The sequence below is a fragment of the Mchenga conophoros genome, linkage group LG6 (assembly GCF_057382185.1).
Source record: "Mchenga conophoros isolate Kocher_MC1m ecotype Shallow Benthic linkage group LG6, M_conophoros_male_GT1.1, whole genome shotgun sequence".
Classification (NCBI taxonomy): domain Eukaryota; kingdom Metazoa; phylum Chordata; class Actinopteri; order Cichliformes; family Cichlidae; genus Mchenga; species Mchenga conophoros.
In genome coordinates this window covers 24,437,025-24,549,849 of record NC_140531.1, presented here as the reverse complement: position 1 = coordinate 24,549,849, position 112,825 = coordinate 24,437,025, and the positions used below count along the sequence as shown (strand labels likewise).

At 40.3% G+C, this 112,825-nt stretch overlaps 5 protein-coding genes, 1 long non-coding RNA gene and 1 pseudogene across 21 annotated transcripts; 2 read left to right on the top strand and 5 right to left on the bottom strand.

Moving 5' to 3' along the window:
- Nucleotides 1-335: 335 nt before the first annotated feature.
- camk2d2 (calcium/calmodulin-dependent protein kinase (CaM kinase) II delta 2) lies at nt 336-48,643 on the bottom strand. 12 transcript variants are annotated; one of them, XM_085276970.1, is made up of 22 exons: nt 48,166-48,643; nt 45,125-45,219; nt 24,936-24,995; nt 21,878-21,932; nt 20,712-20,777; nt 20,101-20,173; nt 18,439-18,541; nt 17,763-17,846; nt 17,443-17,537; nt 16,934-17,056; nt 16,658-16,741; nt 16,353-16,395; nt 14,056-14,096; nt 12,904-12,963; nt 11,457-11,501; nt 11,132-11,180; nt 10,565-10,663; nt 10,213-10,233; nt 9,756-9,831; nt 7,106-7,200; nt 5,089-5,314; nt 336-2,887 (listed from the first exon to the last, which is right to left on the bottom strand). In XM_085276970.1, exons 1-22 carry the CDS (start codon nt 48,225-48,227, stop codon nt 2,884-2,886), a joined length of 1,659 nt encoding a protein of 552 aa, XP_085133096.1. In that variant the 5' UTR covers nt 48,228-48,643; the 3' UTR covers nt 336-2,883. The 12 variants fall into 12 exon arrangements, with proteins under 12 accessions (XP_085133096.1, XP_085133097.1, XP_085133098.1 ...); XM_085276971.1 differs by having other exon boundaries at nt 14,056-14,093; XM_085276972.1 differs by lacking the exon at nt 10,213-10,233.
- A 5,715-nt stretch (nt 48,644-54,358) lies between these two features.
- Nucleotides 54,359-55,589, bottom strand: LOC146572668 (permeability factor 2-like). Of its 3 annotated transcripts, none has more exons than XM_085276967.1 (4): nt 55,327-55,589; nt 55,076-55,193; nt 54,861-54,947; nt 54,359-54,724 (listed from the first exon to the last, which is right to left on the bottom strand). In XM_085276967.1, the coding sequence occupies exons 1-4, from the start codon at nt 55,391-55,393 to the stop codon at nt 54,712-54,714; spliced, it is 285 nt and encodes a 94-aa protein (XP_085133093.1). In that variant the 5' UTR covers nt 55,394-55,589; the 3' UTR covers nt 54,359-54,711. The 3 variants fall into 3 exon arrangements, with proteins under 3 accessions (XP_085133093.1, XP_085133094.1, XP_085133095.1); XM_085276968.1 differs by having other exon boundaries at nt 54,359-54,721; nt 55,327-55,587; XM_085276969.1 differs by lacking the exon at nt 54,359-54,724 and having other exon boundaries at nt 54,857-54,947.
- Nucleotides 55,590-62,306: 6,717 nt separating this feature from the next.
- On the top strand, nt 62,307-64,968 carry LOC146572667 (C-X-C motif chemokine 10-like). Of its 2 annotated transcripts, XM_085276965.1 has the most exons (4): nt 62,307-62,457; nt 62,645-62,762; nt 62,849-62,935; nt 63,971-64,968. In XM_085276965.1, the coding sequence occupies exons 1-4, from the start codon at nt 62,409-62,411 to the stop codon at nt 63,981-63,983; spliced, it is 267 nt and encodes an 88-aa protein (XP_085133091.1). In that variant the 5' UTR covers nt 62,307-62,408; the 3' UTR covers nt 63,984-64,968. The 2 variants fall into 2 exon arrangements, with proteins under 2 accessions (XP_085133091.1, XP_085133092.1); XM_085276966.1 differs by lacking the exon at nt 63,971-64,968 and having other exon boundaries at nt 62,849-62,939.
- A 19,972-nt stretch (nt 64,969-84,940) lies between these two features.
- Nucleotides 84,941-87,507, bottom strand: LOC146572666 (uncharacterized). Its single transcript, XM_085278498.1, has 5 exons — nt 87,312-87,507; nt 87,089-87,197; nt 86,395-86,812; nt 85,904-86,063; nt 84,941-85,002 (listed from the first exon to the last, which is right to left on the bottom strand). Exons 1-5 carry the CDS (start codon nt 87,505-87,507, stop codon nt 84,941-84,943), a joined length of 945 nt encoding a protein of 314 aa, XP_085134624.1.
- A 27-nt stretch (nt 87,508-87,534) lies between these two features.
- Nucleotides 87,535-89,970, bottom strand: LOC146572665 (uncharacterized). The gene is made up of 2 exons (XM_085278497.1): nt 89,916-89,970; nt 87,535-89,474 (listed from the first exon to the last, which is right to left on the bottom strand). The coding sequence occupies exons 1-2, from the start codon at nt 89,968-89,970 to the stop codon at nt 87,535-87,537; spliced, it is 1,995 nt and encodes a 664-aa protein (XP_085134623.1).
- A 364-nt stretch (nt 89,971-90,334) lies between these two features.
- Nucleotides 90,335-94,543, top strand: LOC146572664 (uncharacterized). 2 transcript variants are annotated; one of them, XR_014892736.1, is made up of 5 exons: nt 90,335-91,735; nt 92,150-92,213; nt 92,572-92,724; nt 93,089-93,179; nt 93,796-94,543. It is a non-coding gene; the product is annotated as an uncharacterized LOC146572664 (long non-coding RNA). The 2 variants fall into 2 exon arrangements; XR_014892735.1 differs by lacking the exon at nt 90,335-91,735 and having other exon boundaries at nt 91,746-92,213.
- Nucleotides 94,544-106,609: 12,066 nt separating this feature from the next.
- Nucleotides 106,610-109,010, bottom strand: LOC146572663 (uncharacterized; annotated as a pseudogene).
- Nucleotides 109,011-112,825: the final 3,815 nt, after the last annotated feature.

Sequence of the window (112,825 nt, the reverse complement as noted above, 5' to 3'; positions counted from 1 at the left end):
AAATCTGCACCCATGTGTACTAAGAGTCAAATCAGCTACTTGGGAAGAAATGGTTTATAAACAGGACAGCTTTCATCACAGTGGGTTAAGAAATTGATTTGCCTAATTGACACATGTTCAGGTCTGTGTGAAATGCACTCTTCTGGAGATGTGATCTAAAGATCCTTTCCTTGGTTTAGCACCCTGCAGTTGTCCTTGTGCAATAGCCCGACAAAGCTAGTGAATTCAAGAACTTGTTGATGGTAAGAGGGTTGAAAGGTTAACAAATCTTCATCCAAGGAGGTCATTTAAGGTTGAACTGCTTATTTAATACACTTTACCTCCATACTACCAAGGTAAGTAGAATCCAACTTTATTGATCATAAACACATGTTTCACCTGGTAGCTTAAATATTTAAATGCTTTCTCACACATTTTCAGTCCAGTCCTTACACCTGACCATTTTCAGGGGAATATTTTTTTAATCAATCATTCATGCACAAAAAGGCATCTAACTACAAGGATCAACCAGTGTTGTATCTACACAAAACAGGCAAATTAGCAAAGAACATATTTTTAACTGCATCTTTAGACAGTTTGTTACTAGCAAAAGCACATAATTCTTTTCCATTTCTTTAGTTGAATACAAAAAATAGCCAAAGATAACACTTTGAGGAGTAAATGGTAATTTTGCAACAACAAGGTGATTCCCAAAGCGCCATCAACTCAACACTTGGCATATTTCGACATCGTGTACAATGTATCCTTAAAAAATTTGAGGAATCAGGACAAAAGAAGACGTCATAACAGTGATTGTCTACAGTCATACTATAAAACACAGCTGAGGCTCTGTCATGGTTTGGGGCTGTATTTTAGTCAGTGTTGTTGGAGATCTTGTCAAAATTGATGGAATTGTGAACAATCATATTTTGGTCCACCATGCAATACCATCTGGAAAGCATCTGATTAATAACAGCATCATTTTCAGCCGGAAAATCATCCCAAACACACTGCTAATGCAGTAAAAGCATACCTGCGTAGAAAAAAGATACGTATGCACACTATCAGTCATGGATTGGCCTCCCCAGAGCCCAGGTTGTACATGTTGTATTTCAGAGTATGTTTAAACATGAAAATGTAATATAAGTCTTTAAATATCCAAATAATCAGGCACAACAATATAGCCTGGTCTGGGCTTAGCATTTCTGAAGCACAGCAATCTAATCACACAGTGACCAAACCACAGGACACAAATGCATGAAAAATCAATACCAAAATAACACAAAATAAAATTAAAACACATCAATTATCACATATTTTAGCTGATTTATTTATTTCTTAAACATGTTAAGCCATCCATTGCCATGCTGGCAACAGTTACACACCAGATAAGGAGTGGTGCATTGCATTGACATCATACGTTTTGTCGAAAGAAATGTTTATCATATTTTCCCTTTTAAAAAAGAAGAGACAAATCAGTCGAAAAGAGCAAACAGTAGGGATGACAAAGACACTGCCATTGTCCTGCAGTGGTAAGACCACTGGCTAGCAGAAGCACTGATCGCCAAGGAAGACATCCCAACATTTATTACAGTCCATTGCACTTTCTCTCCTTCAATTTTCTGATACCATCCTCTTGCCTTGGTGCAACTTTTTCATTACAGTGCTTCCAGACCTATTAGTCCGACCACCAGTTTGTATCACTTGACCTGACAGAAGGCAAACCTTCTAGTGCTTTTGTGCCATCTTCATCATCTGCACCACCTCTATGCAATTGGCAAAATAACACACTGATATGACAAGAATAAAATGACAAAAGAAACCCTACATACAGTTATACAATACAAGTACAAACGTTATGAAAAATGAGCTTGTTTTCGTCTTATTTTTTGTACAAAATGTAAGTGGTGCTTCGGCAACCCGGAGTTTATTCTCCTCCTCTTAGATATGAGATTCCGATATTTGGATGGTAACAATAACAATGTTATTGTTTTTACAACAGTTCCATGATGCTGGAGGACATTAGAAACATTTGGACAGGACTGATGCACAACATTAACAAATACAAACAAACAAGTCAGTGACTGACAAATCAAACAGAAGATATAATAGTTTCATATGATCTTAGCACGATAACACCCCCCTCCCCCCACCATGCACTACACAATAGTCTTGGATTTTCATATATTACATATATGCTACATTCTCTTATTTCTTATTTCACTTATATAAAGGCAAACATATCTCAACGCAAGTGTAAGCTGCTCTGCTTTTCTTTACATTTAAATTAGTACTATAGATTGAAATCTGACAATTTAAACAGTATGACTTAGCTCATAGCAAACATAAATGTAGCTCATAAACTGGATTTTACGTAAACTCTTAAGTCCTCTGATAGCAAGAATAGCAATTTCAGTATTTGTTTTTGTTGTGTTTTGTGTTTTTAAACCAACAATCACAATGTATATACATCACCAGAACTAAAGCAAGCTCAATTTTTAACATTCTGATCTTCCAAATGTTTTTGAATTGCACACACATAAATACACATAAAAATACATAACTATTTTTTGGGGAGAGGTTACAGTTGTAGATCTTTAAACATCTCTATTTTATATTTAAAATGCATACCAAAACATCTTAAAAAAAACAAACAAAAAAGATTTTTTTCTCAATATGCTTGTTTCATAATGTCCAAATACGGTGTGCAGCCACCCAGTGGTGGTTTCGAATGATGTCCATTAATAAAATGCCATAACAGTAAAATGTAGTAATACTTGTTTCCTGTGGTATGTCATATCCTTATGGAGGGGTCAAAGAGCAGTCATGAACTCCACTAGATTTGCTGATGAGGGTTCTTTTTTCTTTTTCTTTTTTTTTATGTGACCACATGTTGATGTTCCATTAACTGAAAAGACAGAGAGCAACCATGTGAATCTTTGCTGACAAGACAGCATAAAAAGGATCTTTTGAGAAAACATATTAAGCCATGTAATGGCATGAAATGAAAAGCACACATCAGTGAAAGTGAAAAGTACTGGCATGGTACTGGCATGCAAACAGCTCTGCGATACTGTTTACTGGTAATATCCCAGAAATGCCAACAAGACACTTGCACAGGTGTGTTCAAATATAATGCCAATATTTATACTTAACCTTTGCAAAGCAAACAGTTTATACACGATATTATGATCATGCCATGCCAAGTGAACATTTCCCAGGCTCTCAATTCAAAACAAATCAGCAGGAGTTCTTTCACTTTTAAAGAAAGTCTGCACGGAATGCTTAAGGTGATATTTTATGTTATACAACTACAGTTTCAGCGCATTAAACAGCCCCGATCAAAAGTTTAAGAACACTTGAAAATGGCAAAAAATCATATTTTGCATGGTTGGATCTTAACAAGGTTCCAAGTAGAGCTTCAACATGCAACAAGAAGAAATGGTAGTGAGACAAAACGTTTTTTTGAGCATGCAATGAATTAAAAACAACGGTTAAACTGAAACAGGCTTTATGGATTTATAAACTATTCTAATCTTCCCAGATAGAAAGAAAGAAAAAAATCATCAAAAATCATTCAGAAACTTTTTAGCTACCGGTGCTCGTAGCACTGGTTTACATAATCTAGCTACAATACCGTCCAAACATATAGAGCCACCATGCATTTATAATATTTTGCTTCCATGGAGCCAGATTTTCTTTCTTTCCAAATTGGTCTTTAGCAATAATTCTCCTGGCTTTCTGAAGTTTTTTCAGTTGTTTTCTTTGCACAGTTATTCGACCTGGCCACTTTCAGAAGATGATTTGTTGTTGTTGCTGCTGTGGTTTATTTTGATTTGTGTTTACTTATTAGGCCACACAAATGAGACTATGAATTGTTCATTCATAAAAAGGTACCTTGCTGACAGAATTAACTAACCAGTGTTTGTCTACATATAACAGAGAAATGAACAAAGAACTAACTTTTGTATCTTTAGGCACTTTGTTACTGAGAGCCTTGTGGAAAAACAGTTCCTGAAGACCACTTAAAGATATTAGAAGAAAGCTAGCTAAGACAGTTCAGATTGTGTTGGAGAATAAAGGTGGTCACACCAAATATTGGCTTTGAAGCTTTGATAAAGTGATAGAGTAGGAAGCCCAGGACATAGAGGGGGGTTGTGGTTAAATTAATATTACATCATACCGTAATACAGAAATTCCCTGCTTTCTCAATAGTGAAGTGATAGCTGGTACTTATTTTTTATCTTAGTAGGAGTAAGGAAACTTCGGGGAAATTCAAGAGCGACAATGCCAAGCCTGGTATAATTATTTTTGCTCTAACAATAAAAGGATGTCGCTGAATCACAAAAGAACGCACACTTCATCGAACAGCTCATCCTGGTTACCTCCCTTTTTTCACCAAGCAGAAGCAAGAATGTTTCTCTAGAGGTAAGCATTTAACATCTAGAAATATAAAGAATGCTTCCTGCTTAAAGTACTACGACAGCTTCGTTTTCATATTCTACTTAATAATTCCATTCTCGCCGTTTCTGTTGTAATACTATATATGCAATAGTGCATATGTAAAACAGTCTTCAAGGTTTTCTGACTGCCCCTTTTCTGTTTCTTTGTCTCATCCACTACATTGGACAACGGCAAGTTTTATACCAATGTACTACAGCTTGATCAAAACATGAATTGAAGTTGAATATGTTGAGCTCGAATTCCACACAATGGTAGTATGTATATGAAACCTCATACCTTAATTTTTAAAAGAGTAGAAGAATATAGGTGCAGATAAACAGAATCATTTTTCTAAGCATAATTCCACGATCGTTGTTGGTTATATTCTGTAATATCATTTCCTACAACTTCATCTGAATAATGTTTGATAATTAAAAAATAAATTCAATGTCAAACAGATGTTTAAGTGTTTAAACAGATAATTATAATTACTGACTGAAATAAGCTATGCGGCTGGTTAAGCACAGAGAGTGTGCCCTCTATTGATTAGGTGCAACAGCCAACAGTGATCATACCCCGGAGCCCACAGCTGCATTACATTAGTCAGGTGGTACATCTATTTTCCTAAAACACATTTTCAGCTTTGCAGTTCTTACTGTCTCTTACTGGGGGATGCTGGGCGAGCCAGAGCGATGAAAGTGAATGTTCTGCCACTTTCCATCACGGCGGTGCCAAACTCGGGTCTCCTCAGACTGCATGGTGCGAGGCATGCCACTGCCATCCATGTATTGGGTCAGCCGAATATAGGCAATGCATGCTGCATTTTCCCCAATAAGGTGCACATGTGGGTTCAATAGGATGGTGTGAACTGGCTTATTCCCTTTGGACAATGCTGCAAATGAAACAGAGAAAGATGCCACACAATATGTGAATGTTATGGGTAGTATTTCCCCACTTTCCACACAGAGTTGGCTAAGAATTGCTCCTTTTTATGTTAATATTATACAGCAGATACAGTTGCATCAAAAACAAAATGCTGATTCTTCTTTGGAGTATTAACTGATATGAAATCAGAGCAAGTGAAGTCTCCATATGTTGATGCTGGATAGTGGACAAGCATGGGGTTGCCAAGTGATTGAGGTTTCTGGGGCATATCTGGTTTATCTGAACTATTTTTACCCAGACTGAGGACATTCTGCCATTTATAGCAGTCATTATTCATGAGTGATTTTTTTTTTTTTTTGCTCCAAGGTTAGTCAATGCCCTTGTAGTTTAGCAGCAAATATGAACAAACTGAACTAAATATTGATATAGGACAAACAATCCAGTCCAACTCCAGTAATGTTCCTATAATATTGTCTTTCAACAATCCGAATAACTCCTTGGTTGTGAACTGGACTTTGTTATTTTAGGTATCTTAATCATATTATCCCTTTTTTGTGCATTATGTCCTCCAAATAAAAGTTTCCATAGCTCTGTGCACACATTTATCATTTTGACAAGCTTAAGTCAACTATTTACAAATTTATGAACTGGTGTTGACATGCACAGATGTACTTGATAGTGTGAATGTTGAAAAGAAGATTAATATGTCATACATTTGTTTTCCTCAAGGTCTTTTTTTATTTGGCTTGTTTCTGTTTTATCAGCTCCCTAAAGAGGGATTTCTATTGACAGCTCAGATTAGTAGTTGCAGTTATTTAGAATAGAAATATCCTTTATTGTCCCTCATTGGTGAAATTTAGCTGTTCCAGCAGCAAAGTAACCACCAGATGGAGAATGCAGATTCAAAAAAATTAGTTAGCAGTCTTAATGTTCGACTTTGTATTAAAACAAACTACAAAATGAAATTTTTTGTTCCTCCAGTGTAGTATATTGATTGTGTTTGGTCTCTTCAACCATATGTTTTCATCAGAACATTTAATGTAAACATGCAAGTTCTCCCCTGCTGAAAAATCAACAGTTCTCCAGACTGTGACTGAGATAAACGACTTGTGCATTAGTTCATTCATCTTGTCATACCAATGTAAGCAAACATATTTATACTAACTCTCTGTGTTTAACCTCCTAAATGCATTTTTAATTTCTCTTTGCTATTTGGGCTGATTGGGACCTGATGACTGTAAAAACAAAGAATTACCAGATTTTTTTTACCTGACTTTTGTTTCTGAGAAAAATGAGATCAACATATGAGGACATTCGTTTTAAATTTTGATAGAACAGTGGCAGTAGAATGGCCTCGTACGTGGATATCAGGCCCTGGTAGAGCAAAATTTTGTATTTTGGTCTAGACAACCCAAAATGTGATGTCCACATATGTGGACACCAGGTCCTAGGAGGTTAAAGACTCCAGTACTGTTACTTAAACATAATCCTTAATTACTCCTAGTATCAAATGCTGATTCGAGGTCAGCCAGCTGTTTCTAACTCTTACACTAAAAGCTGGTAGATTTTAGTTGCAGATATCTTTTGCATAAGCAAAAGTTCTCTTCAAATTCTCTTTTTAATTCTGCAAATTCTCTTTCTAATTCCATTTTAATTTGTCAAATGTTACCCAGGTTGTTAGTAGTTTATCGATTTTCTTTTGAAATGCAGAAATTGCAGGCAATTCTCCATATGAGTCCTCAAGATACTGCTAGAGCAGCTTTTTTTCTAAAGTTAGAATTAATCGTCTTGAACCTACCATTTTCAAAATAAAAGCGATGGAAGTCATGTCCTTCCACGAGGTTGCCCAGGGCCTCAGGCTCAAAGGAAGTCAAACCAGGATCACAAATTTTCCTGTTCCACCAGAAACATAATGTAGCATCAGCAAAGAAGACAAGCAAATAAGTCTATGAAATTATATATATTAGGGGTGCAACGATACTCGTATCGATATTGAACCGTTCGATACAGTGCTTTCGGTTCAGTACACATATGTATCGAACAATACAAAATAAAATTTTAATTTATTTTATCAACTTTCCTTCTGACGATGCTGTCTGTGTTGAGCGCTCAGTGGATCAGCGCTCGACAGTGCAGCCTAGGCGGAGTAGTCAAACGCAGATTCACTGAGTGCAGGGCAAGCTAGCAGACAGAAGTTAAGCTCTCCTTGCAACATGGCAAATTGAACCTCCCCCACCCTCATTCAGGTCTGGCGTTTGGAACTATTTTGGTTTTCATGTGACGTATGACCCTGAAGGTAAGCGCGTCATGGACTAAAGTAAAACAGTATGTTGGATGTGCCAGGCAATGCTCAATTACATGGGTGGGAGCTAGTGTGTTAGCACAGTTAGCTCGTTAACGTGTTGGCCGTCCAGCCCCATGCAAGGGCGATCCGTGGTAGCTCGTTAACGGAGATTTGCCGTGTTGTGGCGTTAAGGTCATTTCAACGAGATTAACGCTGACAGCACTAGTGGGAACACAACGAATATGACTGCACGTTTACGCCGACATCATCCTAGTGCAAAGACAAGTGGAAGCAGACAAAAACAACAAGCACGCATGCTACAAACTTTACCCGAGTCATTTAGACAGCCGTTAGCACATGATTCTCCTTATGGGGACCTGATATGTTTAATATGCTGCTGAGAATATAGCCCAGAAGAAGCGTATAGTATAGCTTTTATTTTGGAAAGAGACATTTCTCTATAATAAACTCTCTTTTCCAAAGATGAGTGATTCCTCAATCAGATACAGGGCTCGCAAAATCGAATGCCCGACGTCCTGGGGCTAGCGATTTTTCCAGTCGGGCTACCAAAATCTATCTCTGCCCTGTCCGTCGGCCTATCGTAGGAAGGAAAAATATATGTCAATGCTTTTGCATTCTTTCGGAAATGTAGCTGGGTAATTATGTCATTGGCATCGGTGAGCCACTGTCAATATGTGACATATTGAAATCGCGTTTGAATTTGCGCTTGTTTTTTGCTTTCACTTTGCAATCGCGCAAACTGTGTATAGAGAGCGACAGCACTGATTGGTGAGTGATGATAATTTGCGCACCAATTTCTCTGACATGTCTTATCAATCGTTAGCTTACTATGCAAACATGACAAGTGAAATCTCCCGCAGCAAGCTTAAACATGTGAGAGGTTGATCGCGCAGAGAATCGCTGAGCGTTATGTTAGTGCGTGTGTAAAAGGAGCAGGATATATATTGTAGTGGGTCAGGGCTGTTCGGGGTTCTGTTTGTACAGTTATGTTTTGTTTATGTTGCCATAGTGACGGGTGACGCCCTCTCGCTGCGACAGTGTGTCCTTCCGGGGTCAGAGGGCGCCCTGTGTGATGTTGTTGTTGTTGTTGTTGCTGTGCTGTTGCCGCGCTGAGCAGTTGCTGTTCTTCTGCAGATGTCAATAAACGGCTGTGCTCCCTGGCTAGCTCACGGGAAGCAAGACCAAACGATACCTCCGTCTCCTCCTTGTCTGAGCTCGCCACAATATTTTAGTTCTGCTGAGCCAAATAAGACAGGTCAGGGTGAAGAAGTGACAGCCAAAGAAAAGCTTACCACAAAACGGAAAAGTTATGACAAATCAGACTATAAGGCAAAAAGAAAGTGCAGCTTTATGGTTTCATGGACAAAATAATTTCTGTGGCTGCAATATGACGAGCTATATAACCAGGGCTGCACATAAGTGGTCCGCAGGTGTGCATTCGCTGTCAAAATAAAAAACAGGCACAAGATAAGAAGTTGCAAAGCGTGTTTGCATACATCCGATTTTCAGGAGGAGGACAGACATTTGTTTAGAACTATTTTAAAGATGTCGAAGAAGCTCCTTTAAGCAATTACTTTGGTGTTCCTCCACCTCCAAAGAAATGTCAGAAGGAGTCCGAACCACAAAAGAAGCGCGTATTCTCGGAAAAGTAGTTGCAGGAGGTGAGCTGGCTTCAAACAAATGATGAACGCACAGAGATGTGGTGCGGAATGTGCCGTGAAAATTTAATAAATGACAAATTAAAAAGGCATGAACATTTTTTTTGTATCAAAAAAATATCGAACCGTGACACCAAAGTATCGAACCGAACCGTGAATTTTGTGTATGGTTGCACCCCTAATAAATATATAAATATATATATATATATATATTATTTGAGGGCGCCTTTCAAAAACCCAAGGTCACCTTACAAAAGAACAGAATTAATAAAAGAAGCAATAGTCATAGAATACATACAATAAGTTAAAATTGCAAAGCAGAACTTGACAACAGATAAAATCAGCACTAAAGCGAATAAGCCAGTTTGAACAGATGTGTTTTGAGCTGTGACTTAAATGCGGGAAGAGAGTCTGTGTTTATTAGGCCACATTATATACACATTATAGTTATGTTACTGGGAAAACGTGAACAGAAGGGAACTTACGCGTAGGCCTCAAAGTCTCCATTGTTGATAGATTCAATTAACTGCTCAGTAACTTTGATGATTTCTTGTTTTCGAGCTAAAACACAAGATCACAGAAAATCATCAGCTAAACTGGCATAATAAATGTGTTGTTACTATATTTCAGGCAAATGTTCAAAGTGCAGCTACAAATCAGCTTCAGATGAGTTCTACTCTACGGATTTGCAGGATTTTAAGGTTATTAGAAATGGAAGGCGCTCAAGAAAGGATTTCACAACATTTTTGATCATTCATGTCTGAGTCCAAAAAAAAAAAAGCTGGAAGAAAGCCTCCCATGACTAATAGTGATATCAGGCAGGAAAAATGCAGGATGACAATATATTTCACCCAACAAAGCTCAAATGAATCAAGACAAACCAATGTCAGATGCAAGTATTTGCTGTAAAAGCGATTTAAACTAAGTAATATTGACAGTTACCTTTATTGTTATTGGTGCAGGCTGGGGGATATTGAAAAAATTACTCAATTTGTGAAACAACAGACATGTTAAATAATATTTTTTTTAAAAACTGTAAGAAGTCCTTCACCTTCAGACGAAAGGAGCAAATAGGGTCATAAACAGAGGTTTCATTTTATTGAAGAAGGGATAGTCACTGAGGAGTAACTTTCTTAAATCACAGACTACTGCAAACACCCAGTGGTCTAAGAAAAGGATATGATCTGAACATCACGAGCATGGCATTTGAGACACTTTATATATAAGGAACACTACCTCACAGGGATGACTGGGTAAGCAAAATAGGGCATCTTCCCCATTGTGGAGGACTTACTCTGAATTGAGGAGTTGGGAGTCTGTCTTGAGTCAGACATCTGTGAGGAACGGCTCTTAGAACTCAAGATACCACTCACTAAGCTGCCCAGACGAAGGGCTGAGATGGGATGATTGAATGATTGAATGATTGGGTGTCCAGTGCGTATAAAGGGCAGAAGACGTAACAAAGATAATCATGTATGGTGAGAGACATAGCGAAAAAAAGATTTTCTCAACAAAAACACATAAAAGGAGAGTAAAAAAAATGCTGAGTGGAAACATTTAATAATAAAAACATAAAATGGTGGGCACAAAAGCAGCATGTGTTCCCATTTTTGTATTAACCTAGGAGTACATGGATGCAGTTGGAGGAGAAGACAACGAAAGAACAGAACAATTTCCATTTTGCAAGAGTTAAAAGCTAAATGGGAGCAGGAGTAGTTAACCTGCTGTTAACTGCGTAACAAAGCAGGATGTAGAAAAACACAGATGGGAGTGACCAGTCTGACTGGAAATCATGAGGACTGACTAACATTACCAGTGTAGCAGAGATCTGCAAGTCTGTAAACCATACAGTTTTTACTACCTTTCACATCTTCATCTTCAATGGTGGTGTTGGCACTCTCAATTGACTCCTGACAAAAATGACAAAAAGATTATGGACACATAATACATGCTTCTTTAATGATATCATGCAACATGCATTTGTAATACAATTAAGTCTTAAATGGAGAGTTTTAAAAGCTAAATGGTCTCATAAACTCTGATTTATGAGCAAATTTGCTTTATTCTTGTTGGTAAATTGGAAAACATTCCTGTTAGCTCTTACTAAGAAAGTCTATAGTACAGGAGCAAACAGACTTAATATTAAATGTAGCCATCAGTGAAAGTGAACTTTGTTTATGTTATACCTTGTTTCCATCCACAGGGTTGTGTATCACAGTTGTCTGTGGTTCCTAAGAAAAACATATAATAGGCACTTGTGGGAGCAAATACTTCAACAATGCAAGAAAAGTTATGATTGGGCAGATACCTCTGAAGAAAATGTATTTTGTGTATTTTCTAAAACTGACGGTCAAGAAGATGGCCAACCACTTACATCAATTACTCATTACAATCTTTAACTTTGTCTATCTGTAAATCTATTCATCACAATGTATCTGAGACCAAATTCAAATGTGTGCGTCAATTTCTTGTTTATTGTATTTCTCATTCTTTCCACTCTTTCTGTATTGTGTGGTCTTTTTTGCATCTGATTTTCTCTCAGCAGCCCTAGCCAGTGCCCTCACTTGGTAATCACATGTCTGGGTTTTTGTAGAATTGATCCTGGTGACCAGCTCAGTCTTTCTAATCACTCACCCAGATTACATAAGATTATAACATCAGCGGCCTTGTGTGAGTGTGTATGTGTGTTTGTGTGTTGGGGGTGGGCGTGTGTGTGTGATGATGGAGTGAGAAAGAGAGGAAAGACAGATGTCACGTGCATGTGTTCATGCGTAATCAACTTGACAGCAAATGGGAGGACAGAAAGTCTTTGACATCATGCATAGTGGCAGTCATGTGGCCTGACGTAGACAGCAGACACCATGCCCAAAGAACAACTATCCTCACAATCCTTACAGTCATGCACAGACCAACTATGCCAGTAACAAATCCTACAAAATGCACATGTGGATTACTGTCAGCAATTTTACTTTTAATTGCATATCTAACAGATGTACAGTACAATGACATGAAAGGACTTCATGCATGGTACAAATGAAAAGAGCAAGAAAAGAAGAAGAGTTTCTTAAGAAATACAAGAACACAAGAAGTGGGGGGGTTGAGGTAGAGGTTACCCTAACCACAGAACTTCATGTTCATTAGAGCTTAATCCAAACGTGTGTGTGTGTGCGTGTGTATATAAAGACTTAACTTGCTTTAACCCAACATTAACGGTGCATAAATTCAGCAAATCCAAACTGGCCAAGCGGTATATATCCCATGCATGCACTGCTAATTCAGATGAATGGATTCATAAATACATCAATCTGAATTATAAATATCTTTCATAGATAGCTTGATGAAAAAATCTGGAGCTGGGACATGCTGCACAGTTACAAAGGTCTATATGCACTATTTCATTCAGGGATAGTCTATTATTGGTGCTAGACATGTATTTCACCCCACGTTACTACAATATCCTTACATGTCTTTTTTAAAAGTTGAAATCTTCTTATCAAAGGTTGAGATCAAAAAGAATATGATCTTACAATGTGGAAAGGGTGAACCTGAACCTCCTCCACAGGATGTGAGGCAGGTACATATAGAAGTTTTGTGAAAGAAGCTGTGAGTGTAGATGAGAATGTGTGTGTATACCAGTGCAGGGGCAGGGCCAGTGTCTTTAGGACTGGTCACTGTGTTGGCTTTGTTGTTGACCTGCAGGGGGGCAGTGTAGAGGGGAGGGACATGACACATACACACTTCTCAGACACACACACTCTCTCACATTCTTGACTTTATGTGAAGAATGCGGGGACAGCGCATCCTTTGTTCATACAAATACCAGATGGCCTGGTTGTAAACCTTTTCAAAGTTTCCACAATGTACATATACATTCCAAAATATCCCATGTACGCAAGATGGTCAAACTCCCATGATCCTTCTTGAAAGTTTTGCAAAGGTGAAGAATGGAATCAGCAATCAGCCGGAGCCTCCTGTTCAGCACCCTGTTATAGACTTTCTCCAGGAGACTGGGCAGTGTGATACCCCAATAACTGGAGAACAATTTCCGGTCCCTCATTTTGAAAATGGAAACCCCCCCTCCTGCTGTCTTACACTCCGCCTCCAATCTTTAACAAGGCTCATTCGGACTCTGTGTCTCCAGACTCTCTGGGAAGCAAGAGGAATCCTTCCAGATTTAAACGCACTACACACAGGGGCTTTCAACCAGATGTTCCCAGTTCACCCTCACTAGTCGTTTGGGTTTTTCCAGGTCTGTCTGAGAACCTTCCTCACCATCTGATCTGGCTCACTCCTAGGTGGTGATCAGTTGACAGCTGTGCTCCTTTTTGTGCTTTTTGTGTCCAAGACATACGGCCTTAGATCACATGATACAACAAGAGAGACTGTTATTGACCTTTGACCTAATGTGCTCTGATACCAAGCACACTGATAAACCGTGTATGCTAGAGCATCATGTTACTCTAAAGAAACACTATAAATGACTATGGAAAACATGAGTTTAGGTAAATTCAATAAATACAAAAACTAAAAAGATCAATAATTTAAAAAGAGGATGATGAGACCAGAAACATAAGCTACGAACAAGCTAAGAAAACTAGGAAAGCTAAGAAAATAATACCCATTTCCCACATCTTTGAGTGACTGTCCCTGAATGATAATGTTGTTAAGTGCAAAATGCATAATAACAGTAGTAATAATAATCAATATGGCTTCTCAGACACTAAACATTCCAACAAAAATAATGCAAGAAACAAAGCATTTTCTTCATTGTGCAAAGCAGCTCACCTTAACGCCATCTGGCTTCTTGTTGAGCAAAGTCTTAGCTGCTGTAGAAGGAAAGACAGAGACAACATTTCAGTATGAGGTTCAAGAGAGTCCTGTGCCAGAGGCTACACAAACATGCAGCAAGCATATCAATTTGTGCTTATCTCCAAACTCCAGGTGCAAGATCCAACTGCAAGATCCATAATGCAATCCAACTGAAGCTCCAAATAACATAACTTCTGCAAGGCTGTTATCCTACTACATACTTACTCACATGTCAGGGCTGAAGGGTGGGTGGTTAATTGGGTGTATATATAGCAGGTGATGAAAAGGTTAATCTAACCAACTATCTCCAACAGGTTCACACACAACATTCCTAAGTCGACATTTGCCCACATACCCATGCACTTGTATATTTGCACCTACGCATATGCTCCCACCACTATTCCTTAACTTTATTTTCCGATGTTACATAGAAACTTAACACTAAACTGCATTACAATAATCCATGCTGCATCTTTCTCTAAATTTCTCTGAGATTGTAAATTAGCACTTATGCAAGGATGAGATTCTGTAGTACACTTTAAAATGCCAAATGTCATACTTTCATGCATGCGCGATTGGCTATTCCACACTATTTCCAAAAATGTAGGGGCACAGTATAAACAGAAAATACAACCAGAATTAAATTATCAACAAATCATTTAGACTACACATGTAACTGAAAATAATACCAAGGCAATTTGACAATTTTTTTTAAATTGCTTTTCATTTATTACAAGCATATGCTTATTTGGAATTTGATGTCAGTTGGGAACTGAGGAGGAGTGAGACGTTATGTAGCTTTGAAGGTGAAATGTTTTCCTATTTGTTGCTTAATGTATGAGTTCAGCTTCTCATCAGTTTCTGGCTTCTTGTGTTGAATTCTTATGTGATTATATGCCAGAGGTTTTCAGTGGATAACATGTCAGGAGTGCAGGCAGCTCAGCTAAGCAAGTGGAAGGTGTTGTAATAGATGCTGTCTTTCTGAAATAAGCAAGAACTTTCCTGAAAACAATGTGATCTGGATGCGTTTCTCTAAAACACAACATTTTTCACCTTTAACATTTTATACATCTTTACACTACTGTCAGTTATATATATAAAAAAATGTTATTTGCATTTTACACAGTGTCCCAACATTTTTGGAAACATGACTCTAAATGAAAAATAAGACCTAAATGCCAATGCTTATTGGTTGGGCTCAACCTCATACATTTCACTGTCATTCCAAAAATCCTTACCTCAAATGGTTACCACAATTCAAACAAAAAAGGAAAGAAAATTGAAAAAGGAAGAAACTGATAAATAAAAAGAGACACAAATGAACAAATGCATTTCACTGTAGAATGAAAAGCAAAAGTAGTCTAATAAGAGCATGAAGAATATGAGATAGGTCAAAAGAAATGTATATTTAAAAAAAAGTTTGGCGTCAAAATAGAGAGAGAATGGTAGAAAAACAGCTTGAAAAATATAAATGACTCGTGTTTAGCAATGGCATTCTTATGCCTAGTTTCTTTTTTTAAAGTCTTCTAAAATTCAATTTTATTTCATTTTAAAACTTAGAGTTTCTCCATATTTTACCTTTTTATGGTGTAAGCAGCAGAAGATTCACTTTTCAGAGAGTACTTAACCAAATTATTATCAGTTATTAAGGTTTAATAGTTCAGGTTAGTTTAAGTGGGCTTGAAATAGTTATCCATAGTCAGTGTACTACCTACAACATTCATAGTTTATTCCCCTAGTACTTCCGATACCATCACCAATATCCTGCTGTAGATAAGGCTGGTTACAACCATTTATACTCTATGTATCTACCTCTTGATTCGTTGGTCTACCACTGTCTTCACTGGTTAATATATACTAATGTGTGAATTTGGTGTTTTAATGCCTTAGATTGAATCTAACCCTTTAAACCCTTAAAGTTTTAAAGTTGAGGCAGGTTCTGCTCATTACTGTTTTTAATCAAACTTTACTAGCTTATTAAAAAAAGCAGTATAATAGCTTTATATCACCTCAGTAATTTGTTAATCTCATCCATAATAGTTTTAATTTGCCAGTACTCATGTCCGCATCCTCTACTGCAGGTATTACACTGATGGATAAGTTCATAAATTCCCACTTTTTTAAAGATCTCTTTAACAGCTGTAACGCCTTTTTAGCTTCCAGTTTTGTTTTTTCCTTCTTCTTTTTTTGTTTTTTAGGACAAATGCTTGTAATTTTTAACATAATATGTTTGGGAAAACCAGGTTTTGGACACCATGCTGAGAAAGACATACCTGAGAAGTTTCTTGTGACTAGCAAAGTGGTCAATATTGCTCCCTGCATTGACAGAAAAGAAGGAAAGAAGAAGGAAATGATGATGGGCGAAAGGAAGGAAGAGAAAGAAAGAAAGATTGATTAAAAGGTTGTAGCAAGAAAGAGCAGCATAGCAAAAGGACAACTCGAAGGCTTTACAGAACAAGCAATCATTTTAAGTTATAGTGAGAAGTCTTGAGCAAGGAAAACAGAAAAGGAGAGGAAAAAATGGCTGGATGGATTGTTCTATATAAACAGAAGCATGAAGGACTGCCAGAAGTCTCACCTTGAGTTTCCTCCTGGCATTGAATTTCTTCAGGCATTCCACAGTCTCCTGCCTGTGCATCATGGAAGCGACAGTGGACCGTTGCTGCAGGGAGAAGATGAGAGGATTTGAAGGAATGGAAACAATGGGTGAGAAGAATGTATGGCTGCGATTTTGTGGGCAGTGCAACTGTCACCTTTTGTGTGTGTTCATGCTTTTTTTTTAAATTTCTGTGTGCATCTGTGTGTGTGTGTTTGTGCAAATATTCCAACATCTGGGAGTGTGTTTGCCACATACGCAGATCCAGGGGTGTTTTAGGGCCTCTGCAGCAGTGATGCGTTTACTGGGGTTGATGGTTAGCATCTTGTTAATTAGATCTTTGGCCTCAGGAGTTACAGTGTCCCACTCCGGTGATGGGAACTGTAAAAAAAAAAAAAAAAAAAAAAAAAAAAGTGTGTCATATATACAGCATATATACAAATACAAAACTACAGAGCTCTGAGGATTCTGTATTTGTAGCAAGCCAGGAAGAGAGGAGATAACATCAGAATTATTATCCAATTTTCAATTTCAGGTTTCAGATGTTATATTAGTGGAGAGAAAAATCTTTAAAGGCCTATACCAATTCAAAAATCACAGTGGCTGTGTCCTGAGCTCCCAATGATGCTACAGGAAAACTGAGCAGATGGCCAGATGATGAAATGATCCTATGTGCAAATTAACTAAAATAAAATGTCACTTTTTGTTTTGTCTGACTTTATTTACCATTTAGTTTTTTCAGTTTTGGATGATGTATATATGCTTACATCATAGGCCCCAGCCTTGATTTGTTGATAGAGGCGATGTTGATCCTCATCCCAGAAGGGAGGGTAGCCAACCAGCAGGATGTACAAAATAACACCTAGAACAAAGTGACATGCACACAAACCCATGCATTTTAGATCTTTATACTCAGATACTATTTGTTTATTTTAAAAAACAACATGAGGTTTCTTTATTTAGCACTCCACAAAACACTCAGAACAACTTAAAGTTTCAGTCCTTGTAAAAAAAAAACAAAACAGATGTCTTTGGACCCAGTATTAGATCCAAGCAGCTACAGTGAGACAATTTGAATGTTATTTACCACAGGCCCACATGTCCACTGGTTTCCCATATGGGTCTTTCCTCAGAACTTCTGGAGATAAGTAGCCTGGGGTGCCTGCAAAACCTGGAGGAGTAATATGAAAGAATATTTGGAAAGGCAGGTTGGTGCAGGCCGTAAAATGACTGTGAGACAATGAGTGTTGTCTTATGCTGATTTTTGAAATTTCACTTTTTCTTATTTTGAATAAGAGACTCTGCTAAGAGACATCTGTTGTAACATTTTTATTCACAAGGAGTCAAGGCTTTGGCTGCCATTTACCCTCTGTGGATTTAGGGTGGTTCGTGTGAAACTCTTTATTCCTGCCAAATATTTTGTTGACAGTGTTCTTTGGAAAACTGAATAACTCCAATATGTCACATGAAATCTATTATCACGTTGTGCTTTGGCCAGGATGCTGTCCAGTTCATGAACAAAAAGAAGCCTACTAAAGGTTTCTATGGGACATTTAAACCAATTGGTGTATGTGCCCCTACTTGTCGAGATTAAAGAGATTCTCAACAGATTAACACTAAATCCCCCTTTATTAGTATTGCCCCAAAACTTCCCTAACATTGTCAAACATCTATATGGCTGACTTAATATTATTTATCATTACTGATTGCTTGCTTGACCAATCAGCTATTTCAAGTTGGAAAATGGATGGATGAATACTCACCAAACCATGCCTGCTGGTCCCCCTGTACCTCGATAGCCAGCCCAAAGTCAGCCAACTTGACCGCCGCCCCCTTCAGCTTACTGGCCAATAGAAGGTTCTCAGGCTGGGGGGGGCGGAGTCAAACAGGTTAGAGGTGAGAGGTCACACGCTCTGGGAACAAGCTGCCCACAGACACAGATCTAAGATCAGATTAGCCATAGCAATCCCAATCAAAGCCATTAGAGGTCAGTGACACTAAGCTGCTCTTAAATCAGTGTCTGAGGCAACTCCCTTTCTGCCACATCAATGACAGAGAACAAAAATGTGCACGGGACCAGATCTCTACGTGACCACGGACATGTTTCACACTGGAGCTGTGGACTTGCTCCCCCAGCCTCATGGATTCAAAGGGAGTAGAGGTGATGTGTAAATTAAAAAAAACACTCTACTATTAGAATCCATGAGCAGGAACAAAGTGCACACTGCAGGGAGAAGGATACAGGGGGCAGCTGTGGTGGAACAGGAGACGTGGGTGTAAAAACAAGTGACTCTCAGCCACATATGTATAATGACACACACTGCACACTAAGACAATTTAGCACCATCATAAATTTATGAAAGCCAACAGCATGCACATATATGCACACACATTTAAACACATATGCACTAACAAAGGCGCAGGTGCAGAAAGGTCTTTGCTAACCTAAGGCCAGTTAGACTGTGTGCTCTAATGAATAATGCATTTCCTAACATTTAGAGACTCAAAACACAGGCAGCCTGTGAGCAGTCACTTTATGGCAGACGTATGACTCAACAGGACATAGACAGTAACTGACAACTAGACACAGCTACATAACGATTAACATAACGATGAATAAATCGTCCTAATTTTGAAGCATGTAAAAACCTGAAATTGCTTCAGCAAAGGAAATCCTAGTCACAGAATGGAAATCTCAAACTTGGTTATTCTTTCTGGGGTGTTTTTGCAGGCACAAGCTCACAATCCATTTAGTCACATTGAAAACAGCTTTTTTTTAGCATTCTCCTGCCTCTTTGCTTAACATCAAAATGCTAATGGCAAGTTGTGAGAATACGGGCTACCACTGGAATAGTCATGACCTTAAAAAAAATTTTCACATCTCAACATAATTTTTTACATAACTATGCGAATGGGGATCATTTCTGAGTGTCTGTCTTGTGATTGCCTCTATTTTTAACCAGCACTGCATTACATTACACAGTCATACATCTCACAAAATTACTGCCATGATAACGTCAACATACTTTCAATCTGTCTTCAACATATTAGAGGTATTAGAAGAGGTTCCTCATTCTCTACACGAGCAGGCAGGGGGGTACTAGCCACGCATACTAACTTAACATAGAAGAAGACAAGCAGGCAAGAAGAAGTGTCGGAATCTGGTAGGCTCGAATCAAATATTTGCAATATATTGCCTTTTATTACTTTTATTGCCTTCAAAAGAAAGAATGAACAATGTAATAATTAAGAAGGTTGATAATGGAGAATTTAATTTATTTATTTTATAAAACAAAACATAAAAGAAGCAAAACAAAAATATGTAAAGGACAAAATGGAATTTTCTCTCTGTTGCTACCAAGTCAGGACTTTTTGTCTGTCTGTTTGGTCAACAAGGTTGCAGCAATGTCTGTGGTCATACAAACCTTCAGGTCCCTGTGAACGATTCCATTAACGTGGCAGTGATGGACACTCTCCAGGATCTGCTGTATGCAGTGGCTGAGGGTGGGAAAGTGGAGGAATGAGATGGATCAAATTAAAAGGAGAGAGAGGGGGAAAAAAATCAAGAAAAAATATATTTTAAAAGAGGATACTAGGGAAAATAACCGAGAAGAGAAGAATAACCTAATTCATAACACTGTTCTCGTCATCAAACTTTTTATGTGAGATTTATGTGATATTAAGCCTCATGATGGGAACTTATTTCTGCAAAAAGTTAAAGTTAAAGACATGCATAACATAAAGACATAGATATACACACACACCCCTTTCTTTCTCCCTCGAGATGCAGCTTTTCAGCATAAAGCTGGCAGTGTTAGGTAGGTTGTGTATGATTAATATTGCAGGCTTTATGTCATTAATCATCTTTATAAATAACTCCGAGATCCCTGAGACAAGGTAACTATATCACACCTCTGAGACAACCATATGTGAGACACACAAACACACATATAGGCACACACAGTTGTTCTCTCGGGTAACAGACAGAGATGCATAATGGCTGCTTTGCTCAGCAGCGTGTGTGTGTATGTGTTACCTGGCATCAGCCTCACTGTAGTACTCCCGGGCTACTATATCTTCAAACAACTCCCCTCCTGTCACCCTGGGAAGAGAGAATGAGATCATTATTTAGTGTATTCATGATTCTGGCTGTCATGAAAACTGAAACAGACTTGTCATTTTTTCTATGGACTCAATTACAAAAATCACTGGCAACTTCAACTATTACACCTCGGTAGTATCGACTCTGTACCCCTTTTTGCCATCAGTGCTGCCTTAATTCTGTCAGCTGTACAATCATCATGTGAATATCCCATTCCACCAAATACCAGTGGTGTTTTACTGGACCTGGTGACAGTGAACGCCCTTCATTGTCAAGTTCAAGAAACGAGTTTGAGATTATATTAACAGGGTGTGTTATCCTGTTGGAAGCAGCCATCAGAGGATGGACACATTGTGGTCATAAATGGATAAATTGTTTAGCAAAGATACTTAGCTGGGTTTCGCATTTATATCAGTTGATACTCGGGGGGCCTTGCTGATGCTGCTCAAGGGATAGCTTCTCTTTTTCGGACCATTCTCTGTAAACCCAATAGATGGTTTTGTGGCAAGATCTCAGCAGTTTCTGAAATTCTAAGATCAATAACTGTGCCATGTTGAAAGCCACTTGAATCATCTTTCAGACCTTTGCATTAACAAGCAGCTGAACAATCTGAGAAGCTTCTTCAGAACTGAAGAAGCTTCTCAGATGAGAGGTGAAACATCTTCAAGCAACTTAAAGAAGTCCAGACACTATTCTTTGAAAGCTCCTTTGACTACGATGACCTGGATGACTGAGAACCTTCACAGACAAGTGAATAATGCTATACTGGAATGTGGAACGTTCCAAACGAAAATAAGAAAAAAAATGTTTGCAAGTAACTCACCAAATTACAGTAACTGGCTATTAGCATTCTAACAAAAGGGTGCCATAATAATTGCCATAATAATTCTTTAACATAGTGGACTCTAATATAATTGGGTATTTACAGATATCTTGTTTGAATGTGTTTAACCCTGAATTTTTTTCCCCTCCAGTGGTCATGGCTTTCAGAGTAAAAACTGAGCTTCTTCTATACAGGGTGTTAACATTAATAAGAGATAGTATATAAAAATTGGTATGGTGAAGAGAATTGACAGAATGTGTGAATGAGTGTTACTCACAGATCAAACACCAGATAGTGGAAACCCTCTTCTGATATGCTGTCATGGAGTCTTACTGTGGAGGAGCGCAAATAAAAAAAAGGAGAGAAAAGTGTGACAGAGAAAAGAAAAATCAGCCAACAGAAACAGACCAGCAGTGTGCAGCGGTGTCAACAAAGTTACAATATAACACTTAAAACATCTCAGAACATGTTACTAATAATAGATGACTTCTAAGTTTTCATAGTAAAGCTGTCAATAGTGATGGCTGTCGTTTGATGAAATCTCGCTTTCCCATAATAAAACCTAAATTATTTTGGAAGTAGCTATATGTCTATGAAAATCTTTACAATACTAAAAATAAATTCAGTAAAATTATAATTCACATCACGGCAATTATGACACCCAGTTACGTCAATTGAAGGTTACTAGAACTAATATTGAATCATGTGCAACTTTGCCAAAACAATGTCAGACTCTGTAGTTGGGACCACATGTTCTCCTTAAATTGCTGGCAGGAAACCTGTTCTTGGTAGGAGAGACGGCATCCATCCCACTTTGGATGGAGCAGCTCTCATTTCTAGAAATCTGGCCAAATTTATTAAACCCCCTAAGTCGTGACTATCCAGAGTTGGGACCAGGAAGCAGAGTTGCACTGTTACATGCCTCTCTGCAGCTTCTCTCCTCCCATCCCATCCCCCCCCCCTGAAAATACCATCTCTTTAGAGAGTGTGTCAACTCCCAAACAGTAAAAAAACAAACTAAAAAGGAGCAAAAAATGACTTAACACAAAAAAATGACAAAGAAAGAACAATACAGTATCCACATTTTCACTGCTATGCAGATGACACACAACTTTATCTATCAATGAAGTCAGATAACACACACCAATTATTTTAAACTGCAGGAATGTCTTAAAGACATACATATCTGGATGTCCTCAAATTTTTGCTTTTAAATTCAGATAAAACTGAGGTTATTTTACTCGGCCCTGAAAATCTTAGGAATATGGTATGTAACCAGATACTTACTCTGGATGGCATTACCTTGGCCTCCAGTAACACTGTGAGGAACTCTGGAGTCATTTTTGACCAGGACATGTCCTTCAATGCATATATTAAACAAATATGTAGAACTGCTTTCTTCCATTTGCGCAATATCTCTAAAATTAGAAATATCCTGTCTCAGAGTGACCCTGAAAAACTAGTTCATACATTTATTACCTCCAGGCTGGACTACTGTAATTCATTATTATCAGGATGTCCTAAAAACTTCCTGAAAAGCCTTCAGTTAATCCAAAATGCTACAGCAAGAGTACTGACAGGGACTAGAAAGAGAGAGCATATTTCTCCTATATTGGCTTCCCTTCATTGGCTCCCTGTTAAATCCAGAATTGAATTCACAATCCTGCTCCTCACATACAAGGTCTTAAATAGTCAGTCCCCATCCATCCATCATCCATCTTCATCCGCTTTATCCGAGGCCGGGTCGCGGGGGCAGCAGCCTAAGCAGAGAGGCCCAGACCTCCCTTTCCCCAGCCACCTCCTCCAGCTTATCCGGGGGAACACCAAGGCGTTCCCAGGCCAGCCGAGAGATATAATCTCTCCAGCGTGTCGTGGGTCTGCCCCGGGGCCTCCTCCCGGTGGGACATGCCAGCTCACCCAGGAGGCGCCCAGGAGGCATCCTTGTCAGATGCCCGAACCACCTCAGCTGGCTCCTTTCGATGTGGAGGAGCAGCAGCTCTGCTCTGAGCCCCTCCTGGATGGCCGAATTTCTCACCCTGTCTCTAAGGGAGAGGCCAGCCACCCTTCGGAGGAAGCTCATTTCTGCCGCTTGTATCCGCGATCTCGTTCTTTCGGTCACTACCCACAGCTCGTGGCCATAGGTGAGGGTAGGGACGTAGATCGACCGGTAAATTGAGAGCTTCGCTTTTACACTCAGCTCCCTCTTCACCACGACGGACCGGTGCAGCATCCGCATCACTGCAGCCGCAGTCGGTCCCCATCTTATCTTAATGGCCTTGTAGTACCATATCACCCCATTAGAGCAGCTCATTCTCGCACTGCAGGTTTACTTGTTGTTCCTAGAGTATTTAAAAGTAGAATGGGAGGGAGAGCCTTCAGTTTTCAAGCCCCTCTTCTATGGAACCAGCTTCCAGTTTGGATTCGAGAGACAGACACTATCTCTACTTTTAAGATTAGGCTTAAAACTTTCCTTTTTGCTAAAGCATATAGTTAGGGCTGGACCAGGTGACCCTGAATCCTCCCTTGGTTATGCTGCAATAGGCGTAGGCTGCTGGTGGTTTCCCATGATGTACTGAGTATTTCTTCTTCAGTCACCTTTCTCACTCACTATGGCCTCAGTAGACCTCTCTGCATAGAATCATACTTTTATCCTGTCTTCCTTCACTCTCCTCAACCAGTCACGGCAGACAACCACCCCTTCTCTGAGCCTGGTTTTGCCGGAGGTAAACTGTTACTGTTAGAAAGTAAAGCATTACTACACTGCGTTTCAATATTAGGAAATTAGAAGAGTTTGACTTATATTATATATTATTGTCTTGATTTCAAAGCCACAGGATCAAAAACCTAACGCCATTGTTGCTCTCAAAATTTCAAATAGCAAGTACATCTCAGAAAACTACAAAGAAATTATTAGAGAAATATGAAACAACAGCAGTGAAGGGAAGAAAGAGCATGTGTCTATAAATGTGAAAACAAAGGAGGAGAGACCACTTCTTTCAGAGGTTTAATGAGAGGGGTGTAAAGGTTTAGAGAGCAGGTGTACGGCTGGTGTATCTTTTTGATGACTCAGCTGCAAGAGCACACAGGTGCAGCATAATCATTACATACCGTACTAGAACACATACACACACACACACACACACACACAAACACACTTGGTTTCGTGGTCTCTCCTCCTTTCTCTCTCGTAACTGTGTCTAGAACATGAATATCCCTAGCAGAAATCAGTAGAGACCTGAAAAGACCTGTTTTAATTTGCACAAGTGTGTGTGTGTGTGTGTGTGTGTGTGTGTGTGTGTGTGTGTGTGTATTCCGAGATTTAGGACACAGCTCACCGATGTTGGGGTGCTTCAATAAACGACAAATCCTCGCCTCTCTCTCCAGCTTTTGATGATCTAAAAGAAAAATAGAGGAGACACAAACACAGAGATGGGTTATTTTAATGCTACTCATGATTCCCTCCTGTGATTGGCTTTATAAATAATAGAACGTGAAGTTGGATGCAACTTAGTTTTGACTCAGTGGAGGACACATTGCAGTATTTGGTTGTCAGCGTCTGTCTGTCTGTCTGTCTGTCTGTCTGTCTGTCTGTCTCTGTGTCTGTCTGTGTGTGTGTGTGTGTGTGTGTGTGTGTGTGTGTGTGTGTGTGTGTGTGCGCGCGCGCGCTGGCATGGTGTCAGCCGGCTCTTTTCCTTATCAGAACTGAAATGCTTGACAAAAATAATGTGACCTGATATGTGCTCGGTAATATGCCACAAACAGGCAGGCGGCAGTGAACAACAAACACAGTGAACGGCCACAGAGGATTCATATTGACCTCTCGCGTCGGGCTCAGCATAAGCTCCTCCAATGTACTTTTAGGTCCTCTTTGGTGCCCTGAGGGAAATCTGAAATCTGTATTCCCAAAATATACACTGTGCTGCAGTTTTGCAGATGTATCATACAATAGATTTATACAGTAATCCTTTTGAATGTTTAAAAGAAAATCTCATACCGTTTTTTTCTTCATGTTTTTAATTAAAATTTGTGTTAAACAATTAATCTGGATAGAATATGTTAAAATTATTTATTTTCTACCCCCTTTTTTCAGACAAAGGGTATTTTGAAATAATATATAATCAGTAATACAAAAACAGCTATGTAATTCTGTATTACACCAATGATGAGATTTAATCAGAAACTTTATGATATTTGTAGATTTCTACATCACTGTAATGAAGTGCTTTAGGTTAAAATAAACTGTGACTTTTTTTTTCCACACACACAGTAATATTATGCATACCATAAAACGATTTCACTCATATTCCGAAACCTTAAAGAAGTATATGCTCTACGGCAGTGACTATAATGTTCCACCTAAATACAACATCAGCTTTTGGTGAGCTTGTTTTAATAGTGGACCCTTAACTGATGCTGGGAGAACATGTACATGCTTCTTTACATGAAATCCACCAAATTTTATGCGGGGGGGAAAAGACGGTTTTTGGGAAGCAAAGAATAGAACAGCAGCAGGTATTAGATACTGCAATCTAACTGTACTGCAACAAAAATCCCAGACAGGCAATATGGCAACCCAGACAGCATAACATATCTCTCCTCGTTGAGGCTCAGACTGATTTTATCTGACTTAGCAAACATGAAGTGACACTCAAATCTCTCTGTCAGAAGAAACCCAATGTCCAGTGACTCTGATTCAGAATAAGTGAGTCATTGCAATGAGTAAGACAATCCGGTGCTGAGGCGACCCATTTCAGCTTTGCCTCAGGACAGGAGGGAGAGAGAGAGAGAGCAGGAGGTTCTACATTTTTCCAAAATAAAATAGGACGCCTATTTTTCACTCTCATCTGCCTCCTTCTTCTTCTCTTCTTGGTGCTATGGAAACTGTGGGCTCAGTGCAGCACAGAGGCAAGACCAGCAAAGAACACTAGGCTGCTTGTTCTCATTATAGGTCCAGGTATCTGTTTGTTTCGTGTCAGTGTAACGCACCTATAGGAAAACAATAGGCAAGCACAACAACAAAGCTAGTGAGCTTTAAATGAGACGGACCTTGGCGTGCACTCAAATATGCAGCAAAATGCCAGTATAAAACATATTATGACAGAAAAGTACTTATCCCCAAAGAAAGGTGACAAAGATGTTTGTCAGCCCTAGTGACAAAGTTTAATCCAGAATAAAATATATAGCATGAGCAGACAAAACTACAAAAAAAAGAATGTTTAAAGGCAAAAGAAGAAGAGATAAAATGATGAAACTACAAAAAGGTCTACAATGAATTGATCTGATTACTGTTGCAAAAAAGCTTTCTCGTCCATCAGCCCAAGCATTAATTACCAAGAACAGCCACAATTAACTTCATTAACTTAAAAAATGCTGTTTCTTTTCTTTCAACAGTCATATTGGCTCCAGAGGCGGTGATGAAACTGTGTAAAAACTTCCGAAAGGACTTGCATGCCTTCCTGCATGCAGAATTTCTTGCAGCTCTTCTGTGTGGCTCCAAGTCTGCCATAATGCCCCTGAGAACATGCCAATTTCAATTTTGCTGAAGCATACTGCCGGCTGTAGAGACAAGCATAACAGCACAGAAGCCCACAAACAGCGCCAGAAACAAGGGCAGCCTAGCCATTACTGCATGATTAGCAGGATTCTCTGAGCAAGGTCACTAATCTCTCCATCTCTGTCTTTGCCTTATTATGTTGCTGAATGGCACATCCTTTTGTGTCAGTATAACACAAAACACATTTTGTCTTCCCTTTGCCAATATTGAGAGAATCATTACTCACAAATATCTAATTTTCACATTTGCATTTTCTGCTACATTAAGTAATTGTTTTTTGTTTAGTTTTTTATAATACACCTGTGTTTACAGTACATCACTTAAGTCTACTAGCATCATAGCGTATTTTACACTGGTACAACAGCCAATTTGCTGTTCTTAAGGAATTTAACGGACTACTTTTCATTGTACTTTGCTTTATCAACATTGTTAAATTCCAGTAAAATAAAACAATACCCATAGTTTTAAGTATGTTTGCAGAACTTTTGTTAAAATGATAGTATGCACAATGCATTAATGCCATTATGTAACCATTATATTACAATTAACACACAATCTAGTGTTATTCTTTGTACACTAAGCAATAAAGTTATCTGACCTAATTATACCATACCTAGTAGCAATACTGAGGACATGGTTTAGGAAAGACTGCAGCACGTTTTCAGACCTCAAAAAAAAAAATCAAACTCTGAAAATGATTTGAACCATTCTTCCACAATGCTCCATAATAGGTGGTCATGTTTGGCTGTGCCAGGGTGGTTGTATTTTTTTTATTTTTTTTATTTGCAGTATTCATCGACTGTACTCTGTTATATGACAACCTCGCTCCCTTTTTTCATCATTTTCCACCTCCACTTTTCTTTCTGTCTCTCTCCTCTCTCTCCCTCCTCCACAGGTAGTCCACCTCCTAGTCGGCTGGACATCTGTTGTCTAGCAACTCACGCACCAATCAGAGCGTCAGGCCTCTCCTCTCCTCTGCAGTGGAACCAGCCTTGAATGCAAATAGCAGATATTGAGAGTTCACACACAACTTTAAATCTCTGCAGAAATACAGTTAGAGCTACGTATGCTTATTTCCTAACTTAAACACGTCTAGTCTTGTAGATGAGGATGGAAAGTCAGAAATTGAGCTTTACAGATTCTGTAATGCAACAGTTGAGTCTCAAGATGCTTATGTACACAGAAAAAGTGCAGATAGTCTAAGGATTGATGAGTAGTGAACATTTGTCTGCAAAGGATGCGTTCATTTAGATAATATATTTTTTTGATAATATTAAAACTGTAGCTTTTTATTGGAAACCTCAGCAGCTACAAGATTAGAGAAAAATGCAACAACAAACACATGCAAAAGAGCTTAAGCATAACAAAGTTCTGTTCGTTCTGAAAAAGTGATACATGAATTTGTGACTTCCAGATTAGATTATTGTAACTCGCTGTACTCTGGACTCCAACTTGCTCACCTCCAAAGATTATAGCTCGTTCAGAATGCTGCGACTCGTCTCCTAACCGGAACTAGAAAGTTTGGCTCTATTACTCCAGTGCTCTCTGACTTCCATTGGCTGCCTATTAAAGTTCTGCTGCCTACTTTCAAATGCCTAAACAACCTTACCCCTGACTATCTCACCGACCTCCTCAGTCTCTATACTCCCAACTGTTCTTTACGATCTTCCAGTCAGTTACTTCTGGCCCAGCCCAGGCACCGTTTGAAGACTAGGGGTGATCGTGCTTTTGCCTCTATAGCACCAAACCTCTGGAATAGTCTTCCTGCTACCGTTCGTGCCTCTGACTCCATTCAATTCTTTAAAGCACGCTTGAAAACTTACCTATTCAACCTGGCTTTTTCCGGTTCACTAATTCTCAACGCACATTAATTGCTGTATCGCTACTCATTTCTCTGAATTATCATGATCTCTCCCTATCTCTACTTACTGCTTTTTGTTTGTTTTCTATACTTTCTCTATTTTACCTTGTTTTAATGACTTACTGTTCAGTGTAATCATTTACCGTTATTTTTACTGTGAAGCACTTTGGTGTACCCCCTGGTTTTAAATGTGCTATATAAATAAAATTGTATTGCATTGTACTGTACTGTAGTATGCTGTTGATTTTAGCAGAAAATCAAACCTTAATGTCAAACATCTTCAGTGTTGAGGGACTGCAGACAGTAACTGTAGAATGAGACAGTCCACAAGATTACTTGGTTTTCCTTTGAGAGCTTGTTTCTCATTTTTGCAAGCTTCATACAAGTTAACAGGATTGGAGCACAAAAGTGCACGAGCACAGGTGTGACTGCCTGCACTGGCATAACAGCGTGTTTTTATTTTTTAATGCATGAGTAAATCGCATTTTACCCATTCACTCTTCAGACTGTAGCTGCAAAAAAAGCTGACTCTCAAAATGTCGCAAACAATCAGTTATGACTGGCTGCAAAGCCTCACAATACTCAACTCTGCTTGCGCAAGCTTGAGTCCTGCTGTCACAGACACTAGTGAGAGTAATTTTGCTTATGTGGTTAAAACTGAAGCAACTGTGCCAACAAATGTGAATGTGCGGTCAGCTGTTTTCATTCAACCCTGTCTGGACCTTTTCTTGGCTTGATCTGGGCTGACCGTCTCTAAGTGTCCAAGTATGAGTGCTTCTCTGTCTGGCACAATAAAGACCACGATGATTGATAACTTCATTTAAAGTATACAAAAACATACCTATTCTTTTTTGTTCTCTTTTACTTTTATTATTTTAACTGTCATAATTTGTCTTTAATTAGCTGTGGTGTGAGAAAAAAATACAGCTACTTTGTTTGTAATGGCTGAAAAGTAGCCGTGTTCCTCTTCAATACCAAATGCACTTCTTTGTCTCATAAAACAATCCAACAAATTTGTTATATTTTTCCATGGCACAGTGCAATAGCCACAAAAAGATTGAAATATCTATTTAAGGTATTTACAACAGAAACAGTATCTTAAAAGTTTGTGGTGAGTATGTATTGCTATAGGTATAGATTTAACCTCCCCAAATGTAGAGTGATGCAAGGAGACTTTCAGTCAGCTCCTTTTCAGTCTACAGAAAAATACTGACTTGTTGTATTAGTCACTTCATAAATCTTAATGTCGTAAATAATCAATTTTCTATCATTAGCATTCCAAGTATGCTGCTCAGATTAGGCCTCCTACGCTTTGCACCATTTTAGAACAGATCACAAGTTACTTCTTTCAAAAGTCCATCCATCCATTTGCTTCTCCTTTTCAGGGTCGCGGGGGGTGCTGGAGCGTATCCCAGCTGTCATAGGGCGAGAGGCGGGGTACACCCTGGACAGCTCGCCAGTCTGTCACAGGGCCAACACACAGAGACAGACAATCATTCGCGCTCGCATTCACACCTATGGGCAATTTGGAATTATCAATTAACCTATCCCCACAAACTGCATGTCTTTGGACTGTGGGAGGAAGCCGGAGTACCTGGAGGGAACCCATGCAAACACGGGGAGAACATGCAAACTCCACACAGAAAGACCCCGGCCTGATGCTGTGCGCCAACAGTGCAAACCACGGTGCCACCGTGCTGCCAAGTGAATGTATAAATATGCTAATTTGTTACTAGGGAATGTACAGAAACACAGCTCTTCAACCTGGACAAAGTGGGGACTGGCTGATAACCAGTTTGTCTGCTGTGTTGTGCATTTGCTCATTTTCTGTAATCTCCAGGTTTCTATTAGTAAAGGGTATGACTGTAAACCAAAGAGTTATAATAATAATAATAATAATGGATTGCATTTATATAACGCTTTTCGAGAACCTCAAAGCGCTTTACAATACCACTATTCATTCACTCTCACATTCACACACTGGTGGAGGCAGCTACAGTTGTAGCCACAGCTGCCCTGGGGCAGACTGACAGAAGCGAGGCTGCCATATCGCGCCATCGGCCCCTCTGGCCAACACCAGTAGGCAAGTAGGGTAAAGTGTCTTGCCCAAGGACACAACGACCCGGACAGAGAGCCCAGGGATCGAACCGGCGACCGGTTACAGACCACAGTTATCCGGTTACAGATGCGATTCCCAACCCCCTGAGCCACGGTCGCCATGTGTTCTTTCATTCTGAGTTGTTCTTTCTGTTCCATTACCTGTACACTTCAGTTGCTTGAGTTGTGTATTATTATTCCTTACGTTAAATGGACACAGTTGCAAGTTGGAAAGAACCAACCGTTAGCAGTAGGTTGCAGTGGGTTGCTGGGGTAAATACGATCGACAGGTTAGCAAGTATCATTTGATGAATTGTTTCCAAAGTGATTAGTAAAAATCCCACTGAACCTACAGTAAAGGCACAAAAACATTTGCAACAGCAAGCCCATCTTCAGTTCACCCAGCTGCAGACCCCAGTGAACCTCCACCTCTACCCCACTTTGTTTCTTTCCACTGCTGCTTCTTTCTTTTTCAGTCTGTGTCTGAAGTGTCACATCTGCAACCGCACTGCAGCAGTATAGTGCTCTCTCTGTGAGTGTCTTTATAGTTTGATATCCTGCAAGTCCAACACAAGCAAATTTTGGGACAACATAACACGTCCAAACATTTTTATTAAAACTAAATAAATAAATAAAAACATTTTAAAAAGAACAAGGTAAAGAGGTCAGCTTTGAAACTAAAAAGCTAAATAGAGCCATCTTCACAGCAACAGAAGCAGACTGAGAACATGGCATGAATCTTTAAGTGAAATCATTCTGTGCTTAGTTTTATTATTATTGTTATTTTTTTTTAGTTTTTTACATCCTCGATGTTTTTGCATCCATGGTGACAACAACTATAATTTCAATTTCCAAATGATGAACTATTACTTCTTGATATGTAACATTTCTGTTTTCTGTATAAAGTATGAGGTAATTTTACTTTCATTACATGTAGATCTGTAGTTAATGTTACTACTGACTTCAGTGTTAAGCGGTGACTTAATTAACAGGCTAGTATTGACAGTCTGACCTTTATGTCATAGTAAAACCACAGCACTAGTAGCTACATGTAAAGAGTGTAGTATCTATTACAAGGGAGGAAAAGAAAAGAAAAGACTTATTTAACATTTGGCTCATACATAGTTTTGGCCTACAAAGAATATTTCCAGTATAGTGTGCCTGTGTAAGAGTGCAAAATGCAAATGAGGAAAAAAATAATGGAAGGCATCCATGACAATTGTTATGTTTTTTTTGTGTTTTTTTTACATTTTATCCTTCAAAATAAATTATTGTAGGCGCTTTTATGTAAAAAACCAAACAAACAAACAAAACTGATATGTGAAAACACATTTTCTGTTTAAATTAGGTATCATGCATGTTTGGGAAGCTAAAAGGTCACTTGAGTGGTCTTTCATCAAATGTGACTCAGACTCCAGTTTTGCATGGTGACTCTCCAACTTTATCAGTAGCTGATAGGCCAAGTATGAAAAGCAGCACACTGGCTGACCCGTTCTTTCCAAAGTATATATTGCCAGTCATCAGGGGAGCTAATATCAAAATATTTTTGGAAGTGGGTTGAACAGAAAATGGCTCCTAAGCTAAAAAAAGAACCAATACTAGCTAACTCTAGCTTTGTACCAAAAAAAGAGTCATGAATAAGTAGTGATGCAGTTATCGATGATAATATGCCAGTTTATAATGGAAATAACATCCTTAAGACTAATTTCTTATATTTGCAATGATCATTACAAATATCTGGGGAATTTATACATATGTCCTGCCTTACTGGCTAAAAATATTGCTGTTACCAGTATAAAATATGCTAATTCTATATACCAGTCAACAATAACAAATTCTGATAATCAATTAAAAACTTAGGTAATCAATTAAGTAAAAATTCCAAATTTTGTTGGTTATAGCTCTTTGGATGTTTTGAGTGTTGGTCAGAAAAATGAGCAGCTGAAACCATCCTCTGGAAATGCCAATACATATTCAGTTAACCCTATTAAACAATCAATAGTTTAACCACCAACGACGACAAACGTTTTCTGAAGTCTTAACGCTGATACAGACGCAAATGTTCAAACCACACACAAATGTACACACACAGACAGCGACACACCGCAACGGGGTCCTGGAATTGCGCTGCTCCATTTAATTAAGAGTTTTAATTAAAAAGATGTAGTGGAGTGAATGTAACATCCTCTGCTGCCAGCGGCTAAGTAGTCCTCTTCCATACCGTTCCCAGGGATCTAATGAAACCATCCAGGATGCTGAGACACCGTCACCCTCTGTTAGTTTGCAATAGAGGAAGAATTAAGAAACTGATAACTCCCTGGCTTTCTCTTCTGAAGAGAAACAAAAGGTGGCTGGTGTCAAGAGATAAAACTGCCCCAAGAGTCTTGTAACATACAGTAATGTCCGCATTTATCTTATACACTGTAATGCAGAGATATACCACACACACATTAGACTGATGTGTAAAAGTGGTTTAATCTGAGCTGCATTTTCTGAAAACACCTCAACAAGGAGAGACTCTCAAAATACTAGTTATAATCACAGACAAAGACCCCATTTTATTGCAGCAATCAAGCCCTACTGTGCTGCACATTCTTTATTTTGATTACAGCTACAGTACTGCGGTAGGAATTGTGTCCTGCAGCTCAGGAGAACTGGCAGCACCAAGGTACCAAAATACACAGTACAAAAGATTCAACTTGAGAATTTAATTTTTGCAACAAGAACAGGAATAATATAACCTGACCTGTTATTTAAGAAACAGAAAAGCCCCATGGAAAAAAATTATACATTTTATAAAATACAAATTAAACAGAAAAGTTGCAGCTCTCCATTTGCAATGCATGTCATATGATCAAGCTTTGTAAGAAATATATTAGTAAATATAAATACATGAATGGGTGTGCAGGTACATATGTGCAATCTGTGTGAACCATGAAACAGCATAAAAAGATTAGTCAACACTTAAAATTCTTTAATACAACTACCAGACTTAATTTATTCTGCATTTCTCTGCAATGCCTCCAATACACCCACAGAGAACTTGACTGAACCATCCAGTTTTCCAGTTTTTATTAGCTAGGGAAGCAATAGTTTTAATGTAGAAGAGAAGCAATTTAATGGAGCTACTTTTTTTCTGGGGGAAAAAACACTGGAATGTCTTTTTTTCTAGTTTTAATTTTGGAACAAAGTGCAACAAGTATCTTGTGGGAAAATTGCATTACAAAGTAAAGAACTCGAGTCACTTGGGGAAAACCAAGCCAGGCCATGCACTGCAGACTCTCCAGTTAGACATGCCAGGTGCAGACTGGAGGCAGATGTTGTAGGAGTGTTTAGCTTATTTTAGAGTTTAGAAATGTGTTAACATAGAATGTAGAACTATTGTAGAGACATTGACACTGCCCTCAATGTAATAAAGGCCTCATTGTGTTGTGAACTTAGGAGTAGATTGTAGGAGACCCCTCCCCCACTTGAACTGTGAAAGTAAAACAGAGAGGAGTTAATGCTGAGTGGAAATTCCCCAGAGAATGTTTGGGTGGGGGTCTCAACATTTGTAACTGGATAACTGTGGTCTGGAAGGGAGATGGGTTTTATGACCTAGGGAGTCACCTACACCCACAGTGTTTTAACTGTCACGCACACACATCCAGACGCACACTCACACACGAGCACTCACATAGACACGTGGGAACGCGCACATGTAGGCATTCATGTGCTTGTGCACATAGACACAGACACAGAGTTTGCAGCACACCGTGGGGGGTTTTATGATAGCGTCGCCCCTACAAAACTGTGTTTCACAGACAAAGGAGTGAAGATTTGGAGAGGGACACACCGGCCTCGTCTTCCCTTCTAGAAGTGCATGCTTAAATGAAGATGAATAAAGATGAATAAAGGTTTTGTGAAATGACTACTGAGTTCCGGTGCCGTCTCTGGATGCCTCGACGAATAAAAGAACCGGGGTAAAACTGATTTCGCAACAATGTCTGGACCACTTGAACTGCCTTTTCAATGTGGAGGAGCAATTCCTCTACTATGAGACCTTCCACTGACTGAACTCCTCACTCTATCTCCAAGAGTGAGCCCAGAGATGTCAAAATCATCACAGCGAAATGCAAATTGTGTCTGGGTGATAAGTATTTCCAGGCTGTGAAGTGCTCCACTTCAAACTGAAAAAGCACCTGCAAGTTAAGCCTGGCTTAACACAACACTGCTGATGAGGCCTACTGAAGACAATAACAATGCAGGACCTATAGTTCAGACGCAGTCATGGCTAGCATTTAGTGTGGCTAAAATTGCCACTTCAAAGGAAACTGCTGGTTAAGTGATGTAGTAGATGCTTCTGCTCAACTGTCTATGCAATGAGGCAGTGTCAATACACTCATGACAGATGTACAGTTTTCTATGCCAAAAGTAGAAAATGCATTTGCAACTTTGCAGCTGTGCTAATCCATCTATGAAGTGACATCATTTTGAACTACAATGCACACTTTTACATATTTTATTATGAATTTTGTCTTCTAAGATTGTTTAAATATATTTATGTCTGTGACAATCTAATCGATATTCAATTTGTCAATGTTGAAATCATTTGGTACATGGCCGATGACTAAATGGTCATAAATATGTTCAGTGTCACACAACAGCTCTTTGTAGGAAGTAGGACAGTAACAATATGAACCGTACACAGTTTACCTGCAGCAGGAGTTCAGACTAAATATTCTAAGACTCTGAGAAAGTAAGAAAAACAAATTAACATATAAAAGCACAGAGAAAAGGAGGGAGGTAGGCGATGCATTCAAATGTAATCTAATCTGTAACTAAGAATACCCTTGCTTTGTTGCACACATTGTACTGAACATTTTTTTAACCTTAAGTCAAAATTTTGTGATTTTAAAAGAGTGAGAGCTGCATCACTTATTTTTCACTTTCACTGAATGCATACATTGAATTTAATGGACAAAGTTGGTTCACGTTTCACATCTGCAAATCTAGAGCAGACTCTGTGCTGATGACTGCCATCAGTCTAATGTCTATTCATAGTGGTAGGACACATTTGAATAATAAGGTCCATGATACAGTATGTGGCAGACGGCTCTGTAAGAAATTTGGCATAATGCATCAAATTAATTTGATAACTTGATGCATTATTATACAGGAAAAAATATTTTTAAAACTAAGACTTAAAGTGGGATCTACAAACACACATTTGCTGTCCAGTGCTTTGTTAATTTGCCAAACAGCTAAACACTAGGGGTGCAACGATATTCGTATCGATATTGAACCGTTCGATACAGTGCTTTCGGTTCGGTACGCATATGTATCGAACAATACAACATTTGTAATTTATTTTATCAACTTTCCTTCTGACGATTCTGTCTGTGTGGAGCGCTCAGTGAATCTGCGTTCGACTACTCCGCCTAGGCTGCACTGTCGAGTGCAGATCCACTGAGTGCTCCACACAGACAGCATCGTCAGAAGGAAGAGCGCAGGGCACCTCCCCCACCCTCATTCAGATCTGGCGTTTGGAATTATTTTGGTTTTCATGTGACGTATGACCCTGAAGGTAAGCGAGTCATGGACTAAAGTAAAACAGTATGTTGGATGTGCCATGCAATGCTCAATTACATGGGTGGGAGCTAGTGTGTTAGCGCAGTTAGCTCGTTAACGTGTTGGCCGTCTAGCCCCATGCAAGGGGCGATCGGCGGTAGCTCGTTAACGGAGATTTGCCGTGTTGTGGTGTTAAGGTCATTTCAACGAGATTAACCTGAAAGCACTAGTGGGAACACAACGAATATGACTGCACATTTACGCCGACATCATCCTAGTGCAAAGACAAAAACAACAAGCATGCTACTAACTTTAGCCGAGTCATTTAGACAGCTGTTAGCACATGATTCTCCTTATGCTGCTGAGAATATAGCCCAGAAGAAGCGGATAGTATAGCTTTTATTTTGGAAAGAGACATTTCTCTGTAATAAACTCTCTTTTCCAAAGATGAGTGATTCCTCAATCAGATACAGGGCTTGCAATATCGCTAGCCTGACGTCCTGGGGCTAGCGATTTTTTCAGTCGGGCTACCCTGCCCGTTGGGCTATTGTAGGAAGGAAAAATATATGTCAATGCTTTTGCATTATTTCAGAAATGTAGCTGGGTAATTATGTCATTGGCATCGGTGAGCCACTGTTAATATGTGACATATTGAAATCGCGTTTGAATTTGCGCTTGTTTTTTTGCTTTCACTTTGCAATCGCGCGAACTGTGTATAGAGAGCGACAGCACTGATCTGTGAGTGATGATAATTTGCGCACCAATTCCTCTGACATCGTCTTATTAATCGTTAGCTTACTACGCAAACATGACAAGTGAAATCTCCCGCAGCTTAAACATGTGAGAGGTTGATCGTGCAGAGAATCGCTGAGCTTATGTGAGTGAGTGTGTAAAAGCATTTCAGTTCTGCTGAGCCAAACAAGACAGGTCAGGGTGAAGAAGTGACAGCCAAAGAAAAGCTTACCACAAAACGGAGAAGTTATGACAAATCAGACTATAAGGCAAAAAGAAAGTGCAGCTTTATGGTTTCATGGACAAAATAATTTCTGTGGCTGCAATATGACGAGCTAAATAACCAGGGCTGCACATAAGTGGTCCGCAGGTGCGCATTCGCTGTCAAAATAAAAAACACGCACAAGGGTTAGGGTTAAATTTAAAAACTGTACTTTTGAGTTAAAATATATATTTATAATTTTAATAAATGACAAATTAAAAAGGCATGAACATTTTTTTTGTATCGAAAAAATATCGAACTGTGACACCAAAGTATCGAACCGAACCGAACCGTGAATTTTGTGTATCGTTGCACCCCTACTAAACACTCACAAAAAACAGAAAAAAAGAATATTTTCAATACTGAGTGTATGTCAGGGTGTGAGAGCACAAGCAATATATTTTTAGCCTTTGAGTACCCAGTGAGTCATGTGATCCCCTTCTTCTGACTGATCCCTCCTTCCTTTCCTTCTCTCCTGCGTGCATATCTGTGTATCTTAACCACAGTCCTCTCCCCTTTCTCTCTGTTTTTAGTCCTACAGACCTATTGATTAATTTCTTTTTTTTATTATTATGATTATTTTTGTCAAATGGCTCAGCTGTCTCTTTATTGTCATCTCCTCACATATAGTACAGACTTTCGTCAAACATGTGCCAGGTGAAAGAAGATAGAAGAAGATAAACCACCATCTCTAATTTGCTGGAAATGATTTCCAGATTCACAGCCCATCTCCTTATCACCATGCCATGCTCAAAACAATGCAATGAGCATACTGGGGTATCAATCAATACTTAAAAATTTTCTAAAATTTCTATATCAACAAAGCTGAAAGCACACAACCCCTGATTAGCTTGAGTGCCAAATTCTGTATTTTTTAAAGATACCAACCAATTGCATTGGTATTAATGAGTACCAATTCTCACTAAATCAATTGGTTTCAAATTTCAAAACATCTGAGTTAGAGGAAGAAAGACAGCGAGACAGTGTGATGTCACTCCTACAACATTTTCAAGTACAATGATGGTGGTGTCAGCAAGGAGACAAAAGTAATCTCAGGGGTGGTTACACTTTTCAAAATGCAATGCAGACGACAGACTCTGCAACATAGCATTTTTGTACTGGCTACAGTAACACTTCTTTTGAAATCACCATGCTGTGCACATTTAAAGAACACGTTTTGTGAGATTGTATGTCTGAAAAAATAGTATGTAATCACAACCAATAATAGTATAACGTTACTATTTAGTACAGTCGTTCACAAACAGTGTCACATGACAGACATTGTCAGTGACCAAGGCAGTGTGCAAATGGTTATAGATACATAACAAAATATATCAACTGGGAAGTATGGACTTATTTTGTAATATATAATTTATTGTTTTAAAACAAGAATATGATAATTGAGTATCATAACATTTAATGTTTGCAATTTAACTATTAGCAGTTAATTGATAGCACCATTAGCTGTCTGTTAAGTTATGATTAAGGCAGCGGCTAATTGCTATGACTAATAATAAATTAATAACATTAACATGGAGAAATAGGCATCAAAGATTATCAATCCTGCCAGTATGTAGCCTTAATACAGGCTCCTGGTAATTTAACAGGATCACATTCTCTTTTGTCTAAAAACTGTCATGTTTCTCTGAAAGTACCAGAACGAAGGTGAGAAAAGTCTGCACCAAGTAGAAACAAAGGCAGTCTACCTTTCCAACTCTGTTTGATCAGCAATGACAATACTTTGGGGTTTTTTGCACTACCTAAAAGAATCTTAAATTTGTTTGTTTGTATTATGCTAATCTATATATATTTTAACCAACTTTTAGTTTAATTTTTTTTGTCATTTTTCCTCTGTGATATCAAAACTGGCATTGAATATTAAGTATTTACTTGGATATCAGTATCGACAACCCAAGAGCACATCTTTTAAAAATTAAAAGTACAAACCAACACAACTAGGCAAGCTTTTAGCTATGAGAAATACAGAATGCACAAACACACACTTAAATACTGACTGACCATCTTCTCTATCTCACTCTGATTTTCTGTCTCTCTCCCTCTGCTTCCTTTCCTTTTCTTCCATTCTGTTTCTCCACTCTTATTCACTAACTCATCTGCTGCTCTAAATCAAATGCTGCATAATCAGGACTGCAGATTTTAGGAATCTGGCTGGTTCAATAGGCCCACCACATGTGTGCCTACTTAACTAGAAGCAGCAAAGGGCTAGGGCTTATCGCGGAAAGAGGGTAAGTCCATATTTGACACGCCAGCATGCAGAGTATATAAACCTCTATATGAACACACATAAGAAAGAGGAAGGGCAAGTACGTATGCACTTCGAGACCCACATGCACAAGTGGTGAGATAATTCTTTGCAGTATTTTTGGAAAATCTGTCCACGCAAGTGTCAAGACACTGATCCGTCTCCCAAGGTGTCTATTACAAACACTACACTCAGCAACGTGCAAAAGACTGTTAGGATATGGAGAAGAAGATAGAGATATGCTGCAATAGATATATGGATTGACAGATAGAGCACATACTAACCTTCTTAGTTACTATTCAGTCAGTACTCACACATTTAAATATTACATTTTGGGTAAGAATTCGATGAGCATTTTAATTTAAGACTTTAAGAACTGAGAAATAACTGAGTATAACACTAAACATTTAATGTGCACTGTGTAACATATAATATACAGTGGGGCAAAAAAGTATTTAGTCAGCCACCGATTGTGCAAGTTCCCCCACCTAAAATGATGACAGAGGTCAGTAATTTGCACCAGAGGTACACTTCAACTGTGAGACACAGAATGTGAAAAAAAAATCCATGAATCCACATGGTAGGATTTGTAAAGAATTTATTCGTAAATCAGGGTGGAAAATAAGTATTTGGTCAATAACAAAAATACAACTCAATACTTTGTAACATAACCTTTGTTGGCAATAACAGAGGTCAAACGTTTACTATAGGTCTTTACCAGGTTTGCACACACAGTAGCTGGTATTTTGGCCCATTCCTCCATGCAGATCTTCTCGAGAGCAGTGATGTTTTGGGGCTGTCGCCGAGCAACACGGACTTTCAACTCCCGCCACAGATTTTCTATGGGGTTGAGGTCTGGAGTATGGCTAGGCCACTCCAGGACTTTCAAATGCTTCTTACGGAGCCACTCCTTTGTTGCCCGGGCGGTGTGTTTTGGATCATTGTCATGTTGGAAGACCCAGCCTCGTTTCATCTTCAAAGTTCTCACTGATGGAAGGAGGTTTTGGCTCAAAATCTCACGATACATGGCCCCATTCATTCTGTCCTTAACACGGATCAGTCGTCCTGTCCCCTTGGCAGAAAAACAGCCCCATAGCATGATGTTTCCACCCCCATGCTTCACAGTAGGTATGGTGTTCTTGGGATGCAACTCAGTATTCTTCTTCCTCCAAACACGACGAGTTGAGTTTATACCAAAAAGTTCTACTTTGGTTTCATCTGACCACATGACATTCTCCCAATCCTCTGCTGTATCATCCATGTGCTCTCTGGCAAACTTCAGACGGGCCTGGACATGCACTGGCTTCAGCAGCGGAACACGTCTGGCACTGCGGGATTTGATTCCCTGCCGTTGTAGTGTGTTACTGATGGTGACCTTTGTTACTTTGGTCCCAGCTCTCTGCAGGTCATTCACCAGGTCCCCCCGTGTGGTTCTGAGATCTTTGCTCACCGTTCTCATGATCATTTTGACCCCACGGGATGAGATCTTGCGTGGAGCCCCAGATCGAGGGAGATTATCAGTGGTCTTGTATGTCTTCCATTTTCTGATGATTGCTCCCACAGTTGATTTTTTCACACCAAGCTGCTTGTCTATTGTAGATTCACTCTTCCCAGTCTGGTGCAGGTCTACAATACTTTTCCTGGTGTCCTTCGAAAGCTCTTTGGTCTTGGCCATGGCGGAGTTTGGAGTCTGACGGTTTGAGGCTGTGGACAGGTGTCTTTTATACAGATGATGAGTTCAAACAGGTGCCATTCATACAGGTAACGAGTGGGGGACAGAAAAGCTTCTTACAGAAGACGTTACAGGTCTGTGAGAGCCAGAGATTTTCCTTGTTTGAGGTGACCAAATACTTATTTTCCACCCTAATTTACGAATAAATTCTTTACAAATCCTACCATGTGAATTCATGGATTTTTTTTTCCACATTCTGTCTCTCACAGTTGAAGTGTACCTCTGGTGCAAATTACTGACCTCTGTCATCATTTTAAGTGGGGGAACTTGCACAATCGGTGGCTGACTAAATACTTTTTTGCCCCACTGTACATTTTATGGAAATGAACAGCACCAGTAAATGCATAATGAAAAATGTAGCAACAACAATCCAGGAGACTGTCTATCTAATATTGAGCATATTCTATCTGAGTGAGCACCTATGTGGCTAGTTTTGGCATGTTTCAAATGGCAATATGTAGATCAACTTGTTATTATGATATTTCAAGAAAATCAGGTTGGTTGAGTCATTTGCTTACAGTTGAGTTACACAACACCAGGTGCTAGTGTTTTTTTCTTTTACTTTTTTTTTGGTTGGTCGGTTTTTAGGTAGTATAGCATCATCAGAGGGCATCTTGCTCTCAGACATGCCCGGGGTTGTCTCATTCTTGTGCGCACTAGGGAATGCAAATGCATGGGGTTGCTCTAGCAGTGATATTACAATATGACAGTCTTACATCATGTATGAGATACAAACTGGTATGGTTTTAAGTCACTGAATGTGAAGAGAAGTGATTGTCTGTAGTGTTTGCATGTCATCTGGAAATGATACAATTCTTGGATTTCCTTTGAAATTACTATCTAATAACAGTAGGCACCAATTTTAAATGTTATATATTGACAGCATGATATGGCAGCAAAACTGTCATTAAAAATAATGTGTCAATACTGTTTTGTGTTGCCTGTCTGCTACCTGCCTTTATGTAAACCAACAACATCCTGCACCTTTCCGTACGCCTTCCAGGTCGAAGAAGTGTAAAATATAACTTCTGTAGTCATCATCAAAGTATTTACTATTAGCTAACGATGACAAGTGGTTTGACTTGCGGGCAAATGTTATAGAACTATTCCTTTAGTAAAAGGTAGTAGCAAACACTAAACACCTCACGAGACATAAAACACAATTATTGTCATACAATCAACAAACAACCAAAAGAAAAAGCGCATATTCCCCAGAAATTGTTCCCCATCGCGTTTTATGGAACAATATTATTTTTGCAGATGGTTAAGTCTCAGCTCATTTTCAATACTTCATTCTCTATTTAATCTAATGTAATGATTCATAGTATATAAAATCACATTTTTGTAGTGTGGTTGTGAATAAGGACCACAAATCTTCAAATAAACGTTTTTTAATGAGCTCAGGAACACAGTATATCAAATATATATTTATTTTTTAAATGACAGCTGTCTGCACTGTCTGACATGGTAAACCGTCAATATCTACTGAGGGATTCAAAATATTAATTAAAAATGCAAAACAGCTGATTAAAGTTTATTCTGTCAACCCTGTGAGTTCACATACATGTTATTCTGAAAGAGCTGCTGGGTTCTTAATTTGTTAAACTTGTTTTATTAAACCAGAGATGGCAACAGCTGATGTCCTCTGTCCATTATCAAGGCTTTCTGCAAAAGAAGTTATGAAAAACTTTTTTCACACTACACTATAACTCCTTACACCTTGCATGTTTGCAAAGGTGGTTATGTAAGGAAAACTTGTACTTGTTCTGATTCTGTAGGCGCAAGCAACCAGAAAAAGCTGCTGGGCCCTTAACTGACGATCTCAGGCTATTGTTAACAGAACAAGACCATGTCTTCAAAACACTGGCCCTGTACAGATTTTAGTAGCATTGTAGTGAAGTGAGCTTAATCCTGCTTCCAGAGACAATAGCAAACTGTGGCCACAAGATGGCAGTAATAGAGAGGACAGATGCAAATGGGCATGAAAATAAAAAAGAACTCAAAATAAATATATAAACATGTCCTTTTTAAGATTTCATTAGACAACTGCTACTTCCCTTGCTTGCTTAGTAAGTGATATGGATATGGTGACACAGACAGAATGAAAGTTACCATGGTGTCACTGGTCCACTGGTTTCTTTAGTCCCGTTTTGAAATCTTGAGATGAGTGTTTTCACTGTCACCATCTTAGCTTAAGAAAACTAGATGTAACAAGCAAGAGCGGGACTTACTACATAAGTCATCTGCCAGTGACCATACTACAGATAATCCTGCATTTTGAAACACAGTATGACCAAGATTTACAAAAGTGTTTACAGAGGTTAAATCAGAAAACTGTTTACACAGGTTTATATGTGTTATGGGTAGACACCAAGATACATCTATCTTAAATTTGAGGCAGCCCCCAATGAGAGTGCAGGATATCACTGATTGGCATATCACATGACAGTAAATACATCATTGGGGCACCTAGGCAACCGTATCTGGAAAGTCTGAAAGTAACTAGCTGTCAGCTCCAAAGTGTGTCCAACAAGCAGTTTACTTCCAGTGAGTTGCTTTTATCCTTCAACAACCAATCAAAACTTAGTGCCTCTTCTGACTTACTTAGGGGTGGTCCTAAGCAACAGACCACACATTTGATTCATCACAGTCAAAATATACACAAATATAACATGTGCACTCCAGTCAGTTTAATTTCAAGTAAATTATTGCAAACTAAATTGTAGTTTGGAAAGAATGGTTCACATATACATAAATCTGACATTTTCTGTAGTAGACAGCAGTCACTGATTATCACAAACAAGCACACTGCAACAAAATCTATTGGCTGAAGAAATGGAACTGTAAAAGCACAACACATCACTGGATAGTAATCACAGATAGACTCTTAATGGCTCCTGGGTCACATATGTGGCTGCGCATGCATACGTTTGTGAGCGTGTATGTTTGCATCCCAAGCCTGAGGCAACCAGGCCAGCAGCTACAATTACAGTGATGGATATGAAAGAACTGGGTCGGCTTCACAAGAGATCTGCCCCTGGGACAACAAGACCAGCCAGAGCCCTGAATCAATAAGGAACACACTCACACGGACGCACATACGTACACACAAGGTTGTATGGGACAAACATTTGCATAGAAACTAGAGGACAAATATGAAAGCCATAAAAGGAGGGAGAACTGTACATCACAAAAAGTGCAACAGAACAATTACAGCATGACACATCACTTGACACGTATTCAGTTGTTTTTTTCTACAAACATAGAAAACATAACTATCCAAAATGCAGATGAGTCTCTTCCCTTCTGTGTGACTGTCTGTCAGTCACTCACTGAGTTTAATCAGATGCACACAAACATGTGTCCTAAAGCCTGTTTCAGAGTGAGCAATGCTCAGCTCATAGGTCAGTAACACTCAGGGAATGTTTCAGCTTGTGTTGTTGTATGTGCTTGAAAATGTTTGTGGTTCCTACCTCTGGCAGATAGCTTCTTAGTGTTGATGATTTTGGCAGCATACTCCTGACCAGATGAGATCTTTACGCACCTCCTGACCACAGAGAAGGCGCCCCTAAAATGGACATGCACACAAAAATACTTAGGGTTTTTATTCTCAACAGGTAAAAATAAGAGATATAATCCATACCAGTCAACATACAACAAAACAAGTTCAGAAAAATTGAGCTTAATTTTAAAAGACTAGCTTGAGTGAGCCTATGAATGTCAGCCAGATACCCTGAAAAAGGCTGCAAATATATCTGACTAAAATAATCTTGCTTTATTAAAAATCCAGCTGACGTTATAGTTAAGTTAATTAAACAATAGTGAAATTTCAATGTAAATTAGTTAGTAGTACTAAGTCTAGGTGCAGCAGTAACTCACTCTCACACACCACACCTGCAGTACACGTTCCCTAAACCGTCACACCCGTTAGCACCTGCAGACATGCCAACTAGCCTTCTTTTGTTTCAGTCACGTGCTGCTCTGGAGTTTCAGGCACATGTATGAAGATCAAAAAACTAGGTCAGCTATATTTGAAGGAGAGGAGCAGAGTGCTGCATCTCTCATCTGTAAATGCAGCCAAGGAGTGGTCCACCTGCCTCAGATCTGCTCAGCACTGCAGCCATGCCTGCGGCTTTGCTACTCAAGCTTTTTCTCTGTCTATCTATGCTTTTTCTTAACAATAAAATGTTCTCCTTCGTACCAAACCTCCTGTCTAATTCCATATAACATCAGAGACGTCAGTAAGAGTCAGTAAGAAGTAAGTAAGTATTGCCAAGATGATGCTGAGAATAGCCATTATCTCAAAAGAACTCTGGCCTTTCACTTAATTTAGTGCTAATTGTACATCATGTGATTTGATGAAATCAGTTTTACAAGAAAGAGCTGACTCTTGTCTTTGGTGTGTTTAATGACTGGCTGTTGAGTATATAGTGATGTGTACCATAAACATGTTATCTAACATCCTCTTGAGAGCGCAGCCTGCCACTAAAGCTTACCTCTAATTTATAGGGATTTGTTGAAGGAAATGATCATAGCATGACATGTTACATAAGAATTTTAGTTGACTGTCCAGTATGGTTAAGTCGCGTGGCACTATTGCACGCATATGTCAAGTGCATCTATACAGTCCTGCGGGACAAAATATACAGTAGCTGCAGAGTGAAACTGCCTGCAGTTACTAAATTCAGAGAAAATAAAAGGCAATAGCAGAAATGCGGTTCTGGGTTAAACACTGAACACTTTCCCATGATATTTTGGGTTCTTCAAAATATATAGTTCCAAATATAAATGTAATATACTGTTGGTCTCTGGTATGGACCATCTTATTGTGTAACTATGTAAAAATGCTTAACAAAGATGAAAATTGTCTTGGTGAAGAAATGCTCAGATAGGAGTTTCTATGTCACTGAAGTTCACAGAAGATAGTAAACGGATATAAGACTTCTACCATCAATGACAGGACAGTGCTTTTGATTTAAAATGTATTTTTGTTATTGAACTGAAATGTTTATATGTATCATTCCAATCATCCCAATCACAACGCACTTTTTTGCAAATGACGTCACCATTTTTTATATTAAATTTTTTTTTTCTTTACCTGAAAATCGATGTAAATCCAATTCATGGGTGTAAAATAACAGACTGTTATACTTTATATGCAGCTTAAAACTAACAGACATTAAAGCAAACTTAAATCCTTTCTGTGATGGCTTACACAGCAAAAGATGCTTGAACAGGAAGGGGATATACATACTTTTTTTTTTTTTATGCAGTCCAATAGATAAACTGTGACAGGCACGTGTGGTCCTTTAACAGCCAAATCTGAGTTGTTGTGGGGTTTTTTTGCCATATTCCCTTTACTAACTTGTCTAATGGAACGCTATCATTGTATTGTAAACAGACAGTAGAGAGATGTCTAATGCCTGTGTGGGTGAAACTGTGCTTAAAGTATCAGTGAGTTAAATGGTAATATGAAAGCAATACGGGTGCATTATTAATGCCAGATGGTGTAAGATGAATACTGCAGAGGATCATAATTGAAGGGAGCTATGGCTTCGGTGGAGACTTGAAATCCAGGTTTCCTTTCAGTGATCAACTCTTCCAGTAAAAATACTCGGTGAGAGCTACTGGGAGGACATTCTTATACAGTTTTTGCTGTCAGTAAAATTCAACGCTGGTTTCAGACATCTTGAACTGTGTACACTGACTACTGGGTGCCGACCAGACTGCAGGTCAGTCAGCTGCATGACCACAAACATACACACACATATATTTTCATATAAACCAAGCCAGCCACCTTAAAAACATATACATATGTGTGCACAGGTATGCAGGTACGTGGATCTTTCTTTCACACCTCTCGCTCTCTCTCAATGGTGAGGAATTCCCTGCCTGGGTCTAAGAGTGATCACGGTTCGGTTGCTTGGCTGTGGAGTGTGTCATCTCCATCTCGCCTACATGGTCTGCTGTCGCATTACTGAGTGTGTATTTCTGTCACGAGGGAAGAGGAGGAGGAGGAGGAGGAGGAGGGCTTTGGAATGGGGGGGTCGAGGCAGAAAGGGAGGGGTGTTTTAGCAAATCTCAGGCTTTCACCCACAGTAATGCATCTTTCCCTGGTTTCGCTTTTCAAAGAAAAAAAAAGGTCCTCGCCCTGCTGTGGAACCTCTAAGGTCGAGGCATCAAAGACTGCACAGGATAGAGGCAGATGACGACACGCTCCATACGCGTCTTCTTTCGTAAGCACAAAACGTAAGCAGGGCTTCAGATGTTGGATTAAAACAAATAGGATCCCATCGCACAGGCCTGCATGATATACATCAGAGTGTTTTACCCCTCTGCATCAGGCTTCATCGCCGCACTTATCAGCAGCGCGCACAAGCACACTCACAAAAACACACTCAGCCTGAAATCCGCGTCCCTAAACCAAGGCGGCCTATTACATAACAAGCTGACATTTCAAAAGGGATGATGCCAGATGATTGAAACAAAAAGGAAGAAGAACGCGTTTCCTTACTTCCCCAGCTCCTCGAACAGCTGATATTCGTCAGTGAATCTCGTGCAGATCGTTAACGCCATCCTGAAGGAGGTGCCAAGGACTGTGCGGAGACGCGGATAAGGTGCACTCACAAACTGTATATACCACACACAGTCAGCACCGCCCGGTTTTGTTCTGAACCTGCAAACCAAACGAAGGGACTCATGCAGAGCTAAAGCGCATCGACAAGAGCTTTAGTGGAATGATTTCTGCGGCAGAAACGCAGCCTGCTAGAGCGTACTCAATCTGGAGGCGTTATCGTCAGCCGGTCCTTTATTTTCTTCACATCCAGCGGCTTGTTACAGCTCGTGGACGCAGCATTTTGTGTGTATGTCGGTTATCTCCTGTGTGTCCTGTGCTGTAAGTGTTGTCTTTCTGCACGCATCGTACGCCGCACTACCGCACCTACCCCCGGCTGTGCGCTCAGTCCCGCCCCTTTGCCTGCATCCTCACGCAAGCCACTGGCAAACAAAAATAACAACATTAATAAATGTAACGTTGTAAATATTAACAGCATTTGGATGCACGAGTATTTTTGGCGTGTCTGCAAAACCTTTCTGAAATTAAAAAATCGCGCAAATGAAATGTAAGGTCATACATAAGCTAGAAACTGAATCATCCCTTCTTCTGTTTTATTTACATTCTTGATTTATTGATGATTAATTGTGAAGCATCAGTGGCAAAACAGTTGTGACAGTGCTGGCAGATTATAGGAAAGTGAAGCTGATGGTTGGTTGGCATTTTGTTTCTATTTACTAGAGATGGCACGATACCACTTTTTTATGTCCGATACCGATACCGATATCATAAATTTGGATATCTGCCGATACCGATATGAATCCGATATAGTGTTTTTTAATCAACAAAACTGTTTTTTAAAATATCTTGCTGCATTTTGCAAGTCTGCAAGTTCATACTCAAGTTTAAAACAACAACTACACTAAAGCTATTCTGTTATACCTGTATACAAAAAAAATATTTCATAGTTCAGCAATACTGATCAATCTAATTTAGTATTTAGTATTTATTTATTTATTGTCATTGTCAAGAACAATGAAATTGCGTTTGGGGCTTCCATACAACCCAAAAAAAAGAAGAAAATAATAAATACCCCTTAAAACCCAAGTGTACATATTTAACCCAGTGTGACTCCAATGCAATAAGACAATCCTTAGCAATAATGTTCGTAGAAATTCAGACAAAGACCTGAGAAACATGACAAAATACAACAATGCAACCCATTCAATATTATTGTACTGTGAGATATGATATCAGATATGATAGTTATCTATTTAAGAAAGAGGGGGGGGGGGGCAGGAGGGGGAAGAGAATAAAGATATGATGCACCAATGCAGACCAGTTCATTGCTATTAAGAAGTTGGATATGGTTATTGTCCGTGAGAGGGGGGCAGAGAGTTCAGGAGCCTCACAGCCTGTGGATAATAAACTTAGACCTACACCATCCTCCCTATTTCTAGTGTGGTTCCCCAGCTGCACCAAGGCCGATCAGCAAGCACTCCAGCGGGTGGTGAAAGAAGCTGGCAGAATTATTGGAACAAGTCTGCCAGAGATCAGTAATATCTTCCCCACTCGCTGTCTGAGGAGGGTGCACAGTATCCTGCGGGACCAACATCACCCTGCCCGCCACCTTTTCCATCTGCTGCCCTCAGGGAGAAGGTACAGGTCTATACAGGCCAGAACATCCAGACTGGCCAACAGCCTGTATCCACAGGCTGTGAGGCCCCTGAACTCTCTGCCCCCCTCTCACGGACAATAACCATATCCAACTTCTTAATAGCAATGAACTGGTCTGCATTGGTGCATCATATCTTTATTCTCTTCCCCCTCCTGCCCCCCCCCCCCCTCTTTCTTAAATAGATAACTATCATATCTGATATCATATCTCACAGTACAATAATATTGAATGGGTTGCATTGTTGTATTTTGTCATGTTTCTCAGGTCTTTGTCTGAATTTCTACGAACATTATTGCTAAGGATTGTCTTATTGCATTGGAGTCACACTGGGTTAAATATGTACACTTGGGTTTTAAGGGGTATTTATTATTTTCTTCTTTTTTTTGGGTTGTATGGAAGCCCCAAACGCAATTTCATTGTTCTTGACAATGACAATAAATAAATAAATACTAAATACTAAAATACTAATTCTGGTATTTTAAAGAGTACTTAGCGTAAATATTAAGCAACCTAACTAATAGGGTTCCAACTCCCAGCAACAACAAAAATAAATAAATAAAAAATAGGGAACCACCCCTCACGCGCCACCTCATGATGCTTAATCGACGTAATCAACCTTAATTTGATGCAGTGTGAAAAAAAATGCACAGAAATCAATTATTTTTCAAGAAATATTAAATAGATTCAACATCTTTCTTCAACAAAATTGCAGACTGCACAGATGGTACCTTCCCAAAGGAAAAAGTACTATAGCTTACTAGGGTATATATATTAGACTTAATAGTCACTATATACAGTAATTGACTTCTATTCATTTTACATCAAATTAAAACTTTGTGTGTCAGATAATTATTTATTAAAAGCTTGACATTTTAAATGAGAATAAGAAAGAAAAGTATGTCTTTGTGCCCCCTTTTCCCAGTTAATGCCCTATCGGCCCCCCTGGCTAAACTTTGCTAGATCCGCCCCTGCACAGTTACCAGCGTCAGCTACGTAGAAAAAGATCCTGGTGTAGAAATTAATATTAAATAAATTCTAACAACAGCTTATCAAGCTTAAACGTGCTGCTGTTGTTCAGCCGCTGGTTTCCTCTTTCTGGTGCAAAGTGGGCCAAAAACAAAGACGGACTCGCGACAGAAAAGCCGATCAGCTGATCATTAAGCAGTTTCATGATTGAAGTAGCAGCCGGAGAGCGAGAGGCAGTCGCTCGTTAAGCTTAACGCAGGAATGCTTTACAAACATTCAGAGATGGACTTACACACTTGCTTTACTTCTCTCGGGGATAACTTTGTCGGAGATGAAATGCCGGGTTGCTAGCGAAGCTCCACATGCTATCCAGACCACAGGTCCCGCATGCCACAGCCGCTCTATCACGTGATGCATACTGCTCCGACATGCTAACGTTCTGAGGTGAGTTACGGCGTGTTGCAAGTTTTGTGAGGTGCTTTCGTGATATTTAATGGATCGGATTACATTTTTTATTTTTCTCCGATATCCGATCCAGTCATTTAGGTCAGTATCGGACCGATACCGATACGTAATATCGGATCGGTCCATCTCTACTATTTACATCCCACACAAGCCCTGCATAGGCATACAGAGCTAGAGGGTTCTGCACAGTATCACAGCTGATCCTAGGACTGCACTCTTCGATTCAGATATTGTAAGTGGAATTTGCTGAAGTCACTGTCTTAGTATGGGGGGCATCAAGTAGCAAAAACAATCCTGATAGATGCACATGCTGTGATTTAAGATAAGCAACAGCCTTCTAGTATTAAACAGACACAAACAAATCATACAACTAACCAGAAGGAAGCTTTCTGTGTTTACTCTGCACAGATGCTATTTATAGGGCTGCTAACATGCTACTAGCTGCTAGCAGCCTTGACGGTACATGGGGGAAAGATGGCAGAGCTAATGCAATATAATGATTTATTTAACCACAGAGGTAACTAGGCAAACAAATCCAGAAATTCACTGAATTTAGATCTTTGGCGTGTTTATTGAGATGGTAATAAACACACCAAAAGGTCTAAATTCAGTTAGATAAGGCAAAGAACCAAACAGGTGGAAGTTCCACCTTCAGTTTTTTGGGTACTCACATCTCCACCAACCTCATCTGGACCCAGAACACCAGGTAAAGAAAGCCCTGCAGCGTTTGCACTTCCTCTGTGCCTTGAGGAAGAATAACCTGGACCAGAAGCTGCTGCTACCCAAAAGAGTCATTGGCTGCACCTCCCAGAAGCTGCTGTTTCAGGAAAACCAGGGTCATCACAGGTGACCCCGTGCATCCCACGCAACAGCTGTTTGACCTGCTGCCCTCTGGATGGCGCCTAAGGTCAATCAGGTCCCAAACCTCAACACTGGCAAACAGCTTCTTCCCTTGGACCACTCATAATGTCAGGAAAGACTATCCCCCCACACCCCACCCCTGGCCACCCACTCACTAATCTGAGCCATGATCTGAGTAACCCTCATCACTCAGGTCACTCACACACAGACTCAGACCGAGTCCATTACACTACTTTCAAGTACTTTGTAAACTATCCTCTAATGCCTTTCTGCTGTGTGGCTTCCTCTTGTTTTGTATATATATTCCTCTTTTTTACATATTCTTGCTGTCTTGTTATTTATATGTTTTCTTTCCATGCACAGTTGGTGTAGAGCACTCAAAATTTTGTTGTACATCAGTGAAAATGTTAGACCTTTATCTTTAATAGTTTTAAGATAATCGCGTTCAAACATAGCCTGACATTTCAATGTTTGAAAAAGAGACCTGAAAGTGGGTTGTTATCTTTAAAAAATCATGAAAAGTATTTGATATATGAAACTAAAATTTTACAGTACTCATTATGTATGTTCACATTTTGATTCAACCATTCCTTCTCACTTATCCAACTCATATTCACTACCTTTCCAAAGTATATGCTAACACAAAGTATGAAGGAGCCAAGGATTGTACTATCTCCTAAGAGATAGCCTATCCCAACACTGAAACTGGAAAAACTAATATACGGATTGTTTTCAATGCTTTGAATGAAATTCTTTGCAGTCTCTTTTTGCCTGAAGCCTAGAACAGATGGATATCTCCAGATGTTTTGTTTCATTCCGTGAGATGCTCTGCTAGGCCTGGCCTTTGCTGCAGCCACTTTTAGCTGCAGCTTCTTTGTTAGTCTCTCTGGCTTTGTATGTAATAACCAAAAGCATCCATTTTATTTGTATTCTGCCAGGTTTCAGGCCTTTTGGTGTCACTGAGGTGACCAGTACTTTCCTTCTTTAAAAGAATGTATTGATTTGGCCACCCCTTTTCCTTTTTTCAGCCTGTTATTGGCCCTTCACTTCCATCCACATCTGTTTTGCTCTTATTGAGAATTCTAGTGAAAAATACCACGTGTTAGATCAACACTTGGAATCAACTTCACTTCTTTGGAATTGGCTACATGGCTATGGGAAATATGCACTTTGTTTGATTAAAAATTGAATTAAAAAATAAAATAAAATAAGAAATCAGGGCTGATTAGGAAGTGTTATGCACGGGGCGATCATGGCTCAAGAGTTGGGAGTTCACCTTGTAATCGGAAGGTTTCCAGTCTCGGTCGTTGTGTCCTTGGGCAAGACACTTCACCCGCTGCCTACTGGTGGTGGTCAGAGGGCCCAGTGGCGCGAGTGTCCGGCAGCCTCGCCTCTGTCAGTGCGCCCCAGGGTGGCTGTGGCTACAATGTAGCCATCACCAGTGTGTGTGAATGGGTGGATGACTGGATGTGTAAAGTGCTTTGGGGTCCTTAAGGACTAATAAAGCGCTATACAAATACAGGCCATTTACCATGCAGGCCAGCAGAGATTAGAAACCAGGAGGGGCTGATGAAAAATGGGAACTTCTGGGTCAGTGAGATAATAACAACAGGAAGAAAAATCCAAGGACATGTGTTCAGTAGAAAGGCAAAGATAAAAGCAAGAATGTGGTTTGGCAAAAGTGAGCATGCCCTGAAAAGCAGATTATAACACATATACCTGTGAAGTCAATTAACTTTTGAGGTAATTTTGTCTTGTGACCCCAACAAAAAAAAAATTGTATCGGTGGATCTCCTTGTCACATTTCAGATGACAGATGGCCTCATGACATTCTCATCAATAATAGATGTTCCCTCTAAAATTACAGTTTTAGGACCAAAGAGGAAAAACTAGTCATGGTCTGACAAAAAGCCAATTACTTGATTATTATGTATTATGCCATAAGTGGGAATCAGTGGACTACTTAATGTAGGTCCACTATAACTAGTTACAACAGTAAATAATTACTTAGACACAATATGCATCAGTAATAACAATCTATTAAAATATGTAATGTATGTCATATATGTTACTATATCATCGAATGGGTGTTTTTCCATACAGAATATTTACAATATCTGGCTGCTCCTATTATTGATATTGTCAGTTTTGCAATATAAAATGTAAGAAAGGGCAAACAAGCTATTTCAATTTGACATTTTATTTGACATTTTATTTCATAAATACAGAAAAAAAATTAAGCACTTATAATCATAAATACATAAATACATACACACAGGGAAATAGGTAGCCTCCCTTTCTTCATGACAGGAGAATACATGGAGAATACATATACTGAAGTAAAAAAAATAAGGTGTTTGATACAAACACTTCAACCAAATTCTGTCATTTTTAACAGGTTTTCAGGCGATGGTACTGCTAGTTGCATATGATGACATTCATCTCGTGAAAGGAACACGGTGATTTCAGTGATTTTTGTTGGTTAAAAAACAGCTCGTTCATGAAGCACATCTCTTGTGTCGCTTCAGTTCTTCAGCTCAGGGTCTGCTGCTTGGACAAGAAACAGTAAAGAAGAATTAATTTGTGTGTCAAAAGTGGATTTTAACATTGTTTGATAATTTCTTAGTTTCTATTTCCTATTAAAAGAAAGACTGCTGTGTTGGCATACTTTTAGGTAAAATCTTACCTGGACATGATCTTGTTGATCACTTTCTTGACCCAGGGGGCCTCAGGATTAAGGCAAACCTCTTCACCTGTCCTTTTCAGTGTGGCACTGCAACACAAATCAGTGAAAAAAAACTAAAGTTTAGATAGAGAACTCGTGTTGAAGCCAACAAATCACAGTGACAAAATCAAGCAAAATTATCACTACTGAGATGGAAAGAAGACTTTGGCTCTTACATGATCTCCGTCTCCTCGCAGTGGGAGTTGGGAAGAATCAACTCCACCTTCTCGATGTGGCGGCCAATAGGTTTGCTTTCTGTCTGAATGCAACGGCAGTGCAGTTCCACTCCCATGCCTGTAAGAAGAAAGCAGTTGCACATGGTCACAAAGTGCATGCTGAAAACATTTAATGCAATGAAAAAGAATAGCATGAATAAAATTGCTTGTTACTGCTAAATTAAGCCATTAAATGACAAAAAAAAACATACCTTCACAGGTGGCCAGCAGGGTCAAAAGCACCACGATGGAGCTGACAATGATTCTGTTGCTTATCATTTTGCCTTTTAGAAATTCTGTAAAAACTAACAACGAAAAATAACAATGTTCTTCTGAAAGCTGATGAAGCCTGAAGCGCTAATCTACAACAGCTGTTTGTTTTTTCTTCTAGTCTGTTTGTCTTTCTTTCAGCTCCCGGTCCCCTCTCTTCTCTCAGTTCAGCTGCTCTGCTGTTTGACTCTATCCCTGAAGAGGCTCAGCTTTTAAAGCCAACTGAAAATGACTCACTTCTTGCAGATTGCGCAAGAGTGGACTTTCAGACCCGGTGTGGGAATTCACACTGAGAGCTCTAATAGTCTGATTTATCAAGATTTGTCACATATATCACCTTTGTGGAAAAACACTGTGACTAAAACTCTGTGATAATCGACTGATGCCACAGGAATGCTTCAGATTTTTTTTTTTTTCATTAACCAACTACGTCTGCATTCCTGTATTGCACCAGCTCTTGCACGAAGCTTAAAGATTGACCAAGTGGTGACTGATTCACAGATATAATATAATTTACACCTGAATGTAATTTTTGAATGACTGGTTGATGAATGTTAGCCTCCGTTTGTTGGCATGTCTCTCACATACTCAGTCATCATGAAAGTTACCTATTTGCATAGTTTTCATAGAAAACAAAGTGAAAATGGGGAAAAATGCAAAAGTGGCTAAATTCCTAAGTAAAATGTAGTATCACATTCGCTCATCAAGTCTTATAAGAGCTACAGTATTTTTTATTCTTAAAGAATTTCATTTCTTTTCCATATGAGATGGTAATTGCCTCCTCAGTAATTAACTGCCAACTTAATTTCACTCAGTCCTTAAGAAGAAAAGCTAACTACCTGCTGTATTTCAACAGTGGGTATACTGTGAATATGTTGATCATGTACACATGCCATATATGCATTATAGTAAAAAAAAAATGCATATATGTTAAAAAGAGACAGAAAATCCTTTCCCAGAACTGATGACACTGAACCTTTGGCGTTTATGCACCCTAGATTACATTGGTGTCATTTTGGAAGGCACGATCGTCAGTTTATTACTTATGCGACTGATAGTTCCTGAAGCAACAGTGGGTGAGCTGCCAAAAGTTGTTATTGGACTTGAGTCTGATGCAATCTCATCTAGCTCAAACATGTCTGCTGACATGACGTCGATTCAATCATTCTCACGAAGCAGAAGGAAGTCTGAGCAAGAGAAAAAGACTTTAACTGTTGCTTCACTTAACAAATTAATGCTGACTAAAGATTTTTTTTCTTTCAGAGGGCAAAAGTCTGTCATTTAAAGGCACAGATATTTCCATATTAGTTGTAATGAATTTTTTTTCTGTTTTGTTTTGTTTTTTAAAATTGATTTTTGGAAAAATTGGATGCAATGACCAAAGGTCTATAAACCTATTAACCGATGGTCCCTTTGTGGTCACACCCACCTTCGCTATATAGAAAGGGAAAGCAGTTATGGTTAAACACAGAGCATGTGATGGACCTCAACGGAAAGTTTTTAAGTTAACCATTACGATGCTGAAATTAAAACTAACATATGTAGTGAGACATGTGAAGAAAAGATGATATCCGGCATGTGACCACCAGCAAATGTTAGAAATCAAATGACAGTTTACATCATCTGGCTCCATGAAATTCCCCTAAAGAAATATTTATACATATATGAGTGACCAAACACTGTCTATTGCTTGAGTTTGAGTTCTGTGCATTTAAAGTATTTCATATTTCCTGCACACAACAAAGAAAAAAAATATTTCTACTGTTATATGCAAGATTTCATTTTGCAAAGCAAAACCTATTTTAAGGAGCGTACTTTCGTATATTAGTGAGGACATCTCATTGGCATAATGCTTTCATTTTCTGCCATCACAAAGATGTTTAAACATGTACACACACACACACACACACACACAAAATACAGGAACTAGACTTTTAATTAAGAGGAAGTATAACAAAATTTTTCCTAACAGCATGTTTCACAAAACAAAACTTCCACAACCTCATGTTGGCCCATCTTGAACCTAAAGCTAGAAGTTGAAGCAAAGAAATTCCCCTAAATGGAATAAATGAAATCAGACCATTTTAGGTGGTTAATGAAAATGATGAACTATTTTTAACACCTATTTTGGAATTATTGTTAAAAGATGACTCACACTGTCAACTCACAATGGCCAGGTTTGAAATGACAAAACAAATATTGGATGAAACTGCAGTGCCATTTAGTGTAGGTATCTAAGAGGTGAGAATAAACTCTACTAACTTTTATGCAAGCATTCCAGTTTTTGCGTCCTTGTGAATCATCTCACTATCTACTTGAATTACAGTACTTGCTGCCATGCTGGTGCATGCTGGTAGCAGGCACATTCATTGAGATTTGACAACAACTGGGGTGGGATGAACTGTGCTTAAAAATGACATATATGGTCATGTTTCCTCAGAATAGTAGGAACGTCTGTAAACCTTCAACTTTATGTAGCTCACTGATTTTCCCACCAATTGTGTGTTTTCATTTACAGATTACCACATTCTAAGTGAAGTATATAATAAAAAATAGATATTTTCAAACATTAAAACAACTCCAATCACCTCCACATTCACTAAATGTATATTGCCAAAACTATTCACTCATCTGCCTTCACACACATATGAACTTGAGAGGCATCCCATTTTTAATTCCACAAGGTTTAATTTATTTGTGTTTATGAAAATTTTTGACCATCGTTCCACAAGTGCGTTTGTGAGGTCAGACAAGGAAGTTGGAGGAGAAGGCCTGGCTCCCACTCTTTAATTCATCCAAAAGGTGTTCAGTCAGGTTGAGGTCAGGACTCTGTGCAGGCAAGTCAACTTCTTTTACCCTCCAGCGAAGACGGACGAAGCTGATGAAGGCTGGAGCGGTCCCACTGACCCTCCAGCAGACGACGAAGGCTGGAGCGGTCCCTCGGACCCTCCAGCGAAGGCAGATGAAGACTGGAGCGGTCCCTCGGACCCTCCAGCGAAGGCAGACGAAGGCTGGAGCGGTGCCTCGGACACTCCAGCGAAGACGGATGAAGTCTGGAGCGGTCCCACGGACCCTCCAGCGAAGACAAACGAAGGCTGGAGCGGTCCCACGGACCCTCCAGCGAAGGCAGACGAAGGCTGGAGCGGTGCCTCGGACCCTCCAGCGAAGACAAACGAAGGCTGAAGCGGTGCCTCGGACCCTCCAGCGAAGGCAGACGAAGGCTGGAGCGGTGCCTCGGACCCTCCAGCGAAGACAAACGAAGGCTGAAGCGGTGCCTCGGACCCTCCAGCGAAGGCAGACAAAGGCTGGAGCGGTGCCTCGGACCCTCCAGCGAAGACAAACGAAGGCTGAAGCGGTCCCTCCAACGGACCCTCCAGCGAAGACGGACGAAGCTGATGAAGGCTGGAGCGGTTCCACTGACCCTCCAGCAGACGACGAAGGCTGGAGCGGTCCCTCGGACCCTCCAGCGAAGGCGAATGAAGGCTGGAGCGGTCCCACGGACCCTCCAGCAGACGACAAAGGCTGGGGCGGTCCTCGGACCCCCCCAGCGAAGGCAATCCCGGAGCCCCCATATGTTACACCCCGGCCTAGGCAACCGGCGTGCAACGTATGAAAATAAAAATAAGAAAAAGACACACGAGAAAAAAACTAAAGCTCTCCACCAAAATCCCAAAACGAAGGTGTCTCAAACGAAAATACTAACAAACCCATTCACAGCTATTTACAACAGACTATTTATTTACAACAAAACACCAAACTATTTACAACACGGGGGAGATCGCGACCATGACACACTGAAACACAGGGTTTAAATACCTAGAAGGAGCAATCAGGGAATGGACCACAGGAGGGAAACACAGCTGGGGCAAATTAGACCTGACGAGACAGGGAAACGTAAACTGAAAACACTAAGATAACACAGACTTTCAAAGTAAAACAGGAAACACATAACAGTCACGCCAAAAACAACACACTGACAACACCGAAACGTAACATACGCCAAACTCTCTCATCATGTACTATGCACCTAAGCATCCACTGACCCTGCTCTGTGACTTTAGTTGGTTTGGGGCATATCTCAGTGTGCTGTTAGAGTGTGCTGAGAGTGTCACCAAAAAATTAAGGAAATTTGTTAAGTGGAGGACAAAACATGCCAGGTCTAAAAAACTACACATATCTACTGCAGATAAACAGTAACTGAAAGCCATGCCCTAAAGAAATAGAGGAAGAAATCACGAAAAAAAAAAAAGACAAAGGGAATGCAAGATATATCTGTCCCTTCTATTCCCTGAGGTCTCATCAGAAATTGTTTCAGTGGGAGTGTGGCAGTTAAAAAGCCATTTTTAAGGGGGGGAACCGGGAAGAAAAGGCTAATATGCTGTGCCAAAATAAACAATAATGGACTCAAACTCAGTGGCAACAGGTCTTGTGAAGTGAGTGTCAACAGCCACTGCTAAAACTTGCTGAAAGATTTGTCATGGTTTGGGAATCTTGTCAAAATTCATTTAATTATGAATGCAAAAAAGTAACATCAGATTATAAACCATCATTCACTAACATCTGGAACTCATCTGATTGCTGTGTCAGTGATCACCGTCACTGTCAAAACATTATTGATGCACAAAAGGCACTGAATAGAAAACACACAATGGAACATAATCTGTCATGGGTTGAAAAGCCAGACTTCAACATGATTTAAGCAGTGTGGGATTACCTTGACAGAGACTTTTAAAGAAGGCAGCTAACATCCAAAGAAGAGCTTTGAATGTCCTTCAAGAAGCCTGTAGTCATTTCATTAACGAAAAGAAATAGCAAGGAAGCTTGCCTAAGCAAGTTGAGGTCGTGTGAAGAATAAAGGTTTACCTTACCTAAACCAAATATTGACTTTTAAGTTCTTTAGAATTGTGCAGACTGTTTTTACTGTCAACACTGTATTTCCATTTATGCTGAAAATGTGTAATACAGTAAAAAGTTAAACTGTTATTTTATCAGTATAGTAGACATGTATATTAAATGCATAGATGCTGACATTGCACCTTTTCACTGTTAAAGCAATGTAGAAAGATGAAATATTTTGGAAAGAAGTCAAGACAACATGCAGGAAATCTATTTCCTGTTCATAGACTCAAAGATATATACACACAGTATATACAGTGTGTGTATATACACGCATCATGGACATGAATGTCATGGCAACAAGGATTTCTTTGAACTGTTCTTTTTCCAGCGTGGAGTGATTGTACAGTGTACATATTTAATTACTAAAAAATTTTTGATTGAACAAGTTTGAATTTATTTTCTGATTTTCTCCAGTCCACACAGAGTCAGAATTATTCAGGATCAAACATATACATACACTCACTTAAATATTTTAATAAGTGGCGCTGAAAGTGCAACAGTGTCTTTCAAATTGACAAGGACAATGCCTATTAACTTGTGATTAGTGATTATGATTAAATGCGACTTGTAGTTTCTGTTTGCCAGCATTAAAAATGGATTTGTTTGACAGGACCTATTTGGTTGACCAACACAACATTGGGAAAGTAAAAAGAACTGAATAAAACCGGAAAAGGATAAGTTGGGAAGGTCTCTTGGAGCCAACAACTGCAGATCTCTCCATCATCAGTTCAAACAGTAGTGCATAAGTACAAGTTATTCTGATATGTCATCACTTTTTCAAGGTCTGGAAGAATACAAGAGATGATTAGTTAGCATGTTCAGAAACACCCCAGGAACCACCAAGGCTTAAAGCTGGTACAACAAACTAGATGAAGTAATAAAGGAGAAAGACTACCTCCAAGATTCTTCACCTCAAATCAAAACCCAGATAGTTTAAAACTTGGACACAAAAGCACCTGGTAAGGTGCAACTTGGAAAAATTTAACCAATTATTAGTGGGGGTGTATGTATATATTTGAGCCTGTGTGGATTAGAGAACCCCCCCCCCCCCTCTCCCCCCCAAAGAAAAAAAATCTAAAATCCTATACACCCAATTCTGGAATTTTAAAGTAATTAAAGATATATGGCGTCCAAAGCATTCCACCCTGAAAAAATAACAGTTCAAAGAAATCATTAAAAGCCCCAAATTACCATGAGGTTCATGGTAAGACTTAAAAACCTGAACTGGGAAAACAAGGACTGAATCATTTCCTTGCTGTTGGCCAATTGTTCATTGTTTGCGTTCTGCAAGCTGATGGGATGAAGTTTTACAATATAACTTGCCTCCATTGAGACTCAAATGTAAACATCCCCTGGATAGTCTGAAAAACGTCAGGATGTTTAACAAATGAAGAATTGTACAACCTCTCACCCATAAACAATGAATACTTTAATCTTGGATATCTGTTGGGGGATGGTCCCGAAGTACAATTTCACATGTGAAATCGCATCCGTCTGACTTTAATGTCATGCCAGGGCAAGCCTGCTGGCTTGTCATAAGCACCTTCTGTTTGAAAAGTTGGTATCTGCAAAGCCTTCACACATATATCTGGCTGAATATTAACAGGTTTGTGCTAGTTTTATTTATGTTTATAGAGGGAAACTGTTATGATCTATGTTTATTTATGCATATATGCAACACAAATTATACAAAGACAAGAAAGACAAATACAAAGTCTTTGGTTTGGCACAGATATCCATATTCCAGATAACTTGTTAGTACCATTTACTGGCACAAGGCTTTAAGAGGTTTAAGAAAAAAAAACCTTTTTCCATGGAAATCAGTTCTCTTGCGATGTACTTATCTTGGGACAGAGTCCAGGTATTTCCTTGCCAAAAGCCTGCTGCTGCAGCATGTATTTCTTATGTGATTCTTATTCTGTGCTCTCATTTTTTTTTATTGAGGGGGGGAGAAAAAAGAGTTCATTGGAAAGAGGGAGCAAAGAGAGAAAGGGGGTCTGCAGAGCAGACTTCATCACGATCTTTCAAAGAAGAGGGCTGAGCTGATAGTCTACTCACTAATCATATTCTTCAGATATATATCGTATCTCTTAGATAGTTTAGTTTACAGTCAGTTGCAGAAGAAATGTCTACCATCGTTGTAGCACTCCTGGTTTTCCTGACTATCCATGGAGGTAAGTATAGCTGAACAACTGATGAAAATACAAAACATTTATTGCTCAGAAATGTGCATTTGACACCTAATGGCAGCAACAGAATTTTCATTTTTGTCACGTGCATGTGAATTTTAACCTGCAATAGATGCTTGCCTTACCTTGTTTGTCTCCAGACACTAAAATCATTCTCTAACTTATCTAAAAGCCTCAGGTATCAGTCCTAGATGCCAATGCCTCTTTAAGGAGAAAAGGCCAATTGGACGTTTCATAAGCACCGTGGAGATTTACCCTGCAAACTCCTACTGCAAAAGCACTGAGATTATGTAAGTATTTCTATTGATTTGCCCTCATAAAACACTTGAACCATATGCATATATCTGCCGTCTCGTATCTGTCTTCGATCCTGCAGTGCTACTCTCAAGAAGGAGGGGCAAAAGATTTGTCTGGACCCCAATGCTCCATGGGTCAAACAAGTGCTTAAAAGTAAAAAGATTACGTGAGTGTAACTTTACTGTACTTTGGTAACTGTTGAATTGAATTGAATTGAATTGAATTGAATTGAATGAATGCTTTATTGGCCATATGCAGGTTGCCCCGCAGAGGAATAGTACCCCCCCCCGACTTACACACACAACAAAGATATCACATGGGAATACAGTCGGAGATCGGCAGCGTTGCAGAGAAAACACTGAAAAATTACACAACAATGGGAAAAAGTACAAGAGGAAGAAAAGAGACCTCTTCTCACGCTGGGCACCTATGGGAGGACAGCATGAGAACAGGAAACAAAAAAAACTCCTCTGCACAGAGAGCACATTAATGTCCACATCACAACATTAGAGCACGTGACTGGCCACAGGGGTGGATAGGGGGGTGGGGGGTAATCCGAAGGAACACAGCAGTCGTCCTACACAGCGCTACCATTTCAGCGCGGCACGCATACCCGCCGTCTTCCCCCGCAGGAAACAAGCATCGAAGGCGTTTGGAAAGGGAGGGGGAGTTAGTAGATACCAGTGCATATAAAACCTTATTTAAACAAGAAGCATATTACTTTTTTCAGAATCCGGATAAGCAGGGAGAGCAAGATGTCTGCAATGACTGAGAAACATATTTTAACACAACCCCACCTTCATTTTTTACATTAGGGTGAACTGGAAACCTTGTGTGGCTATTGTGTTTGCATGCTTAGTCATGGATCAGGAAAAGGTTCAATTTCTTACAAAAGGAATTAAAAGCACCCACTTCCCCTTAACATATACAATTACAGGAAGATATTCACGATACCAGGAAAACAGTTAATCGTTAATGATTAACTTGTCACTAGGAGTGTCACTTCCATTTTTTGCTTTTGTTAACAGGAAGTGGCTCCTACATTTTTGTTGGTTCCAATGAAAGAATAAAAAAATATACAATTGGTCATTTTATTGCATTCAAATTAATCAAAAAAAATTTGATTTTTATTTTACATTTTTTTCTGTGAGCCAAGTGAAATAGTATTCCCCTTAAAACATGAACATTTTCTTTTCTGTAGGCAGACACCTTGAAGAATATACCTTCCCTGATTTGGCTAAGATGGACAGAGGATAGACACATGGAAAATAGAAGCACAGACTGCAGTTATAGAACATAAACTGGGTTTTGTTTGAAGGTGTAGAAGCAGGATTGTTTATACCCGTTTTCACTTTACAGCACTTAACTGTGTTCTCTTATTATTGATGTGAACTATCTGTGTTTGTATTTCCTTAAAAATATATCCTTATATACATTACATGTTCATTTATTAATACATTGTGGGGATAAACCTTATTAACTAACGGTAAGGAGGGACTAGATAGTGGGCAATGAGGACAGAGCACAACAGCAAGTCATGAAATGGGTTTAAAACTTTATTAGAAGAGTTGGCATTTAATGGTTTGTATATCACATATGACTGTGTGACTGTTCCATGTGCTGTGCTACATACCATACATTTTGTCAAGGACATTTTTGCTGCCTTTGAAATGTCAGGAAAAAATTGTGGAAAAATAAATCTATTCATCCATTTTCTTAACTGGTTATCCAATGCAGAGTCATGGTGGGGCTGGAATCCTGCCCAAAATGTCATAGGGTGAGAGGTTAACAGGTACAGTCTATTCAGGTATATTGTCCATTGCAGGGTAAAGCAAAAAGGAGAATTTCTTGGATTGTGTCATGTAGACTATGGCACACAGTGAGATTATATTTTCAATGGAAGGAGATTGCCACCTCTTGGACAAAGATGCATACCATTAGGATTGTCTCATTTACTGAATACCTCTATAGCAGCTGAAAGCAATTATGTTCTTTCAAAATTAAACAGTTTTTACTGTGCCCTTTTCAAGAAAAATCCTTAGCTGGTGTATAACCATAGTCATTTATGCTTCTTCTGAGCTGACTGCAGAACAACTAGTATTTTAGTTTTAAACACAGTAACAAAGTTAACAATTAAAAAAATGTACTATGTGCTTGTTTTGTATCATCACTGCTGCTTTGAATAAAGGCTTATGAATAAAGGAAATACAGTCACCTCTTTTTAGGACTGTGATTTCAAAAGCAACAACAGATATTTGATCTTAGCCTATGAAAGTTATGCTGACATACCGAATGTCACACCACTTCCCAGTTACACAGCTGCTTTTTATTCCCCCTTTGACTTTCCCTAACTCTCTACCAGAGATGGGCAGTAACGTGTTACTTGTAACGCGTTACTGTAATCTGATTACTTTTTTCAAGTAACGAGTAAAGTAAGGGATTACTATTGCAAAATCAGTAATTAGATTACCGTTACTTTCCCGTAGGAACGCTGCGTTACTGCGTTACTAAAACCGTGATTTTTTTTGCGAGAATGTCTCATGACAGTGACGTAAGCAAGTGCGACGTTGGTGACAGCAGCTGTGTGCAGATCAACAATGGATAATATATCGAGTGCGGGAGAGAGTATGAGCGTGCAGCGTTTAAAGTGTGGAAGTACTGACCTTACTTTGAGTTTGATTCCATAAAAAGTGACAAAAACATTAGCGTCCATCGTGCGTGGGAAGAAAACTTCTTTTTACAGCGAAAAAAACCCCTAAACTTCCGAGCAAGCACCGAGTAGCTACGACGTGATGGGAAACTCACAGAGACACTCGCGCGGATTCTTCAACTGACCGCAGCACACCTGCACCAGGGTAACCCTCCGCCTACCCTGCTCCTGCTTTACAGGTGAAAATAGAGCAAAAGGACCGCTGAGTCTTTGACTTTATTTATTTTCTGCTGTGTTTTACTTGCATCTGTTTGAAAGAGTGAGTGAAAACACAAAAAATATTTTATTTTATGTGCTGGAATGTGTAGAAAATAGGTTTAAATGTTAAACTAATTTATTCAAGTCAGAGAATGTTGCATATAATTAAATGTTTTGCTTGATGCATAAAGTTAAAAGATTAAAACTGATAAAACAAGTTAAAAAAAGAGACTTTTCCATTTGATTACATTTTGTATGATGGATTATGTAGAAAAAGTAGAATTGGGCTGAAAGATCTATCACTTTATCACCTCTTCAGGTTGTAAATCGTGTTTTTAAAAAGTAACTAAGTAACTAAGTAATTAAGTACTTTTGAAAATAAGTAATCAGTAAAGTAACGGGATTACTTTTTTGGGGGAGGAATCAGTAATTAGTTACTGATTACTTTTTTCAAGTAACTTGACCAACACTGCTCTCTACTCCCTTCAGATCTGTTCTCTGTGGTTCTGTAACTCCTGTTTTCCTACTTTTCCCACTGACTTACATGCAAATGTTAACACACTGGGATATCATGTTGATTTACTGCCAAACTGTAAATAATGTTGCAATCTTGTTCTCAGTCTCCCAGTGCTTCCCATGTGAAAAAGAAATAGTAAAAACTTATATGTGATTACTCATGAAAGTGGCCACTTTCTAATTACTTTCATACATTGTTTTAGTAAGTATCCAAAACATACAAGTTTCATTATATAATTTTTCAAGGGATCTTATATCTGTTTTCACTCTTATATGCTTTTCATACAAGTTTCACACAAGACAGATACAAACTTTATAACATTTCTATATATCTTTTCCATATGGGTTTTCTCAGCCATTATGTTGAATTATGCTTAGAAAGTAAAAAACAGAAAAAAGAAAAGAAAAAAAGAAATGTAGATCACATGCACGATATAAATCATCATATACAGTGGGGCAAAAAAGTATTTAGTCAGCCACCGATTGTGCAAGTTCCCCCACTTAAAATGATGACAGAGGTCAGTAATTTGCACCAGAGGTACACTTCAACTGTGAGAGACAGAATGTGAAAAAAAAATCCATGAATTCACATGGTAGGATTTGTAAAGAATTTATTCGTAAATTAGGGTGGAAAATAAGTATTTGGTCACCTCAAACAAGGAAAATCTCTGGCTCTCACAGACCTGTAACGTCTTCTGTAAGAAGCTTTTCTGTCCCCCACTCGTTACCTGTATGAATGGCACCTGTTTGAACTCATCATCTGTATAAAAGACACCTGTCCACAGCCTCAAACAGTCAGACTCCAAACTCCGCCATGGCCAAGACCAAAGAGCTTTCGAAGGACACCAGGAAAAGTATTGTAGACCTGCACCAGACTGGGAAGAGTGAATCTACAATAGGCAAGCAGCTTGGTGTGAAAAAATCAACTGTGGGAGCAATCATCAGAAAATGGAAGACATACAAGACCACGGATAATCTCCCTCGATCTGGGGCTCCACGCAAGATCTCATCCCGTGGGGTCAAAATGATCATGAGAACGGTGAGCAAAGATCCCAGAACCACACGGGGGGACCTGGTGAATGACCTGCAGAGAGCTGGGACCAAAGTAACAAAGGTCACCATCAGTAACACACTACAACGGCAGGGAATCAAATCCCGCAGTGCCAGACGTGTTCCGCTGCTGAAGCCAGTGCATGTCCAGGCCCGTCTGAAGTTTGCCAGAGAGCACATGGATGATACAGCAGAGGATTGGGAGAATGTCATGTGGTCAGATGAAACCAAAGTAGAACTTTTTGGTATAAACTCAACTCGTCATGTTTGGAGGAAGAAGAATACTGAGTTGCATCCCAAGAACACCATACCTACTGTGAAGCATGGGGGTGGAAACATCATGCTATGGGGCTGTTTTTCTGCCAAGGGGACAGGACGACTGACCGGTGTTAAGGACAGAATGAATGGGGCCATGTATCGTGAGATTTTGAGCCAAAACCTAGGGCTGGGTATCGTCACTGATTTCTAGAATCGATTCAATTCCGATTCACAAGGTCCCGAATCGATTCGATCCACAATTCGATTTAATTCGATTTAATTCGATTTAATTCGATTCGATTCGATTTAAATCTGGGAAATTTTGACAGTCAGAAATATTATAATTCAGATCAGTACATTTACATATTTTTGTATCTATAAAAAGGAAGCTGACACTCGCAAGACTTTATCAAAGGTGTGAGCATCACAGCAGATGCCTTTGTGTCAAAGTAGCTGAAGATAAAACACAGAAAAACATGAAGGTGGTTTTCCTGGCCTGGGATTTTATAAAAATATTCTGCAGTACATCAAAAACGAAAGAAAACCATTAATCAACATATGAACATCACCTCTGAAGTTACAGCGGTTTTATTAGAGACACAGCTAAGCGTTTTGCATTTTGAATAATTTTAAAAAGTTTAAATTTGTTCAGTATTGAACAGCAGAAATGAGGTTTTCTTTTCGGAAGAATGTAAAAGGGAAAAAAACAGCGGCTGACAGCGCTGTAAACAACAGTAGACTTGTGTAACAAGCAAGCGAATAATGAAGAAAGCGAAACTGTTCTTGAAGTACACAGAGAGAGAGAGAGAGAGGGAGAGAGAGAGAGGGAGAGAGCTGTGCATCGCGGTGGAAGCAAAACAGTAAAAGTCAGAGTGAATTCATGACGATGTTTATGTGAAGCGTTTGGATCTTCTTCTGCTGCTGGTTCGGTCAATATTGTTTGGAGAGAGATCAAACTAACAGCTTTAGAATCGGCTCATAAAGGGCGTGAACACAAAGCGCGGACCCGCCGACAGATCAGAATCAGCGAGCTGTCGGCTTTCAGCCCCGACCGTGAGAAAGGCGACATCTCACTGATTCTGATCCGCGGGTCGCGCTGTGTGTTTAAGTCTATGTGCAGAATCCGTGTACCTGCTCTCATTTACTGTCTTAACTGTTTGGTGGTTCTTGAAATTTTGTGAGATGTCACCAGAGATTCTGGCATTTCGGGCAAAATAAATTTATATTAAAAAAATCGATTCAGGATTTTAATGAATCGATTTTACGTTATCCAAGCCAGAATCGATTTTAATCGATGAATCGATTATAAAAACCCACCCCTACCAAAACCTCCTTCCATCAGTGAGAACTTTGAAGATGAAACGAGGCTGGGTCTTCCAACATGACAATGATCCAAAACACACCGCCCGGGCAACAAAGGAGTGGCTCCGTAAGAAGCATTTGAAAGTCCTGGAGTGGCCTAGCCAGTCTCCAGACCTCAACCCCATAGAAAATCTGTGGCGGGAGTTGAAAGTCGGTGTTGCTCGGCGACAGCCCCAAAACATCACTGCTCTCGAGAAGATCTGCATGGAGGAATGGGCCAAAATACCAGCTACTGTGTGTGCAAACCTGTGTGAGAGATACACATATTGACGGGGCCGGGTTATGTTAAAAAGTATTGTTGTTATACTTTGGTGGTCATTGGTTCAAAGGTACCCTACACTTCTTTTTTTGTTTGCTTGTTTGTTCTGGTGTATTTTTCATTTGAACTGTTATTCTGCCAGAGTACTCATATTTACAAGATGGCATTGAACGCCCCATTGGTGTGTCAGGAAAACTCTTTTGTACGTATGTTCCTTGAAGGGGATTGGAGTCGTTCTTTTTTCCACCGCAGCGAAGGGCTAGGAGTTGGAGAGGAGCTGCTGTATGTTTTTGTTATCGATCTGATTGTGAAATAAAGCATATGCAGTGAGAAAGCAACTCTCGGAGTCATCCCTGCCTAAAAGCTGCAACACCTGGTAAAGACCTATAGTAAACGTTTGACCTCTGTCATTGCCAACAAAGGTTATGTTACAAAGTATTGAGTTGTATTTTTGTTATTGACCAAATACTTATTTTCCACCCTGATTTACGAATAAATTCTTTACAAATCCTACCATGTGGATTCATGGATTTATTTTTTTTTTCCACATTCTGTCTCTCACAGTTGAAGTGTACCTCTGGTGCAAATTACTGACCTCTGTCATCATTTCAGGTGGGGGAACTTGCACAATCGGTGGCTGACTAAATACTTGTTTGCCCCACTAAAGCTGCACCTCAGTACTCATCAAAATGTGACTGTTCTTTTCATTAAATTTTCAAATAATATATATACAGTATAACATCAAGAATCAAATGTAATCAAAGGTAAGCATTGCATTAATAGAATATTTTCCGAAAAAAACATGATAGGAATAATGGGAGATTTCCATTTGCACAATAGGCTCTTCCAAAATTCATTTTAAAAGATTCTGTCCCAGTTTATGACAGAACTGAGGTCTTAAACAGCTTTAACAAGCACTTTGTAGCTACTGGTTTTTTATTTAACTCTGTTGGAGCAGCCCCCATGATTCCCTGCACAGAACCCCAAACATATATTGGGGAGCTTTTTGATTTTTCTCCTTTTTCTGTCCAGGAAGTGCATAAAGCTCTTAAAGCCTTAGATCACAGGAAACCCCCAGGGCCAGACTTAATAGAGCCCTATTTTCTGAAAATAGCAGCTGATTACATTGCACAACCTCTTACGATCCTTTTTAATCTTTCAATCCAAAATAAAGAAATTCCACTTGTTTGGAAGTCTGCTTTTGTTACGCCAATATTAAAAGGAGGCGACCCGGCCATTTTGACTAATTACAGGCCAATATCAAACTTGTGTGTTTTGGCAAAAGTCCTTGAGTCTCTCGTCAGTGAGCAATTAAAAGAGTTCTTGTACTCTAATGAAGTTCTTTCAAAACTACAATCTGGGTTCAGAAAACAGCATAGTGCTGTCACGGCTGCCACAAAAGTGATAAATGACATACTTGTTGCTCTTGATAAAAAACAGCACTGTGCTTCTCTCTTTATTGACCTGTCAAAAGCTTTCGACACTGTGGATCACGCCATTTTAAAGCATAGGCTTCTTTCTTTGGGGCTGTCTAGACATGTTGTCTCCTGGTTTACTAATTATTTGAGTGACAGGACTCAATGCATTAAATGTGAAAATCTGTGCTCAGAACTTTTGAATATTCACACTGGGGTGCCACAGGGTTCAATTTTAGGACCTCTGCTGTTCATCATGTATATAAATGATTTGGGACAAAATGTGTCCAATGCTAGTATGCATTTTTATGCTGATGACACAGTTATTTATTCCTTTGGCTCAAACTTTGAAAAGGCAATAGAATCGTTGCAGAAAGCTTTTGACGTGGTTCAGCACACACTTCTGGAGCTGAAATTGGTTCTCAATGCTGAAAAGACAAAGCTAATGTTGTTTTCAAACATGAAGAGATTTCCTCAAACTGTCCCCTTGGTGTCCACTCTTGAGGGAAACCTCATAGAAGTGGTGCATACGTATAAATATCTTGGCTTTTTAATTGATGATTCTCTGACCTTTAAACCTCACATAGACAATCTTGTGAAAAAACTCAAACTAAAATTGGGATTTTTCTTTCGAAACAAATTTTGCTTTTCTTTTGAGACAAAAAAGCGTCTTGTAAATGCTACATTTTTATCTGTTTTAGATTATGGTGATCTGCTGTACATGAATGCTTCCGCCCAGTGTCTTCATAAGATTGACTCAGTTTATCATGCCTCCTTACGGTTTATTACAAACTGTAGGGCCTTGACCCATTGTTGTGATCTGTACGCTCGAGTGGGATGGCCTCCGTTGTCCTCCAGGAGGTTTGCTCACTGGTGCATCTTTATTTATAAGGCCCTGCTTGGACAAATGCCCACCTACATTTGCGATCTGCTCACACGGAGAAGTACTGTTTCTTACAGCCTGCGTTCAAGCGATCTTTTATTGCTCAATGTTCCATTTGCCAGAACTGAACTGGGAAAGAGGGCTTTTACTAATGCTGCCCCTTTCACATGGAACATGATGCAAAAAGACTGGAAGATAGCAGATCTTATTTCATTAAATGCTTTTAAGTCCAGATTGAGAGAGCCAGAGAAAAATGTTTTTAAAATGTAATTGTTATTTATAATATGTATGTAACTTTGTAATTTCAACGTGTTGTCGCCTCTTGGCCAGGACTCCCTTGCAAAAGAGGTTTTTAATCTCAATGGGACTTTTCCTGGTTAAATAAAGGTTAATAATAATAATAAAATATTACAAGTCTGGCCTTTAAAGGGTCCTGAACTGTAAACTCTTTAGATGAAGCTGTGCTATTGGTGAAATGGTCTGAAAAAAAGAGCATTATGTACAACTTGTTTCCCAGTTCATGTAGAAAAAGATTTTAAAGATTTCTTCCTAGAAGGCTACAAAGCTGGCCTGAACCAAAAAATATGCAAATTGCTTGCTGGTATTTGTGGAAAAAAGTGGTAGGCTTGACCTTGACATTGCTGGTGTAACTTTGTTTGTGGTAGCATTATGTTACAGTTTACATCCATGCATATGCTTTTAAAGCAAATACTAGTGAACCATCAGGTGATTTGAATTTTCTTCTGCTGACAGATAACTTTCTGGTAAATTATGTTTGCTTATGTTGCTTTGGTTAAACTTACCATTGATTGTTCCTTTGTTCTGGTCCTATATCCAAAACGTGTGTGGGTCATGATGTCATTAACTGCAGAACTGGGTACAACCAAATGAAGGGTTTTTCCTTTTGTATAGTACTGTTTATTTACTTTAAAGTAACCTCTTGAGTTGTACTGTATGCAGTGTTTTACATTTCAAACCATTTAGCTGCATAAATGAGTTTGTCAATTGGATAAATAATCTTACTCCTGTTTCTTTGTTTAGATTGTATTGTTTGGTCTAACCTATTTCTTAATGGTAGAGACTAATGATGTTCAGGTGTGTATAAAGTCTGTATAAATCAAGTGAGAGTTTGACGACCGGGGTTGTTTTGAGATGGTAGAGTGGAGATGCCAGGAGATAAATAAATTTGACCAGTCTGCTGATTCTGTCTACTTATCACTTTCCTTAGTACTTGCTCTACAGTACTTGACTACACAGCAAATTCAAAAGTGTTAAATTTTTTGGTGTTAATAGTCTCCTTGCAAAAGTAGAGTTAATTTTACTCTAAGCAGAGTCACATTCTTTTAATGTAACTCTGAGGTGTAAAATGATAGTAGTTAAAATCGAGTGTTAAAAATGAGTGTTTCTCTGTCAAATCTGGAGGTGTTACAATGGAAACATTAACTCTTGACCTCTTAATTCTGAACTCCTACAGGGGCTATGACACCAACAGAGTAAATTCACAGACTCCGCCCCCAGCACGGCTCCAATCGAAGCTGAAGTGAAGCCGTTTCAGAACATTTTGCTCTACATATTTGAGTTGTTTGCCATGCTTGGTAAGTCATTTTTTCAAAGATTGTTTCAATTGTTATTAGCTTTTACTTCTGTGGCTCTTTGGAGTTGAGACAAAGCTGTGTGAAAGGCATTAGCCATGTTGCTCGGTGATAGCATAATATTCTGTTTTAGCTAGCTGAAAGGTATTGTTTGCGGGCAAATACCACAGCCTTGAAAAAAAGCTTGCATGTGAATTTTCAGTCAAATTTTTGGTCAAATACACCTAAAACAATGTCTAGAATGTGAAATGTTGGTATAATGGTGCTACTTGAAGCCTGAAAACGATCGCCCATAAAAAAAACCGAGCAAACAGCAGTAGCAGACGTCCTGACTGGATTCTACGTTAGCATTTAGATCCCTCCAGAGTTTTGTGCACACGGTTTAGGTAAAAATGAAAAAGGTTGAGGTTTTACATTTAGTTCAGTATTACCTGTTGCCTGTGTCTTTGTCTTTTGGGAAAATACTTTACACAAGTAATGGCTCAAAGAGGATTCCTTTTTTTTCTACTGTGCTGCAATTGTTTACTGGATTATTTGTGCCATTAATTAGTGTCAACTAATTTTTATTCAATCTCCGCACAGGATATGCTTGTGAAGATGGAATATGGGGGAGAGCAGAAGTGCGTTGAAGTTCCACAAAGGGATGAATGAAGGACATGCATATTGTATTGAAGCAATAAGTGTTGAGAATGCTGTTATTTGCATTTACTAGCTCACCTATGTCAGACCTTTTGATAAACACAATTCTAATGAAAGTGAGAACATGTACACTGTTACATCTTTCAGAAAATGTTTTGAAATTGTGGTGCACAGTTCAGAATAAATGTTTTTCAAAAACCATTGCATCTTTTTAGTAAATGTTTATTTCCAAAAGAAATTTCTAGAAGTTCAGAACAGTAAAATTCCCGCTTTTTAGAATGAATTAGAAGATAACTCTTACGTAGTTAAACTAAAATACTCTTTGAGAGTTAATATATAAACTCTTAACACCAAGTGTTAAATTATCAACTCCAGACAGATTTGGTGTTTAACACTAAATCAGAGTTAACGTACCAACTCTCCAAAAAGAGTTAAATTAACATTTTCTGGTGTGGACCCATATAGACACTTTAATAGTGTTGAAATCAAATCCGACAGTGTTAATTTGGACATGCTGGATTTGCTGTGTACTTTAGACTATTTTTGTTATGGTTTGTCTTGCCAGACTCAAACCCAGGACTCAGGAATGAAGGTTCAGTGAATTTATTTATAGTGTTGGTGCAGATAGTGCTACATGCAAAGTTTTCTTAAAGTGCTATGTTCAAAAGTCCCATATGTACAAAATCCACTGGAAGGAAGGTTCAGTTAATCCAAGTCCCCGAGCCTCTGAGTCTCTCGAACAGAATCGCCTAACTTGGCCAAGCAGCACTCTCACAGAACTCCGCTGCGCTGTCCTACGCACAAGAAGAGACACATTAGAAATTTTCACCAAATAAATTGGAAACAAAGATTTACAGACAGGCACAGTAAAGACTACCACAGTTACACAACACTCAGGTTGTGTCCAAATTCATGGGCTGCATCCTCCTGAGGCTGCATTTGTAGACCGATTACGTCACAGCGACGCGCCGAAAGCTGTCCAAATTTGTAGACTGTCACTGTCGCTACCCGATCCGTACCGGAAACCCATGGGTACCCCGCATGTGCAAATCTTACGTCACTTCCTCTCTTTGCCAACATTGCGACATTCAATATATTTCAATGATACGGTTAGTGCCCAGTTAGCTCCTAGCATTTCTCAACAGCTCTGCCTCCTTTTCGACTACCAGGACATTTAAACAATGGATAATCCGTATACAAACAAATTTATGCTTTTCTCCTCAACAGAGAGCGTTCCCCGATTGAACAACGCCGTAAAATAAGAAGAATGGCGCCTAATTACAGAGTTAATAATACAGACTTTGTAATATGTCACGTGAAGATTCATCAGCCAGATGAAGTGTTTACTGACAATTGACAGTGATAGCAGACATCACCATCACTATTCCAATCAATCTTCTCCACACAGACAAGCATAAACACACTCGACTATCACTAAATCAAATTTAACACACGTTTGTAATGACGCTAATTCAGTTTACAATATGGTTCATTCGATCGGTCAGCAGGCGGCAGTATCCTCGTACACTGGGGAATAAACTCATTAAACGAACAGAAGAAGAAGAAAACCCCTGCACATGCGCGGTACGGATCGGGTAGACCCGATTTGTATGGTCCGACTTTGCACATGCGCAGTAAGGATCGGTGAGTTCTGATCCATAACTATCTTTTTATTTTTCGTTTTTGTCTACATCATATTGAAATGTTTCATTATTGGAAACATTTTAAGAGATAGTTATTATTCTTAACATCTTAACAGATACTCTGACCTGTAACTATCGTAAAACGCTTCGACCGGAAGTAGACATCTTTCGCGCATGCGGGGTACCGATCGGGTTTCCGGTACGGATCGGGTAGTGACAGCGTCCTCCTTTTCCCCGAATTTGAAGGATGGGTCGGGTGTGTCCTTCGTGGCCTACCATATCCCAGAATATGGTAGGCCAACAATGGCCAAACTGGAGTTTGGCCAAACTGGAGTTTGGCCATTGTTGGAAACAGCCAAACTCCAGTTTCCAACAATGGCGGCCGCTACTAAGTTTTAAAATTACTCTTACTAATCTTTCTGGGTCACAAAATAAACTTTTAACATATTTTCAGGCGAGAATGTGGGTATGTAAACATCAAATATCTTCTCGGTTTATCAAGATATCGCATATTTGCAAAAGTGCTTCGATGTTTTCAGAGACGTCTGCTACCCACCAGCTCGATAGCTAACTGGGAGCTCGAGGGTCACTGAAGCCGCCGAGAATGGCACAACTCCTGGCACATCATTTTCAGATCACCGCGGACTTAAGCTACTCAGGTTAAACATAATATATAAGTCACTTAGACAACCTAAAAATGTTATTGTCGGGCTTTTTTCAGTGTTTTGTTTTGTTTGTTTGTGAGTCAATCAGTTTGGCTGAGATTAAAGTTATTAGATTAGATTAGATAAAATAAAACTTTATTAATCCCCCGGGTGGGTTCCTCCTTGGTTTTCACACAGCTCACTAAACGTCAAACAGAAAACTGATAAAAAAGAAGTATGAGACGGTCGAGAATTTACGTCAGTGTCCTGTTATATTTTAGATAGCAAGGAGCAGACGGCCGAGTTTATTAAACTCCACCGAGACAGCGGTGACGCTAATCAGAAGTCTAGACCATCCAATTTCCCCAGACGTTTACTTCCGGCCTACCCGACCTTCTGAGGACACGACCCACGTAGACCGCGAAGGCCGGGTCCTCAGGAGGATGCAGCCCATGAATTTGGACACGACTTGTAAGTCAGGACCCACCTTAAATACCAACAGGTGATACACAGGTTCTTGATTGATTCAGGTGTGTGCAGGAGAGGCTGGGGATCCCAGGAGGATTCCCCCCTGCAAAGCAGGTAACCACACACAGAGCAGCAAGCATACAAACAGAGAGAGTCAAAGAAATGTTTAGGTAATCCAAATTTACCAGACAAAGAACAAAAAACAAAAACAAAATAATCATCACCATACAGGTCTTTAAGTGACTTATTGCCAAGGTCTAATAGTCTAACCTCTAAATGTACCATCCAGTAAAGATGGAGGGAAAAAGTGATTTGCAGTTAAAGGAGGCTGACACTTTCAGCTCTTATATATTTATTGGAAGTTTTAGCAATAACATTTTTAGTGTTCATTAGAAGTTAGGAGTTCATGAAGAGTGTTCATTTACTTGGAATTAGCGGGGGAGGTTATATCAGTACAGAACTGAAACTGCTGGGTGAGTCATCTAGTGCATCATAGCGCTCTCTCTCTCTCTCTCTCTCTCTCTCTCTCTCTCTCTCTCTCTCTCTCTCTCTCTCACACATACACTGTAAGTACAAAATAATATTAAATAGCAATAATTAATATCAGCAGCATCATTCTGGCTTTTGATCCGCACTATGGACAACAGCCATAGTTAGAGACCAGGCAACAGACAAAATAATTGAAGCATAAGCCATAAACTCACACCACTCTTCAATTAGGCTATCACAAGCCCCAAACAGATTCAGCATTGACAAGGTAACCTAAAGACAAGTGTAATGTCCACAAGCCTGGAACAAAGAAGAGAGAGAAGCCCTTTTAAACCTCAGGTCTTCACAGAGAAGAAGCACATTCATTTATCTCCAAAAGTTGATTCTGTTCATCACAACGTAGCTTTTTAAGTGGGAGAAACGTTTTGTCACTCATCCAAGTGACTTCTTCAGTCTCAGCTGACTGCAGGTTTCCCCAATCTTATAAACAGTACATTTGCATAATGACTGAAACCAGCCCACTGAAGGAACAATGGGTTCATTTATAAAATTCTTTATTCAATAACAATTTCTGACCATCTTCTGTATTTCACACAAAAATATTGCAATATGAGTACATATTTTGTACTGAGACAGAGTCCAGCCCCTCTCCAGGAGACTGGTTCCAGAGCCCAAGCCATGCGTAGAGGTGAGCCCGACTATATCTAGCCGGTACCTCTCAACCTCACGCACTAACTCAGACTCCTTCCCCACCAGAGAGGTGACATTCCATGTCCCTATTGCCAGTCTTGGCAGCCGGGGGTCAGTCCGCCAGGGCCTCCGCTCCTGGCCGCCACCTGGCACACAATGCACCCGACCCCTATGGCGCCTCCTGCGGGTGGTGGGCCTGTGGGAGGATGGGCCCATGTCTCCTCTTCGGGCTGTGCCCGGCCGGGCCCCATGGACTAAGGCCCGGCCACCAGACGCTCGCCCTCGGGCACCCTCCCCGGGCCTGGCTCCAGGGCGGGGCCCCGGTAACCCTATCCCGGGCAAGGTAAACTGTTCCCTCGATATCCTTTTCATAAGGGTCTTCTGAATCGCTCTTTGTCTGGTCCCTCACCCAGGACCAATTTGCCATGGGAGACCCTACCAGGGGGCAAAAGCCCCCAGACAACATAGCCCCTGGGATCCCTGGGACACACAAACCCCTCCACCACGATAAGGTAGCGATTCAAGGAGGAGAAAGGGAGCCACCAGGCTGAAGAAGGAGTCCTATCGGGCTCCTTCTTCAGCCCGATCATGCTCTGGGGGGACTTCTCTTCAGCAGGGACAGGGAAGCTGGTGAGAGTTGATGGGAAGATGGATGGAGCCAAATACAGGGCAATCTTGGAAGAAAACCTGCTGGAGTCTGCAAAAGACTTGAGACTGGGGCGGAGGTTCACCTTCCAGCAGGACAACGACCCTAAACATAAAGCCAGGGCAACAATGGAATGGTTTAAAACAAAACACATCCATGTGTTAGAATGGCCCAGTCAAAGTCCAGATCTAAATCCAATCGAGAATCTGTGGCAAGATCTGACAACTGCTGTTCACAAACGCTGTCCATCTAATCTGACTGAGCTGGAGCTGTTTTGCAAAGAAGAATGGGAAAGGATTTCAGTCTGTAGATGTGCAAAGCTGGTAGAGACATACCCTAAAAGACTGGCAGCTGTAATTGCAGCAAAAGGTGGTTCTACAAAGTATTGACTCAGGGGGCTGAATATTTACGCACACATTTATTAAAAAAATGTTTGGAATCATGTATGATTTTCGTTCCACTTCTCTCGTGTACACCACTTTGTATTGGTCTTTCACGTGGAATTCCAATAAAATTGATTCATGTTTGTGGCTGTAATGTGACAACATGTGGAAAAGTTCAAGGGGCCCGAATACTTTTGCAAGCCACTGTAGGTTCCCAGTTAATATTTATATTGCGGTTGCTGCCTTCTCCTGTTGTGAGCTTATTTTGCTCGCTATTTGCTCTGTGTAATATCCAAACACATAATTACCTCTCACTGCATTTGGAAAGATTTTGGCAAAATCCCATTGCAACCTCCATTAAATGTGCTGATGCATCAGTGCACATTCTCACAGATCTAAGATATCGTCAAGCATTATCAATTCAGTCAAACCTCTTATATTTATAGTCACTGAAGCATCTATTGGTTTTGTTTCATAGATAAAATTGAAAAGATAAGATTAACGGTCACAGCCTCTCTTCCTTGGGTGTTGCACTGACTCACCTTCAACTGGTTCTGTAAGGTATTTTCGTCTGAGCTGAGGGACATTGTGCAAGAAAATCCCCTTTTGCCCCTGTGATGCTGGGTCTTCTCATATCATACGGGATAGTGTAGATGCTAGTTTCAATCAAGTATCTGAAGAAGGTCAGCCTTTAAACAAAATAAATAAAAACCCACACCATCCTATCTCTAAATTACCACACATGTGAAAAATAATGGAAAAAGTTGTCATGTCACTACTGCTGCTTTCATGAACTCAAATGAGATACTATTACTGTCACATCCGCAGTGGCAGATGAGGGGAGGTTGGAAGTAGCACCCAAGATGCAAGCACGGACTTTGATGAGAGTGAGCTTTATTGTGACGGTGATAGAACAAACAGCAAAGGAGGTGGCAAGTGCTGAACCTAAGATTAACTAAACTGGAAAAACTAACACAAGCAGACCTGAAATGGAGACGCAGGGAGAATCAGGAAACCAACATAGGATGATGCAGGGAAATAACACAGATGAACCGGCAACAGGCAGGAGAACACACAGGGCTTAAATACACACAGCAGTAATCAAGGGACGAGAGACAAGAGGGGAACACACCTGGGAGAAATCAGAGCTGACGAGACAGGGGAAACGTAAATTGGACACACTCACATGAGACAGAGACCTTCAGAATAAAACAGGAAACTCACAGACACAGAGAACCAGACAAGACACTGAACTTACCAGATAGATTTACAAGCAGACAGTGTGACACCATGGACAGACAGAGGGAACACAGAGAAGTGGGAGCAGGCAGGCATAGATCAAAACCCTAACAAATGGCAAACCTTAACAAAAGATATAACAGAATAAACAAGAACATAGAATAATATAAAGAAAAACAAAACACTGAGTCATCAGACTCAGGACCATGATAATTACTATTTTAGTCAGACTTCAGAGGCATTGATGCCCCTAAAACAGCTTTGTTGAATGTGACCAATGATCTGTCATTTAAAATAGTTTCAGGAAGTTGTGAAGACTTGATTCTGTTGGACCTCAGTACTGCTTTTGATACTGTAGATGACAAGTCTTTTTTGTAATTCCCTGTGGTTTGTCTTGAAAATAATAACATTGGATGACTAATAACGTCTTCCAGTTAAACAGTGACAAACAATTTTTGCACCCTCCAGATCTCTTTCTCTGGAAATTGACCCTGTGCTCGAGAAAATGCTAACTTCCTGGTTTGAGACCGGGTGTGGGGTTGTACATTTCCAGTAGCTTTACTTTGCGGTCAATCGCTACTGCGAAGATATACTCCAAAATCATGTCCAAAACTCGAAAACGGAAAGATCGCGTTAAGTTACAAAGAGGAGAAGGTGGGAACACTCACCACTGTTGCGTCATAAAAAATCTAATGATCAATTTTGACGTTTAAAGAGTTTAGATCGATCAGTTGTTTACATCACTCAACACAAGCAGTACTGCATTACTGCATGCAGAAGACACATCGTCCACATTCAGAAGCACATCTCTGTATAGTGACTGGTCTTATGATTTAAACAGGAAAATGTTCAGCATTCAAACTACAGGACAAGAATAGTCAAACCAGATGTTTCCCCCATTATGTCGAGATCAGCTAGTCAAGTACACACCTACACAGCATGTTAACAAACCGTGAAAAAAGCCACACAAAAATGAGTGATTGCTGGTAACGGTTTCTATACATTAGTATGTACGAAGGGTATGTTGTGACTTACCTTAAAAATTACAGTGGTCCCTCGCTAATAACGCGGTTCACCTTTCACCTCGCTGTTTCGCAGATTTTTTAGTGCAAGTTTGCATGCTTATTTTTTCTTACGTCACATTGTGTCCTGCGTCCTGATCGCTGCAGACGATCTCATCCGTGCCGTCTCTCCTGTACAGTACAGAATCGCTGCATCGATCACTAGCAGTGTGACTCTGAAGTGCAGTACTGTATGTCCATGATGCCCACGAAACGTTTTGCACCGTCAAAAAATAAAATTGGCTACTTGATTTCACCTATCGCTGGTTATTTTTAAAACATAACACCCGCGATAAACGAGGGACAGCTGAGAAATATAACATTTGAATCCATTTTCTCTTTTGCCCTGAGGCGCGGGGAAAAAATATCGACAAGTCGATGAACATCATTTACAGATATATTGTGTAAATGCCCAAGACATCTATAGAAATGTAAATCGCCGCTTAATTCATTCATTTGCTTAACTTGTTTTGGACCGTAAACAGGGCACAAATAGGACACCGGAAACAAAGCTCCCCACAGGAGTTTCCGCACCGGAAGTAGCATATGCTAACGTGCACATAGTCAATTTAGGTAAATTCACCTCATATTTAAAGTCTTCAGTTGATCCAAAAAAAACTCCTATATTGACTTCATTTCATTGGCTCCCTTTTAAATCCAGAATTGAATTCCAAATCCTCACATACAATTTCTGGAATAATCAGGCTCCATCTTATCTTACTGACCTTATAGTACCATATCACCCCATTAGAGCAGCTCGCCTCTGAACTGCAGGCTTACTTGTTGTTCCCAGAGTATTTAAAAGTAGAATGGTTGGCAGAGCCTTCGGTTTTCCAGCCCATTTTTTATGGAACCAGCTTCCATGGGACACGTGGATCTACATCAAAATGATATTTGCGATGAAGGGGGAAAATGCGCTGGATCTTGTTTACACAAACATTCCCCGTGCTGCAGAGTTTGCGTGCTTCATTAACAAGCTGTATTGCCTGATCTTCAGTGTCAACACTTGCTAGTCAGAGTTCAATGAAGAAGTTGGTCTTGATGAACATGATGGTTTCTTCATCAAAACTTCCTTCTCCTTCAACTGCAAGATGCTTGAGGCCATAGTTGGCAAAACCTGGAGAAGATGCTGCTCCAAATAAGTGTACCTTCATCCCGTAGACAGTGAATGGAGTTTCAAGGTCACTGGTCTACCACCACAAGAACCATAGGTAATCGTGGTCACAAGCATGCACATGGAATTGGTAGAACGATATCACACATGAAAGTTCCCTGGGCCTCTTTGGAAGCGACACAAGACTCCGAGCAAGGTGTTTGTTAGCTCTGGACCAGTCAGGAGATGGTCATTTAGTGAAGTGCCTTGGAACTTGGCAGAGGCATCAAAGACGATACGAATCTTTCCAGGTTTTTGTGGATGATACACACCATGGTGTGGGATGTACTAAGCTGGGCCCTATTTCAGGAAGCCGGTTTAGTGCAAACTCTGAGTAAGTATACCCTGAGTTAATGAAAACTCTGGGTTTTCGGTTTCACAAAGCGAGTTTAGATTAATTCTGAGTGAGTTACTATGACGACACACTCCGTGAAGCTAACCTGCCCCCTAGCAGGTTTACTTCAACTAACCCTGACTTTCTCCGCCTCTTTGTCAGAAACCTGACTGTAGGAAGTGTCAGACATGGCGTGCTCCTTCCTTGAAGAGCCAGTAGATGTTGAAGCCCAAATTCTCCGCAGAGCTCTCCGCCGGGAGAGAGTGATTAGAGCGCGTTCGGACATTTTATCATTTCCTGATGATCTCCTGTGTGAACGTTACCGTTTTTCAGCACAATCTATAATTTATTTGAATAAAATCCTCAGGCCTAATATTGCTCATGTGACACATCACGGACATTCTCTCAGTTCTGTACATATTATTTGTATTGTACTTCGGTTTTTTGCAAACGGGAGCTTTCTGTATAATATTGGTGACGCTGAGCACGTTTCCAAGGCTACCGTCTGTCGGGCAGTCAGGAATGTTACAGTTGCACTGAAACGTCTCCTGTACTCGTTTGTGGTGTTCCCCGGTCATAGACCCACAAGATTTATCAAAGAGGGATTCCACAAAATTGCAGGTATCAGGATGAACGAAACTTAATTCATGATGTGGTGATACTTGAACTACTACTTAAATTTTACATTTATTCTCACGGTTCCCAGGCGTGATTGGCTGTAGAGATGGCACTCACATTCCAATCATTGCTCCTTCAGTAAATGAAGGAGACTATGTGAACAGGAAGTCTTTCCACAGCATTAATGCACAGGTACATAGTTCCCTGTAGCATTTCAAACTAACAAATTATTTCATTATAGTAATGGATGCTAATTTGTGTTCTCTGCACTGTGAAGATCATATGTGATGCTGCCAACATTATCACAAATGTGGAAACCAACTGCTCAGCCTCTGTGAGTGGTGGTGGTGGAGGACCCCCACCTGTTTTTCGGGCCTCCGCTTTTTTTTCTGTTGGCTATAACGGGTCACATTTGAGCATACAGAGTAAGCAAATATGTACTTGTAATGCTCAGATAATTTCAATAAGTGCTTACAGAAAGAAAATTAATGTAGCCTCTAACTGCAATTGATTTACATCGGACAAACAGACCAAGCACTATGGCCCATAATACAATTACACCTTACCTGTTTGGACTATATTTTTATATTTCATTTTTACTTGCTGCCAGGAACGTTTGGGGCCTGTTGGGTTGCACCTGCGCTCACATCACGTCACAAAATAAAATGTATAAAATACAAAATAAAATAAAATATAATAAAATAACGTGTTAAATGGGTGGAAATCCCTAGATCAATGTTTAAATTAACACTCACGCATTGACTCTGTCGGCTATGTTTTGCCATGCATCCTCCCTTTCTTTTGCAGCTGAGGCTGTGTTACTTTTTTTCTGCGGAATTTGCATGTTATCGGCATATGCTGCCATCAGAATTTCGGCCTCAAGCGCTGTAAAATACATTGACCGCGCCTTCTTTCCCTCCGTCTCCATGGTGACTCGCTTAATCTGTGCTCCACTAATCAGGGCTTTATGTATCCTCGTGCGCGCGCTTAACTTCCCAGTCAACACACATACGTGGGGCCCAAATAGGGAGCATCAGGGCTAATATTTGGGGCCCACTTGGGAAACCCAACTGGGGTCCAGCTAATTTTGTCCTCAGTTTCCATGGTGGCCCCAAATGTGTTTGCCCACATAGGTTAATGACGGACCCTGGATGGGCCCCAAATCAGGCCCAGCCAATAAACAAGTGTGGGACCCAGATGGGTAGAAGTGGGTCTGATAGTTGGGGCCCACTTGGGTTACCCACCTGGGACCCAGCTACTTTTGTCCTCAGTTTTCATGGTGGCCCCAAGTGTGTTTGCCCAGATGGGTTAATGACGGGCTCTGGATGGGCCCCAAATCAGGCCCAGCCAATAAACAAGTGTGGGACCAAGATGGGTAGAAGCGGGTCTGATAGTTGGGGCCCACCTGGGTTACCCACCTGGGACCCAGCTACTTTTGTCCTCAGTTTCCATGGTGGCCCCAAGTGTGCTTGCCCAGATGGGATTTTGGATACTACAGTAAGCTAAAATTTAAATCACCTGTACAACAAAGTCAGTTTATCTTTTTTATTAATACTGATTAATATGACATTTTAACAGTATGCAGTATAACAGTAATTTTTTATATACTATACAAATATTTTTTTTGTTTAGAGAACATGTTGACAAAAAAGGTCCCCAGTATACACAAAACAATAACAAATCAATGTTATACAGTTTAAACGAAAAAGAAATGCACTGAAACACAGCTTCTCACTCATTCAGTGATCCATTGGTCCTGAAAAAAAAAAGTGCATTTTTTCACAAATAACATCAGATTTGCAATACTACTGGAGTTGTTTTGAAAGTTGTGCTGATCAAGTTGTTTGACTGGCTGGAGTTCCTGGAGCTGATTGTGCAAAGAAGAATATTGCACAAACTGCTAAACATAACTGGAAATTGTTCACATACCGTAACACAGTGAGGAACCAAAAAACGGTTTCGTGAGAGCTGTCTTCAAGTATGCTGCAAACCAGAGAGAAATATGTGGTCATTCCTGGCAGCAGCCATCACCCTCCAGAACAACATGAGCTGATGCCCCCCCCCCCCCCATAAAAAACCCAAACATAATTTCCCTCAATAATACAGTATTTGTAATTAATTTAATCTCCACAGTCTATCTAAACCGAGTCACTAAGGTATACCTCTCCTGCACGCGACACTGTGCCCTTGCCATGCGATTTCCTCCTCTATCTCTTGCACCAATAAACCACTTGGATGCTGCCTTTTCTGCCTCTTTTCTGGTAATCTGGCTTGTAAGAGCATTTTTTTTCAAGCTGCCTGTAAAGCACAGATATTGACCACAAGAAAGTGAGACTATATTACTGAATCTAAAGACACAGCTGTAATTCTCTTTTTTTGTTACATACTTATATTTATACTGTGACACGGCATAAGATCTCACATAAATGTAGAACCAAAGTATTAAAACCTTAAATCAGTGAGCTCGTTCAGTGAGAGACTGAGATTACCAAAAAGCACCACTGAACGACACAGGAAATCATTCCTGCCTGTGGCCATCTCCCTGTACAACGCATCCACTTAACACACTGTTTGCTGCTACAGCTACACATGTTTCTTTTCCAAATATTTATTTATAAGTGACTTATGTATGTATGTATGTATGTATGTATGTATGTATGTATGTATGTATATGTATATATTGTACTATTCTTAGTTAGCGTATTGTCTGTCTTGTCTTAATGTTGGTTTAAAATGGAGCACTGTAACAAAAAATAATTTCCCCCAGGGATCAATAAAGTATTCTGATTCTGATTCTGATAAATTGATTGGAAGACTGACTACAGCTGAAATGAGCATCTGTTATTCAAACATCAACAAAATATCTTACAACTAATGAGCTTACCATATAGCACTTCAAAAATCTTAAGCCCTCGAAATTCCCGCTTTCCATGGCGCCCAACGAAGTTATATTGCCTGGAAAGAACATTGTCCATAATGAAGGCCATCATTCTTCTGGTGGCTTCATCAACAGTGCTCCCTCCGATCTCTGCCACAACAGCAACCTTAGGACACACAAGGACAATAATTTTACCGACAGTAGTACCATCAGTCACACCTAAAAGAAAACCTGCACAGCTACACAGTAATTAGGCTTAATAATTTTGATGCTATTTGATTGAGAAAGAGTTAAGTATCAAAGTCAAACACTTGTAAACTTGTAAAGTACAACTTATTTTATTTTCAAAAACAGCAACTTTTGTGGAGCTCACCTGCCGCCACTTCATTGCACTGACCATGTTTGAACAAACACCAACTTTCCTTAATCATAACTGCTAGCATAAAACGCAGATTGAGGCATTAATCAATTATTGTCATTACATCATTATTATTTACCACTTCTTTCAGGAAGACAGGGTCTATCAGTTTTTGTTCCAGTGCTTCCACGTCTGCGACTGTCCGGAGAGGAAAAACAGCACCCTCGGGTAATACTGCAGCAACTGGTCCATCACGTTGTTTGAGGAGAGACTGTAGCATTCGACTGTGGATCCTCTGAGTCTCCTTAATGTCTTCCAGGAGGGTTAGAACACGTACAAACATGCTGGTATTGGTGGCTTGTACAAGTTGTCTTGGAACTGGTTGTGAAACCACAGGTGAAGGAGTTGAGGGTGGTGGTAGCTGAACAAATGGATGAGTGACGTTCTGGTGGGGAGTTTCACTTGAATGTCTATTCTCCATTGCTGATGTTGATGAGGTCTCTGGCTGTTCCGCAGCGTTGTCCCAATCCTCATCCGAGCTTGACTGGATCACTGGCCTTAAAATGAATTTAAAAAAATATTAAAAAACCCCACAAACAATTTAGTTACTGGTTAGTCCTACAAACTAAAAACATTAATGTATAGTCCGGCATCAAAAGGAGTCTAAAACTGATTTTTAAAAGTCAAAAAGTTACAAAGTGCTATTTTAAGATCATATCTAAATCTGGTGAGCAGTAATGGTCTGCTAAAGATACTGTCAGCTTGTTTTTGTTTTTCTTATAATCACCACAATAAATTGTTGCTTTTAAGGCGTTTTAAAGAAACATAATTACCTCCTTTTCCGCTTCCCTTTTCCCAATCTGCTTCCAGAATCTGACTCAGTCTGCAGATCAGAGGTTGCTTCAGACCTCCGCAGTTTCACCCTGGAATTTTCATAGTTTTCTGTAAATTTTTGACATACATCAACAAAATGTTGTTAGTGAAATTACAGGGAAATTTTTTGTTCTGTCTTTAATGACAGAATATTTGGTAGCAATAAACAAAAATGCTTCTTACCAGCTTTCCCCAAGATGCGAACTCTGTACTGTGACCAGTTTGCATCTGGAGTAACTCCATCCTTTACAGCCTTATTGATATTGACTCTCCCTGGTGGCCAGAAACAAGAATCTTCCGCTGGTCCTGTAAACCACTTGCAAGGAATTATGGATACACCTCCACCATCCAGAAAATCAACAACTGCAAATGGATGCATGCTGGTGAGAAAGCAAAAAGAAGCCAACTAGTACAGCAGTGGCAATGCCACATATCCAGACTTCAGTGGCAAAAGCACCATTTTCTGTTTTAGTTCATCAAGTAATACAAGATTCATTTGTTTAGACAGATTTGAAACAAAGTAAATTCCAAGGCATGTTGAGTCCAATGGATAGCTGAAAAAGGCATTACAGTTTTCAAAGACCTGACACAGTGCTTTGACAACTTGGCAATCCTGTAAAATGTTTGCCACAATAAGAATTTTTCCCCCTACATTGAAACAGTTATCTCCCATGGAGCAAGAAACATATGTCTGTCCATCAGTGTATTTTCTGTACTGCTTAAAAGTTCCAAGATCACTTGTTATTGGTCCAGAGTTATGAGGCTGTTTAAGAGGAGAGGGAACAGACATCCTCTCTTTTCTTTTCTTCTGAATACTTTGCGTCTCATAGACGCGCTTGACAATTTGTTCCACAGGTTTATGAGGCCTCCGCACAATCTTTTTCAGTTTACCCAGGAAGGTTTCAAATGGGAAGCAGGAAATACTGTCCAAAGGTCCAAACTTTTTCGCATCTTCAGCTAGGTGTATTAAATTATGTACATTATAACCAACAAATTCAAGACCATAAATCGAACCAAAATCTTTCACAAACTGCTTTAAAACATCCTCTGCATAATCACAGTTCTCAATACACAAATCAGGACTAAGAAGAATTCTTATAGATACAGATAAAAGTATAAAGTGTCTATACATTTGGCTTGGTATATTATTAAATAAAACAACTGGGCCTGTGTAAAGCAAAAATTGTCTCAATTCAGTTGCTTTCCACATGCTAATTTCAAGGAGAGATCTTGGTTTCCTTGCAAAACTTTTAGGCAAATGTTGCCTGACAGAAACCATGAATGCTGAAATCACGGTTAGAATTTGCATAGACTGTCTGCATTTTCGGGGACCTTTTAACCAAAGATAAATAAGTTTTCGCATTACCCCCAGACACACAAGGTGCATATAGTCCAGCACAAAACCTGAGACTAGTCCCACACCCAACTCATTCAGAGGTGACACCCCAACCTGATGCTCTTTGTAGGCCATAGCACGAAAAGTCTCATCAGTCCTTTTCTCAGCAGAAATTTCAGGAAAACACAATCTCCTATTCACATACATGCCCTTTTGAGTGCACCGCTCACACGCATAATAGCCAGTGTGTCCCTTCACACATTTAAGAAAAGCACGAGCAGGTGCATCACAAATGAATGCATCTGGAGCAGCAACACTGAAATGGACACCATTATACTGAACTCCATCTTGTATAATTGCCCTTACATCTTGTACAAAGTCATTCAAGTACTCCTGTACATTAGAAGGTTTGGTTGTACCTGAGTATAACCCGATCACAAAAACATCACAATTTGGGATCTCCTTGATTCTACCCAGAATAGGCCACAGACTAACATTGTTGCTGCAGAATAAAGGTAGACCATCAACATTAATTCTAAGTGTTAGATTGTTTGTTAGTTTCTTTAAATCAAAATCTAAAAGCTCCAATGCTGCAACAATTGAATTCTTTAAACCAAAATGGTAGTATGATCCCCCAGCCACATTTATCACATTACATTTGCGGGCAGTTGACATCAATGTTCGAGCATCTAGTGGTACATTAAGACCTTTCTGTCTAAGAATTTTAAGAAGGGCAGACAAAGCATTATGTGACACATTGTATTCTGCAGCCCACTCTGCAAGTCCTTTTGTATCATCTGGTGTGTCTGAAAAAGCATCAGAATCGAAACAGTCATCGTCCAGATCAAATTCATTAAACTCAGACACCCCACTTTCAGAGTCTTCAGGAAACACGTCAAAGTCCAAAGCATCATAAAAAATGTCTGCAGATTGTTCATTTTGTGAACTGACTCCAGCATGTTCATCGCAATCATGGTACTCTTCCACAAGGGGTTTATTCTCAAAAGAATCTGAGAAAAAAATTAAGTCCTGATGATGATCTAACTCATTCTGCTGTGAAACGAGACGTAAATGTTCAACAACTTTCGCAGCTATTTTTCTTCTCTTTGTCCTCTCAGATTGCTCCATTGCTTTCTGAAAGATAAAATGTATAAAAATGATAAAATGTAGTATTTTTCAGTCACCTGGGTAACAGCTTGGATAGGTTACACTAACTACATCAACAGGTCCTTACTCAGAAATATTATTGGGGCCTGACAACTATCCAAAGCACATTTACATGTTATTAATCGTGGTTAATAAAGCCATTTTCTTAAATTTCATTCACTTTAGCATTTGGCTGTCACTTGTGTATTAGAAATATAGGAACAAAGATGTAAACACAAAGCGCGGAACCGATGCATCAAAATGTGTGAGATGTCAGCTTTTTCGCCGAGGGCAGGTACACTGACACTCCGTCAGGGCTGAAAGCCGACAGCTCACTAATTCTGATGATGCAGGTTTCATCACTCTCCAACCAAAATTAACTGAACCAGCAGCAAAAGAAGATCCAAACTACGCTTCATATTTGATAAATACTGTCATTAATTCCCTCTTGCTGTCTTGTTTTCACCACAATTTTAAAAAAAAAAGAAAAAAAAAAGAAAAATCACACTTCCTGCACAGCTCTCTCGTAGTGTACTTCGAGAAAAGTTTCCCCATCTGAAATCTGTTTTCCACATTATTCCCTTGCTTATTATACATCAGTGTACGGTTGTGCTTAGCGCTGTTGTCAGTTGTTTTTTTGTGCCAAATTATGCCAAATTGCAAAAAACTCAGCTTGTTCTCTAATAAAACCTCTGTAACTTTGCTCTGCTTTACTTCAGCAGCATCAGGTAATGTTCATATATTGATTCATGGTTTTCTTCAGTTTTTGTTCAACTGCAGAATATTTCTAAGGTTATCTGATTTAAAAAGCCACTCCAGGAAAATCTCCTTCATGTTTTTCTGTGTTTTATCCTCAGTTACTTTGGCATAAAGACATCTGCTGTGATGCTTACACCAGCCTTAAAAGCTGTTGTATTACAATAAAAGACCCTGACATCGCTTTATAAAGTAACAATTCTAATTGTTACAAACTCAAAAAAAGATTCCTACTAGTATATTTCTGGCATGAATCAAATTTTGAATATAAATGAATTTTGAAATATACACTGCTTCTTATGTCAAAGTCTGTAAAAATAAAGAAAGAGATAAACCACACATAACCCTTGCTACTATTCACTCCACTGTCCAACAGCAAAATCAAACCAATATACAGATATTAATAACATATTAATGTAATAGTGTGACTATGCAATTTATAAGTAGCCATAGTCAGCCAAGTCATAATCAAAACAACAAACATCTCAAGTTTTGAGATCATTGCAAACCCTCCTGGCCAATAACCACACAAGCTGTCCATGAAGGAAGGTTGATAAAGGAGCATGCACAAAATTCAAACAAATTTAAGCCATAATGAAACAAATTAAAATAACAGTGCACATGCACAAATCAGGCACCAGACAAACACTTAAAGATCACAGATCTTTAGAACCACATCCAAAGAGCAATTGCTTTTCTTTTTTATAAATAAATAAATGTGTAGATTCTAGCCAAATATACATTACAAAAGGAAAAAAGGAGGGCCACAGCAATCATAGTAAAAGGAGTTGGCACTGTGGCCCTAACAAGACCGATCAGTTCTGCTTAAATAATCAGTTTCCCTCATGTACAGAGCTTGCACAACAGTGAGAGGCAGATTCTAGAGTCAGTACACTATTTCTGATTAAGTTCTCACTAAAACAACTACACACATAAAGTTGCATGAATGTGTATGAAATGTGTATGAAAAAAAAACCCCAAACAAATCAAGAACACCTATATTTTATTTGCTTTTTCTGGAAAAATGAAAACATGTCTTCTACAGAAATAGAGTGCTCACTGATCTGCCTCTCTGACTGCACTGAAAAAAAGGGACTGGCCATCTCTTGGATTTATGTAAGCATCTTGCATGTATTTAACACAATTGCCTCATGTTTTAAAGTTAAATGTAACTATATAGTGTAAAAACTACATGATATGCAGAAAGGGTGTATTAAATTGTTCATATCATGTTCAGGTGAAGTAAGTCAATAAGATAGCAACGTTAAATCTCGTGAAACCACGCGTGATTTCATCTCGCGGGCTTTGGATCGTGGTTTAAAAAAGGCATCCATCTCAGTCAAGTCGAGCAGCCAACTCTACGTTTTTGGTATGTCTTGATTTTTTGAATTAATATTTACCATATTTCAGACAAATGTAGTTAAACGTCTAGAGTGTCGCCATGTAACATGCTAAAAAAGAGCCGTTAGCTTATTTGCTGTTTTATCTGTTGTCAAAGAATTGGCGCTTTTTCATTTGAATTTGTCTTTGGCACAAGAGCCGTAATATCACATTAAACCTAATTACGAGGCACTCATAACATAATTTGGTTTTCTGTGTGAATAGATTTGCCAACTGACTCTTCAGTTACATTGTGTATTTACTGCACCATGGTGTTAGTGAGATTTTGGACATTGAACAGCTTTAGCTAATATCATCAGCGGCATTATGCTAGCTTACATCCCTACCCCTCCTGGCCTCACCTGCTGTCCTTTTGTTTTTGTTTTTTTTGCTGCACATTGAGAGACGACCTCTATTCTGCATTTCACCAGGAGTCAGCTGATGGATTGTGGGTTCAAGGTGTTATGGTAAGAAAGTATATTCTATTTTCGTTTCTGTAACTTAATTATAATGGGTTTTTTATAATTATTAGGTGCATGCATACTCACCCTATTAATACAACTGAGAAATCCAAAATCTGCCATAGGTTTAACTTATACCTGTATGTATTGCCAGAAAGGTGATTACTGGACTCGCATTAATGCACACTTGAACTGAAATGAGGTTGTAACTTGTGGGTTGTTGGGTTGCAAATCAGAAACAAACATCTTTGGATTTTTTTTAATCCCATAAGATCTGGAAACACAGTTTTTGTTCAACAAAACATTACTGATTAACCAAGCACAGTGCCTGCTGTTATTTCAAGATAATTTTATGTCATTTCAGATAAAATGCAGCATTCCAGTGCATCCCAACCATGCCTTTACAGTCAAGGTTTCTGACGGAGCTGAGTTTCTCTCTGACAGTCTGCTGAAAGTGTTTGCAAAGTGATCGGGGGAACAGGGCACAAAGCTAAAGGATGTAGCTGCCATTATGACAGTAAGAACTTTAAAATTCTTTAACTACAAAGTGTATATGTATTGCATTAGGTCAGTAAAATTTTTATGCTACATCCATTGAAACAGTCAACTATTACCTGTGAGTAATGATTCCACTAAAAGGATGCCATAATTTTCGTCATGCATTTACTGGCCCACTGAGAAAAATTTATCTTTTTTTAAAAATAAATGTTCTGGAAACTATATATCCATAAAGTTGATGTCAAACAGGAACTTTTGATATTGCTTTGTAGATGCTGGTGTTGCATGTTGACTGGTTTAAAAAGTCAAGAGTTTTTGTCTGGGATCATTTTCTTCTGTGCTACTGAAAAGTTCACAAATCTCTGTTTTCTTTGTTATAATAGTCAAGGATGACATTAATGCTCGGAGTCCCTCATCAAAGTGCTCCGCATCTGTGTGAAAGACAATTGCACCATCTTGGTGCAGGAGTTCATGGTGAGTGTTTTATGAGTAGATTGTGGATTTGCAACCTTTAAAAATGCATTTAGTTATCCACTTGATCCTCATTGGACTGGTTAGGACCAGTAGTCCTCTTTAATAATTTGAAGTTCACATGAGGCCTGGTAGTGAACTCGGCCACCGGCCCTTGAGGCCCCACCCCCACCCCTGTATTAGGGGTCACATCAGTGTGAAAAAACTTTAAATTTGTCATTCTAATGAACAAAGGAAAATCCCACCAATATTTACATTAGCTTTTGTTTGAAAAAAAAAAAAAAAAAAAAAAAAAAAAAGACCAACTGACCAACAGCTAACCAAATTGTGGGGCTGAAAGTCTAAATTCTAACATCTTCTGAGTGACATAGCCTGGATTTCTGATGGGCCGGTGTCTTTCTAACAAAAACTAATGTAAAGCATTTGAAATTATTATGTTTTTCACCCTCTCTTAGAAACTCTGTTAGACCATGAATGGCAGCATGGCAGGCCACTCTTTGGCTATAGCTATTTACTATGTTGCTTGCATTGGTTTAAATTACTCTAACATTAGAACTGGTAGATTCAAAAGAGATGAGTTTAAAAAGGAATCTTAAAGAAATGTTTTGTGTTTAACCAGGACTTGACTGAGGCCACTGCACAGATTGAGAAAACCACAATGAACATCTGTCTCCAGAGATGCGCCAGGCAATGACTTTTCTGATGTTGTTCTTCAAGATCTGGATAACGTGACCTTTGCAGTAGCCATGCTGTTTGGACCTTTTTTATTCCTTCAACATGAGTTACCCATCACAACTCTGCTACACTTTTGAGGTGATTCAATGGGTGGTAATGGAGTTGGATGCAACTCAGCTCTCAAGAAAAGCTCACAACTAAGACAAAACTGCTCCTGCAACGAAGCTCACTGTTATGCATGTGAGGTGACCAGCTCTAGGTGAGAGGACATTTAAATCTCACACTTGTTCTGCTGCATTTTTGAAGCTCAATTCCAGGAACAGATCGCAGGGTTCATTTTTATATACTCTGCAACTGCCATGAGGACGAGCTGTTTTTTGTTGTTGTTTGTTTTTCCTTTTGCTCTGTACAAGTTCTCTGTCTGTTTGGCAGCATTTTTAAATTTCTCTTTGTATTTTTTCTTTCTTTTACTAGTGAAGAGATGTAGCGTGAACAGTTATACAGTCTAAATATCCCATATGGGTCGTGTGAAATGGTATTTTCAGTTTCATTCAGTTGAAGTAAAGAACGTTGAATATTTCTAAGTGTGCTGTTTTGAACCAAGATGTCACAGTATGATCAGTGCTGTAATTTTTGACAGTCACTGTATCAATGTTATTTTTGCGTCTCTTGAATAAAGTTTTTGACCTGCAAGTGCTAATTTCTTTAGTTATTGGGGTAAAATGGGTAGTGTTAATAGGAAGGTGTTTGCCAATTCAGTAACCTAATTTAATGTTAATGGAAACTAACATTACCTCAAATTGTTTAGTTATAATTGTTGTTTAACTGAATCTTGATGTCAGAGGCCTTAAATAGAATGTTTTGTATTGTTCTTTCCCAACATTTTTCAAAAGAAACAGTCTAATTTCTTTGCTGCGATTGATTCCAGAGAACACGGAAGAACTGACATTATTTAACTGTTGATTTATATAGATTCAGTAGAGGAGTAATGTCAGTTTAATTCTTTACCTACTGCAGTGAAATTAGACATGTTGTTTTGAAAGGTTACTGGTGGATGCCAGCAACCATCTTGGAAGAGAACAATACAATCTGTTATAAGGCCTCCATTTGAAAATTGTGTATTTGATACTAGAATATAATAGCAAAATGTAATTTGAAGATAACATGTAGTATTTAAGTGACCAAGTAGTATTGGGTAAAAGTTATTGAATCGTGTTGGGATAACGTGAGAAAATTGTGAAGGATTAAAATATTCCAAGAGCTCAAATTACTTCATCAAAACATGTTTAAGTCACATTTTATCAACACAAATTGCACAGGTTTATTGAACATGAATAAATTGTGTTAATTTAACTCAATGGTTTAAGTTGCTGCCAAAGCAAAACATCTGTGTGCAACAAATGTCCACCATTGAATTAAGTAAATCCAACAACATATTTTTTTCAGTGTGCTGTGCATGCTCCTGACACAGGGGCAAAAGCTGGGGACTAGTTGCTCATGGCCATGGCCTACCCTCATCACTTAGCGGTGAGGAATGAAGCTGATAAAGACAACACCAAAGCAATTTTGGTTGCTCTGATAGTGAAAATACCCTCCCATATTCCTCTTAAAAAATTAGAACTTCGTTAAATTGGTCTAATACAGTCCTTTATTAATACTAATCATAGAGAAAAACCAAGATAACGTTTAAGTACAACTTGATGTTAAGTACACGCAGTAATTAATTTTGGTGCTAGTTAAGCAGTATACAGGACACCAGAAAATGCTTTCAAACTGTGAAAATTGGCTAAATCCAACATTACATAAAAATTTCAACTAGCTTAGCATTGCTTGAGTGCTAGGAAAAAGTTTGCCAGCACTTGTGCCATTCATTACTTTGCAGCATCATAACTTTGTAAACATTTCATTTATACTTAGGGATTCAAATTAAGTCAAAAAAGTTCTTACCCTTACTGCAGATAAGTTCATAGCTCAAAGATGCACTTAATCCAAAAATTGTCAGCTTAACTGTCAGCTTTGTCCAAGGGCGCGAAATGAAGAATGTTCCAGAATGGGGGGGGGGGACGGGTTCAAGAAAACCTCGTGATATTTCATGAAATAACGCGAGATTTCAAAAAGGGTTAACCCTAACCCTCCTACATTGAGTGAAATTTTTTTCCCACTCAAATGTAAAACCATTTATTTTATTTTATTAAGCGTCTTACAATTTTAAGTCATATCTGTTCTTTGTGTTTCACTTATATTAATATATTTTATATGTATATTTTGTTATTAATTAAATATACATATGCTGCCTGTGGCATAATTTATTATCAGTTATTTCATCTTAATTCATGTTTATACTTACACATGACTAATAATTATACTTAACTAAGGTCATTAAACTCAGTTGCCTGTTCATGCAACTTCCCATATGTTACCCATATGGTGCCCATAGAACATAGCCCATCTGGGCTGGCTCAGGTGGGTCCTACCTGGCTAACCCAGGTGGGTCCCAGATTGGATGCCCATTGTAAGCCCATCCCCACTTGGAACCCCCATAGCCCATGTGGGGCCCACATACTGGTGTTTACTGGGTTGGGGTTAAAGCAACTCCACGTTGACTGAACTAATTGTTATCAGCCTTTCTGAAACCGAATATTCTGAGTTGGACAGTTCGGGGTTACTCAACCCCGAGTATCGTTTTTCACTCTGAGTTTTCTAAACCGGCTTCCTGAAATAGGGCTCTGGTGTCTTGACAATGTGTTGCTCTGGGACCTTTTCAGCATCTCCATGGGCTAGGATCTCATCCATGAATTTCTTATAGTCCATGTAGTACTACTTGTTCTTCTTGAGCCTTTTTTCTAAACATTTGAGACGATGAATAGCACATGCCTTGTTGTTCAGCAGGTTAGGCCTTTCACTCTTGAATGGGAGTGGCATCTCAAAATGACCATCCTCCTTGTGCCTAATGGCAGTCTTATCTTTGTTAAAAATTTGAGATCTTCTTGAGAGACCTTTGTATCTTCTGCTGTTTCTCAACAAAGTCAGACTCCAACATCTTTAGGACCTCTGTGGAAGAGATCATTTCCTTTATTTGAGTTATGTAGACATAGTGAACCTTGTTGGTGAGGTTTGAAGAGGGCTGAATGTCAGGCACCACTTCCTTCACAATGACTTGGTGACTTACTTCGAAGGCATGTCCATAATCGAGACATGGATTTCCATAACCCACAATACTCCATCCCAGATCAGTTCTTTGTGCGAACGGCTGATTTTCCTTTCCAGACACAACCTCACAAGAAACAAGTGCTTGGGGGCAGTTTTACCCAATCAGCAGACCAACATCACAGCTTTGAAGTGGAGCGATCTCACTTGCAATGCATTTGAGATGAGGCCATGTCTGAATGTGATCTCGGTTTGCAGGTATACAATCTCTGGCATATGTTACTGGTAGGGAAATGGTCTTGAGTAGCACCCTCTGACTTGTAGACCTGAGAGCTTGCAACAGGACACAACTGTGTTTCTTGAAGACATGGTAGTGAACTTTAGCTGAGTCGATTCACCTTTGATATGCAGAGCTTGTGCAGTTTCTTCAAGAATAAAGGTTGTATCGCTCTGTGTATCAAGGAGTGCGTATGTAACCGGTTTCTGCTTCATCCCGCTGCAACAGTTCGGCCCAAACAGACTCCTCGACTCTGCGTTGTGTAGTGTTTTTAAAAAGACAAGGAGTCTCTGATCGTTCGTTGCCACTTTATTTCCTGAATTGAAACAACGGTGTATTATCAGTGCACAGGCTCGCCATACACCACTCCGCACAGCACACTCTCGTATGGCTACGGCAGACTGGCAGTGATTACTGCAGCAATATTACAATTTCTAATATACAATAAAATAACAGCAACAACAAATGATGTACCTGAATGGAAACAACGGTGTATTATCAGTGCACAGGCTCGCCATACACCACTCCGCACAGCACACTACGGCAGAACATCTCATTAGCATTCCGCTTTAGCATACAGTTTCACACATTAATAAACAAATGAAAAGTACATAAAACTGGTGTTGGACATGTGTCCACTAAGCACTTATTACACTCGGTGCTCGTCAGTTAATCAAACATGTTTATGTGTCTGTACTACTTAGCTATATCGTGTGCGGAACAATACAACTCACCTCTCGTATGGCTACGGCAGACTGGCAGCGATTACTGCAGCCAGCCTCACCTAACCAGCCACACCGAGAGGGGGGCGCTGTTTCCCCATTACACTGATATTTGTGGCAAGTGGAATAATACCACATAAACACTGTTACATTCCCCCCCTGCTGAATTCCACTTGCACACTCAAATAAACAAACACCACAAACAAACAAAAAACACCCTTAAAAAAAAAAAAAATCAGGTACACCACAGTCACCATAACACAAACAGAGGACAAAAACCCAATAATCCTCAAAAAAAAAGAACAAGATAAAAAAAAAAAAATCCAATAGCTAATCCACAGCTATCAGCATGTGATAAATCTGTTCAGTAATACCAGGTCGTACAGTCACAAAGAAAATTCAGTCAGAGGACTATCCCCAAAGGAAGTAGAAGAAGAAGTTGGCCAGACCCCTTCCAAAAAAGAACAAAATATGCCAGTTACATATTTCATCACATCATAACTGTACGCCACTCCGACACAGAAAAATCAACGACAAATAATCAGTTTCAATTCTAAAGATCAAAGTCCCACTTCAACAACAATAGAATCAACTCACAGTTATCAACAATATTTAAACTTTAACAGGTCTCTGATGCATCATTTCAATCAACCTGGAAACAGGCTTAAGTAACCGTCCCACTCTCGATCTAGCACGGGTCCCCACCATCCTGCTAACATCAATCGGGTCTGCGTTGGGTGGAACAACTGTGGTTGAGACATGACCCTCAATCGTAGCTTCATTGTCCTGGTCACTGTCAGTAATGGCTGCCAACTCCGAAACAGAGGAGGCTGCAACTGGGGCCACAGACATAAGCAGGTCAGAATGTTGACCACCAGAGGTGGCATCTACCTGCTCCTTAGTGTCAACAAGGGGGACACTGGTACAGGCAAGCTCTCGATCCACCATGCTGCCTTCTGGTTGAGTAACCTCTGTCATCAGCGAGTCGCTGGACACTGCAGACGGTAAGTCAGACACCCAAGCTCTCGTCCTGTATTCAGCCGTGCCCACTGATGAGTTGCAGACAGCTTCTCCGTCGCATCCAACCATCAGCGAGCCAGACTCAGAAAGCTCATCTCCATCATCCTGAACTGAAACACCACTGAGAGGGAGGAAGTTCACTGGCATTATCAGGTTGCGATGCACAACTTTCACTTCCCCTGTGGAATCATCCATCAGCTTAAAGGTGTGACTCTCATCATTTTTGTCAAAAACTGTATAGACAACACTCTCCCAGCGATCAGCAAGTTTTCTTTTGCCACGTCCCTTTTTGTTGGCCAAAAGGACGTGATCACCAATCGCTACTGGGGCTCCCCGCACTTTCCGGTTGTAGAGGTCCGTGTGATGCTTCAAATTTTTGCGTGCCACCTCCTGCGCCAAATCCATGGCCTCTTTGAGGTCCCTCCTCAATGTCTGGACATATCGATCATAGTTCATGAGGTCTTGGTGCTCAATAACAGAGCCAAAGATCACATCAATCGGCAGTCTTGGCACTCTGCCAAACATCAGCAGAAATGGCGCATAGCCAGTTGTCTCATGGACTGTGCAGTTATAGGCGAATGTGAGAGCTTTCAGTGCCTCAGGCCACCTTTGCTTGGCTCTTGGGGGTAATGCACGAATCATGTTGCCCAAGGTACGGTTCATCCTCTCGCAGGAGCCGTTTCCCATCGGATGGTATGGGGTCGTGTGAGACTTCTGGACACCTGCCACATTCAATAGCTCGGCAATGAGCACACTCTCAAAATTAGCTCCTTGATCCGAGTGAAGGCGTTTCGGAAAGCCGTAGATGCAGAAGTAGTTATGCCAGAGTTGGTGTGCCACCGCCTTAGCAGACTGATTGGGGCATAGAAAGGCCTGAGCCATCTTAGTAAAGTGGTCTGTGACCACAAGCACATTCAGTGATTTGTTCGCCGAATCCTCTGCAGACCAAAAATCTATGCAGACCAGTTCAAGAGGCTCTGATGTTCTGATATTCTCCAAAGGTGCTCTCGCTCAGGCGACTTGCTAACAACACACCTTCTGCAGCACCGTACATACTCTGACACATGTTTGGCCATACCAGGCCAGTAGAATCTATGCCTGGCCAGATAAAGTGTTCGTTGTTGTCCCTGGTGACCGGCTTCATCATGGACGCCTTTCAGTACAGCGAGCCGCAAGGTTGGCAGAACAACATACAGATAAATCTTTGTCTTTGAGACGGGCTTCTTGGAGACTCGATACAGCACACCATCCCTCACAGTTAACTTGTCCCAAGCCCTTAGAAATCTCTTCGTATCAACCGGTTCACTTGCCCGCTCCCTCCTCGAGGGTCTCCGTCCCCTTTCCACATAGGAGATCACTCTGCACAGCACATCATCACGCCGCTGGTGTCCCACTAGGTCATCACGCAAGAAGGGTTCAGAGTCAGACTGGTTTGGCGTAAGCACAGTCTGAGAGCATTGGGGCAGAAGGAGAGCATGTGGCCACACCCTGGACTCATGTTCACTATGGGCCTGGAAGACAGCTCCCACCTCAGAAGATATCAGCATTCCTGTCTGTGCAACAGCCGTGCACTGCGAAACAACAGGCTGGTCATTGCTTGAGGCCTTATCAGCTGAGTGAACAGTCCATCTGAAGGCCTCCTGAACCCCACCAGTGGCGACTGCCTCTGCTTCTGCCAGAAGTTCCTTATATGGAACTCTTATCAAACGGTGTGAGGCCCTGGGGTGCACGAAGGGCTCCCTGCTCAGCGCGTCAGCAACCACATTTTTAGGACCAGGAATGTACTTTATGTCAAACTTGAAAGGCGCTAGCTTTGCGATCCACCTCTGCTCACATGCATCCAGTCTTGGCTTAGAAAGCATGTAAGTGAGAGGGTTATTATCCGTCCATACGGTAAACTGATGACCCCTCAACCAGTGATGGAACTTGTCGCACACCGCCCACTTCAATGCAAAGAACTCCAGCCTATGCGCTGGGTACTTGGACTGTGCATGATTGAGTGTCTTACTGGCAAAGGCAACAACACGGCACCAAGGCCACTGCTGGAGGCATCAACAGAGAGCAAAAAGGGCTCCTCAAAATTAGGATGGGCCAGGAGCACTCGATCCAACAAGGCCTGCTTCAGCTCATTGAAAGCTGCCCTGCATTCATCCGTCCAGTCCTCCTCACACAGCTTTGTACGCACCAGCCGGTGCTTTCGCCGTGAACCACAAGGGACTTTATCCCCAGATGTCAGCCGAAACAGAGGTTTTGCGATGGATGAGCAGTTCTCAATAAATTGTTGGTAGAACATTACCATCCCCAAAAATGAGCGGACCTTCTGTTGGGATGGGACACTCGAACCCTCTTCCATAAGGTCTGCCTCTGCAAGGGATGTAATGGATGCTATTTTGTCAGGGTCTGACTGTATCCCATCAGCATTTACAATGTGCCCCAGGAATTTCACAGACTGTCTCAGAAAATGGCACTTCTTTGGAGCCAACTTAAGGTTGTGAACCTGGAGTCTCTGGAACACCATATGCAAGCGCTCCAGTGCCAATTCTTCTGTCGGGGCAAAAACCAGAACATCGTCAAGATAACACAGCACACTGAGGAAGTTCTGATCCCCAAAAATGCCTAGCATCATCCTCATGAAGGTGGCCGGACTGTTGCACAGTCCTTGTGGCATACGATTATATTCGTACAACCCAAATGGAGACGTAAATGCCGTGTACTTACGGTCCTCCTCATGCACCTCCACATTATAATAACCCGAAGTCAAGTCCATTGTGGAGAACAATCCGTTCCCTCCCAAAGCAGCCAGTGCGTCAGTCGGATGCGGGAGTGGGTGAACATCTTTGACAGTTCTAGCATTAAGCCAGCGAAAGTCGTTACAGATTCTCAACTCACCGGACTAGTTCCAAACTAAGACCAGGGGTGATGCAAACTCACTGCAAGACTTCCGAATTATTTCCTGTTCCTCCATGTCATTCAAAGCCTGTCTTAGTTTTTCATAATGAGTCGGCGGCACACGTCGGCATGGCAACCGGAATGGCTTGTCGTCCACAACTCGAATTCGATGTAGGCAGCCTTGCCACAATCCAGCTTGTCTCTCAAGAAGATAGACTCAAACTGGGCTATGAGGCCAACCAGTTTTTCTTTGCCAGCCGGCGAAACTGCACATGAATCAATGTCGATATCAGACAGCCCCAGATTTTGCAGCACTGCATGTAGGGGGCTACAACCACTTGTCACCTCCTGTGAGGGTGAAACATCTGGCAAAGTGGAAACATCAGTGACTAGACTCTGCTCATCATGGCACCAAGCTGAGCCAGTAGACCGTTGCATGTTCTGTTGCAAGTAGGAGCCAGTGGGGCTGAAGTTCTCCACTGCTGTACAGGGGGACACGTCAGCCAACTTCATGTTCCGTTTCAGTGTTATCGGCTTGTCAAAGGGGTTCAGCACTTTCACAGGGAGCCACCCATCACTGTTTAGATGCGCTACAGTTCTCCCAACCATAACTGACCTCGGTCCAGACTTTGACCCGGTGGGCTCTACAACGACAGCACTGCCCACTTCCCTATTATTCATTAGCTGCAGCCTGCCCCAAACAAGGTGTTCTGTCAAAGGCTCTAATGTTACAGCTCTCTTTAGCTTGACAGTTCTGATCTTATCACCAACATGCCCTGGGGCCACCACTCCTGACATTGAACTCAGCAGATTTTTATTAAGCTGTTCTTCCGCACTCAGAGTCTTGCTGCATTCCTCTCCTAAATGTCCCTCTTCCCTCAGGTGATTACCCAGATACCTCATTAGGTTACTGCCCAAAATGAGGTCCTCACTCTGCCCTGCAATCACCAACATTGGCACAACAACTTTACAGCCATATATCTCCACTGTAATGTCACACACACCTGATGGAACTGTCCTCGAACCACCACAGCCAATCAGGACGACATCCGTGGGTTGCAAGGTGGGGGTCTGCAGCACTGCATGATGTAATAGTTGGGGCATCATATTGGTGCTGAGGGTGCAGGCCATAGAGCCACTGTCAAGCATGGCTTTAACAGACACTTTGCCACCCAGGGTCACATTTTCATAGAACAGCTCATCATGCTGTTTTAGTCTGTGTGTGTTCTGAAGAATGGGTCTCCGGCCTAGCTGGCGCTCCTCACAAACAGTGTGTAATACAGATTCTAAATCATCAAAATCATCCTCTTTGGGGGCGATTTCAGGCCTAACACTTGCCCCCTCCACATGTAGGCCATCTAGTTTCCCAGCTGCTGGGTGGCTGATTCAGGCCCCCTCACTCTGACAGACACGGCCCTGGGGCATTGAGCCCGTGTGTGGTCGCCAGCATGGCAGATGAAACATAGCTGATGGGCTCTACAGTGGTGATATGTAGAATGTTCAGTGTCAACACAAATCACGCAAGGCACAATTTTGTGTGTTTGGTTCCGGGGAACCCTTACATCATCTTTAGCAGGCAGCTTTGCTTGTCGAAGCTGTCCCTCCAGGACTTTCTCTAACAGGGCTATCACATGATCAAGACGATCAGTAGGTGGTTTTGCATGAAGGTCGGTAAGTGATGCTGAGGTAGAGGTTGGTGATGGTGTAATACACTTACTGTTGCCTGTCGCCTGCTGCACATTAGGACTCACCTCCTGTTGCTGAAAACTCAAGGCTGTCATGGCTTGCTGTGTGGCAGGCAGGATGAGGACCCAAAATGCAAACTCACGGACTCAGGGGATAAACTCAAAATCACAGCTTTAATGCTGGAAGGCAGATCACAGGAAATACAAAACTTAAACTGGGAACAATAAACTAACACTCGGAGAGAGACACAGGGAAATCTACGCAGCATGAGGGAGAATGCGACACAGAACTGAGGGAGACGCAGACATAAATACACCGAGGGTTAACGAGGGAAGTGGGAGCACATGGGGAACACAGGTGACACTGATAATCATAACGAGACAGGGCGGGGTGAACATAACATGACGTATACAGGTGCGGGAGTCCCAAAGTAAAACAGGAAGTACAGAGGTTCAAACAGGAGGAGAGAGAGCACGGGGAGAACACAGACATAACGGGCTGGGGAAAACAGAATAAAACACAAGGAGAGACGAGGGCTCACAGATACACAGGGGCACACAGGAGGTAATCAAATAAGGATCATCATAACTAAATAATCCTAGGAACCAAGGCATGACTAGGGAATGAAATACAAAACATACAAAAACTGAGAATACTGGGCCCACATGGCCCGGGACCATGACAAAGGCACTGACTGCACTAAACTGAGGGGTGCACTTCCGGTCCTTGCCATGCTCCAGCAATTTCTCGTGCACATCAGCAACCGTCCACTGCTGCAGGGGCTTGCACTTGAAAATAAGAGACAGTTCTGAGTCTGGACAGTGGCGGATAAACATAGCAGTCAGCTCTTTTGTCAGATATGCAAAGGACTTATTTTGTCTCTTCAGACAGTCTTCAGTCACCTCCATGGCTCTGTTCAACCTGAGCCAGTAATCAAACGGTGTTTCACCTGAGTTGGGTAGTGTTGCATAAAAATCAGCTAAAGGCATGCTTGAACAGGCAGTGTCACTGAAGTGCTGCTTTAAGATCTCAAAAATGGGCTCTGGGCCCCTCTCAAGACACACCGATGGCTTACTACGTATGCCCACCTTGACTATTTCTCGTGCCCTCCCCAGCAGTTTACTTAGCACATCATCAGCTTGTTCAGCAACTGGTACCCCTCTTCTCTTAAAAAAAGTCATCATCATTTCCTCCCATTCCTGAACACTGCATGTATCACAGCCATCCCCTCTAAAACACACAGGTTCTTTAACATCAGACTTTACAATCACATTCAATAGTGAGGGTTCAGATAACACATTGGCAGACCCAACAACACTGTTTCCCACTCCAGAGCCCAACCGAGATTCAAGACAAGAGGCAATGCTTTCCCCAATAGAAAACCCAATTTGCGTTGCAATCTCTGCATAAAGGTTCTCTTTTGTGGGACTGGTTTCTGATCTAGTATTTTGTAGATCATCACAGTTCCCAACAATAGGGTTTTCATTTAACTCAGCAAGGACAGGCTTAGGTGTGGAGGAAACTGGGGCTGTCAGCAACCTTGATCTGCCTCTGCCATATGAATGCAGAGGGGTAAAACCAACTGCCCCCCTTCCCCTGCCAAAACTGGGAAAATCTGCCATGGCTCAGCAATGTGTCCCTCCCTTTTTTTTTTGTAACTCTCCAAAACAAAGAAAGCACAGAGCCCCGCCCCGATGTCTCTAAAGAACGCAGAAAATGGCGGGACTAAGAAAAGCCAGTCTCCCGCGACTTTTCCACCTTCCAGGAAGTAGACGGCCCCCGTTGCGGTCGCAGGATAGCAGGAGCTGGGGTCACGGCACCAGTGTAACCGGTTTCTGCTTCATCCCGCTGCAACAGTTCGGCCCAAACAGACTCCTCGACTCTGCGTTGTGTAGTGTTTTTAAAAAGACAAGGAGTCTCTGATCGATCGTTGCCACTTTATTTCCTGAATGGAAACAACGGTGTATTATCAGTGCACAGGCTCGCCATACACCACTCCGCACAGCACACTCTCGTATGGCTACGGCAGACTGGCAGCGATTACTGCAGCCAGCCTCACCTAACCAGCCACACCAAAAGGGGGGGGCGCTGTTTCCCCATTACACTGATATTTGTGGCAAGTGGAATAATACCACATAAACACTGTTACACGTACACAAGAATTTCATGCTCTGGCTCACCTTTGGTTGAAACCCATACTGGAATAATGGAAGATGTGTGAGTGTTGTCAACATTCTGTGTGACTCTGTTAGAAGTTGCTTCACTTGTTGTTGGTGTGACACTGTCGTCTTGTGAGACGTCTGAGTTCATTTGTCTTGTCCTGTCACTGTTCTTGCTTTGATTTCTCCTTGTTCTCTCTTCCTTAGTACGATTGTCATGAAGACATGTTGGATGCCTTTTATTACATGTGTCACAGGTTTCTCTGCTTTCACAATCCTTGGAGCAATGACCAGATTTCAGATAGCCAAAACATAACTTTTTGTCTTGAGCAAACTTTAGTTTCTAGAATGCTCTCACTTTTGAACCTTCTACACTTAAGTAGGCTGTGACCCGACCTTTCACAGTACACACAACTAGCACTAACAGTTCTTTCATTTGAGTTAATTGCTAGCACCTTTGCTACATTGCTTCTGTTCCCCTTCAATTTCACTTGGCTTGAGAGCAAAGAGAGATGTTATAGGATTACAGGCACTTCAAACCCCTTCATTTGCAACATGGCTGTCTTGCAGCAGCAAAGGAAGTCAGCAAATGCTTGAAGTTCCATACTGCCTTTAGAGCTTATCTTAGGCCATGTGCCAAGTTTGTATCTGAAGGCCTTGGCTACGAGGAAGGGATTCCCATACCTCTCTTTGAGAACTGCCCATGCTGCATAGTATGCAGCCTCTGTGCCAAGTGGGAAGTAGCCTTCTATTGCCTTACTTGCACGTCCACTTACATATTTTCTCAGGTAATAAGTCTTCTCTTCAACTGGTATATTTTTCCTGTCGATCAGAGTCTGAAAGGAAATTTTCCAATCATTATATCTGATAGGATTGCCACTGAATATTGTTGGCTCTGGTACCGGAAGACGACTTGCATTAAGAGACACTGCAAATGCTTTAACCAGATCTTCTGTGTTCACCTTTCGTTGCGGTGGCGAGGAACACCGTTTGATATGCTGGTCATTTTTTCAGACTTGACTTCATTTTTCTTCTCAGATCTGTGGTGAAGTAGGTTGTATATTTCTTCATCTGAACATTCACTTTATTCATACACCTGCTGTCGAGCCTTTGCTGCAATCAGCTTTTTTACAGTAACAAGTCGTTCTACTTCTAGAGCCTTTTGTCTTTGTGCTATTTCTGCTTCTTGTCTTTCAGTTTTCTTCATATGGATATCTTGTTCAAGCAGAACTTGCAGAGCAGCCTCATTTGCTGTAACTTCAGCAGCTGCATCTTGTCTTTTAGCTGAGAGCCTGCTGGAGTGTCTGGAGGAAACCCTTGAATGAGAAGAGAGGTTAGTGTGGTGTGACTTGACACTCATCCTGTCTGAGGCTAACTTAGGCATAGACTCAGTCTCCTTCCATTGTTCATCCCTACTTTCCACATCTGAGGCTACTGACATAGGTAAAGACTCAGTATCCTTCCAATGTTCTTCATCTCTTTGAACCTCCACTCTACTTGGGCTTGGGCACTTTCTTACAGATTCAACAATTGTCTTTGTTATGGCTTCACACATATCCATCCTCCATCTTGTGTCATTATCTGGAAATTCAATACGTCTCAACTCAACCATTCACAACCTTAGAAGCACTCAGAACCTTGGAAACATGTTCTTGTAGCAGATCCTTTGAGCACTGACCATCTATAGCTCCTTTGGCATCCTTAATGACAACGTTGACACTGCAGGTCTTAATGCTCAATTCCGATTTTTTGATCAAATCCGATTTTTTGTCTGCTTGTTCACACCACAAATAAAATGTGACAGCAAATGCGCTCTAGTATGAACCCTCAAAGCGGCCCACATGCGCAAAAGAAGACATCACACACAATGCGCTCTGTTTAGACCCAGACCAAAACAGTACTGTTTGACTGATGGCCCTTACTATAAAGACTTATTTCTGACTTTACGTTTCCCAATTTTTCTTTAAGTTATAAAGTTATTTTTTTATTTACATATGGCCTAATAATGATCCTAATTGCTGTTTTAGAGAGGAGATTGTCATGAACCGAAGTTCCACGCACAAGCTGGACCCAGGAGCAGAACACACACACAGTGGTACGAGAGAACAAAAAATAAACTTTATTATAACTGAGGGTGTCCCGGGAGGGTAGAAGGGAAAAAACGCACGGAACCAGAGAAACCGAGGGACCGGGAGGCGAGTCGCGCTGGAACGCCGAGAGCGGGACCGTGGGAGGCTGAAACAGAAAAAGGAAAAAGGATTATTGGGGTGCGGGGAAAACGGCAGCATACGAGGGGAGGTAGAGTACGCGTCTTACGATGATAGCGGGGCCGAGGGAACCGGAGGGAGGGGTGAGGGTCCGTGGGAAGAAGCTCCAGAAAGGTCGAGGCAGCTGGGGCTGATCGGGATCCAAATTCCAGACGGGCAGGTGGACAGGCTGGTGGCTCAAACACGCCGAGCTGTGATCTGAGTACACAGGGCAGAGTTAGTGTTGGTTCACACGGATAGGTTTGCATAAGGGCTTTCCCGCAGGTGTACGTTACCGCTGAAGGACGACTACGGACTGGCGTGGAGCAGCAGGCTGGGCAGGATTAAATAGTCCACCTGGTGATCGCCTGGGATGGGATGCAGGTGTGGAGTTAGCAGCCACGCCCACGGGAGTGGGCATCCCATCAGCACCTCGGACGCCGGGCCGCGGACCATGACAGGAGATTATACAGTACAAATAAAAGGTCCACGTTTCTCCAACGCTGTCTTCCCAACATTTTCACTGGATGGCCAAGAAGCATTCACAATGTCTTCTCGTGCACTTCTCCGGCGCTGATAATTGGCGTCTAACTTGTGTCAGTGACGTAAAAGACGGATTTAATGCGACATGACCGTTCAAACAGCAGTCGCTTTCTAAAACATCAGATATGTATCGGATTCAGTACCACATACAAAAGTGACCCAGATTGGATTTGAAAATATCGGATTTGTGCTGTTCACACTGTCATACCATGATAGGATATGGGTCGCATAGGTTCAAAAAAGTCAGATTTGATGCGCTTTTGCCTGCAGTGTGAATGTAGCCTATGTGCTTATCGTACAGTTCTTTGCCCTTTTCCGTCAACGTACGGACTCGTTGGCTCTGTCGTGCTCTTTGTGATAGTAGAAACATCATCAGCTGTGCCTTCAACTGCTTGTAGTTGCTCATCTGCAGAAAATTGTTCCACATCACCCTTTTCACTGATTTCTGGATTAGTCTCAAACTCTGCCATTGTTGGAGGGTTTTTTTTTTTTTAATTTGTATACTTAGCCTTAATGTAAACGTTAATGCAGCAGCTTAAATTTGATTTGGTAGTTGAGGAGCAAATGAATATTAATCTCAGCTTACTGTTACAACTTTAAAGCACAGTAATTACTGTTACTTTTTAAACATCACTTAACATGTATGTCACCTTAGCTATAAGTCACCATTACATATCTTGTCCAAGCCAGTAATACTGTTTCTTACAGCAACTGCTGAAACCCACCATATGCACAATGCACAGGTTACTCATCACACATTAATTTAACACCGTATGAATACCAGTCACTTAAACAGTAGAAATGTAAACAGTGAGAAAAAATGATTTCAGTCCTTTGCTCATTTATAACATAATGGACCCAAAATAAATAAATGTACAAAAAATATGTCATTCTGTAACAATTGATTTAAATAGACCTCTAATGCATTTGCCATATCTGGCTTTTTGACATGTATTACTGAACAATCCCAACAGTCAGGAAGGAGTTTTCTTCAGTGTCCAAAACTTGCTACAAACAGTGTAGGGTATCAGGTAATCAATACGGAACAAATCTCTCTTGCTCATAATTCGATAGGAACATTTCTATGATCACCAAAGTGGTTCTGGTTACCTGGCATGGAGATTGAAAACTGTGCAGCGCAACTCTACTGAAGATAAGATAAGATAAGATAAGATAACCTTTATTAGTCCCACACGTGGGAAATTTGTTTTGCAGATGCAGAAACCAAGGTCAGCTTTTCAAGACAGCCCCAAAATTCTTCACAACTTGTGTTCAAATGCGAGACAGTTGTCAGGTGATGACTGCAAGGAAGCTATGTCAGTGATGAGGCACTCAACTGACATGAAACTGTCAAAGAGAAAATGAAGGTGACATTTCAACATAGGCAAAAAGTGATTCAAGATCCAGCCACAGCTTCTTCTGTCCTGGACCTTTTCCCAAGATTTCTGGATACACCTGGCTTGGTAAGGCATAAAATGGTTTACTGACAGCTTTGTGGTTCCTTTGTTTGTTTGCCCTGGGAACAGCAAGGGCCAAACTGTCTCAAGACATCAGTGCAGCAAAGCAAGTACACGGCAGAAGAATCCATGGCCACTTCCTAGACAGTTGCATGTAGCAGGGCATCAAGGCCATCAGCAACTACAAGAAGAAGACACCTGGGGTTGATGGCGACGCCTCGCTAACAGATGCACTGAACAACGCACGGTTTGATGCTCAGAATGACATATTGGTGAGGAAGCCCAGAGGAGCAAATTTTAGCAGAATGCTCAGTCTTTTGCACAACCCACTGGCATTGTCACACTTTCTGTGTCTGCACTGCCATGTGTCTGTATCATTTTGTTTTTTCTGGTGTTACACTGTCTTTGTCTTGTTTTGTTTTTTTCAATTTTTGCACACTTGCCCTCTATGTAGCCCCGTGTTGATTGTCTGTTACATGTTATATGTAGCACCACAGTCTTGGAGGAACGTTGTACATACTGCACATGGTTGTATTGTGGTCGTATTGTCGTATTGTACTTCTGTTCTACTTCTGCACATGGTTGAAATGACAATAAAGCCACTTGACTTGACTTGACTTCCAGTTTGGATGCAGTACTAGCTCTACTTTTAAGATTAGGCTTAAAACTGGGGAATTCCCATGATGTATTCATTTCTTCTTCAGTCATCTTTCTCAATCACTATGTGTTAATAGAGATCTCTGCATTAAATCATACTTGTTATTAATCTCTGTCTCTCTTCCACAGCATGTATTTTATCCTGTCTTCCTTCTCTCACCCCAACCGGTCGCAGCAGATTGCTGACCCTTCCTGAGCCTGGTTCTGCTGGAGGTTTCTTCCTGTTAAAAGAGAGTTTTCCCTTCCCACTGTCACCAAAGTGCTTGCTCATAGGGAGTCATATGCTTGTTGGGTTTTTCTCTATATAATAATAATGGATTACATTTATATTGCGCTTTTCGAGACCCTCAAAGCGCTTTACAATTCCACTATTCATTCACTCTCACATTCACACACTGGTGGAGGCAAGCTAAAGTTGCAGCCACACCCTGGGGCAGACTGGCAGAAGCAAGGCTGCCATATCACGCCATCGGCCCCTCTGGCCAACACCAGTAGGTGGTAGGTGAAGTGTCTTGCTCAAGGACACAACGACCAAGACAGACAGAGGAAGGGATCAAACCGGCAACCTTCCAGTTACAAGATGACCTTCCCAATCCCCTGAACCACGGTCGCAATACTACAATAATATGTGTATTATTGTAGGGTCTACGTTACAATATAAAGCGCCTTGAGGGAACTGTTGTTGTGATTTGGCGCTGTATAAATAAAACTGAAAAATTCATATTTTGTAGTAGGAAAGTTGCTGCCACTCAGGCTGAAACTATTTTTTAATACGACTTTTCACTTGATAAGCTTTTCTTTGAAACCTTCACGTCTGCCTTCCTAACACTCCTCTCAGTGGCTTTAGTCGTCATAGCAACCGGTCCCCGCAGGTGCACTGTGAAGTCATGTTTTCTCTTTCAGGTTTTATGTTATGATACCACAGTTTTGTCCGTTTCCATATGTATGTAGAGCCTATGGAGACGGGTATTCAGCTTACACAAGCGTGCTCCCGTGCCGTTCTTTTGAAATCCAACAAGGAATAGTTTGGCATAGGCTGAACGCTGATTGGTTAATAAGTGGGCCAAAGCAGACCCGAGAAACACGATGAAGCTACCATGTGCTCATGTCCTTATCTTTCACAATAAAAGCCCCAGAGTCCTGAATGCTTTACAGTTTGACTGGAGCCATCATCCTGATAAGAAGCTGAATTTAATAGCTTACAAAGGTGAAGAGATTTGCAAGAGATTCTGGGGTATACATAAGAACCACATTATTGATTTAGAGTTATGAAATGAAAGACAGTAAATGATGTAACAGATTGGTGGCAGATGGAAGGGCATTAAAAGTGGTAATCTTTCTAAAGACAAGAGCAATATTAAATGTCAACAGGGTAACTGACTGAAATTAATATTTACCACATGTCAGAATAATTTATTAAATAAAATGTCTATTTGTGGTTGAGGTTCTGATCAAAATGTTTCAACAGTGACATCTGCAGGCTAGATGAGGTAGGGCAAGTCATGTGATTGTGCAGACAAGACTGGACTCTCACCTCTTCGGGATGTGATCTCTTACATGAATATAATGGACTTCCGTTTTTTCCATGCTAATACTTATTCTATAAGCTGTGAAGGACTGTTAAATTAGGAGAGAATGGATTTTGAATGGTGCATTAATCAGCAACAAAGCACTGCTGTGGGAAGGAAAGTGCTGCTTTTGTGGCAGAGTTGCAGGCCTCTCTGCCATAGCATTGGCACTGGATTTTGATATTGACAATGGACTGCTTCACTGTTATTTTGGTTGTGTATTGTGATAGTCTATCCAGTGATGTAAACACCAGTCCAAACTGTAACTTATCAAATAAAAAAAAGCATCTAACACATGAGAGAGAAAGAGACTGGTGGATGAGCTACAATGGCTTACATCAACAGAGAGAGAACTTTACTTTCATTAACCTATATTAATAGAAACTGCCTATACATTCAGAAAGAAAAAATGAAAGGTTTTTCTACTTTTGAGTGGAAATAAATAATGTACTTACTGTATTAAGTCCTTTCATCCTCATGCTAACCCTTTACTCACATTCTGTGCAGCCAGAAGCTACCAGAAAAACATCCATTAATTAGAGAGAACCTATTTGTTAACAGTTCAGTTTTTGTCCGCTCAGTGTGCAAATATCTCATAAACAG

Coding starts and splice junctions, on each gene's coding strand:
- LOC146572667 (XM_085276965.1), top strand. CDS start 62,409: ATGTCTACCATCGTTGTAGCACTCCTGGTTTTCCTGACTATCCATGGA. Junction 62,458..62,644: donor TTTCCTGACTATCCATGGAG/GTAAGTATAGCT, acceptor CTTATCTAAAAG/CCTCAGGTATCAGTCCTAGA. Junction 62,763..62,848: donor TGCAAAAGCACTGAGATTAT/GTAAGTATTTCT, acceptor TCGATCCTGCAG/TGCTACTCTCAAGAAGGAGG.
- LOC146572665 (XM_085278497.1), bottom strand. CDS start 89,970: ATGAAACCTGCATCATCAGAATTAGTGAGCTGTCGGCTTTCAGCCCTG. Junction 89,475..89,915: donor GCTTTCAGCCCTGACGGAGT/GTCAGTGTACCT, acceptor TTTTTTTCTCAG/ATTCTTTTGAGAATAAACCC.
- LOC146572668 (XM_085276967.1), bottom strand. CDS start 55,393: ATGATAAGCAACAGAATCATTGTCAGCTCCATCGTGGTGCTTTTGACC. Junction 55,194..55,326: donor CCTGCTGGCCACCTGTGAAG/GTATGTTTTTTT, acceptor TTCTTCTTACAG/GCATGGGAGTGGAACTGCAC. Junction 54,948..55,075: donor TGCGAGGAGACGGAGATCAT/GTAAGAGCCAAA, acceptor TTTGTGTTGCAG/TGCCACACTGAAAAGGACAG.
- camk2d2 (XM_085276970.1), bottom strand. CDS start 48,227: ATGGCGTTAACGATCTGCACGAGATTCACTGACGAATATCAGCTGTTC. Junction 18,542..20,100: donor TCGTTCACAGGGACCTGAAG/GTTTGTATGACC, acceptor CGCCCCCCCCAG/CCTGAGAACCTTCTATTGGC. Junction 10,664..11,131: donor TGAAGATGAAGATGTGAAAG/GTAGTAAAAACT, acceptor ATCCCATCTCAG/CCCTTCGTCTGGGCAGCTTA.
- LOC146572666 (XM_085278498.1), bottom strand. CDS start 87,507: ATGCATCCATTTGCAGTTGTTGATTTTCTGGATGGTGGAGGTGTATCC. Junction 87,198..87,311: donor TCGCATCTTGGGGAAAGCTG/GTAAGAAGCATT, acceptor AAAAATTTACAG/AAAACTATGAAAATTCCAGG. Junction 86,064..86,394: donor CTGTCTTCCTGAAAGAAGTG/GTAAATAATAAT, acceptor GTGTGTCCTAAG/GTTGCTGTTGTGGCAGAGAT.